The sequence below is a fragment of the Tenrec ecaudatus genome, chromosome 3 (assembly GCF_050624435.1).
Source record: "Tenrec ecaudatus isolate mTenEca1 chromosome 3, mTenEca1.hap1, whole genome shotgun sequence".
Classification (NCBI taxonomy): Eukaryota; Metazoa; Chordata; class Mammalia; order Afrosoricida; family Tenrecidae; genus Tenrec; species Tenrec ecaudatus.
This window is the reverse complement of record NC_134532.1, coordinates 70,957,300-71,101,478: the sequence shown is the minus strand read 5'-3', so window position 1 is coordinate 71,101,478 and position 144,179 is coordinate 70,957,300. Positions and strand designations below refer to the sequence as shown.

Here is a 144,179-nt window from a genome sequence, read left to right as displayed (position 1 = left end):
GGACCCTGGGGGACCCTTGGAAGCTGGTAAATCCCGAATCTGCGGCTCACATGGCAGACTGTGGACTTCTCCAAGGTCACTCCCAAGGTCCAGAGGTCAAGCAGTAAGATAAGATGAGTGTAGCATTGAGAGAGCTTTATCAGAAAACCCATTTCTATATGGGAATAAGGCCATACCTCCAAAGAATCCCCCCTCTCAACTGATTAGCTCGTTATATTGACCAAATCATGGGAGATCACTTAATCCAGAACCTATTAACCAGAGAATCATACTCCGGCCAAGATGACATGTAACATTGACCATCACATATTATCATCACCAGTTGACACACTCAAGAATGTGTGCACTCACATGAGCATGTGTGTACACACACAACATGGAGGCAGATGAGTTTATGAGTAGCTTGTTCAAGTTCACTCACACGGTAAACCACACACTGGGATCTGAACTCAGGCATCCAGACTCAGGTGCACATAATGTATCACTACTAGTCATCTTATTACAATCAAGAATGATGGAACCTTCCAAACTACCTCACTGAAACTAGGTCTGCACTAACTGAAGGATAATGTGCTGAACAAGAAATGTGATCATTCTGTTATATTTTTGAGTATAGATTGTTTGAGGGACCTCAAAGGATCAGACTTGGGAATGTAGCTGAAGTGAGAGAGAAACAGAGTATAGCTCGGGGTGAGACCAAACTCTGTAGTACTGACAGCTGTTAAAGTTGTCTGGCTGGAGATGACGGGTGGTTGGCTCCACAATACATTTGGTTTTCATTCACTCTAGGTGTTCAAGCAAAGGGAAGAAAACCACTTAGTGGAAATGTTTATAAAAGGGATTCGAACATGAAGTGTGGAATAGGAGTCGGCATCTGACAATGTTCAGAAGTCCAAACTCACTGCCCTCCAGTAGATGCGGATACATAGTGACCTCATAGGACAGGGTAGAACTGTTGGGGTGGGCTTGGAGACTAGTGCTTTCAGGAGTAGAAAGCTTTATATTTTCCCCATGGACCACAGGGGGTTTTAAACTGCTGACCTTGTGGTTAGTAGTCCAACTTGTAACCACTGTGCCACCAGAGCCTCGGCAAAGTCAAGGGCAGAGAAAGACCCTCCGTGGGATAGGTTGGCACAGTTACTTCAACAATAGGCTCAAATGTGGCCATTTTAAGTGTACCATAGGACCTGACAGCATTTTGCTTTTGTTTTAAATCATTTTATTGAGGGCTCCTCCAGCTCTTATCACAATCAATACATACATCCTTTGTGTCAAACACATTTTTACATTTGCTGCCATCATCATTTTCAAAACATTTTCTATTCGAGTCCTTGGTATCGGCTCCTTATGTTTTTCCTTGATCATTTACAAATTACTATTTTTTCATGTTTTACACTGACCGACATCTCACTATACCCACTTTTCTGTTCTCTACCCCCCTGGGTGGGACTTCTATGTATATCATTGTGATCTGTTCCCCCTCTCTCATCCCACCTTCCCCTTTCCCTCCTTGTATCCCTAATCTCATTATTGGTTCTGAGGGGTTTATCTGTCCTGGATTCCCTGTGTTTCCAGCCCTTACCTGTACCTGTGTACATGCACTGGTCTAGCAGGTTTTGTAAGGTGGAATTGGGGTCATGATAGTTGGTGGGAGGGGAGGAAAATTACAGAACTCAAGGAAAGTTGTGTCTCTCATCAGTGCTATACTGCACCTTGACTGCTCTTGTCTTCCTTGTGACCCTTCTGTAAGGGGATGTCCAATTGTCTCCAGATGGGCTTTGGGTCTCCACTCCACATTCCCCCTCATTTACATTAATATAATTTTTTTTGTTCTGGGTCTTTGAAGCCTGATACCTGATCCCATTGACACCTCATGATCACACAGGCTGGTGTGCTTCTTCCATGTGGACTTTGTTGTTTCTCAGCTAGACGGCCACTTGTTTATTTTCAAGGCTTTAAAACCCCTGATGCTATAGCTTTTGATAGCCAGGCACCATCAGCTTCCTTCACATTTGCTTAGAGAAGACCATAGGGCTGGCCTCACCAAGAGACACGACGCCCCTCACTGACCCATAGCACTTTGAGGGACAACATTGGAGGCACAGTGCGGACATTGTGCCAGATCTGACCCCACCACACGAGCAAAATCATAAGGCGTGCAACAGAGCAGCAAGGGGAGCAAAGCAATGAAGTTCCCAGAGAAGTTTCTGGGGCCAGGGTGTGGCACCCCATTAGACTGGACTGGAAAACCTCTTAAATGTCAACAAACAGACCTGGAACTATTTGTAGTCTATTTTTGTCATTGGGTCTTGCTGTTGTTTTGTTGTTTGTTTTGTGCTTATTACTGTCTCTGCATGTCTACCCAGATAAGATAGGTGAGATAAACAATCTGGAGGAGAAAACAAAGCGACCAGCAGATCCAGGGGGGAGGTAGGGTGTGGAAAGGAAGTGGGTGTTAACTAACCCAAGGACAAGGGAACAAGTGGTCTAAAATTAACAGCAAGGAGGGTGTAGGATGCCTGGTAGGGCTTGATCAAAGGCAATGTGACCATAAGGAGTTACTGAAACCCGAATGAAGGCTGAACATGATAGTGGGACACAAGGAAAGTAAAAGGAAATAGAGGAATGAGCTAGGAGGCAAAGGACATTTATAGAAGTCTAAATACAGGCATGCACATATGTAAATATATTTATATGTAACGGTAGGAAAAATATATGTGTATGTATATATTTATATGTTAAGTATCAAGGTAGCAGACTGATATCGGGCCTCTACTCAAGTACTCCCTCAACGCAAGAACACTTTTTTCTAATAACCTGACATTCGTATAGCTCAGCCTGACACGATCGCTAACGACAAAGTGGGCACATAAGCAATGTGGCAAAGACAGCTGATGGTGCCAGTGCTGTGTTCTGTTGTAAGTAGGGTCGCTTTGAGTCTGAGCTGATTTGCTGACCCCTGAGACGCCTGTATGCATGTACACACAGACACACACAAAATCTTCATCTTTTTTGTCTACCACAGTATCTATACTTCACACTTGAATAGCGCCTAATGAACTCCAAAGTAGTAACAACAGTGTAGCGTTGGAAGGTGTGTTTATTCTCTACTTTTCCTTATCACAAACTTAGTGGTTTAAAACAACACTAACTCATCATCATAGTTTCTCAAGTCAGAAAAAAAATTTTTTTAAATATAAAGCATACCATACTTATGAAAATACCTCACAGCCATGGGGCTCAGAGGGCAGGAAAAAAAGTAGGCCACATGCGTCATTTGTATTAAAATATGAAATTATAAATAATATCCCAGAAAAGAGGAAGGATATCATTTTCAAAGGCTCTGTGTTTAAAATCCACCATTTTAGAGGTAAACGTCATTTGCTTATTTGGAAAAGCCTAGCATCAGAAGTCAAAAACTCTGTCTACTCTGTGTCCCTGAAATGTGCTGTGTGATCATTTTACAGATTATTAAATTCCTTATAATGCAGGTCCAAATCAAGCAACATAAAAACGGGGCCAGAAGATAACATGGGCGTCGTTTGATTTCTTGCGGTCTTAGGTAGGCTGTTAAAAAACTTATTGCTACGGTTAGAAATCTAGAGACACTATTTGCATAGTAGATCACTATACTGCCACTTCAAACTATGGATCTCAGTATCTTGGATTTTTTTTTTTTGAGAGGGGGGATGGCTTGCGATGGCTAGTATGCATTAGGTCTGAAAAGATGTTTCCAGACAAAATGCAGCTGCCCTTAACGTATGGAAAGCCAGCGCGTATTTGTGGTGGGCATTTGTTGTTTCTGTCTCCTCGGCGTGTCTCCCCTTAAACACAGCTCCAGCTTGTCGTGTTTGTGTCCCACAAGAATCCCCATGACAGCATGTCCAAAGATCAATAGGAGCTAACAAATCTTTTCAATTCTCAGGTTGCTCATCTAAAACTGTCCTTGACAGAGTTCTGCATTCCATGGAAAAGGTTTATTTATAGCAGGAGAGCATTTTACCAGCACAGAGAGACGCAGAGGCAGGCAGAGAGAGAAATAAAAAGCTTCTGGCATGCTAAGTATTCCGTTCTAGCCCTTCGACCACTGGTTCCTACAGGCGACATCAGCATCGTTCTCAAAGCATATCTTTCTTAGATACAGAAACAAGTCACTTCTTAAACTTGGATTAATTCGTTTCTATAGCGTGCACACACGGATTTCGAATCACAGAATCTGGTATAAGGAAGAACTTGATTTAAAAAAGAAACTTCCTATCCTTCATAGGTAGAAATGTGGATGCTCTTTTAAGATTACAACAAGTGGGTGGGAGTGGGGGGAAAAAAAAGAGGACCTGATGCAGAGAGCTTAAGTGGAGAGCAAATGCTTTGAGAGTGATTAGGGAAAGGAATGTATGGATGTGCTTTATACAATTGATGTATGTATATGTATGGATTGTGATAAGAGTTGTATGAGCCCCTAATAAAATGTAAAAAAAAAAAAAAAGAAAGAAAATGATTAGGGCAAGGAATGTACAGATGTGCTTTATACGACTGATGTATGTATATGTATGGATTGTGATAAGAGTTGTATGAGCCCCTAATAAAATGTTTTTTAAAAAGATTACAACGAGTGGTAAGAATTGCTGGAGTCCCCAATAAAATGATTTACAAAAAAATATTACAATGAGTAAACGTATCTGTGAGGATTCTTAAATGAAGTCAGGCTTGTGTTGTTTTGGTCAGTGTTTTCATGCAACATCAGCCTCAAGAAATGTGAGGAGACCTAGCACTTACGCTACTGGTAGCAGCAGCCCTGAATCGGCTGTGAGCCACAAGGTCAGCAGTTGGAAACCGCTAGTTCCTCCGGCAGCTTTCTCGGGAGAGTGGGTGGGAGAGGAAGGGAGGAAGCTTTCTCAGAAGAGTTCCAGGAAACCTGCAGGGGCAGTTCTGACCTTTCCTCGAGGGTCGCCGAGTCGCCATGATAGCAGTGAATGAGTGCAGGCCTACAAGTCATCCTGCCACAGCTTCATCGATGGTGGCGGAGGACAGGCGACTTCCAGTTCAGAGACTAAGGACAGGTTTGTTACTCGCACCAATTGCAGAAGTTGAACCATCAGCACTTGTTCTGGTCTCTGGAATCCCCATTCCCACAGAGCAAAGTGACATCTGCAATACAGCTGGCTGCATTTGTTCCGGGAGAGAAATCCCAAGATTAAAGAACTCAAATCTTTTATAATGGGAAGTAAGCCTGTCTGACCTTGGCCCTAGCAGGAGATATGATCTGCGTCTTACTAGAGAGTAAAGAAATCTGTCCTTTATTCCAGGGGGACCCTGTTTCCCAAGGCTGTTCATTATACAAGTATCTTTGACGGGACAGTCGAAAATAAAGGCAATCCATTGTGCAATGGTGTGTAATTTGGCAGCTAAGCCATCTAATGACGTCCCTGCCAAGCCATTGAGGATCATGGCCCAACCAAGTGGGCACGGGACCTTAACCATCACAACCAACATTACTTTCGCCATGCCCCTGAGCACTTGTTATGTGCACCATTAATGCATATGCATAAAATAGTAGCATGACAGATTTTTTGTTTGTTTGTTTACCACTGTTATAAATGCGACTTGTCGGATAACAAGATAATTGAGGAATATGCATATGTATCAACTAGGGAACCAATCTCATCGGTGTAAATAAGGTCACAAAAAGATCTGGTAATTGATGATGCCAGGGCACCATGTGCATACATCCCAAGATGTTACTGTAAATCCCAGTCAACCTGTAGTCGTCGAAACTGTGAAAGGCAATATTTCTACAGTTGGAGCAGGGGGGTGAGTGGAGATGGGAGAGAGGACCAGCATGGCTCGGTGTCACATCCCTCCCCCTTCAATCCCATCCTCTCTCTGTTAACATCACTGCGTTATTAGGAAAAAAAACTTGGACAAACTAAACAGAAAAGCCTAGCTGCCAGAAGCCAGCCTTCTCCATTTCGTTCAACATATAATCAAAAAGCCTTACAATGGCCTTCACGGAGCTACATGATCTGCTCCCACCTGTCCCCCACCTCTCTGACCTCATTCCAGCACAGCCCAGGGCATTTTAGCATTTCCTTGAACGCACAAGACACATTCTTGGCTTATCGCCTGGGCACTGTTTTCACTTACACATGGATGGAATCCAGTTCCCCCAGATACCTTCATAGGAAACCTCTTAATTCTTTAAATCTTGACACAAATGTTACCTTCTCATTGAAGCCTACTCCGACGACCCTATTTAAAATTTTCTAATCACATGCTCCTTTGGGCAGCAGTGATTCACTGGGTTTGGAATTCTAGCCTTCTACAGGGGAAATGCAGGTTCAATTCCTGGCCTGTGCTCTTCAAACCCTGTCAGTGGAGCCTTACGTGTTGCGATGACATTGACCAGGTTTCAGGCAGAACCTGTAGGCTAAGACTGACCAGGGAGCATGGCCTTGCAATCAGCTTCCAAACGTCAGCCTTACAAGCCCTAAAGATCCCAATGGTTTGACCCACAGCTGACCGTGGGGACGGCACAAAACCAGGCAGCCTTTCGTCCCATGTGCATGAGGTCCCCGTGAGTCAGGGGCCCATTGAAAGGCATCTTCACCCTCATCAGACATACTCTTGTTCCTTTGTCTCTGGCTTGGTTTTTCTTCCTTTTCTACAGCACCTCTCACCTTCCAATAAGACATGATGTTGCTCTTAACACGCATGCAGTCAGTTACACCTCACAGCTACCTGTACCACAGAACACCACAGCACCCGGCCTGTGCCAGCCTCACAATCGTTAGGTTTGAGCCGAGTGCTGCAGCCACTGTGTCCGTCCATCTTGTGGAGGGTCTTTGTCTTTTCTTGCTGTCCTCCCACAAGAGGATCATTTAGGTAATTCTGTCTATTGCTTGCTTTTTGGTCTCCCTCCGCTAAAATGCAAGCTGCATAAAAAGACCAGGACCCGTTGTTGTTGCTGTTGTTCATTGATGTATCCTAAATAGCTGGACTATGTTTATTACACGTTAGTTACTCAAATTAACTGAATGAACGAATGCAGGGGTATGCAATTTTTTGTGACCTCACAAGGGTCAATGTTTCTAGGTAAAAAAATGGGGATAATAATTGTATAAATTCAATGGATTGTTTTACGAATTAAATGGGATAGCGTGTTTAAGGTTCTTAGCATACTGCCTGGCACAGAATAAGAATTCATTTCTAGCAATTATCATTAAAATTGTAAACAAACGAGTCACAGTGTAGAAGGGTTGTCAAACTCCAACCAGGACAGAACATCCCTAGCTCTCTCTCCCAAGTTGTGGCTGATTGTTTCGAGCCTTAGAATCCAAGAACAGGTTTCCCTAAATGATGGCCATGCTACAACTCACACAGACCACACATGGAATGGTCCGACTTGCCACCAGCACAGAATTGTATCATCTGCCATTTTTGAAGATCTCACCTTTTTTTTTTTTTTTACATTTCCAGATCCTCTCAAATAAAAACCCTGAAATTAAACCACCCTAACACCAATCTCTCAATCCTGTTACTTGCATTTATCTTCCTGTTCCCAATCCCCCCAAAACGTGACCCTTTACGACTTTCCATTCTTCAATTCATGGAAAGACAAACTTCGAATGTAGGCCGACAGAGAACTTTTCCCCAAGCTCTTCTGGGGGAAAGCATTGAGATTTTTAACTCATTTATGCTCCACGATTCCCTTGGCTGGAGTTTATTAAAGATAACAGAAAATTCTAGGGTAGCAACAGTCCACTTCAGCCCCCGGGGATAGTTAATGAACTTCTAATGAGCTCCCAAAACTTTAATTGTGCACAAAATACTCAGTGTTTGAAAACAGCCATGCTTGAAAACAGCCATGGAAGCAAGAAATGCAGCCCCCGAAAGCATCCTGTGCACCGACTATGTGAGCAGTCAGAAATGAATGCAGGCTACAGGACCAGCAGAAAACTGTAAGGAGGCATCAGGCATCATTTCGGTCTGCAGATATAGCTGCAGGGGCTTTGAATGCTTCCCATTTTTCTCAGTCAAGAAACTTAACTTAAAGTAGATTAATCTAAGAGAGAGAAATTTTATTGAAAAGAAACAGACCTATTCTCTGGAGCCAAAGTGTAGTGGGGCCTCTTAGGGGCTAAACCCAGGAAAGGGAAAGCTTTCAGAATTCCAGAAAGTGTTTTGTGTTTTCTCAGACCCTAAACCCCTTTCTTTTGGGCACCCCTTGTTTCTCTCTCGAGGCCTACTTGCTTTCCCTGCACTTCAGGGTCCCTTTGGTCACAGGTCCTCACTTCCCTGCACTAAAGAGACTGACACGGCTATCTCTGAATTCAAATGTCCAGCTCCTGTAAGGAAGAATTGAATTGGTTCACCTAGGTTTAGATCTACTCCTCTTCTGCGCCCGGCTGTGTCCTGCCAGTCACCCTGGCCCAATTAGACAGTGCTGACTCAGAGTGGAGGTACGTGTTTATAGGCATGTGGGACAGTGAGTTTGAGAGACTGGAATTACCCGTGAGCTACACATTACTCCAAAGCTTTCTACTACCTCTCTCTCACCCCAAATCTACAGTTCTGTGGCTTTGAACCATTCTCCCATGAGCTTTCATCCCCAATGCCCTCATCAGGGGATGCACGGTGACATTTTTAAAGCTCTTCAGTATGATTCCCACACACTTCTAACTGCTTTGCTATCATCTACTCATATCACAAGGAGCCTTGGTGGCAGCGTGGGTTATGAGGTGGACTGGAGTTTAGAACCACCAGCCACCCTTTATAAGAGGAGAAAGCTACATAGTCCTAGAAAGCCCAGAGGGGATCTACTCTGTCCTATAGGGTCACTGAGTCAGAAACAACTCAATGACCGTGAATTTTGTTTCTTATTATGTTGCTGCTGTTACGTACCTTCCAGTTAGACCTTGACGCATGGAGACCTCATGCACGATCAAAGAAAGCACTGCCTGATCTTGAGCCATTCCCATAGCTGGGCACAAACTGAGTGGTTGTGATCACAGGGCTTTTGTTGGCTCCCATTCAGAAGCAGATCACCAGGGAATCCTTCCTAAGCTGGTCTGGAAGCTCCACTGAAACTTGGTTAGCACCACGGCAGCATGGGAATCTTCAGCGATATACAGGGGGGACGATAAATCAAGCGCATGACTGGGGTACAGAAAGCAGGCCTCCCGCATCATGCCAACCCACACCCACCGCCATCAAGTGGCTTCCAAATCATGTCGACCCCAAATAGTGTTTCGGGGACTAGGAATCCTTCTAAGAAGAGAAAGCCTCATTTCCTTCCTTCAGAGCAGCTGGGAGGCTCCAGTGCCGCCCTTGAGGTAAGCATCAGCTCTTACCTGACACAGGGCTCCCGGGACTCCTGCTGCAGGGCAGGGTACAATTCTAACACACGTGCACACCACCATTACTTTTCAAAAGCAGCGAAGCCAAGCATCAGTCATTGGCGTTGAGCAGGCAAAATGCAAAGGAGCGCCAACAAAATTAAAGAAGCTATTAAATAAGACGGCTGCCCTAGAATATCACTTGGGATTGCAAAATTGAACGTTCTCTTTGCATAATAAAGTATCCTTTGGACACTAAAATTATTACAAGCTAGACTTGGGAGCGCACACCAGTATGAGTTTTCTTTCCAGGTTTAAAATGATAGATGAGTTTTGGTCCATTTAATAAAGAAATGACAATGATACATCTTTTGAATGAGCTAAGTGTAAATTAACCAGAAATATCCATGCTTGGCAGTGATTTTGTTAAAGAAGTCATTTCGTTTCGTCAGTGCGGTGCTAATTTAAACAACATGACCTACCCCGCACGTGGCATTCTTGCACGACTAGCAGATTCTTAGCGAATGGCGTAACTTCCCAAAGATATTCCAGAAGACACACACAGAATAGTGACGGTATCATAAGGGGACCCACGGCCTTCACTCACCAGGATCGTACTGACACCCTTACCCCTTCATTCAGAAAGCAGTTACTAAGAAAAAGAATGGCGAGGCAGAAGTAGGGATTGGAATAGAGAGGGAAGAACGGAGCGTCTATGCTCCCTCCTTGGAAGCCTCACTTCCCCTTCATCGTTGCAGTTGACGTCTTCACTTACTAAAGGACCTTTCCCTAGTGTTTGCTTGGGTAGGACGCATTCTCATCTTTTCCTTTGAGTCATGCGGAGCCACTAACAGGGACGATGACAATGCAGAATTGAGCCATCCAGTGAAGACAGGGAGAACGCTGCTGCGGCTGATTATCATTCCTCTGGAAGCCAGGGCCCAGTTAAAATAGCTGTGGTTATAAATTATAAGTGCAGGTCCTTTCCTGAACAGCAGTCACAAAGTTAAACAGAAAATTAACTACAAAAAATATGTTAAATTACGTACCAAGTGTTTATAACAAACTTATGTAGGAAGGGAGAGGTTATAAAAAATTATAAAATATCTTCCTATCTTTGAGGAGTTGGTCCACACACACGCACCCCCCCCCCAAAAAAAAGACAACCCATACACATAAAAATTTTAAGTAACAAAAACATGGTAACATTTGCCAACAGGTACCAAAAATGATGACCAAACCCACGGCCATTAAGCCTATTTCAACTCAAAGTGATGAAGCCTTAAAGGATCACTGCTGTCAGGGGATGCCGAGTCGGGTCGGACTCAAAGCAAGGCTGTGCACAACAGAATGAAAGTCAGCCCGGTCCTGTGCCATCCTCGCAATTGTTCTTAGGTTTGAGTCCACCGATGCAGCCACTGTGTCAATCCATCTTGTCAAAGGTCTTTCTTATTGCTGCCTGCGACTTGATCAAGCACCATGTCCTTCTGCAGGCCCTGGTCTCTCCAGATGACATGTCCAACGTCCGTGAGATGAAGTCTCAGCATCCTTGTCTCCAAGGGCCATTCTGGCTGTACTTCTTCCAAGAAACATTTGTTTGTCCATTGGCAAGTCCATGGTAAGTGGTCCTATCGAGGGTTTTGAAGACTGTAGATTTATCGGAAAGCTGAAAGCCTCATCTGCACCCTTAAAGGTCTTTCATCAATGAGTAGTTTAAAAAAGGATTCCATTGAAGGAATAAATGATATTTAAAATGTGTACCATCCACCAATGCATACAGATGGTTCCACCAGCATAGTCTCGCTGAATTGATGCCCTTGGATTATGGTGCCGGCACAGACCACCAAAAGTACCATGGACGGTAAGGAGGACCAATAAGTCAGTGTTGGGAGTACAGCCAAAATGTTCCTTAGCAGGAAGGATGGCAAAACTTGGTCTCCCATACTTTGGACATGCGCTCTCAGGAGAAACCAGGAGTCACAGTCACAGTCACAGTCACAGTCACAGTCACAGGAGTCACAGTCAGTAAAGTAGAAGGGGTTTGTAAAAGAGAACATCTTTCCGTGAGAAAGCCTGGCACCATGGCTGCAACAATGGGCTCAAACCTAACAATTTGGGAGGATGTTCCCAGACTATGCCACGCTTCCCTCTGGAGTACATAGGGCCCCTGTGCGTTGGAACCAATGGGACGGCACCTAACCACACAGTCCTGTGTCATCCTCACAATGAAGCTGTAAAAGTGATGTTGCCTCTAGCTTGCATGTGGGCCCAAAGGTTCAAGCAAGTTCAAATGCGACTTTCCCCCATGGTTATGTTATTGTGCTGGGTTTTGATGTAGCTGCTGTGATCTCCCTTGATTGGTGTCGATTTTACCAGAGACAAGCCACTGAAGAAGAGGCAAGTCCTCAGAGAAGAGCCAAGAACTCTGGCTTTCGGCAGGTCAGAGATGGAAATGGTATTCCTCTGGGATTCAGTCCTAACTGTCAAGAAGGGTGGAGAGTTCCCAATAATGGGTGTGGAACAAACAAACTGCAAGTGGGAGACCAGGAACTTGGATGGGACAAAGTCAAGCAGCTTTTAAAGGTCACATGGTGGTTATGCACGGGGCTCCTACCCACAGGGTTACCAGTTCGAAACTATCAGTTGCTCTGCAGGAAGCAGACGAGGCTTTCTACTCCCCTAAAGAGTAACAGTCTTGGAAACCCTCAGGGGGAGTTCCACTCCGTCCCTTAGGGCCACGACTAGTGGGAATCGACTTAATGTAAGTAAGTTAGGCTTTAGGGCCTTCTCAATTCATGTTACTCCTCCACTTCTCACGCCCCCCTACTCTTCTTGTATTCCTACCCCGACCCTAAACTCAGAGGTCGCATCTAAACACCCTTTCCGAGTAGAATTTCACAGAACAAAAAGGAATCTATGTCTTTATCGGGGCCTCTGAAGTAAGTGTGGTGGAGAAGATGATGGCCATGCTTTAAGCAACTGAGTCTTAACTAGGTCTACGTAACTATTATTCTCCACTTGAGATTCTCTATGCATCACTGTGGAATCGTTTCCATTAGTTGTGGAAAATATAAGTAGTGTTTCTATTAAGGAAAGACAGTAGTTTCAAGATTGTCAAACAGGCTAGCGAGTATCAAAGTCGGAGTCACAAGTGTTGGTCCTGCTGAATGCAGAAGAAAGATGCGCTTCTGCAAATGTTACAGAAACAAAGACATTAGACAGTCAGTTTGAAACCAATAACTAATACATAGTTCTGGAATACAAAAAACATCACTGCATGTTAATAGAAATATTTGACGTTGACTCTACCTGAAATAAACATGTAGAACACGGAATAATATACCAGACATTTGATATCCACAACTGATCTACAAGTAGCTCAGCTTTTCTTTGATAGAAAATGATGGCTTAGAAAATTAAGCCATCGACCAAAAACAAACAAAAAAACAAACAAGGAAGAAAAAGAACTGCTTGTAAGGGAGCAGCAGCAGATACAATTATAAGATGCCTTTGTCCTATAGCACATAAATTAGTTCTGCAGGAAATTCTGAGGAAGAGATTTTAAAAATACTGTGAGCAAAAGAAACATCAGCAGAGTGGCTTCATTGCCAAGATTGTTTTCTGTTTTCCAAAGAAGCCCCAAAGCTTTTGTCTTCATAGATACTGGATTGCCTGTTTAAAAAGCTGATTTTGCCACTTCACAGTTAAATATACCTACTGTTTCAACAATGTTAGGTACCAATTTTAAATTTTTCAAAGCAATACATACATGTATATACATATATACATGCATGTATATGTATATGTATGTATTGCTGTATTTCTGAGACAACAAACAAGCGAGTGTCTACACACACACACATGCCAAAATGTTACCAGTAGTTAATCTCAGGGTGGGGTATTATGTACAAAAGTCAAATCTCCCTTTTTTGAGACCCAACTAAAAACCAGTTCAGTTCATTTATGTTCACTCCCAACTACACATGCAGTACTTCATCTTCCACTAACCACCCCGACCTAACTCAGACATCACAAAGTAACACCCACAGTTCTCCAAACCAACAAATCTCCCTAAAACCTCATCCACGCAGCAAGGTCCTCACAAATGACCCTCACTCTGACATGCTGGCTACAAATTTAGGAGTTCCCTTTGTCCCTCAAGACATCAACTGTAAGCTCAGGGTGCCCAAACTCCTCTCACTTCTGACCTGCTGGCTCCCACTAGTCCCTCGGGCTCAATAACTCAGGCAAATCACTCAGAGAACCCGGGGAAATGCTATACTTACATTACAGATGTGTTACAAAGAATACAAACCAGGACCAGCATAAAGAAGACATACATGCGGAAGGACCTTGGTGGGTCAATATGAAGTTTCTGTGGCCCCAAAGGATCATGTCACCTCCCCAGAATAGATGCCATCCAGCAACCAGGAGAATAACAAAGACTTGGTATCCAGAGCTTTTATTTGTGATCCTGATGTGCAGTTCAATCTCCAGCTGCTTAGAATGAAAGTTGGAATCAAGAGGTTGCTCTCAGGATGTTGGTATCACACCGTGTGGTGGATCTTTCTGGACCAGTGAGCCCAACATTATAAACCCTGAAGTGTGGTCTGGAGTCAGCATCAAAGATACTCCAATTACTGAGCTAAGTCCAAGGTTCAAGAAGTTGTCTCCAAGAACCAAAGACAAACCACATTGCAGGGGTACAGTTAAATTCTTGACCCAATGGGTGGGATCATTGCCATTTTTGTATCCTTTGTGATTTTCTTTATATTCCCCATTTTCTTCACTGAGAATGTTTCCTTTACAATCAGAAAAAAAAAACAAACAAAAAGAATTTGCAAACTCAGCTTTTCACATTGTGCTCCAAGGGTGGTAAGTGGCGCAGTCATTCTTTCTGAGAAAAACCAAAGTTCCCTGTCAAAAGGGGAAGATAACAGCTTATGTAAGAATCAGGTAGGGGGAGGGGGAAAAAAAGGAAAATGAGATGTTTCCAGGAACCCAAGTGGAAGGTGAATTTTGAGAATGACGAGGGCAACGAATGTATAAGGGTGCTTTACTCAATTGATGTATGTATGGATTGTGGTAAGAGCTGTATGAGCCCCAATAAAATGATTTATTAAATTAAAAAAAAAAGAATCATATAACCTGACCCGGTTGGCACCCTATTGGACGAATTTTCTGTGAGTGACTTTTAAGATCCAAAATGTTCATTCAGCACATTTCCATTTTCTCTGCTCTGGGTGGCACATTAATTTCCTCTCATTGACTTCCAAGGAGCTCTGTGCATGAACAAGCCATCCAGGGAAGGGAACTGAGACCTGGCCCAGCAGGCATTCTGCATCGCCTTTCATGATTCTCTTCATTGTTTGCATAGCATGGAATTCTTTTTGGCCAGGAAAGCACTTGTTTATTAGGTTTTCCTGAAAATGCCTGTGGATTTAAATTAAGGAGGACGCCGTTTAGAGCAAGGGCATGGAGGAGGTTTTCATGACACAAAGCCTTTGAGAAAACAGTCAGGAGGTTTGACGCATCACATTTGTTTCTCTCGCTCGCAGTCATGTTGCATATCCCACTTGAGACATGGGCAGGTCTCACTCCCCCTCCCCCTCCCCCCAAGCTTCTTTGTAAACGGGTACCCATTAAAAAAGGATTCTACGTGTGTGCAACGTAATGAAAAGCAACTTCTGAAATGGCCCTTGAGACGTTCCTCTTTATTCCTTTTGGCCTCGGCTCTGCTGCTTTAAGAGACAACGGAAAACCTGATTTTAACTATCCTATATTGATGGCTGAATATTAAACGTTCGATTCTAATGTGTTTTTGTAATCCCCCCGCCCTAACTTCACAAGCCATTGAACCTCAGCTCCAGGCAACTCGGAGTCCCGATGACCCCAATGACCCCGGTGTGTGTCAGAATAGAACTGTGCTCCACGAGGTTTTCAATGGGGGGGGGTTTTCAGACCTCCAGGCCTTTATTCTGAAGCACTTATGGGTGCATTCTAACCTCAAACCTTAGAGTTAGCAGCCAAGTGTGTTTAATTAGCTCCCTAACGAACTTTAGGAAGGGATTGGTGGGCACTATTTCTCTGAATAGAGGATTCCATATTTTGCAGGATGACACTACACTGACTACAAATGAAAATCAGGTTATGCCAGTGCACATCAAGGGTCAGCGGGCTGTGGGAGACTCCCAGGATCCGCAGGCAATATGGCACGCCTTTGGTTTAAGTCCAAAGAACTGGAGGTCAATGAGCCAGATGCAGAATCCAGACTCAGCAGAAAGCAAAGCAAGCTCTTCCACGTTAGCATCTTATATTGGTAGCAGGCCACACTCCCAAAGAAATTTCCCTTCAATTGATTGCATTAGGGCTGTGACCTGAGTAAGGATGTTGTGACCCTCTATAATCTTCTTACAACAGATTAGCTGCTCATAGCAGATCCCATTATGGGAGTGATTACATTATGTTAGGTCGCATTACTAGGTCTTAATTGCCAAACCTCTGGGAATCCTGATCCAGGCATGTTGACTCAAAACCTTAACTATCAAAAAAAAAGAGGAAGGACTACATTAAAGAAAGAGCGCTCACGTCTATCTGAGTGTTGTGCGGTGGTTTAGTAAGTTGAGGACAGACACATACTATTTGGATATACTAACTTACATGAGAGGTCGCTGGTGAAACTAGCACGAACAGTTACAGGGGAATTGAGGATGGATGCTAGAATGCCATGGGTTGAGAAGCCAGTGGAATGTATGGCAATGACAGGGTAAACAATTCCTCTAAGAAATCAAGCTGTGAGAGGAAAGAGAAGAATGTACCTCTCACACAGGGACACACGAGGGTCATGGAATGGCTTACATATCAACATACTGGAAAGCTGATGAGAAGGGTCTAGGAAACATGAAGAGAATGGGTGTTTATGTTGACAAGATATGAGAACCAGGTAGAAGAACAGTGTTTTCGATAGAAAGACACTTTGGTGGCTAGGATCGACGAAGATGCAGGGAGATTTGGGAGCCAAAAGATCTGAGAGGTTCTACTGTCGTGTGTGTGTGTGTGTGTGTGTGTGTGTGTGTGTAGAAGAGAAGGCAAGTTAATTGTGGGACTAAAAGGGGTAGGAAATAGGGGGGTTGGAAATTGGAAAAGAGGAAAGAAAGTAAGTCTGGAGTTGTTACGGAAAGTGGGAGGGCAAACTGAGTATGAAGAGAGTCTTAGTAAGGTTGCTGGGCACTGTTGAGAACCAGGTTAGTTTGTGAGCATGAAGTTACAGAGGTGGGAGACATCTGAGTGCCCACGGAGCGGCGCATCATTGGGTTTCTCTACAGTTGGGGGTGAATACAGCCAAAAGGTCAAGGGCCAAAGAAGTCAGGATATTAGGAAGGTAGTGAGTAAAATATGGGAGTAAGGAATGCAAGCACAGCTTGATGGTGAGAGACACAAGATAAGAAAACACTGAAGACACAGGAGTAGCACCGCAGGGAGAGCGATGAATGGTCTGGAGAGCAGAACGCAGCATGATCAGGCAGGGCTAAAATCGTTCAGCTGAAGGGGAAGCAGTAGCAGCCTCACCCCCTTAGTAGTATACAGGTAGTACTTGGGACTCTCTCTCCACCCAGTTAAATACATCTCTCTTGTTCTATGTACGTGATTCTGTTACATAAGATAGTAATCATCTGCCTGCCCAGGAGTCTCCCGCCCTCTTCCCTTCCTGGCTTTGATGAAGCCAGCTGCCACTTTGTGAACACGAGTCTGTGTAGGCGGCCATGTGACAAGCAACGAGGGCTGGCCTCTGACCAGTAATTGACAAGAAAATGGGGCCCTCCGTCCTGCAAGGTCGTAAACACTCCCAACAGCCACCTGGGCTAGAAAACAGATCCTGCCCCAGTCAAGCCTCTGGTTGCCGCCTTCAGAGACCTGACGCAGAAGCCCCAGTTCAGCCGAGCCTGGGTTGCTGATTCACAGAAACCGTGAGGTCCTCGATGTGTGTTACTTTGAGCTGCTGTGTTTGTGATTATCTTGTTACAAAGCATCTGTAACTAGAGCAGAGAATGTAGTCAGAGAGAGGAAGGGCAGGCTTCAGGTGATGGTGTGGAGGAAGGAGCCGGTGGAAATAACACCTCACAGGGCCAGATTCTTTTGTGTGTTCCACAACGAACAAAGGGTCATACAGGCAACGAACTTCAGACTGCAAACACACATGACAAAAAGAGGTATGAGAATGATTAGCAGTGCACATACAGAGACATGTGGTCTCAGGCTGATAATTAGAAGATGACCAAATTCTAGGGCATCTGGGTTTAGGATAAAATAATACTCACAGCCTTGCTTTTTTGGAAGCACCCCGGTGGACCGATGGAGCAGTCTGGACCAGACTGTGTTTAGGCCACAGCTGTGTGGATTTCTAGCTATGTGTCCATCGGACATTGTCTTCACATTACTGTTATTTACTTATATGTAAAGTAGATATGTATTTCATTGTACGGTTCTATAGTAATAAAATGAGATCACAGATACAAAACACATATTGCTGCATCTGACATAAAATAAGGAGTCAACTGTAGCTCTTCGGACCACTACTTCACGTGAGAAATTTATGCTTCACAAAAATAGCCCATCAAATGGGTTCAATGACTTATGGGAAATGACCTATTAACAGTCAAAGAGCAGGAAACACGAAGGAAGTGGGAGACAAGATAGTACATTGAAGGGATTGCAATGGATGAGCGGTACGGATTGTTGGATGCACAGCCAATGAGCTGCTCTATAAACCTTCACCAAACTCACAAGAAAAGGTTTTGAAAGGTTAAAAAAAATGAAGGTCAAAGAGCAAAAGCTCTTGGAAGAATCTGTATCTCAAAACAAAACAAAAAAAGTCATCCATCTAAGTAGCACAGCACAAAATGACTTAAGAAATTTACTACGTCCCAGCAGGGTTGAAGAAACAGAAAACTCCCAATTTAAAGGAAATCAGATAAGATTAAATGGTAAGCTAAATGAATGAAACACTAAATTTTAGATGTATGATCTCATTTCCCCCTAGGATAAGCTAAATCAGTATCCATACCTCACAAGAACTACACTTTTTTTAAATTTTTCTTTTTTTAAAAAAAATCATTTTATTGGGGGCTCGGACAATGTTTATTGCAATCCATACATACACCAATTGTGTCAAGCACATTTGTACATTTATTGCCCGGACTACACATTTTTTAAAAGGCTTTTTTTCTTAACATTTAGTGTTAGCTTTTCTGATGGCTTCCTATCCAAAGTATCATCACACTTTTTTTTGTTTTGTTTTCAGGAAGAAAATATAGCTATCCATCCATGGGTGATTAATAATCATTTTAAGATTTTTAAAGGACTAAAGAGAACACATATGCAGATTATGATAGAAATTTTTCTCAGAGAAAAATAAATTCCAGCTCAGTATGGTGTGGATGCATATTCACAATAATAAAACTCACAATACATGTTCCCCGTTTATAAAAAAACAAAACAGTTTAAAGAATATAGAACATTTGATATCTTATTTATTTTGCTTATACCTATCTAAAAATATTGAAAGAATAATTTGATGTTTGAGGAGATGTTTTTCAGAAGTCGATTTTAAAATTAGATAGCCTTTACTTATTTAAAAAACAAACTCATTGCCATATAGTTGAATTCATAGAAGAGAGTGGAACTGCCTCTCTGGATTTCCACGACTAACACACAAGAGTAGAAAGCCTCGTTTTTCCCATGACTGGTGCTTTAGAATTCCTGATCCGGAGGTTAACAGCCCAGCATGCAACCCACATGCCACTTTATTTTAAAATGCATGTAAAAATACATCTCAAATATCTAAAAACTACCCAATTATACATAACCATTAATAAATGCGAATATTCATAGTACTTTATGCCATTGGGCAAGGTATAGACATTTTTGCCACAAAAAAAAAGAAAGAACTGAAGAATTTCTCTGCAAGCGAACAATGCATTCAGCAAACAAAAGGAATGTATGCAATTGATGAATTTCAGAATAAGCCAGCATTGATGTCTTCGAAACGCACGACTCAAAAAGCTTCATCACACTCCATCAAACCAGATTTGTAACTGGTTTGCCTTTGTGTAATAATGTATTTGGTTAACTATTTTCAGTTGCTAAACTTTTGCTTTAGTCCATTAGAATACTCACAAATGCATCTGTCCCCTTCCAGATCAAATAAACAGACCACAGACACCGAACGAACGCACTGCTGCTGATTCGGTTCTGATTCATGGCAACCCTGTGCACTGCAGAGCAGAACCATTCCTCTGGGTTTTGACTATAAGCTTCACGCAGAAGCAGACTGCCAGGCCTTTCTTCCAGGGCACAGTGCCAGGGCAGGGCGGTTCAGACCCCTCAGCCTGTGGGGAGTAGCTGAGGGACGCCATGTGCCTCACCCAGGAACCTGAATGTACTTTCAGGAGTGTTACAAATGTACGCGGTACCGTACACCGTTAGGATTTTTGTAACATAGCTGCTCTCCAGGACAATCACTTATGAAACAAAAGTTGAACGCTGGAAATGTTTAAATGTCATATGTTTAGGTTTCCTATAACTAGATTCAGATTTATACTATCTTTCGTATTTCTGATGAAATGTTTTGGCCAGGTTGTCAGGGTGCCAAACTTATCCACAGTGTAGTATCTTTGAGGATTAGTGCTGTATCTTGATTTAGGCAGCCTGTTTAAAGTCTGAGTATTTTTACATTACTCTTGAATTAAAAACATCTCAAAATAGAGCACGTACTCATTCAATCATTAGAAAGCATTCATTTGCATATTTTGTCCTGGTGGTTTAGTTGCCAAACATTTGGCTGCATGATAAATTGACACTCATTGAGGATTTGTTTCAATTAAACGTTCTTACAGGGTGGTCTTGATATGAGTCAAAGCCAAACAATTAATGCTTAGTTTCCAAAACACCTAATACACACAAAAGTAATTAATTCTATAGCTGTGTGGGCTTTCGATGCTGTGAATTTATAATGTCTTCCATATTTTATTAATTGTCTACATATTTCAAGTATTATCTTTTCCCACATCGTGTACGAAGGATTGAAATTTAAATGAGTTGATTAAATTGATGTAATCACTAATTACTGAATCATCTTAGTTGTGATCATTCTGTTTATGAGGTAATTTAATGATCTAGACAGTTTTCCATTATTTCATAATTAAGTACCATTCTGCACACCCTCTGGTCCTATTAGCTCAGCCATCCAAGTCCACTGAAGGAAAATGCAAATCATGCCCCTGCAGCTAATTCAAGCATTACAGGAAATTTGCATCGGCTAAAGAAAAACTCCACAGTATACCATAAAAATAACATCTTAAGTCACTATCAAAGTAAGTTTGAACTGATGAGATATAACTCCAAGGGACATGTAAGAAGTATCCACATGAGTTGGTCTCCATGAGAAGAAGTCTATGTAAATAAAAATATTACTTTTAAGTCTAGGACTTTTATTGCTGGCACCTAGGGATGCTCATCCCAATTCAGTGCCCCTCAAAGACCCGGACTAGAGAGAGCAAGTCCAAAGTCCTGGAGACTCAGAGATGTATATAAGATACAGGGCTCGTGGCCCCCAAAAGAGCACAGCCCCTGCAACTGTGTAGACACCGTGAATCAGGCTCACCAGAGATTTCATCACACTTAAAAGCATGGCTAAGGACCAATTGGAGCATTTAGTAAAAGCCAATATCTATGCAAGGAAATTACATAGATAACTTTTGCAAAAGGGTGCTGCTGCTGCTGCTGCTGCTGGGAATTTTAAATACGCCACTGCAATTGTGATCAATTGAACGAAATAAGCTCACCGCACCTATTTCTCATTGTCAACATGATTAGGCTCCAAAGACCAAGTTGTTGCATGAAAATTTGTGTTATTTGGAAATGGAGGATGACGACATCAGATTTTGAAAACCTGGAAACTGATTAAATCATCACCTGACAGCCAATCCCCTGCAAATCGCAGCCCAGACAGGTGGACATGTCATCTGAACTATGGCAGTCGGTGCTACTGTCACCTTGTACCTCATCTTCGTTACTGTTATTAATGTGCAAAATCATCAACCAGTTGATTTTTTAATTTTACTATTATTGCAAATGCAAAAAAAACTGAATCGGGAGGCAGTCGATAAGTAAGAGAACTTAAAACTGACCATCGACCATTTGATACAGACTCAACATCAACCTACAGTGAGAGAAGTAGGTGTAACTATAACATGTGAGGGTGTAAAGACTTATTTGTGGCTAGCTGCTTGTTGTTCAGCCAGCACCCAGATGCGAGGGGCCCTATGCACACAACAAGGTCAGATAGCTGATAACTAGTCTTGCCTGCCTCCTAGTCTATCTCAGTCTGGAAGCACAGACAACACCTGATTAGCATCATAGCAACATGCAGGCCTCCAATGACAGGGGAGTGGTGGCCGTGTACTGGCTCAGAATGGAACCTGGGTCACAAAAACAGAAGGTCAGAATTCTACCCCAGGACCATTGCTGCCCTCAGTACAAAGAATAAGGGACGTTCAGTATGTAGCCTTTTAGAAATTGCTCTGAGGATGAATTAGCTCTATAATTAAATAACTATGAGGACTTGTCAATAAATATAAGGAGGTCAATTATGAACTTGTAGTTTTATGAACTAAACCCTAATTGTTTGGACTTAAGGATGAGGTCATGGCACAGTCCTAACAAAGAACACTGTCACGGGAAGAAAGCTTGAAAAGCTGACACAACTTAAGGGAACAAGCAGACAATAGTTTGTAAAAAAGTAGAGTCCGTATAGTTTCCATTTAAATTTTGTTTTCTTCTGAAATCTCCTTCTTCTTCGCCTATGTACCCTCTCTGGCTCTCTTGCTCTAGCGTCAGTATTTGGGGGCCTGGCTTTAAAGAAGCCACATCGCCATCGTCAGTGTGGTAGAAGGCCTTACACGTTGCTATGGTTCTTTAAAGCCAAGACACTGTTGTCTCTGTATTTCTGCCCTCAAGGCATCATCGACCTTTATCCCTAACCATAAACACTAAATCAATTTTGGGGGAACATTTGTGCCTCAAGAATAAAAGTCCTGGTGGCACAGTGATTACATAACTACCAAGGTCAGCAGTTCGAAACCATCAGCCACTCCATTGGAGAAAGATGAGGCTTTCTACTCCAGTAAGGAGCTAAAGTCTCAGAAACCCACAGGGGCAGTTCTGTACTGGTCTACAGGGTCACCAGTACTCAGAATGGACTCAATGGCAGTCAGTTTGGGTTTTGGTACCTCAATAAGCTGTCTGTTATAGACAACTTCAAGCATTTATACATGTGAAGCAGATAGCACAATGAACTTCCATGTAGCTATCATCAGCCTTAAACAATTGTCAATTCGTGGAAATTTTATGTCCTCTGATACTTTCCCTTCCTTCTGTTACTATTTTTGAAGCAGAGCCCAGATTTTATCTCACTTATAAACATTTCTGCATACATGTCACTCTAAAACAAAAATTCCCCTGTTGAAATATAACATTACCATTATCACACCTCAATATCTTCAGCTATCCAGTCGCTTCAAGAGTTTTAAACAGGGAAATTACAAGATCTGATTTATATGTTTAATGGCTTGATTGAGGAATAATTTATATGAATAACATAAAATCACTCATTATGAGTGCAAAGTTCAATTATTTTGGGGAAATTTTTACACTAGTGCAAACATCACTAAAATCTCACTTTAAAATATTTCTATCACACTAAAATGTCGCCTTCTGCCTATTCAGTCAAACTTTGCTCTTAACCCTGGACCTAGACAACCCTTAAACTGCTTTTTCTATCAAATGACGACTGTCTTGCGTATAAACAGAATCATATACCATGTGTTCTTTCTGACTCCGTATCACAATGCATTCGACGTTCACTGATATGGAAGCATATGTAACAGCATGTCAACAACTATTTCTACAAAATCACAGCAACCTTTATTAAACAAAAAAAATCAAAATGAAGCTGTCAAGAGTTGGGTTCTGTGTCAACTTGGCTGAGCCAGAATTCTCAGGGGTTTGACAATTGTGATCTAACGTACTGTAATCAACTCCATGATGGGATCTGCTGTGAGTAGCCAAGCAATTATTAAGATTAGAGTTGAATGCCAGCCCTTTACTCAGATCAAAGCCCAGATACAAATGAGAGGAGAGTTCCTTGGGGCAGTGGTCTGTGTAAAGCTTGCTTGCTGGCTACCTGGTCTGGATCTGCATCTTGTTTGTTGACCTCTAGTTCTCTGGACCTGAGTCAACAGCTTCCACATTGTCTGCCAATCCCAGGAGTCATCAGCAGCCTGCCATCTGACCTGTCAACCATGGGTTCATTGACCTCTTCAGTCACAAGTCTGACCTGCTGACCTTGGATACATCTGCCTCTTCAGCCAGTGCTCTTGTTCCTGCTGATTCTGCATTCACAAGCCCTGGAAGACGGGAGTCAGGAGAAGCCTCCAACTTAACATCTAAACCACAGACTTGGAAGAGAACCGCAGTTACCCATTTGCACAACTCTGTGAACGATTTCCTTTATATAAATTTCTTTCTACCTACCTATCTATCGATCTATTTATCTAACGCACTGATTTTGCTCCTCTAGAGAAACCAGCCTTACACAGAAGCTGCTGTTTCTCAACATACCCTCCATCTGTTGCTGTTCGTTGCTGTTAAATCGAGCCAGACTCATCCTAACCCTGTGTACAATAGAACAAAACACAGTCTGATCCTGGGCCATCCTCACAATTGTTCTTATGTTTGAGTCTATTGTGGCAGCCACTGTGTCCATCCATCTCATTGAGGCCCTTCCCCTTTTTTGATGCCCCTTGACTTTCCCAAGCATGCTGAAGTAAGTATTTACAGCCATGTAACCCTGTTCTCTATCGTTATGTGCTCTCTAACTCATGCCATACCAAAACGGTATTCCTTTTAAGTGTTCTTAGAATTTGGGAAACAAAAACAAGTCTGAAGGGGAAAGATCAAGGTTGTGGGGTGGGTGGATAGGACAAGATTTTCTAATAAAATTATAAGATAGGTCTTGCTATCCTCAAAAAAATAAGCAGGCATGCTGCTGTGGTTTAAAAAAAATCAAAATTCATTGGTGCAATTTTCCTAGTCCCTTGGTTACCAAGGCAGTTTTAAATGTTCTTAAAATCTCTTCCTCATAAGTCTCCATGATCATCCTGTGCTTTTCAAGATTACTCCTTTAGAATGAAAAAGACGAAAAAAAGGCACCCTGGCCTGCTCTGCTAGACCCTCTCTGCTGACTAGAACTGGCCCAGAAGATCCCCATGGGGTCCACTATGTAGACTGGACCTTCTACTGAAGGAACCCTAAGAACCTCAAACTCGCTGTCATTGAGTAGATTCCAACTCATCACTGCCCTAGAGGGTATAGAGCAGCCTCTGAGGATGTTCGAGACGTTACACATCTCTACAGGAGCAGACAGCCCCATCTTTCTCCTCCGCGATGGCTGTGGAGTCAAACTGCTGGTCCTGAGGTTCCCAGCTCAATGTGTAGCACTTTACCACCAGGGTTCCCGCACACCCCCATGCAAGATCCTCCTCCTCGCCACCATGAAAAGATGAATAAGTAACGTAAGGAAAACAACAGGCCTGCCAAGAGAGAGTCTGATCATTTAGTAGTACGTGAAGTGTGTGTGCATGCACGTGTGTGTGTGTCATAGTCCCTAGGCACGTTGAAAGAATAAAATCACGCAGCAGCAGAAAATCTATTATGCAACATAATGGGAGAGAAAGGCTTACAATTTTCTCAAGAGTGATAGATAATTTTTTGGTAAGATTTGACACTAATTTATTGTAACACATAAAACATTCACAAACCAGGAATAGAAAGATACTTTTTTACTCTGGCAGGAATTATCTATCAAAAATCTGCAGGATATAAAGTAATTAATAATGAAACTTTAGAAGAAAAGCTTAACTATTTGAATAAAAATAATTACAGGAAATATATGCCCAGCAAATTAGCTTTAAAAAGATATTGGAGAGGGTTTGTGGGTACAGAAGGAATCGTATTTACATTTCAAAAAACGATCACTTTGGGAAAAATAAAAAACCCCAAAGTTAAAAGGGTATCAGTTCATATGTTGGAAGACTTCATACATTAAAGATGTTACCATTCTTCATATTCATCTGTACATTTAAGCACGTCTCCAAACAAAATCTCAACAAAGCTTGCCAAAACCTTGACCAGCTGGTATAAATATTTAAAGATAAAAGTAAAGTGTTAAGAACAGCTAAGAGATATTTGAAAAACAAGAAAGTGGAAGACTTGGCTGCCAGGTTCCAAAGCTATAAAAATAGCTTTAAATAAATATAGTAATTAAAAGAATGTAGTAATGGCTCAAGAAATAGTATTTGATAAAATAGAATTGACAGTATTTAAAGAATCTCACATATACAGAAAATTAACTCAGGATAGACATAGTCCTATAGGTTGATAATAAAAGCATAAATTGTTTATCAAACAATCCAGTAAGAATTAAGTAATCAAAAACTGCAATCTGTTTCACAAATCCAGTCCCAATCAAAATTCTAGTAGATAATTTAATAATAGAAATGTATAGCTGTGTCCAGATCAAAGATGGAAATCCAAAGGATCTAAAAGCCAGAAACAATCTTGAAAAGAAAAACAAACTTGCAGGAGTAACACTACCTGCTTTCAACCCCTAATCATAGTAGCAACAATAATACAGTATTAGACTGATAGCTCTGAGGCTGTCTATTCCCATGGAGAGCTACAGCCTCAGAAACCCCCATGGGAAGTTCCACCCAGTCAGTCCTGCAGAGCTGCTCTGTGTCAGGAAGGACTGGATGCCAGTGAGGGAGGGAGGGAGGGAGAGAGAAATCCAGAACCAAACAGAACAGCATCTTTAAAGCGATGAGAAAAAAGGAGTCGTCCTAGAAGAAAACAGAGTCAAATAGTCACAGCGGCAAATAAAAGCATTTCTTAGTTATAAATAAAAACTAAGAGAGCACCTAGCACATGATCACAAACGGATTTCTTTCACGAAGGGGAAAAAATACTACAAAAAAAGATCTGAGACACAAAGGTGACTGGAGAAAAATGGCAAACACATGAGCAAATTTTAAAACATGTCTACAGGCTGAAAACATCTCTAATGTGATAAAGTATGAACATTTTAAATCAAGATCACAGTTAAATACTGAATGAAGGATAGCTCAAAATGGAGAGATTATTAAGCCGAGAAAGGTGTGCATCGTCTTTTCACCATATTGATTCCATCGGTGTGCTGAGCATTAAATAAACCGAGAAGCTGGACTCAAAGAAACTGGATTACGCGGAACAACGCAGCATCAAGATTGGAGCGAGGCGCATCGACAACCTTTAACATGCGGATAAAGCACCTTGCTTGCTGAAAGCGCAGAGGCCTTGGGGGCTGCAACACTTACCGAGGACCATCAGAGACTAAGAGCAAAGCCTGCAGTGAGGGTTACATCGCAACGTGAAACAAAAGTCTTCACAATTGGGCCAAGAAGCAATGCCTTGGTAAATAGAGAAAACATTGAAATTGTCACTCATTTCACTGAGCCGCATGTGGCCCATAGCCGAACCTAATAATGATTTAAACAAGCCAGGTGTACTTATTTCACAAAAACATGCAAGTTGACAATCTAGGCTTGCAAGAGCAATGTCACAGAGTCATCAGTGAGCCAGATCCCTTCTCCCGTTCTGCTCTGCCATCACGGGACCGCAAACTCCACCCACGATTCCCTGTGATTGCTAGCTGGAGTGCTGCCAGCATCACCTTTGCATTCTAGGATCCAAAGGAAGGAAGGGACCTTCTGGGAGTCTCATATTCTGTTGCTCACATCTTATTGCTTAAAATGCATCCTAAGTGTCAGGTAGGTTGCAATATGAAAGTATTATTCTTGACAGGCATGGATGGGCCCAGTAAGAACTAGGAGTTTTGCTATTAGTGAATCGTGTAAATAATAATATCATTGGAGAAGAAGAAAAGTGGTATTAACATTTTTAAATGAACAGATGTTATGTACCCATGACAGAGATAACTCATGATATCTGGGGAGTACCTAAGAGAAGAATTTAAAACGATTTGGGAAGACTCACCAGAAAAGATGAGGCCTGCTTTGAGCCCTGAAAGATGAGTTATAAGTTGGCTAAGTAGAGAAAAGGGTCAGGAATTCCACACAGATGGAGCAGGCTGTGTAAAGGGCCAAAGACATATAAATAAATGGTACCTTTGGGGATTAGAATGAGTTTGGTATGGTTATAATACAGCGTGACATGAGGCACTGGAAAAGGGAGTCTGAAGGCAGGGTAGTTAAAGTGCTAGGCTGCTAACCAAAAATGTCAGTGGCTTGAACCCACTAGCCACTTTGCAGGGCCTAGTCTTGTGGCTATCTGCTTCCATGAGGTTTGTCACAATGCAGCATGCTTACTGTGGAATTTGGATTTTGTTTCGATTCCCTACAAATCCAGTGCAGAATTTTATGCAGAGGAATCCAATGAAATTATTTATATACAAAAATCAACTCAGTGCTTCTGGGGATAATGCAGGGGACCTTGGGAGGGATGGGAGTAGTGGTGCAGGGGAAGACATTACATACATGACGATCTTAGCAAGTTGTGGTATAAAGCTGTTGAGACACGTTAGGCCCAGAACACTGGGCTCACCCAGACCTTCACGTAGACCGAGAGGCAGTCATGGGCATCCAGTTTGCATCCTTTCACCATCTTTAGTCTGTCTGCTGAGCAAATCAACTAAGAAGCTGGACTATATGAAGAACACAGCATCAGGACCAGAGGAAGACTCACTAACAACCTGTAAAATGCACCTGCCTGCTGAAAGCAAGGAGGACTGGAAGCACTTACTGAGGAAGAGCAGAGACCTCAGCCTTCAGTAGGTATCACAACTCACCATGAAGAAAACAAGCCATCACACCGAGCCAATAAAGCACGCCTCGGTAAATGGAGAGAACTCTGAACTTGTGAAGGCTATCATTTTACTCGGATGTCAATCAACGCCCATGAAAGCAGCAGTCAGGGAAGGAATTGATGGACAAATCTGCTACAAAACATCCTCTACAGGATTCAGTAGCAGAGATGTCACTTTGGAGGCCCAGGTGCATCTGTCTAATCCATGGTACTTGCAATCAAGTCACATGTGTATGACAGCTAGACAGTGGAATCGGGGAAGACTGAAGAAGAATTGATGCATCTGCACCATGGTGTTGGAGAAGAATATTAAAAGCTCCCCAGGAACTGCCAGAAGAGCAAACAAATCTGTCTTGAAGAAGTGCAGCCAGAATGCTCCTCAGAAGCGAGGATGGAAAGACTTCATATCAGTTACTTTGAACACGTAATTCGGAAAGACCAGTCTCTGAGAAGAGCAGCACGCCTGGGAAAGCAGAAGGACACTGAAGAAGAAGAAGAAGAAGACTTCTTTAGGTAACAATGGACACCATCCAGTGCTGGACTTGGCAGTATTTCCTTCTGTGGTCCATAGAATTGCTGTGAGTTGGAATCAGCTCACAGGCACCAAATAATGCTAACTCAACAATAAGTAATAGATTTAAGCAATGATCATTAAGGGCTGTTAAATGATTATAGGTTAGATGATTTTTTTAAGAAGGGTTATAATAATTTTTAAAAGGATGGATTTGTCCAATAATAAATGATGCCACTGAACAATCTTATTACAAAACAAAAGCCACCATCTATTACATACCTCCTGACATAATGAAGTAGCAACTAAACTGCAAACGCTATCAAGTATGCTGGTCAGGATCCTGATCAACCCTCTAGAGCTAAATAGGAATTTACAGAAAATACATAACTGGAAGGACATGTTTAAAAGAACTACAGCAACACACTCATAACATTTTGGAATGTAAGGAACTGCAAGCAAAGGACCCAGTTTCATCAAAAATAAGTGGAAAAGAAAAACAGATAAACAAGACTCAATAAGACATAACAAAATTCAATATATGAATCTTGCTCAGTCCTATATTTGAACAAACCAACACTCAAAAGAAAGTATCATGTAGCAGTCAAGCAAATGTAAACACTGGATAGATGATTATATTAAGGAATTATTAACATAAGGGGGATGAAGAGGTTGTGCCCATGTTTCAAAAAATCTTTCAATTAAAAATGCATGCTAAAGTTTTTACAGATGAAGTGGTATGTCTAGAACTTATATAAATACATGTAAATACATAATATACATGTAAATACATAATATACATGTATACATATACATTATATAAATACATGTAAATACATAAATACATGTATATGCATATATGTATATATATGCATATATATGTAATCTAGTGAAGGGGAAAACACAAGTTGAGTCAAATCCTGGTCAACACTGAAGCCAAGTGAAAGGTCCATTTTATTATGATTGAAATCTTTCAATTAAAAGAAATTAATGATAGAGAATTAAGTAAAACAATAGCTAAAAGGATGGAGAGACATGTTTGAGTGTAAGCTATACACGGGAAACGTTACAGACAAAGGTTGTTCTGTAATACAGTGGTTAAACATTTGGCTGTGAACTAAGGGCTTGGCAGTTCAAGTCCATAAGCTTCTTCCAAGGAGAAACATGTGGCAATTTGCTTCTGTACTGCAGTTGGTTCTACCCTGTCCAATAGGGCTACTCTAAGTGGTAATCAATGGGGTTTTCAGGTTTATTATAGACAAGATGAGACAGCCAATTCTATCCGAGAAGAGAGAGACAATGACCCTAATACCTGCTTGGTGATCAGAGGTATAGAGATGCTGTTTATCAAGAAAGTTAGGTACAAGTAGAAGAACGGGTTTGAGCGTGAACATGACAAGTTTGGTTCATGACTGAGTTTGAAATGCCAGCTAGAGAGCCAGGTGAAAATGGCTGGGAGGCACGCTTCAAAGAGAAAAGATTCAAGGCGAGAACCCTGAAGAAAGGACGCCTATAATGGGATTCAGAGAGGAAGTGGTAAAGGAGGAGGCATCACAGCCAGATAAACAGGATGGAAAGCTACTTGAGATGGATTGGTGTTGCTGGAATAAGGGGAAGGCAATTTTAGGGAAAGCGCCTGGTCAATAGCGTGAATTAGAGAATTAATTGTAAATTTTGAAGAAAAAAAAGAGGCTTGTTTTGGTAATTAACTGATGTGAGTTCCGGGGTACAAACTGTGCACGTGAAGTTAACCCCTCATCCCAGTGACCCCACTGAAGTGAAAATAAACGACTTTGCAGTGCAAGGACATCATCACGCTTGGCGAATTCACGGGTCAGTGAAAACAGGAGGAAGATACGCCACAGAAACAGTGACCTGCAACAATGAAAAGAACAAGAGGGAGTGTGTCAATAGATGCAATCCTTCACCACGTTCTAAAAGATAGAAAGTGAATGGAGCTCGGGGAAGCAGGCGGGAAAAGACACAGTTGAGAAGAAATATGGAGAGGTTGCAGCTAAGAAATAAGCCAATCTGTCTTTCAGAACTCAGGATTACAGGCTCAAGGATGCAGGTGTGGTGCCCACCAGAGTATGACATAGGGCTGAAAACAGGAGCATTTATTGAAAGCATGCTCCTGATTCTCCACCACTGCATTCAGAACTCACAGCAGCCAGGTGTTACCCTCTAGGCAAAGGGGGAAAAGGTTTAGTTTGGGGATTCTAAATAAATTTGACACATGGTCTAGGATAAACAAGTTACTGTTGATGTTGGAACACCTGGATGAAAACATTCTGAGAGTCATGGTTTGTCGAGGTAATGGAAGAAGACGTGAGCTATGGAAAAGGAAAATGGTGAACAGGTCTGAGACGACATACAAGATGAGGAAGTAGAGCTCAGCACACTATGCACAATCACAGGCAGAAAGGCACAAAGAAGAAAATAAATGACTGCCTTTTCTTTGTGAGGCTGTAAATTATACGTAGAGGCCTACAGAGGCAGAAAGACAGGAACACGGGAAGACAGTAACAAATGGAAAGGGTCATGGGGAGGAGATGAGCCAGTCAGGATGCAGTGTGGCAACAATGAAACACACAACTTTCCTCTCATCCTTTAATGCTTCCTCTCCCCCACTATCATGATCCTAATTCTATCTTACAAATCCAACTAGACCAGAGGATGTACACTGGTACAGATAGGAACTGGAAACACAGGGAATCCAGGACAGATGAACCCCTCAGGACCAGTGCTGAGAGTGGCAATGCCAGGAGAGTGGAGGGAAAGTGGGGTAGAAAGGGAAAACCGATCATAAGGATCTACATATAAGCCCCTCCCTTGAGGATGGAACAACAGAAAAGTGGGTGAAGGGAGACATCAAACAGTTTAAGACATGACAAAATACTAATAATTTATAAATTATCAAGGGTTCATGAGGTAGGGTGGGGGAGGGAGGGGAAAATGAGGAGCTTATACCAAGGGCTCAAGTAGAAAGAAAATGTTTTGAGAATGATGATGGCAACAAATGTACAAATGTGCTTGACACAATGGATGGATGGATGGATGGATTGTTAAGAGTTGTACGAGCCCCCAATAAAATGATTTTTTTTAAAGAAAGAAATCACCTTAGTGACTGAATCTGTTATGTTCTATGTGTACTAAAGACACTAAATTGGTTATGAAAATCTTCCATATACACAATGATAATATATCTGATGCTGGCCAAGACAGGGTGACAGACACAAGATTTACCATCCCATATGAAAAAACTGAAAAACAGGACAAAGTTATCAGGCATTTGCACATTGAATCAGAGGGCACTGAACCCTGAAACATCAGATGAAGTCTCACCATCCGTGCTTCTAAGGCGCATTTTGGTTGTGTTTCACACTTTGAAGTTTAAAATGAGCCTGACCCAAGCCATGATATTTTCAGTCACTTCATATGCATATGAAAATCGGACCCTGAATAAGGAAGGCTGAAGAAAGATTGGTCTATTTGAATGATGGTGCCGGAAAAGAATACTAAATATACCATGTACTGCCTGACTGCAGAGTAGAATGCGTCCAAGGTCCAATGGTCAGGTGACAGGTCTCTGGTGACTCCCTACCAGCAAGCACTATGGCCAACCATTGGCTCAGGGCCAAAGCACTAGAGGTCTATAAGTGAGATGTAAGATCTGGAGTCAGTAACAAGCAAAGCACATTTTTCAGTGTCCTTCTATTGGAAGGAGTCCGCACTTCCAAGGAAACAAACTTTTAATTGTGTCAGGGCTGTGAACTAAATAAGAGTGTTGTATTCACTCCACTCTAATCTTATCCCATTATGAAGGCTTACAACTGATTGGCTTTGATTACACTGTGTTAGGTCAGGTCATGAGGGATTACTCAGCGCTAACTGCCAAACCACCGAGAATCTTGGCTCAGCCAAGTTGACACAAAACCTTAACTATCACACTGTCCAAAAAAATAATAGCAATGCATGCCGAAATTCATAACATATGTGAAACACATGGACAGAATCTGGAAGGGGGGATGAAAATATGCTTATCCTATACAAAAAGTGTATGACGTTAACTTAAGATAGTATACTGAACACCCTAAAGTAGCCACTAAAAATACATTATAGCTAATAAGTCAATAACATGTAAAAGGAAATTGGGAAAATAGTAGAATAACTTAAAAGAATGAAAATAAGATGGCAAGTAATATTAGCAAGTTGATAGATTTAAACGCAACTATAATAATCGAGAAGTGTATTGGGCTGTGGTCTGCAGTTTGAAACCACCAACTGCTCTGTGGGAGACAGACAGGGGTTTCTACTCCCATAAACAGTTACAGCCTTAGAAACTCACAGGAGCAGTTGTACCCTATCCTATAGGGCCACTGTGAGTCAGCACAGACTCAATGGCAGTGAGCTCCAGAATAATCATATATATATAATAATAATATAAAGGACCTAACACCTACTTAAGAATCAGAAGCTGTCATATTGACTTAAAAAGAAAAACCCAACTATATAGAGCCTAAGAAACACTAACTGATTAAAAGATCTATCGGGCTAACAATATCAATTATTAATAACAAAGGCCATATTCATATATGTTAATAAGTGACAAAGGAGATATTGGAGCAAAACGTATACAAGTATATAATCTTTGAGGGGTGACATTTCATGATGGCAATTGGTCAATTCTTCAGGCAGGCATGATCGTCCTACATGCTTACACATCCATTGACAAGAGCTTTGAAGCACAGAAGCAAAAAACTGGTACAAATGCAAAAAGCAATAGATAGACCTCTATTTGAAAGTCGCCATCAGTATGAATTAAACAACTGACACAAGTGGATAAATAATGAAACAAAAGGCTTGAACAATACTAGCTACTTCACTGACCTAATTGACATCTATTAAAATCTATGGAACTGCCCACCCAGCACAGCAGCAGTGGAATGCTGGCTCTTCCCAAGGGTAATCTTGGTCCTTACCAAGCCCTTTCATCCACTAAAGTCAGGGTCAGTAAGAACTGCCCACACTTCCACTGACACGTTTACAAATTGCACTTAGAAACTGAAAGGCATGCTTAGGAACGAATCCTGTCAGTAACCTAGGGCCTGAGGATAACCATTATTCTGGCCTCTAATAGAACAGTTAGTTATGTCTGGGTTTCTGTTCTTTTAAACGATATTTTAATATATAAAACTTGATCTTTAACTCTTTTATTTACCACTATGGTTGTGACATCCCTCCATGTTGTAGCACCATCTTACATGATTCATTCTCGTTACTATACACGGCATACTACTGTGTGAATAGTCAATGATTGACTCGTCCAGTCTACTTATCCAAATGATGGGAACATTTGGGTAGTTTCCAATTTTGCACTACTAAAATAGGACTGCTCTTCTTCTCTTGGATGTTTGTATCTAGGAGTGGAACTGCTATGTCCCAGCGACCCAATGCACAACAGTGAAATACTGCTGCTCGGTGCTGTGCCATCCTCACGGTTGTTCTTACGTTTGAGCTCATCAATGGGGTCACTCCACCACGTCGCTCCACCACGTCAAAGGTCGTCCTCTTTTCCTCTGCCCTGCTACGTATCAAGCATAATGCCCTTCTTCTCCAAGGACTAGTCTCTCCTGACAACATGTCCAAACTAGGTAAGCCTTAGTAAATACTAAGAAACTGCTTTCCAAATTGGCTATACCAAGTTTTCTTTCACCAGCAGTACAGAATTCAGGGGCTTCACAACCTTCCCCACGGTTACTGTGTTGCCTGTTGTCTGTAAGCAATTCCACTGGGTGTCCACTGACAATATATTATGGTTTTAATTTATGTATTACAGTCAATTATACTACAAATATAATTTGCTTATCAAATAGATGTACCGCAGCTACTCTTTCTCTTCTGTGGTTTAAGCTTTTCATTTTTTAGTAAGTTGGGTCTTTTGATGAGGAGACCTGGTGACGTAATGGCTACATAGTGGGTTGCCATCTTTAAGGTCGGCAGTTCAAAACCACCAGCTGCTCTGGGGGAGAAAGCCAGGGCTTTCTGCTCCTATAAACAGTCAGAGCCCTGAAAGCTCACAGGGGCAGTTCTGCCCAGTCCTATTGTGTCAGTACGAGTCAGCATCAACTTGATGGCAGTGAGATTGGCCTTTTGGAGTTTTCAAAAAAATATTTTCACTTTTTAATCATTTATTCTCTTTGGCTACTGCTATTTCTATCCCATTTTTTAATTATTTGCTACTGCAAGGTCATAAAGATACTTTTTTCTCTAGAAATTTAATTGTTTAGTCTTTTCTAACTATATCGCAATCCAAAGATGGCTGTTTTGGGTATATGGTGTGATTCAACACTTAATTCAAAACATTAAGAAAAAAAAACATTAAGATATGTTCTGTCACCTGTGGGGAAATTCAATATATCGAATTCAATTGCCACAATATAGCTCCCCTACTGTACTACACAATCGCTCTGGATCCAAAAGCACATGGGTTTCTATGGGTGGAGTTTCTGGACCTCTATTTTAATCCATCGCTCAGTTTCTCAAGTCCAGAACCAGACACTCTCCTTTCCGTTCAGTGCCAAACTGGAGATTCTATTTACTGAAAGGAAGAGAAAAGGATATACTTCTTAAAGGCACAAAAAAGAAATACAATGATCATTTCTGGCTGACGGTATGAGTGAATTCCTAGAAAACTGAAAAGAACTTACAAACCACTGGAAGTAACACATGTATTCAGTCTAGTTTTGAAACCTAAGGTAAATAGAAGAAAACACAATTGTACTTCTGAATGTGAGAAAGAAACGTAAATGGAAAAAATAATTGTTTAAAGCCGACAAAGCCATTTTCAAGTGGTCACCCAGTCAATTCTGAGTCACGGTGACTCCAGTAGGACTGCAGGGTTTTCAGGAGAAAGAGACACTGTATTCAGAGATTAGAAGACTTCATCTTACAGAAATTTCAGTTCTCTCCAAATAGACTCAGTGTAATCTCTATAAAACTGCCAGCAGTTTTCACACACACACTGACAAGTTGTTTCCAAAATCTATATGTCAATTTGTTTTGTAAAGTTTTAAGCTACAGAATTTAATTTTTTTTCAGATTTGTTATTATTGTTAAGAGTACCAAAGGGAGACGTCGGACAGGACAAGATATGACAAAATAATAATTTATAAATTATCAAGGGCTCATGAGTAAGGGGGATCGGGGGAGGGAGGGGAAAAAAAGAGGACCTGATGCAAAGGGCTTAAGTGGAGAGCAAATGCTTTGAAAATGATGAGGGCAAAGAATGTACAGATGTGCTTTACACAAGCGATATATGTATGGATTGTGATAAGAGTTGTATGAGTCCCTAATAACATGTTTTCTTTAAAAAAAAAGTACCAAACAAGCTCCAAACTAATGACTCTATGGGTAACAGGAGGAAATGCTTCCCAGTCGAGTGCCAACTTTAAATCTGTATGTCTGATACCATACTATCAGTCAACCATTGCAGCCATTCTATCCATCAACCAGTGCAGCTGAGATGTTCTCTTGTGTTTTTTTCATTGGGTTTTCTTTTTTTTCGGTTTTAGCTTTGTTATTTCTAATTTTATTTATTTTAAAAATCATTTTATTGGGGGCTCTTACCACAATCCATCCATCCATCCATCTATCGTGTCAAGCACATCTGTCGCCCTCATCATTCTCAAAACATTTTCTTTCTACTTGAGCCCTTGGTATCAGCTCATTTTTCCCCTCCCTCCCAGCACCCCCTCCCTCATGAACCCTTGATAATTTATAAATTATTATTATTTTGTCATGTCTCTTTTATGCTGACCCTGGGGAGTTAAGCATTGGGCTGCTAATGGCAAGGTCAGTGATTCCAGTCCACCTGGCAGTTCACTGGGAAAAGATGAAGGAGGCAGCTCCCACAGAGATTTACAGTCTCAAGAAAGCCAAAGGTTGGACTCTGTCCAACAGGGTCACTGTAAGTTAAGGCCAACTCAATGGCAGTGGGCTTGGAAATGGTTCTGGACACTTTACCAAGCATGATGTCCTTCTCCAGGACTGGTCCCTCCTAATACGTCCAAAATAAGTGAGATGACATCTCAGCATTCTCAATTCTGATGAACATTCTAGCTGTACTTCAGAAGAGATTTGCTGATTTCCCTGGCAGGCTAAGATAGATTTAACATGTAGGCCTGCACAGTATCTAACCTGTAGCTGCATGGAGCCGATGGCAGTAGTTTATTTTCTTCTTTGTGCCTTCCTGCCCTTGATTTCTAGTTGTGTGTATAGCTCTACTTCCTCATCTTATAGCTAGGCTCTTAGTCCTGACTCAGAGCAACCCTTTAGGACAGGGTTGAACTGCCTCTGTGAGTTTCTGAGACTGTAACTCTTTCTAGGAGTAGAAAGCTCCGTCTCTCTCCGGCAGAGTTGGCTGGTGACTTCAAACTTGTGACCAAATTAACATCCTAATACTATCATTTTAATTATCCCCTTAGAGATGGATGACAACATGTATCCTCGACTTTATATAGTCTAATACAAGTTAGTTTTTGCCACTTCCCTGACACAACTAAATCCTTGTATATCAACACCACTTAAAATTCACCACCTCATTCCTGCCCTTCGTCCTATCTCAGTAATTTTCTCTACATATACTTCAAACTTTATTAGACATAATATTCTTCCATTCAGTCTGCATACGTTCCTTTTTTACTTATACATGGTAAGTCAAAAGGTACTGCTATAAAATTATAGAACCCTTTGTAAGCAAACAATTCAAAGGTGGCCCTATTGTGTCCCAACATAACCTCCATGAAGGTCTATACATTTCAAAGGGCAGGGTTTCCATATCCCGAACCCCTCCCTGAAGAAATCTGCATTCTTGGAATTGTGCCAGGTCAAAATGGCAGTTTGGGCATTTGGAAAGACTTACATCATGTCCCTTTTAAATGTCCTTTGAGTTAGGGAACAAAAAGCAATCTGAAGGGCCAGGATCAGGGCTACAAAGTACATGGGGTAAAATTTCCCAGCAAAATTCTCCTAGGACAGCCCTTACTCAGGGAATGGGTAGGTGCACGGTCAGGATGAAAAATTCCTCCAGCAACTTCCATCATCTTTTTCTCACCAATGCATTTTCCAGTTTTCTTAAAACTTACTCTTCATAAGCCTCCATGATAATCTTGTGTCTTTTGAGAAAATCTATCAAGATTACTACTTTGGAATTCCAACAGACCCCACCAACTTTTTTTGAAGGGGGGGGGTTGTAAATGCTCCAAAAATTTTTTAATCATTTCATTGGGGCTCATACAACTCTTATCACAATCCATACATACATCAATTGTATAAAGCACACGTGTGCATTAGACCCCACAACCTTTTGAACTGACCTCCCTTCCTTGAATTTAACAAGCCCAGAAATCCTCTTGGAAGCTTTGTTTTGATTGGACTTTTTTTTTTTTAAGGTACCACAATGAGGTAGAGAGAATTAGTATGCAGTCAACCACTGATTGTAGAGACGCGTTGAAACAGAGCCAATCAATAGATAGCATGCCCTTCCTGAAAGAATCCATCGAAGCTGGGTATCTGTTTTGGTACTGGTCTGCTGACAAGAAAGGAAAAAGAAAACATGAACGGTCCACTTTCTCACATGCCAACGTCCGAGTTACGAAGATAAAGGACAATAAAACAGGGTACATCAATCCTAGTTACGTGAAGAGTCACGACGGAAGGTTATTCAAACTAGAATAATTCCTAGGAGCGTTATGCCAGAACTTAGAGAGATGAAATTCATGGAGGAAGGTACATCTCAAAAGTAAGCAAAGAACCACATTGCCTGTAAAAGGAAATGACCAATATATGAATATAACATCATCAATTACCATGAGTCTATAAGCTACAATCCATGGATTTGGCTTTTGGCATATTCATTCCTAATTTATCTATTTTACTCTATGCTTCCCTTTAAAATATACTGTGTTCCAAATGCAAATGCCTCTAAGCTTTAAATGGTAAGGTCCAGTCACTCCAGAAATGTGTTTCAACTCAGCCTCAGTTCTCAACTAACACTTTATTCATCCGAAGACTTTTTCCAGGTGCTTAATCTGAAATATCGGTCTGCCTTGTTATTCTTTGTTCTGGTTTTTCTTCCATGGCCCTTACCATAATTTACAACCATAAATTTATTCGTGACTATTATTTGTCTTTTCTCACTAGATTACTAACTATCTGGAGACAGGGTGTTTGTATTATTTTTTTCCAACACTGTACATGGATTTCTGAGTCTAGTACCTGACATTTAATACGGATTTGCTGAAATGAAATAGCACATAATTCAGGGAAGTCTAGGAATCAACATGAAACTAATTCCAAATAGACTTTTAATTTCAAATAGAACATTTATGTGGTTCTAACTTCTGAGACATGGAAATGTGTATCTAGCCATGAATTTCATGTACATACATTGGAATATTTTGATCTTGACTTCTGAAATGAATTTCAATTGGGGTCAAATATTACACTTTTCCCTGTAAACCTAACTTTTCCCGAAGATCTTTAAATTCCTCTAGGTAAGAAGCCTGGTCCTGCAGAGTGGGGTGCCCAAAGCCTACAAATGGGACTTGGAACAAAGTAGACGACACCACGTCCTCGGGAGAAATTTTGGTGGTGTAGTGGTTAAGCGCTGGGTGGCACACTCAGCCATCTAAAACCAGAAGTTGCTTCTCTGGAAAAATATTAGGCTTATCGACTCCCAAAAGATTTAAAGTTTCGGAAACGTACAGGGGCAGTTCTACTCTGTCCTGCAGAGTCAGCATTGACTTAATAGCAGTGACTATGTCCTCTATGAACACAGCCATCCACCAACTCCCATTGCTCAGTGAACGGAGCCTGAGCAGCGTCATGGCTCCCACGAGCCACCTCAGTCAAGTGTGTGGGTACATAAGACAAGGCCTATCTGCCAGCAACAGTCCTGGAGAGAGTTACTTAGGGGTGGTGTGGGCTGGAGATGGTACACTGGTTACCCTTGTGGAACGCCATTCTTTGCTCAAAAGGACCCAATTACTTTGTCTGGATGAGTTTAATGGGCTATGGCTTCCTTCGCTCACGTCTGGTGGTTTAGCTGAAGACGACCTCCCAGATGTAAGAAGGCCCTTTTTTTATATTCAGGTAAACAAGTGGTTACACAGTCCCTACTGGAGCTTCTAAGGGAGCTCTCACGGTTTAATCCCAGGAAATAACCCATTTGGTAAAGTCTTCATTCCTAAGAATTCACGCTGTTAATCTGGATGTATATGAGGTAATCAATTTTCAAACCAACAGCGCACAGGCCTAACACAATTTAATGACTACTTGGGAATCATGTCAGTGACTTTAAACATGGTCTTAACTCTTTCGTAAGTGACTCCACTTGTTGAATGTCATGACTTCCAGCAGATGAGATCAAGTCTGAAGCCCAAGTAGCAAAATTAACAGTACCCACCATTTCTCCTTTCAGAAATCTTGTAGAACTCTATCTTGAAACTTCGGGTGGTAGGCTGAAATAGTTGTACACCTTTTTCTTTAATCCCAATTGATTTAATTTATCTTTAAGTACTATGAGTCTTAAAGTACAAAACTCCTGTTCCAACACCATTAACAGGAGCTCACCATTTACGAGTGAAGGCCCAAACCACCGAAAGGTAATTAAGGGGATTTTTATTTTGGAAAAAGAATATAAAGCTTGCAGTTGGGAATAAAGGAGCTTGTGCACATGATTAACTAGAGTGTGACCCATCTCCAGATCTATTAGTGAGTTTAAAGTCATCAAATCCTGGCAGTTCTTTGATTAAGTTTATATCGAAATACCTCAAAGGAAACCGTCCCGGAAAAACCGCCAGTGGGATCTAAAACAGCATTTGCGATCACGTGTGTATAGACGTCATGTGTACATAGGAGCCCGTGGGAAAAATGCTGAGTGTGTCGTCATCAGGACCCTGGTGGCCAGTTCAGGAGTCGGCCCCCCTAGCCTTACGGATTCTATTGCTATTGTAATCTGTTGTATCTATTGAGAAAAGCCTACCTCTGCTAGTTCATCAGGGCATCGGAAGGGGAAAGGACGAATCCAAAACCACAAATCAGCAATCAAAAATTTAAAAAAACAACCCAAAACCCGAGAACAGTGGACATCAAGTTGATTTGGAAGCCTAACAAAAATCTTTGCATACCGAAAATCTTTACTCAAACATATAGCCCCATCTGTCGCCACTAGGCGGCTGGTGGGCTTGGAAGGCGGACCTAGCGGTTACCAGTCCAATGTTCCAATTCTTATCCAACAGCGCCACCGCGGCTCCTGGCCAAAGGACCGCTCGAACCACCTGAACAGGCCACTCACCTCCGCCATTACAAATTTTCTCTTAAGCTTGGAGAAATCTACGTCCCAGAGTGAAGCAGATCCAAATATGGCGAATATCCTTCCATCATCGAAATTAGACGACTCCCTAGTTCCTTGAATCTACCTGGAGAGCTGTTCCATTGTTCAACATTTAGGCGCGCGCACATGTGCGCGCAGACTCATGGCGCGCCCAACTGGGACGCGGGTCTTTAGGCCAACTTGCAGGGATCGCAAAAACGTTGAACCACCATCCATGAAAACGTACCGATCTCTTTAGAAACACTGCCTTTACTTGTCTAGTTTGGGGGCGAGTTACTTTATTTATGTACACGGAAACGTGTACGCCACTCCGCTCCCGAACGGACGCAACCCGCCATGTATTCTTTCTCCAGAACCAACAGCGCGGATTTTAACGCCTCTGGAAACCTCGCCCAAGGCTTTTCTTTTGCTTCGCCACATTCAAAATGAACGATTCCATAAATGTATTCTTCTGTCCACCAACCAGCGGCCAGAGGAAGCCGTGGTCTGCGGTTGGCGCCAGCGGGCACCGGCTCACTTCTGGACACGCGTGTCTTCGGAAGGAGGGACCCTCGGAGCACATAGACTCGGGCGCCATCGCTCGGTTCCACTAGGCCGTGGCCCACGCCGGGGCTGGAGGGCCGTGCGAGGTCTTCGTGGAAGACGGGTACTTCTTGGAACCGTCTTCAAAGCATTTCCATGGAGAGATCCCGGAGCATCTGGGCTCTCCCACCGCCTCCAAGGCAGACCCTGGTGAAGAAGATCTTCTCAAACCCAGGCTTCTTTGTAAAGACCTAGTGAGGAACCAAAGAAGTCCAAGCAGGCAACGCGACAGAAAGGGACCCCAAACTCCCTTGGCCAAATTCCTAAATCCTCTCCAGTGGCCACATCCAGGTTCTCTAGAGAGGGGGCTTCCCTTCTCGCCCCTCGTGGTCCACTCTTCTCTTCGGATCCACTTTCTCTTGGAGCCAGCTTGGCCACCTTTCAGCTGCTGGCAGGGAGCAGGGGCTGCGGGCAGAAGGAGGGAGCCGGCCGGCGCACGCCCCCACCCGGGCGCTCTGGAGAGGTGGGCGCATTCCGCACGCTCTATAGGCAGGCGCCTCCGGTGGCCGCCCTGGGGCCCGCCCCCTCCGCCTCCCGCCACCCCGCCCCTCCCTCCTTCCCTCCCTCCCTCCGGCCTCCCGGAGGCCGCAGGGGGGGAGGGGAGGGGGCGCGCTCGCGCCAGCCCCGCCCCTTCCCTCCCCCCGCCCTCCGGGGGGGGGCGGGGGCGGGGGCGCGAGGAGCAGCTGTGACGTCAAGGGGCGCGCGGTGGCAGCACCTCCCCGCGCGCTAGTTAAAAAGAAGAAGAAAAGAGGGAGCGAAACATGAGAGGCCGTGCGCGGAGCTGCAGTCGCCGGCAGAGGAGACCTCAGCATCAGCTAGAGCCCAGCGCTGCCCCTGCCCCCGCCTGCCCCGCCGCAGCCGCCGCTGCGCCGGGTCCCGCTACTGTCTCCCCCAAACAACTCCCGTTACACGGACAAGTGACCTTCTGCGGACTTCTTCCCCTCTCCTCCCTCTTCTCTTCCAACTCCTTTCCCTTCTCTCATTCCGCAGCCGACAGCCCCTGACCCCACTGACACTTGGCACTCTCTCAGACGGTGCCATCTGCACAACTTTCCCTGGCTCTTCGGGCGCCCTTAGGCATTGGACCCATCGCTGGGGGGCAAAGTTGCATCTCTCCAGATAGTTTCTCCCCGGCCGCCTCCCTCTGCCTTCCAAGTGCCCCCGCTGCCCCGCAGCCTGCTCCCGGAGCTGCGCCCTAGTGCCCGTGCTGGGCAGTGGCCTTACACCCCCTCCTCTTCCTCCTCCTCCTCCTCCTCCTCCATCTCCTCGTGCGCCCGCTACTCGGGGCAAACGATGCTGAAGATGCTGTCCTTCAAGCTGCTGCTGCTGCTGACCCTGGCGCTGAGCTGTTTGGAAGGAGATGCTAAGTTTGGGGAAAGAAGCGAAGGGAGCGGAGCGAGACGGAGAAGGTGCCTGAACGGGAACCCCCCGAAGCGCCTGAAAAGGAGGGACCGGCGGATGATGCCCCAACTGGATCTGCTGCATGGGGAGGAGATGCTGTGTGGCGGCTTCTATCCCCGGCTGTCCTGCTGCTTGCGGAGTGACAGCCAGGGACTGGGGCACATGGATCACAAGGTAAGCTCCCGCCGGCCTCCCGGGTGCCTGTGAGCCAGATGGAGGCTCCCGGGACTCCGAGAGCAAGGTTGGGAGTTATAAAAAGGGGCAAACTTTCTCGGGGCGCGGGGGTTACGCGGGAGGGGGGCTATTTCTGGTAACTGTTGTACACGCTCCTGCGATTCCTGTGTGTGTTCCTGGGGGGGGGGGGGGTTGCATAGATAACTCCCCTGCCCCCCGAAATCTGTGGTCTCGGGATGCGGTGCAAACCGCCCATCTCAGAAAAGACTCGCTTCTTGTGGTACCCGCGTCCCGGGGCGGTGGAAATGTTTTAAAAGAATTGCCATTAACAAGAGAGTTTTGGATCGAATCCGGCATTGGCTGCGGCGAAACTGTAAATTAAGGCGGCTGTGGTTTCCGGTTTGTTTTTCTAGGGTAAAAAGGTTTGTGCCGTTTTCTCCACGTGTTCGGTTAGGGAGAGGATTGAATAGTAAAGATGTTGAAGCCCAGCTGGTTTACGATCCCTGGACCCATCAGCAGGGTTTTTCTAGTGCTACCACCGTTAAACCGGCGACAAGGACCTCATGATTGTCCTGTTAAAGAACCAGAAAAACTGGCGGAAAAAATTGCTGGGGGTTATTGATCACATAAAACGGAGACGATTCTCCGTCGTTTTGTAAGATTATAAAGTTGGGCTCCCGATCGGGCTGCGTCGTCCAGGAGGCTGGTTTCGGAAATATTGACACTTTGATTTCTCGTGTGCCGGTAGGTTTACAACAAATACGAGAAAAGTGTTGTCGGAGTAGAAAGGCGGGCTTTAATTTTGAGTGTGCAACATCTTTCTTGCCAGGGGATGCAGTTATGCGTACTATCTACTGTACTCCAAGAAAAGAATGCGGGACCACGTCATTAACAATCACTGCACGTGAAATCAACAATCAGGTGTCCTGGCCCCCCTTCCTTTCCCCATTTTAGGTTTAATTAAGAATTCCTCTGTTACAACGCCACAGTTGTCAAGGGCTGGGAGACTCTTGGAAAACTTGTGCTTCAGCCATGCTGGCCCAGGCATTAAAAAAAAAAAAATACCCAGGCTGAATCTAATTTTTATGCTCAGTTCACGGTAGATTTCACTCTATTCTCATGTAAACAGCTCCTACGAATCAACATATGCGTCTGGGTGGTATCTCTCACTTTGTTTTGTCACAAAAAGCCATATTGCATCATTTAATTTGCTCAAGTCATGCAAATAGGAAAAAATCAATAGGACAAAAAGGGGTCGACTATCCTCCTCCCCACTAAACTGCTGCCCACACACAGAGTCCTGTTGCTTATGGCAAAAGAATAACAACAACACCATTGTGTTTGTTAGTTGGTTCACTAATGGGTGAAACTAGAGAACATCGTTCTCTTTCAGTCCACAGCTCGGTCCAAATGTTCATGCCTTTTGAGGGAGCATTTGTCCAACTCGCTCTATTCCCAGATGAGTGAGAACTGTCTTGCTGCAGGTTTTCAACCCCAGCTCTCTTTATTCTTACCATATGCAGCAGTCGTTTGAGATTCAGGGAACAGATATTCCAGCATTTCATTCAAAACAATGTCATTAAGCTCCTGTGTTGTAATTGAATTAAGTGACAAAATAGCTACATTCACATGATCTGAAGGGGTTTTACCAGGATCCCAGAAAAACCAGGAAATTCAGAGAAAGGTTTAGAAATAGTTCGCCTCTGTGTGGTAGGCACTATTAGTGAACCAGGATCTGGAGACCCTGAAAGACAGGACTCTTCCAGGAACATGAGCTATAAAAAACGTGGTTCTTTAACTAGATTTACAGGGGAGCTGGGAGGATGCTACTCAAAGGGTTAGAACATATTTATAAATATATATATAATTTTTTTAAAGAAATCATTCTTGAGGAAGCAATCTGCTACATTAGCTATCCACATTCCTTTCCACTGTGCATGAGTTCAGTCTCCAACAAACTCCTGCTCATTTGGAAAATGTGCCCAGATTAAAATCGGTACATTTGATTTTACTGGTTCCATTACAAATGGTTTATAAACCAACAATATTCTAATTGTTCAAAACCCAGATTTGGTATGATTCCGCCTGTGCATTCTTGACCCGTGTTAATTCTCAGGTTTTAATAGCTTTTAAAGCAGGTTATTTAATAAGAAACCCTAGAATTTCTTCTCCCATCCCCTCACCCCCACCTCAAGCCTTCCTGGCTTATAATGCGTGCTAAGGTGTTATTTCATAATGTGTTTAGGGAAGATGCGGGCTATTTCAAAAGGCCCATTTTTGTTTATGGAAAAAAAATGTTTTTTCCCCAGAAAGAATTCTGCAGCTTTTCAAGAAACTACAGTAGGAGTTTTTTCCTAAGGAAAGAAACCTCATCGTCAAAACCACAGATAGTAGCAAACTAGGTCGGAGTACAGCTAAGCACTTAAACCCAGTTTCTAGATGAACACATTTTCTTTAATGAGCTAGCATGAAGTTCAGTTCTGTAGTCAGAGTAATACATCGCTCATATTTTAGGTTTTATATATTTTAATAATTTCATGTCCTGGGGTGACAAGTAATGCCCTGAAAAGTAAGTACTGCCAAAAATTGGGAAAAGTATGCTGTTTTAGCAATGTTTTTTGCAGCTCCTATTTATAACATCTTGAAAGGTTCTTCTTCCCATTAGCCAAATTGAATCTGCAACCAACTGAAATAACCCCCATTTCTAAAATTTAACTTGTAGCCACGGAGCCGAGCTCGCCCTACCTTGGGTGGTTTCACAGCCAAAGCTGTCCAGGAATGGGTGAAAAGTAACTGTTTTCAAGTGTGTCTGTCCTTTTACAATCATTTGTTTGCACTGGCTCTTTCAGGGACAAAGGCTATTGTTGAACACATCCAACTAAACAAATAACTCATCCTGGGGTCCTTTAACAGCTGCCTTAGTACAATGATCTATTTACATATTAGCCTAAAATTGAAACTGAACTCTTTAATGACATAATCCAGCCCTATAGTCCTGAGGCGCCTGTGTTCTCTCCAACAGCTGAGCAACCTTGCAGGCATATGATTTTTAGAAATATCTTTTTGTATATTAAGTGATCTGACAGAGACATTTTAATATACTGTCATGTATTTCCATCTCCTGTTCACTCATTGAATTCAATTCGGGTGCCATTTTGCCCCTCTTTGTTTAGTTGATAAATAAAGAAGAATACAGAAGGTCTCTGTCACCATTTTCCCATTTGTTGATCAGCTATCATCATAGGCCACGCTTTACCGTGTCTTCCAGTATTTATCTTACCTTTCTTTGATAGCTTTTATTTTCATGTGGCTCAAGATTAAAGGATCACCTTCCAGATGTTATAAATTAGTCAGCGACAGCCACAATCATTACTGGGTATGCTGTGATAATGTTTAGAAGTTTTACATGATTCCCAAAGTACATTTAGCTTAAACCACTATAATTTGATGGGTTTGTGTATGGCTTTTAAAAATTGAAACAGGAAATTAGCTGAAATTTCTTTTTTAAGATTGATGGCATTGTAAGACATAGAGTTAAGAACCATATAGACAGACACACACACGCACACACAGGCGAAGAAGGAGGAGAAAATTACCCAGCACGTCCATACTCATCCGTCTAGAACGGTGTAGCAGCTTTGGCAGAGCCAGTTTAATTGACTTCAGTAAAGACTATTGGCTCATTGAAACCAAAGCCAGAATGATGGCTCTATCTTTCTTCAAATAGGTATTTACAATGCAGACCTCACACAGAGCAAAATGTTACCATCCTGCTGGGCCTGAACAGCGTGCATCTTTAAAAAGAATAATATTATACTTGATTTCAGATAATTTATTGATTCCTGTTCCTGAAGCTTTTGATGAGATTTTGTGGCCAGGACACATTCCCAAAATGGTCAAAGGGAGAAACATTCTTTAGGCAAGCAAAGTCAAAGGCTTCCTGGAGAGCAGCTGGAAAGGTGTATGGGGATCCTTTGGTTTTAGCTCGAAAATAATAGGAGTCCGCATATTCCCCATGAAAGCAAAGGTAATTACATTCCAGTTTTCCAGCCAGCAAGAGGGGTGGCTTCAGCATCCTGCAGTTAGTCTGTTCTCAGAGGACTCCGAGATGATAAACAAACAGAACAAAGTTGAACACTATTAGTCTTGAAAAGCTCTGGGGAGGATTGCCAGAATATGGACAATAAAAGACATTTAAAATGCTCTTGGAATGCAAATTCTCAGTGCCTAGGAGATATGTTTCCTTTTAGAAAACTTCAACCTTTTACACCATTGTCATTTAAATAAACTGATAAAAATCACAATGCCAGTATCTTTGGGATTGAGAACTTCTGAAAATTACCAAGTAGCAGGAACACATCCTATATCTTTCAAACTAGAGTAATCTGTACTGGTATTTTAAATAGTTGTAGTATTTATATTCAATGGCTCGATATTTAAGTTGCTTTTTTTTCTCTTTCCGATCCAAGTTTTGTGATCATGTAGCTCACCCTTTTCCTAAAAATATAATTTATTTAAATTTAATTAAATTTCCACTTCTGAATAAAATATTTGCTTTAAAATGTGATCTAGAATTCAAAATGGTTAACTTCAGTTCATAGATCTAAAGTAATAATTATAGCTAAATAGAGTTGTATGAATTGGGAAAAATAAAAAATTCTGTCTTTGCTATGAAAAATCAATACGTTTATGTGAGAAACATGTTGATAACTTATTAAAGTCTTTACATTTTTTAAAAAGCTCCTGAAGTAAAAATTTTAAAGTTAGGACTAAATACCAAAACTGATTTTATGTAGAATCTACTAGCCTCAATGAATCAACAGCTCCCAAATTGGTCTTAATGAAATAAAAGGTATAACATTGTAAAACTAATGATAAAAGTATGGCTTGTTTCATTAAAATTCACTAAATACCACACAAGAGCACTTTCATTAAACTAGTGTTTATTCATGCATGTAACATACCTGAGGAGCTGGTTAGAAAGTTTTTCCTGGCTAAGGTATAATGAATAATAAAAATTGGTCTTAACCCTGTTTGATTCAGCTTTGGATATTATTTTTATAAACATGAAAGGCAGATATTTCCTTACTTTAGAAAGCTTTCCCTGTGCATACTATAGATTGAATTGAAATAAAAAGAAAAATGCATTTTAATTACATCTTCAAGAATACTGTATTAGGAATCTCAAGGGGGGTGGGGGTGGGGAGGGTTGATTTTTACCTAAGCTTTGCCTTCAAGAAAATTCCTGCCTTACATGCTATTTGATAAAAGGATTTGCACTTTTGAAATTAAGTATCAGTCACTATACACTTCAAGGCTGTTAAGTGATAAAGGGTTAAAGAGTTTCAGTGTGATTGGCTTTTCCATTTTTTTTCTCCCACCAGAGAGATAGCTAAAAGGAACTTTAATTTTCAGGGGCCAAAGGAAGCTTTATATATCATTACCCTTTGATAGTGCACCTCAGCGCATGAAACTAACTGTATGTGCTTATGAAGACACAATTCTGTATTGTGATATAGCTGCTTTTTCCAGTTGACTGTATTTCTGACTTGCTTTCTTACTAAAGAACTAAAGATAGCTATACAACTTTTTTTAAGCCTATTTCTGATATATGACTTTCAGATATTCTCTGTTACCAACAACACCGAATGTGGGAAGTTACTGGAAGAAATCAAGTGTGCTCACTGCTCTCCACATTCTCAGAGCCTCTTCCACGCATCTGAGAGAGAAGTCTTGGAAAGAGACCTCGTGCTGCCCCTGCTTTGCAAGGACTATTGCAAAGAATTGTTTTACACTTGCCGCAGTCACATCCCAGGTAATAGATAAAGAAAGATCTGTATAAATTAAAGAGATGACTGCAGAATCTCTTTGGAAGACAGCACTGTGTTTAATTACGTGTTGATCAGAATGTAACATGTACCTCAGCTCTTAAAAGAATGCCTTTTTTACCTCATGCTGACATCTACCAGATGCTTCACCTGCTAGTGGTGGCTGGAAAGGAATATTGCATTTTCATTCTACAAATCGTTTATGGATCTTGTTGGAATTCATATTTCCTTTTGTTGTGTTGTTAAATTGATGGCATAGTTGGTAATCTTTACACACGATGGCTTTTCACTACAGATCTTCCTGTTGCAAGCTTCTTTACCCAACAGTATCGATATCAAGATAACTTCTTCTATGAAAGTTGACACCGTAATCGGGGATTATCCATAGACTTCTATAGTAGTTCCTTAAATAAAATATGAGGAATCCAAATTGGTGACATATCTTATAAAGCACTTCCATGTATAATGGTTTATTTGCTACTCAAAAAAAAAAACAAAACAAAAAAGGTAGGAAAAATGGAGCCAAGTCCATTTAACAGATGAGAAAAATCCGAGGCTGAAGAGTAGTGAAATATTTTAACCTGAGTTATATCAGGAGATGATGCTAAAATAGAAGTAGATGCTTCTAGGCTTCGCGTGTAACTAACATACCTAGTCACAATCATACATTGGACCTTAATAAACAGATAACTGTGTGTAGGCACGGATTGATTTTTTTAAGTTTGAAAATGTTTTGTAGTTGTTTTCATTGAAAGAAGCAACGTAGAAGAATGTAATGAGACGGATTCCGTTTAGTTAGGCGAAGTCGCGCACACACACTAATCTGAAGTTAGCAGTTATAAACCTAAATGGCATGTAGGAAAAGACCAGCTTCAACAACGGTAGGATACACTTAAGAGAATTTTGTATTCTGCTATGTACATTTCACTTTTTTTCTCTCAACAAGAAACATAGACTTTCCATTTTTAGAGCAATCTCTTAATATCCTAAGAAAACATTGTGACTGGGGCTCCTCTCCTCCCTGGTGGTGCAGCATGTATCTAAACCCATTCCATGTGAAAATATTATCATTGCCTTTATAAACTCAAACCCTGTTTCTAAGGCTTTTCTTAAACCAGCTGTTTCTTCCCCTTTATCATGTTCCTCAAAGCAAAGTAGAATAGGTCACGGTTGCCTAGAGGGCCCTGGAGGGGTGATAACAGATTAGATACCATCAAGGTTTGCTGCAAACTTCTTCCTGACAGAAGTGGAGAGTGTTATCAGCACTTGGTATTTTCCTTTACGTTTATCTATTTTAGATCAATACAACTGTGCTGGCTTTGGGGTGGGGGGCAGTTGTGGGGCCCTTTTAGTTTCCAAACCAAAATAAAACAATAGTGCCTGAGAGAGAGCTCAGCAAACAGCTCGGGAGGCAAGACTGTAAGCAACTCAACCTCATGTCCCCTCCTCCCCCCTCCCTGGCTCCCCGAGATCAACATATGTGGTGACGAATGATAAATTTATTTTTCTACAAAGTTTGTATATGTGTAAAACTGCTGAAGTGCATCAAGATGTCAAGTGCTTTGGGTGGCCACCCAGGCTGCCTTGAAAGATAACCAGATGAAAGCTCCACTCTAGTGGTGGATGGAACAGCGAGGGAGCTTTCCTGAGAAGGACCACTGGCTTTAGCCACAAGTCGGGGGTCTTCCTTTTATCCATCAGATGCTAATAATCACTCAGAAGACTTGTCCCCAAAGCACACTGGAACAACACATTCTGCTATTACTGAGGTTAACCCACTGGTTAGCCCGAGAGATCGTTGGCACATAGGTGACCATTTCCCAAAGTATGTCGAGTAATGTAATCTTCCACTCAGCCTCTGTCCCAACACAGAAGGATATTTAGATTCTAGCCCACACACTTTTTAGGAGATACTGCCAAATGAAATTGATAACATGTCTATCACTGTAAGTCTTTTTAATGGTCATCTTTGTCTCCGAAGTTCTAAATTGTGCAAAACAGCTACTTTTGCTTTTTAAAAAAAAATCAAGAACTAGTCAACGTTTTTTTACTACCTTCATTAATACTGTCTTTTCTTTCTGTGAGTCAAAAACTTAAACGGGAAGATAATCTAAGGGATACCTTTTGCTAAGAGAAAGCAAAATGTTGGCAAGAGTTGGAAGAGAGAAAAGAATCATAGTAATATAATTTTCCTCACAGTTTTCAATTCATGGATAAATGAGTATGTTGAAGATCTGTCCCTTTGCTTTGCCTGCACATAGCTGCAGAACACTCACATACCAGAAAGCGATCTACTTTCTGAAAATTTTAACTTTACAAATAACCATGCCTCAAATAAGAAAAAAACTAAATAGCTATATAGTGAGGGTAGACTACAAATTCATTAAGTCTGAATATTCTCTAGTTGTGAACTTAATTGGTGAATTCTGAACACTTATAAAAATGGCCAAAATCACATTAAAACCATTGAGCCAAGCCGATAGCGCGGGATTTCTTTCTGCTCGCATTGTGATGCACAGGGTAGTCTCTTATTCTATCAGTGATGGAAATACCACAACTCGGGTGTACAGAGGATGTCTGTTGATCTTGCTTCTTCTTTTGTAACTACTATCGTAATTTTATCAAAACAGGGTTAGGCTGTTATCACCTCAGCCGTAGATGATTTTACTGCGAAGTATCTGCACACAGTTAGTTCAGTTGGCTTCATCATGTTGCTCATGGGTCTCATCAAGGGTTTGGTCCTACTGAGTTTCTTTATTCCAGTCACTCCTAAACCAGTCACATATTCTGCATGTGTGTGATCAGTCCTAAGGCGAGCGGACCAAAAGGAAGAATGGACACATAAAAACCCAGTAACTCCACTAGAAAGTTCTGACGACAAACCACACTGACACTGGATCAGAAAGACCCTCTGCTCCCTCCATTGTTTGTTCTGAGCAGCTTGTATAATAAGGAAAAAGGGACTCTCCTTTAGATTACATGCGGAGACAAATGTTGAGGCCCAGAGCAGACCAACCGGGAGCACTTACTTTACAAGTTGGTGGTTTACAGAGTGCTTTGTGATGTCGAGGCTCTGGGTCTAAGGGAATGAATAGTTACTGGTCAGAGGTGTTTGATAAATGATTAGAAGTCCCTTGGTGGTACAATCAGCTAAATGCTGCTAAGTGGAAGGTTGCAGGTTTGAGTCCACTCAGGTGCCTCAGGAGGAAAACTTGCTCCTCATTCAGAAAATTCAGCCACAAAATTCCAATGGAGCCCCATTATCATCTGACATGTCCAAGGTCACCATGAGTTAGGATGAACTCCACAGCTGGTATGTGAGCGCGCGCGCACACGCGCGTTTTCTGTATGTGCATGTTTAAGCTCAAGGGTACCATTTAGTAGATTACATCTATCCTAGCAAAAAGAAGTTATTCAGTGCCCTGAAACCAGACCCTTGTTGCATTGCAAGGAAGCTAGTTACTAAAAAAAAATTACCTACTTTCTCATCTTTCATTGCAAAATCTTGTAAGGTAAGTTTTGATACAGGCATTAGGTTTCAAATATTATGCTTTAAAGAAAAATACTCACTTGTATGTAAAATTCTCCTGAGCTGGCGCCCTCTGTGTCACATTTAAATTATTCAACTTCTCTAGGTTCTGTAAGAAGCCAAAAATATGGCAGATCAACCTCATCTGGCATTGAGTAGATGCAGACTCAGAATGACCCAGTAGGAGAAGAACTGCTCCTTTGGGTTCCTGAAACTAACTCTTTATAGGAGCAGAGAGCCTCCTCTTTCTTCTGAGGAGTTACTGGTGGTTTTGCACCACTGATCTTGAGTTTAATAGCTCAATGCATAGCCCACTACACCAAGACTCCTTCGATTTTCTGTAAGAAGCTAGGAGAAATTCATCGTTAAAATTCTGCAGTTTTATTTGCTCAGAGAGCATAGTATCTCTGGAACCACAAAGTTTATGAATATGCACACATTAATCTTCAGATGTTCCGCTTGAGAATCATTCCTCACTTCCTCATGCTTGTCCCCAGCTAGTGCTTCCTTGTAAAATGGAACCAGCCACCAGCATTGTTCATTAATTTCCAGTTAATATGGTTTTGTTTTCAGACTGTAGTGCTGCAATACAAGATTTTTTAAAAAAAACAAACTCAATTTCTCTTGAATTATATTTTGAAATATTTCTATGATCCTGCGGGCAAACATCACATTAAAATGAAATTTTATATCAATTTTATCTGGCCTTGAAAACCCATACACAGTGGCAAATAGGTTATTTTCCTGCATGATATTTGCATGGAGATCTTGCTGTTTGATTGCAAATACTTAAATAATGACATATGTGTGGGGGGGATTTGTGTGTCTTTACCTCCCACTCCCCCCCAAAAAAAAAACCAAAAATATTTAATGTTTGTTAGAAGTGGTTGCCAACTAACTCAAAGGACAGCTGTTCGAATTCACCCCTGTTCACTGAGAGAAAGGTGTGATTGTTTCCATAAAGATTTGTAGCTTGGAAACCCCATCATCAGGGCAGTTCTATCCTGCCTACAGGGTCTCTGAGATCAAAATCAACTGAATTTCAGAGGACTTGGTTTTTGATATGGGGGCCTTTGGGAAGTAGATTGTGAAGCCATTTAGGATATATAAATCTAGTGGATAGATAGATAGATAGATAGATAGATAGATAGATAGATAGATAGATAGATAGATGATATAGATATATGTCCCATGACCGTCTGGTCATTTTTATCCACAGGGTCTCTACAAGGCAGGGTAGATTATCATCTGTGGTTTCCAAAGCTGTAAGTATGAGAGCAGGGGTCTCATCTTTATCCTGAGCAGCAACTGGTGGGTTTGAACTAGCAAGTTTGTGATTAGCACTCCAAAGCTGCCTACCCCAGTACACCATCAGGATTATGTGTGTGTGTGTGTGTGTGTGTGTGTGTGTGTGTGTGTGTGTGTGTGTAAAACTCCAGGCCAATATTATACATGTACAGATCAAAAGAAGATCTAGCCTCAAGCTACAAAAAGTTGGATTTAACAGCTCGGTTTTTCCTTTTACCACTAAGAGACATACTAACTCTATTGGGCAGTTTCATGTATGTAGTTATGAAAGAAGAGAGGAGAAAGAGTCTGTGGCAAACAGTGACTTGCTATAGATGAGTAAATGCTTTGGCCTTCATTCCTCTCTCCAATTTCTCACCCCTAGACAAAGCACCCTCCTGCCAGCTGCCTTGCCCCTCCCATGGAGCCCTGCCCAAATGCTATGCCTCTTTTCCATCTCTCCACCTAGCCCCCCATTTACAGGGAGTGTGTGTGTGTGTGTGTAATCTTCGATCATTTAAGACTCTTAGATCCTAAGCTTTGTCTGAGGGAGCTCAGGTCAAACTTATTGACCTTATGGTCATTGATAAGTCTTGTTTATCCCACATTCTTGTTCTTACAAATTTTTACTAAATCTGGATCTATTTTATGACATATACTTCAAATCTATTAACAAGTGGTTTTTCTCCCAAAAGTAATAGGGAATACAGTAACTTGTTAGATTAAAAAAAACAACTTTGAATGTAATTAAGATTTGAGACCAGAAGCAGGACTTTTGGACAGGCATCGAAGACTTACTCTAGAAGCATTCTTTGTAAGAGCAGAAATCATCAAAATCTATGTGAATCTTTTGGCTAAGCTCTCCATCCCCAAAAAACTAATACTTCATGAACTCAAATGACAAAGTAACTCAAATCTGCATTTTTGTCCGAGAAAATCCTTTTTGGTATTCAAAGATAGTTACTTTTGTTTGATAAAAGGTCATCTTCTCAGAAGGGGATAAGAAGGTTTCAAACTCATCAAGTCTTTTGTGTTTGTGCTTTGAGTCTTTTTTTTATTGACGCATTGGTGTTTTTCTTTTGCTAAGTTGATGCTATGTCAGCTTTTCTTAAAAAATTGTGTTTGACCATGAAAAGTCAACAAACGTCCAGGTGTTCTCAAGTGTTTCCGACAGTAACAAGTATCTTTGAACTCTATATTCCATTGCTTCACCATTCATCCCTACAGTATGTTAGATACAAGAGACCAAAACTTCAGCACAGCATCAGACTCCTTATTGGCCAGTGTCTTGATTCTCCCTTCCTCGGTATTTCAAATCTCAAGGAAGGACAGTCATGGTGAGCTGCTTGACAGGAATGAAGGGTTTTGTTTGTTTTTTAAGAAATACAATCTTTGCATATGCAAAATTCTCATAATCTGTGATTACCATCAATTCAGCGCTGAAGTCACTAATGGTATTTAGTAGGTTTACTAATCAATCAATCATATGTGAGTGGGAGTATAAAACAATGTTACAAAATGACCCAAGTTGCCATCGGATGGCCTATCTCAGTTCTCATGTTCTTCCTCCTCAAACTATTGAGTTTGGGTTTTGCCTTTTGGGATTTTTTTTTTTTTAGCAATATGAAGAAAAGTGCTAACTAGTAATCAGATAAGCTCACAGATACAACTTAAGGCAAGTAGAGGAAGCCTAAGAATAGAGGCAGTTCAGTAATACGATTGGTGCTGTTTTGTGTTCATGTATATTTTTTCCTATGAACCTTTAAATTAAAAAGTATCCAGGGGGAAGTGCAGAGTGGAGACCCAAGGCCCAAGTGTCGGCCAATGGAGATCCCCTCATAGAGGGGCTTAGGAAAGGAGATGGGTTAATTAGGGTGTGAGGTAGTATCGATGAAGAACACAGCTTTCCCCCAGATCCTGGATGCTTCCTCCCCCCAACTACCATGATCCGAATTCTACCTTGCAGGGCTGGATAGGACAGAGGCTGTGCACTGGTACATATGAGGGTTGGAGATACAGGGAATCCAGGGTGGATGATACCTCCAGGACCAAGGGCGTGAGGGGCGATGCTGGGAGAGTGGAGGGTGAGTGGGTTGGAAAGGGGGAACTGATTACAAGGAGCCACATGTGACCTCTTCCCTGGGAGAGGGACAGCAGAGAAGGGGGGAAGGGAGACCCCGAATAGGGCAAGATATGACAAAATAACGAGGTATAAATTACCAAGGGCATATGAGGGAGGGGGGAAAAGGGAGGGAGGGGGGGGAAAAAAAGAGGACCTGATGCAAGGGGCTTAAGTGAAGAGCAAATGCCTTGAGAATGATTGGGACAGGGAATGTATGGGTGTGCTTTATACAATTGATGTATGTATATGTATGGATTGTGGTAAGAGTTGTTGGAGTCCCTAATAAAATGTAAATGAAGAAAAAAAAAAAAGTATCCATCATAGTATTGCCACATTCACTATAACTCTTCTTTTAAAGGTAAAATGGAAATTCCAAACCAAAATCCAAACAATTTTTCTCTTCTTTTTCAATTTAGTCTCTGTTTGTTCTTAAACTATCTATATGGTCTTTAAAAATCTCTTTTCTCCTCTTGGGTGTTGAAAAAGCTTTGGATCTTAATAGAAATGACAGTTGCATTATAAATGGAATTAATGCTACTGAAATAAATTATTTAAAAGGCAAATTACATGTTATGTACAGTGTACTGTGATAATTTAAAAAATTCTCTTTTCTCATCTATTTCTCAAACCAAATGGTTGCAGTATTTTTTATGTTTTTTGTTTTTTTACATTTTTTAAAGGTCTCCTTCAAACTACTGCTGATGAATTTTGCTATTACTATGCAAGAAAAGATGGTGGGTTGTGCTTTCCAGATTTTCCAAGAAAACAAGTCAGAGGACCAGCAACTAATTACTTGGACCAGATGGAAGATTATGACAAAGTGGAAGAGATCAGCAGGTTCATAAAGATAAATGCACTTTAATCTTTAAAAATAAAACAGCTTGCAAATCTTGTGGTTTTGACAGTGAATCAACTGTCTGCACTTTCACTCAGTAGCTAAATCTTCCAGATGCTCCCCGAACCCCTTTCTTTATTTGATAGTTGACTTCTCTAAAATCTTGTTAGCTTAAATGTTTTTAGTGTTTTTTTTTATATTTACACTACTAATCATATATTATGAGCTTGGCTTCTCTATGATTCATATGAATTTTATGGGTATAGTTTTAAACTTGAATTTTATAGTTGGTATTAGCTGGCTGTACTGAGGAAATATGCCGAACAATTACTATTAGTCAACCAGATTTTATAAATAGATCTGAGAACTTTCTCTCTGAGAGCCTTTCTGCAAGGTTTAATTATCTTGAGTATAGCTAATTATAATTATAGCCACTGAAAGATGAGCTAACATGCTTATGAAATTTTAAAGTACATACATGTTTCCATTCTCTTATGTTTTGTGATAGAAGGCTGTTTTGTTTTTCCATTTAAAAGACTCAGAATGTGACCTTGGGGTTAGCAGCATGGCATATTTCCGAAACCTGTAGATTCCTATAGGAAATGTATTTGGAAAAGGATGCAAAATGCATCCCTTCCTACTGTCCTCTTGAAACAAAGCTCACTGGTGTTCTTCTATTTGTTTAGGAAGCACAAACACAACTGCTTCTGCCTTCAGGAGGTTGTGAATGGCCTGCGGCAGCCAATCGGTGCCGTGCACAGTGGGGATGGCTCTCACCGACTCTTCATTCTGGAAAAAGAAGGCTACGTGAAGATACTGACCCCTGAAGGAGAGATTGTCAAGGAGCCCTATCTGAACATTCACAAACTTGTTCAAAGTGGAATAAAGGTTAGCTTTTTAAGTTTTTCCTATCTTTGCTCAGGCTATGTTAGCTTTATTTCAGTGTTATCTTTTTCTTCTAAGGCATTTCTTTGTAATACGAGAAAGAATATTTAAGGAGACAATAAGGAAACCCCCCCCACCCCCACAAAAAAAGGGACATAATTATAGCTACTGAGTCGGGCAATGACATTAATTTCTCTGCCATTGGTGACTACTGAGCAGAACAATCAAATTGATATTTTGACCTGATTTCCAGATGTAAGTGACATTGACAGAAATGTGGCTCTACAAAGTATTGCTTTAAAGTCTTCTTGAGCAGACATAATACTAAGGATGATGTATCAGCATTGGCTAACTGAAAAATGTGTCCTTTAGCTATTTTGGCAAATGCAAATCATCCTTTTACCGCATCTGTTATTTTAGTCTGTGTCATAAATATATATATATATATATATATATATATATATATATATATATATATATATATATATATATACTTGTATTGTGCCTTCCTTGTACAACGAGTTAACAGGTAAGTCAAATCTTTTTATCTATAATTAGCTATCCTGTACATTATATCAGGGCCCATGGTGGCACCATGGGTTGAGCAGTCGGCTGCTAACTGAAAGGTTGGCAGTTCAAACTCTCCAGCCACTCTGGGGGAGAAAATAGAGGCAGGCTATCTGCTTCCATAAAGCTTTACAACCTTTGAAACTCCATGGAGCAGTTTTATTCTGTTCTAAGTCAGAATCAACTCAAAATAGTATCGCTATCGAATATATTGGCACATTGATTGCCTTTATTCTCAACTTGAGGTTTTATGGTAAATAATGTCATAAGTATGGAATGCAAATTATTGTCAAGTTTGTTTTATAAGACAAGCAACATGATACAACACCAGTACCAAGCTCCCAAGCACATTGTGACATTCTAAATTTTGAAGATGCATTCAACAGTCCTTGACCATTTTAGACTGAAACAAAGTAGTGGTTTGATTTGAGTAGAATCGGTTGTTCTTTCAGTTCTTAGCTGGAAAATGAATCCAAGGAGGTTGTATCCTCTTTGTATAGAAAGTTTCCTGACTGGCACAGTTTCCTTTCACCACTGACCGAGAAGATTTGCAGTGTGAACCCCCTCAAGATACAGAGGAAGAAAGGCCTGGTTATCTGTTTCCTAAATATGACAATCAAGAAAACCCCAGTTAGCAGTTCTGCTCCTTAACCCATGGGCTGCCATGAGTCATAGTGGACTCAATGGAAACATGTTTTATTTCATCTTGAAATGAACTTTTCTATGCTCGGTTGAATCCTCTTTGGAGGAAAGGGCACCTAAACACAATGAAACAAGTCAGAACTAAATAGATACAGCTAGTATCTGCTAGGTAAAAACAATGTGCACTTGAAATACAGGTAAGGCCATACTATGGGCCCTGGAGATGGTTCACACTCAGCTACTAATTGAAAGGTTGGTGATTCAGTTCCACCTAATGGTATTAGGGAAGAAAGACTTGGAGATCTGCTTACATAAGATCGTAGCCACGGAAAGCCCTACAGAGTACTGACACACATCTCTGCCATGAGTCAGAAGTCAACTTGATGGCTACAGGAAAGGCAAAGAGACTGTCCTTCTGTTGGAATCAATTATCCTCATGCCCATGTTTATAAGCAAAATTTTAAGGGCAAGAACTTTGGCGTGAAGGTACCTATCTCTTGGGAAAATCTGCTTAATTCAGTGGTTCTAACTTTCTAATAGGATATTTTTCTTACTGCAAAAGTAGAATGTGTTCTCATTAAAAAATAAATAAAAGTTTGAGGAAACTATTGAGATAATGACAATCCCTAATCCCAATAATCCTACCAATTAAAGAAACGACTAACATTGTTGTATATTATCTTCTCATTTATGTATAAAATTAAACTTTCCATACGACAAGGGAAATACAGCTCAATATTAAGAATACATGTCTAGACATGCAGAAGAGAAGAGGATGGTTTCTTTTCACTTTTTTCTAAGGAAACAAAATGCAAATCAAGTCATATAAGCTTCTTTATAGTCTCATCTTTTTCACTTGACAGTGTCCCATATTTTCCCATTTTGGAAACTTCTTCAAAAGTGTGGTTTTCTTCTCATTGAGATATTTCTTATTTTGCGACACTTATAATGATCCTAGTAAATACCATTGTAAATAATGCTATTTACCATTCTTGTTTAGCTTCATTATGACGAATGGAAGGATACGGACCACTATATTGGCAGTTTGTCTTTAGAAATATAGGGATCTATTTTCAGATATTTGAGAAAATAATAGTTTTTGAATATTAGCTGCATAAAAATGTATAAAAAGAGTTGTATGATAAAAATGTCAAAGTAAGAAATAGGATCAGCATAGAATACTTGAAAATATTTCTGTGAGAAATGTCCCAAAGTCATGGTCTTCTGGTTTCAGTTCAACTTTTCAAAGAATGATTTGCCTTTTAATCTAGGGTCAGTTAAGGATCCCTCTCTTTCAGCTTATACCTGTTTGCTGGGCCAGGAAACAGCAGGGTATCTTTTCGGACTGGGGACATCTCAGCATGTAGTGAAACTCTACACATGAGCCTAGAACACTGCTGAGGTTGTCAGAGTTTACTCTGCAGAATCCCCTGTAGACTTCCTTTCCCAAAAGAGTTACACTTCGATACGTTTTATAAACTGGACTCCCTTGTAAGATTGATATTTTAAATCAAGAATTTGGGGGCCTTAAAATAAAGTCTCACTATTCATATTTTGCAGTGCAATAGATTGAAATCCCTTACTGTTTGGCACTCATGATTCCAATAGGCTAGAAACCTATCACGTGGATATTTGAGTGTGTCTAGCAGGTAAGGTGGGAGAGAGACGTGGCTTTCTACTCCTATATAGAAACCCACAGGAGCAGTTCTACTCATCACAGAATGAATAAAAGCCTGGCCCAACCTTCATATTTGCAAATGAGCCAAGCTACCATAGAGATCAACTCCCCTACCCCCATGACATTAATTAATGACATAGATGGATATATTTAAGCAGCCTGGGTGGGACTGCTTAGATAACCCACTGCATGGGAGAAAAATGAGGCTGTCTGCTCCCATAAAGATTTAGTCTTAGAAACCCTATAGAAGGTAGCTATGAGTCAGAATTGACTGAAAGGCAATTTGCTTTTTGTTGTTATGAATATAGTAAAGTTCTAGTTAAAGACTCAGCTACCAGTCAAAAGATTGGCAGTTCGAACCCCCTGAAGGGCACTTCGTAAGAAAGGCCTATTGAACTGCAGTTCTCTGCACACCTGGGGTCGTCAGGAGTCAGAATCTCACTGCCCTTGAGACTGGGTTTGCTTTTAGCTTCAGCTTTTAGAAACCCCTGCAATCAGGCATGTTACGTCCCGTCAGGTTTAACATACACTGAGTAGATACTGAACTATTGAACTGCTCCACCGAGTCGGGATCTACTCAGAGTACGTGGGACAGGCTAGAGCTGCCCTTTGGAGTTTCTGAGACCATAACCCTTTGCAGAAGTAGAAAAGGTGATCTTCCTGCCTGGGAGCACCTGGTGGTTTGAAAAGGCTGGTCTTATGAATTAGCAACGTAATGCATAACCAACACCAGAAGGAAACTTTAGTCTTTACAGTGTGTCTATGTGACTGTGTATCTTTTGTTGTTGTTGTTTTGTTTAATCCCCAACAGGGAAATTGTAAACATTGTATTCTCTATATCCAGGTAAAAACACTTCTTGGCCATACTGGTTGAGTTTGTTTAAACTGAGCTTGATTCTGAATCAGAACTTTTGTGAAGCATTACCAAAAAAATCAAACAAAAGCAAAATAAACCTGTTAGCACAGCATTGATTTGACTCATGGTGGCGTGCTGTGTTACATAGTAGAACTACACTGTATTTTTCTCAGTTTTCATTTTCAGAGAAGCCTATCACCAGAGCCTCCTTCTACAGTGCTACTGGGTGGCTTTAGACTATCCCCTTTTGATTGGGCATCTCAATGAAACCACTTGTATCCCCAGGAACCTCGGCAAATGTTGGAACTAATCCTTGGAAAGGTAGACAAGTAGTCAGGAATGGGGCCACAGCATAACCAAGTGGGAGCATTCACGGTTCCTGAGTGCAAATTAAGTTAGAATCTAAGCGGTTAGGATCGATATACATAGTCTTTTAAGTTGTCTATATTCAGCCCATTTGAGATAAATTAAATGAGACTGATTGAGCCCTCCTGGCATGGTGGTTTGAGTACTCAGCTGATAACCTAAGTCAGCAGTTGGAACCCATGAGCCACCGTGGGGAGAAGTTGAGGCTGTCAGTCTTGGAAACCTTGTGGTGCCATTATGACGTCACTGTGAGTCTAAGCCAATGTGATGGCAAGGACTTTGGTTTGGGGTTTGGATCCAAACTGAGCCAAATGCTGGGTCCATTACTAATTGAAGGAGACCCATGTTCCATCACCATTCTACTCCAACAAGTCTGTTTATTGAAGTATTTGGATTCAGGGGAAGACTCAATGGAAAGCTTCGAAAAGAGTTACTTTAACACCTCAACCATCAATTCTAATTAGGCAATTGCTCGACCCATCAAATTGAAACTTTCATGGTTCATTTTTGACACTGGCCTAACTAATGCTCAGCCAGTTGGCAAAAATCATCCGTGCCTCTCAAATGCAGAGTTTACTGTTTTATCGGTAAAGGACCATGAATAAAAACGCGGACACCAGGAGGCCGTCTGGTGGCATTGCACCAAACCTGCCCATCTTGCCCAAATCAGAAAGTTCGCCTGAGCTTTGTGTGTGTGCACAAGTTGGGCGGCGCTCGCACCTATCACCTGCAGGGTGGGCTGGACAAGGGGAAACAAGCAAGCCCTGCTCTGTGCCGCTCCATCCCCACCTGCAACCCGAAGACAGAGAGGCTGCGTCCAGGGGACGAAGCTGTCATTAGGGCAGGTGTAGCTGGACTCCTGTCCTTCCTCCATCTGCTGGAATCTCATTTCAAAAGATACGTTTTGAAGCCATCCTTTCACCGGGGGACGAGAGGACAGGAGGCTGAAAGCTGCTGATTGTCCAGGTGACTGAGCCCATTGAGGTGGGGCCCCTGAGAGACACTGGCCTGGGCACCCGGGAGTGACAGGAGCGTGTGGAAGAAGCTGCAGGGAGCATGGGGCAAGCCCGGCAGGGCAGCCTCTGATTCCACGTGTGTGTAAATCCCACGTGTAATTGTGAGCATCGGAGGCTCGGTGAAACCTAAGCGTGCATTGACTCTCGGGGACTGGCATTCAGTTTTTCTGAAGCTTGTCAGAGAACCGAATCTGTCACAGGTTGCTGCCTTGAACTTACAGCCTTCGGGCAGCCTACAAGACACCCGTGTGCTTCGGCTCAGTGAAATGAGTCAGAGTGGGGAAGACGGAGACGCAATGCCCTTTTCAACCGTTGTATTGGATCGTAACAGTAGAAAGGCATGGTAGGGCCACTGTCGAATGCCGCGTTCAGCTGTGCACTAGGTTGAAAGAAAGCAGACTATAGTCATTGAATTTGCACACTTGAAACAAACGTTCAATGGACACGCGCCACATTAGAGATTTAACCACAATCATTTTAAAATATGGAAAGGAATCACCATTCTGAGCATTTTTATACAAACAGCATTTTAAAATGCTGTGGCTTGTCACATTTTACTACGTCACACGTCATGTTGTTAGACCCCACCTAAAAGTAGTAAAAACAAACACGTCTATTATAACATACGCCGAACGTTCATTGTGAAAAGTCTTTTCAGATATGAAAACTTTTAAGGGTCTCTTTCTTTCATTGCTGATAACTCTGACTCCCAACTACCACATTGAGATATAACTAAATTGTAGATCTGCAAGTCAAATTGGTGACTGCAGCTATTTTTTTTAATAGCAAGGAAGCAGTGGCCATATTTGATTGACTTCTGCTAGCACATTTCATCCAGATGCCCTTGAACGCTGTGAGAAACTCTGTGCTTTATTTTTAGATAATTTAATCTCATTTCAAATCTACGATGAAGATTCAGCCAAAGAGATGGTTTTTTATAAAGCAAATCATCCCTTTGATGTATGATATAATCACAGTACAACTTTCTAATCGAATGAGTTGGTTTCCATTGTCACTGTCCTGTTGTGTTGGCAAAACCTTTTAGTAATAAAATGTAACTGGCTATACACGTAGGCACAAGGGAAGCTTCACAAAATTCATGAGGAATGGAATGAAAAAATAATGGGATTTCCCCACAAACGTTTTGAAGGCACTGGTGTCTGTGATATATGCCAGGCTAAGTCAGTTTAATGTGGGTTTGCGCTCATCCTGCATCAAGTTCTTTACTGCCACAGAAGCTGAAGTCGGGTACCCAGCATTTCTCAGTGGAGTAGAAAAAGTCAACCTTCTACATTTTAGAGGCCTGAAATCGCACTTGATGACAAGGGAGGTTTTAGATTAATGTCTTTATCTTTACCCAGGACTTCAAGGGCCGAGGGGTGGAGCGTGACAATCCCTAGGTGGGAACTAGGAAATTTAGGAAAGATATGCAACTTTCAAAGTGCTCTCTCTAAATGTGGCACCCACCATCTCCTACGGACGCTGCTTGGGCTAGAAAGGAAGAAAGAGAAGCTACACTGGCCATGTCTCTTGTCATTGGTTTTCAGTGATGGTTAAAGAAAATGTCAGACATCACAAAATTATCGGGATACAAGTTCTAAAAGCAATTCCTTTTTGGCGATACTAGCTTTTCTTTCCCAAGGCCACCAAAACCCAGACTCACCACTACCCTGCCGATGCCGACTTGCCTATAGGAGAGAGTGAACTGTCCCTGTGAGGGTCTGAGCTTACAATCCTTTACAATAGCAGGAAGCCTCCTCTTTCTCTGCTCCCGAGACCACGCTCCTCAGTAAAACCCTGTTGACAGGGGTAGACTAGTCTCCTTGCTTATTAATCATAATCACCCTAGTGACACCATCAGTAGTGTTGGACTGTTGATGGGAAAGTCATCCGTTCAAATCCACCAGCAACACAGTGCTGCGTTCTGAATGTGGAGAGGCCGCAAAGTGCTTCCCACACTTATGAAGACCAAACACTACAGAATGTATTATATAACTCAATGTAAAGAAAGCCCGAAGCATCAGAAATGGACCAATGCACAGCATCAGAATAAATGGGAAAAAGATGGAACCTGTCAACGATGTCATTTCACTGGGATCCATAATCTCCACTGAAGGATGCAGCCATCAAGAAATTAAACAGAACACATTGGTCAAATGTATTGCGAGAGATGTTCTTAAAGCCTGAAATAGTGTAGATGTCACCCTGGGGACTAAGATGCCCCTGAACCAAGCCATGGTGTTTTTAATCACCTCGTATGCGTGAGTGGCCAAGCACTGAGGAAGACCATCAAAGAACGGATGCCTTTGAATTAGTGTTGGCAAAGAATCTTTGCTGTACCACAAACTACCAGAAGACCAGATAATCAGCTGGAGAAGAAGGACAGCTAAAATCGTCCTTAGAAACAAGGACGGGGAGACTTTATCTCGTGTACTTTGGCACGTTGTCAGGAAAGACCAGTCCCTGGTAAAGGCTGTCCCACTTTGTAAAAGTAGAGGGTGTCAGGGCAAAAGCAGGAGATCTTCAATGAGTTGGATTGACCCAGTGGGTCAAACATAATAACAAATGCAAGGCTAATATGAGGCTAGCGGGATTCTACTGGACATTGGGCCTTTAAGACTCAGGACAGGTTCAGTCGCCCCTAACAACAACAACATTGTTGTCCTGCCTTTGATCAGCAGCACAGTGTAGAAGGAAAGACAGAGGAGCTTGTTCAGTAAACTGAGATTTAAGATTTAGGTCTAGCTGACAACATAGTGAGGCTAAGGGCCTGGGATCTAGATTAGGGTTGGCAAATCTCAGTTCTAGGGTCTGCACCCACAACCTGTTACCAGTGTTTGGCCACTAAGCGAGTCTTTTAAGCTCCCTAGGCTTAGTTTCTCCAACTGTAAAACAGAAATAATAAAAGGCCATATCCACCAATTCTCAGGCACGATCCCACATCAATGTGAAGCACTGCCAATGTAGGCTGTTATCATCACTGAGCATACTAATGTGCAAAGCAAGGCCAGGAAAAGAAAACAGGCTGGTCCCTCAGCTGGTTCACCAGCTGTGGTGGCCACTGTGGACCGTAAACTAAAAACCCTCACTGTCATAAAATTGATTCTGACTCATGGTGACCCTAAGGGACAGAGTAGAACTGCCCCTGTGGGTTTCCGAGATCAAAGCTCTTTATGGGAGTAGAAAACTTTATCTTTCTCCTGTGGAGTAGCCTTGTCGTTAGCAGCCCATGCCTAACCCATTATGGCACCAGGACTCCATATGCTGTCACTCACTCACTCACTGTCACTGAGTCAATTCTGACCCTTATCAGCCATATGAAAAGCACTGTTCACAGTACCCCTTAGTATTTCAAGTGGACCTAAAGGTTAATATATGATTTCTATGGCTGTCTCATGAAAATAGCTATATTAATGTATATTTGGAAGGTATATTTAACTCTAAAAGGTAAACCTAGAATATGGTTTTATTTAAATGTATTCCAAGATCAAACATCAACTTAATTTTTATAATATCATTTAGCATTATGCATTTATCGTTGCCTTATTATGCAAAAGTCTGTCTTATTATGCAAAAACTCCCTGTTCTGGGGTCCCTCAGAGCACATACCTGATGAAGATCAAGCACAAAACAGCTGACCTGTAAGTACTTCTTCAGCCATCTTGTACCAGAATTCTCTTGCTTTCATAATATTTTTCAACCTGGATATTATAGCAATATAGGTCTTTTGCGTGTTTATTTTGGAGCATAGTTTATGTTAATCTGCCATAGGTTTAATAAATTGTCGGATTTGAAAGGAAATACAGTGGGACTGAAAGCTATGAAGGCACATGGTATTTGCCCACTAGCAAGTATTGCTTAAGTGGGGTAGAGGGGCGGCGCTGATTAGGTAAATCTGCTGTAAAATTAACATGTAATGTCACGGTCATGTTACAGATCTATGGATTTAAAGCATATCACAAAAATGTACCCTGAAGTCAGAGAAGACAGAATTCGCTAAAGGAAGGGAGGTTTTTAAGTTAAACTACAGCAGTTGTTAGTAAACATATATGTGAAATGTGTTAGAGCTCAGGTCCTGAAAATAAGTAAAACCCCTTGGCTTCACAGTCCAGGCTACAATAACCTAGCAACATATCACCAGAGCTCAATATTTCACAGGACGTTTCCTCGATCTGTAAGTACGGTGGCTCTTTGATGAATGTGTATCTTTGTACAACCAACTGTGGGAGTATATTTATGTAGCATGTTGCTTTTAGCAGACTTCTTGCATTTTTACATTGTTGGATTGTCCTTAGTGGTAGTCATCCTCAAATGACATTTAGTCAAGTTGTTTAAAAATCTATCATTATGTTGAACTAACATAATATTGAAGTTTGGGGTTGTTAAACTCCAGGTCAGAGGTTCAAACCCATCTGCTGCTCCACAAGAGAATGCCGAGACTGTCTGTTCCCACAAAGCAGGACAGTCCATAAATCCATGTACACCCAGCCAAACCCATTGCCATTGAGTTGATTCCAACCAATGGCCCTATATAGGGTTCCCAAGGATATAAATCTTTTTGAAAGATTTCTCCCTTGTGGCAGTTAGTGGGCTTGAACCACTGACTTTGCAGTTAGTAACCCAATATTTATGGCACAGTGCCACCAGGGCTTCTTAAGCCTATAAATAGTGTTGCTATAACTTGGAATCAACTCAATGGCAGTGGGTTTGGTTTTTTTGTGTTTGTTTTTCTGGGGGGTTGGGGGTGGTGGTCAATATATCAAAAGGGAAATTGGTGGTTCAGTCGTAGAATCCTCCCCTTCCCTTTAAGAGACCTGGGTTCAATTCCCCAACAGTACACCTCTTGTCCATACGCCACGCGTATTTCAGTGGGTGGTTACAAGTCACTATGGCACAGAGCACATTTCATTGGAGAGTCCAGATTAAGACACATTAGGCAGAAAGGCCTGGCGCTCTGCTGTGCAAAGCTCTTTTGATCACACTCACTGAATTCACAACCCTTCATGAGGATGGCACGGCACTGGGCGATTTGCACCAGGTCACACTGTGTGTCAGGAGCTGCCTGGCTGCTGGCTGGCAGCTCCCAGTGACAGCATCATAGTATCCAAGTGGCCAGAAATGTGGAAGTATTTAAAATGGTTTTACACGCTGGAGCTTTGGCTAGAAATGGCAGTCATTTGGGGATTTTTCAGTTAATATATGCTTTGGGGGCACGGGAGGGTGGCAGGGGGAGTTGGGGGGTGGAGAAGCTTTTCATCAAGAGCATTCTATATTAAAATGAGTAAAACTTGAAAGCTATTTTCTACATATTCTCTCCTGGCATGGCTTTGGAATACCAGGTGGTCATGGATGTCACATGGCTCAGAAATTATAATGAAAAGGGAGGTGAATTGTGAACTCTATTTGTAGTGAATTTTCATTTTCCTCTACCTGGGTGCCCCAGATGTAATTTAATTTTAAGTTCTCCCATTCACTCCTTTTTAAATGGTGTGAAATAGGTCAGGTTCACACTTTAGTTCATGGAAAACCCATAAGGAAAAACTCTTTTAAGATAAAGTACCATCTATACAGCTGGATGTACAAAGGCCCCCAGACAGAAAGAGCGCACGGATGAGTTTGATCTATGCTGATGACATTGTTGCTTGTTGAAACTGCTTATTGTAATTGTGGGATGGAACCCAATAACCTGAGCCTAATCGCAAAAGAAGACACTGTGAAAAAAACCAAACCTACTGTTTTATCCACAGCAACAAAATTCTTGAGGAAAAAAAAATCGTATAAACATATCCTAACTTTCTCTTTCGGGATAGTAAAATTCTTTTCTTTAAAGTTCTATTAAGCTGTTTCTCCATCAGCCTCTCATCCTAAAGCACCTTTGATCCCAAAGGATCTCAAATTTAAATAAAACTACATCTGTCCTCAGGCTATTTCTAGATAGAGACAGACACATCTGTTAGAAGAACCCTTAGCTGACAGTGGAAAACTATTCAGAAGAATTCATTATTTTTTTTAAAAAGACTGTACACAGAACGAATGGTAGCTGCCTAAGCTTTGAAAAATCAGGGAAATGCGCCTTGTAGAAGGATAAAAAGTTAGGCGAATTTAATTCCCATTAAACTCTTTGCCTTGCGCATCCAAGGGTAGGAGATGAGTCTCTAACAGTGAAACTACCTTTGTGGTGGAGAACACACCTGTTCAGGAAAAGTGAACCAAAGCTTGAACGGACTTCCCTCCACTCGCAGGTCACCAAACATCTGTCATACATGTTCAATGACGGTCCTAGACTGGGTTCAAGCCTGTGACCTGGAGCTGGAAAAGCCACGGAGCTCATTTTCTTTCTCAACCTTGGTGTCTCCCCGGGCCACCATTAGAGCTTCTGTTTAAACCTCCAGGGATTCGGAAGATCAGACTGTCCCCAGGGCATGAATAAGGCATTTATACCTGTGGTTTCTCTGCCTTTGTGACTTGCTATTTCCACTAAAATTGATTTATGTAGAGTTGGTATAAGTAAAAGGGTTATCTAAAGGTAATATCTCCTCGTCGAAGATTTCCGAAAAAGATTTTGACATTTATTCATAGTCAAGACATACAAAAAAATTTGAACAAAAGCATGGACCACTGGATATGACCAGGTCAGCACCTTCCTTTGCAAATAACTGTTAGAGGGACCAAAACCCCAAACCAAGCCCACTGCCAGTGGGCCAGTTCTGACCCATAGCAGCACTATTTAGCATTTCCAAGACTGTAGCTCTTTCCGAGAGCAGACAGCCTCAGGCTTTCTCCCAGCAGCAGCTGTTCGGTTTGAGCCATTGATTGTGTGGTTAACAACCCAACACCCAACCCACTGGGAGACCAGAGCGCCTTACGGGTACTGCTCAAACTCTAAACCAAACTCGATCATGCCTCAGAGCCACCCTATAGGACAGGGTAGAAGTGCCCCGTGGGTTTGAGACTGTAACTCTTTACGAGAGCAGAAAGCCTTGTCTTTCTCAGTCCGTGATTTCAAACTCCTGACCTTGATGGTACAGCTAGTACTTAAGAACTTTGCTACCATGTAGTAATACTGTAGGAGTAGAGATACTACAACACTCCATAAAGCTGCATTTGACAGCATCACCTGTCAGCACCTTTAATCCCATTGTGCGAACGATATGCTACTGTAATCGCTCACCTCTGTTGCGGGGGGAATAGTGGGGGGGGGAGTGTGGGAGGGGGGTGGTGTCAGAGCAAATCCCTGCTCTGGTGATGGCCCTCATCCCTTGTCTGTACAAAGGCATCGATATTCCCACAAAGTGATGGGATGACTTTGAGTTTTCAGCCTTCTATCTTTGAAGTCAGAGGAATGAATGAAATAAGCCCCTGCATCCTTTCTAGCTTTAAAGAGCTCCTTAAGAGAAAGTAGTTCAAGTGCCCAGCTGCTCCCAAGGAATACCTGCCAGACCCTTGCCGGACTAATTGCTTTTCTTCTGCAGTCTTATAGAAACCCAGGCCACTCAGCGTCCCCAGTGCAGGGCTCACTGTGGGACCTAGCACACCAGCAAAGAGGTGAATTCATCATTCTGTGTATCCATTGGTGAGCCAGTTGAAACGTTGAAAAGCTGCATGCTCCAGCTTCCAGTTAGTGGCGAGATGATATCCTGAGTGTATGGGGATAAGCGATCAGTTACTTTTCAGAGGTTGAGTTTGAAGTTGTCCATCAAGTTGAAGTGGACAGTGGTTGGTGTCATAGGGGAGAAGAGCAGTCTGGAGCCCGGTCAAGGGAGAGGAACAGAAGATGATCAAATCGAGCTGAGTGGCTGTGTACTGGTGGGATGAGCATCCTGCATCAGATAATAGAGTCTTAGGGTCTTACACTAAGGGCTTCGTCTTAAAACGTAGTTGCCATTGAGCTGATTCCAACTGATGGCAAGCCTGTTTGTACAGAGTGGAACTGTGCTGCTTGGCCCTCTTAATAGCACTGATTATTCAGAAATGCACCGCTAGCCTCTCTTCTGAAGAGCCTGTGGGTGGAATCATCCCTCCAGCCATTTAGTTAACAAACAAGTTGGCACCCACCGCTCAGGGACCACTTTCTGTTTGTTTTTTACTCTGCATGAAGTGGGAATTAGAGGGTTTTGTAGAGAAGAGTGACATGATATGACTTTATACTTTTTATTGTATTTATTGTGTTTTAGATATAAGTTTACACAGCACAGCAAATTAGCTTAGGATTTGCTGAAAGGGGACCGCAAAGAGGAACTTTGGTGCCCACTTCCAAGGGTATTTAGGATGATTTCCTCTAAGCACTATCGATCTTGTAGGTCCAGACTTTAGGAATTTGAATTTTGCTCCACTTTTTCCCCTCACATTCTACGCAGGACTTTCTATCCAGGTCCGAATGGTTAGTAGTGATAGCCAAGCACCATGCCATTCCTCTGGTCTCAGGTTAGAAGAGTCTGTGGCCCATGCGGGCTGTTGGGCCTGGTAGACTAGCTGACCTAACCTTCTCCAATAGCGTCAATAGCAACTGTTTGGTGAGTAGACTTCCCGAGACAATGTGGAAGCGGGTATGCATGATAGAACCCTGAAGCCATCCTCCAGCTCTGCTAATGCTTATGACCAAGGACCACTTAGGCAACTCCTTGGAGCCTCAATTCTTTCACCATTAGTTACCTTCTTCTCTGTTCCCGCCAGCCATCAGTGGGTCAATACTTGGGGATGCATTTAAAAATCCCCCCTATTAAGTGTGGTTTTTATACGTGGTGTTTCGTAACTAACACCTTCTTTCTCATCACTTTATAGCACAAACTTTTGAAGTTCAGTACATTAGCAGTTTAATGGATTCTGTTGAATGATTGTAAATTACAGGAAAGCATCAATTGTGGTAGTATGAATAAGAGGGCTCACTTGATGCCAGTTGTAAATGGTAATTTATGAAAATGATAACCAGAATTAAAGACTATTTGAAAGGTATATAAGTTTGTGTGTGTGTGTGTGTGTGTGTGTGTGGAGACAGAGAGAAGATTTGGTGTCTATATAAAAGAATGGGATGTGTGTATGTATAGTTTTTTTCTATATTTTCATACATTCCTCTTTGGGAACAATACATTCAAAGGGGGAAGAGGGGCATGACTTTTTAAGATAATTATCCTTATATTTTAGACATAAGAACTCAAACTCCAGGAATTCTGAAACTAGAGAGAATTAAAATGATGATGGTATAAAATATATAGACTTCTAATAAAGAACATATGCAAATATATTTCTTTAATTTCTCTTGATTTATATTTCAGACCCTAGCCTATGCAGTTCCTAACTGTATCAATTATAAAATGATAACGTTGCTCATAAAATACCCCAAACATAGAATATTCTTAGCTGCCCTCAGTTGTGTTCTTTTCACTCTTGACCACTGAACCAATGATTCCATTTAGAAAATCAGGTATCACCTGAGCCGGCCCAAGAGCGGTCTCCCTTTTTACCTGCATCTGAATGCACCCAGGTGAATCTGGCTGTGGATAGAAGCAACTGGATGCGAAAGAATAAAAAGGGATGGAGGGTAATGCTTCATTGTTTCACTTGGTCTTGTAAGGGTTTCAGTGCTCGGCGTTTCCTCGAGAGAAATCCCATGGTGCCAATTAACCTAACTTATTCCAAAACAATTCTCTGTGCGGAAAGAATAATTTTCATTGTGGGTGTTCCTTGAAATTGTATGCCTCATCCCCTGTTATTACTGAGCTGTGTGCTGTGCAATTGGAGGTACCAGTTTTGCTTCCATGCATTGCAGAGATTAGAGCTGTATCCCACACACAGTGTCAGAGACTCTGTTTTAATTTTGTCCAATGCACACATAGTTTCACTTTTAGCAATTTTTAAATGTGAAAGAAAGCCATCTCTACCAAACATGAAAGCCAAGTCTTTCATGCCAGAATTATCAAAGAGGTGGAGATTTATTTTAATCAGGAAATCACTTTTTTTGGCCAAAAAATTTTTTTAAATCAACTTTCTGGTTTAAATGGCTTCTTGATTTTTCCCTCAAATAATATGAATCCTTTTTTTCCTTCGATGTGAGAGAGAGGGGGACAAAAGGGGGGGAGGCTAGACATGATTAAAAAGAATATAACTGGTAAATGAATTCTCCTTTTTGTTAGGCTATGTCGTCTACTTGGATTTCTGGAGTATTTTTTTAAGACCTAATAAATCAATTAACCAATATTCCTCCTAAGATTTAATTTGGTGAATAAAGTCCGTGCTTTTCATCAGGGCACACATCTTTTTAAAGCCTGAAACCACCACACACAAAGAATTTAATTCTGACAGACATTTGTTCTCAGCATAAATAGTTTAGGGCCAATCGTTGTCCCCACTTAATCATGCTTCTTAAAAGTGAATTCCAGAAGACTTGAGGCCCCAAGTGACCCCTGGTAAGGTGAGTTGTCAGTAAATTACTTTTATGATGTGCCCCTAGGGAACGAGGTCTGCTAGAAACTTGGTAGGGAGGGTGGGGGGAGGCCCTCTTGCCCATTGGGGGATGACCTTTAACTTTATCTAACCTTTGCATTTCTAATTCTAAATTTCTGGGAGGCATTTGGTCACATTGTTGGTGCTCACATTGAAAGAAAGAACCCTCCCGGGTCCCAGAGACAGCGCTCAGCCACACGTTTGCTTTTTAAGATCCAGAAGGAGCAGGCCCAGTACGTTTTCTATTTCTACAATTTAACTTTCAATACCAAATACTTCATGGGTTGAAGTATAAAGGGGTTCAAAAGTGGCTTCATTATTAAATTCTGACTTCCTTGGGTGACATTTGAAAAGCGCTGTAGAAAATGCAATCCCAATAATTTTGCTAGTTCAAATGCACTGTGGCACTTGGAAACTTAGAAGTGTCATTGGAGATCAAGGAAAAGAGAGCAACAGAATACACCCCCATGAGAAAATATTAAGTTGATGGGGAAAAAAAAAAAACAAAGCCCTGTCAATTTTGTCACCTTGTCTTCACCCTGAGAAATCATCTCTGGTGCTTCTTGGGGGCCATACCAGACCCTGCGATGATAAACAGAATTTCAGTTTCTACTTTAAATGAACAAATAGGGCCATACTTGGCTATCTGAGGTGGAAAACGGTGAGAAACAATATTTTTTACAAGATATACAAATACAAATCTATCGCTAATTTCCCTTCAATGCTCCTATGTTAAACAGACTCTCATCTGGGTGTAACTTAGGAACACCCAGATGTTTATGTTTTAGCACAAGAGTCTAATTTTCTTCTTTTCCCGTTCGTTTTGTGTGACAATGAATGGACAGCATTTTCATGTTTGTCCCAGGGAAGAAGTTTAGTGTTATTGTTTAGTGTTGTTGTCTAAAAGTATAATACATGCTAAAATATATATACGTATGTGTGTGTAATTATATACCACTATGTTGGCTGTATTAAATATTACTGATGATAAATTTGGGAGGGGGAACATTGCACACCTCATTTACAATCAGCCAGTGTTTAGTTGTACGAATGCATACACTCAATGTAGTCTACTTCCATAATCTCTTTGATTTATAGTTCATACTGTCGCCTAAGCAAAACTGAGCAGCTTAAGTTATGCATTTACAAAGACACCCCTTTGAGAAGATCAACCATAAGCAGTCATAGAAGCAATTAGTGTAACTTCAGTGATTCCCACCCCCACCCAAGTGGAGAAGGAAAGAGATCCGCAAATTATTTTCTGTAAACTAAAGGTTCTGGCTCTAGTGTGGGTAAACAAGTTGTAAGTTTTAAATAAAACTTAAATGCCACCCAGGAGAGGAACCCAATAGTAAAAGGGCTGTCAACAGGCAGAGGAGAGAAAAACCCTTTAAAATGACAAGGAAAATACAGATTCATGAAACTAACATTGGGAATATACTGGCCTGTGCGCCTTCAAAATGAAGCACATCATGTCCTTTCCCCTCACCTTTCATCCGCCCCCCTCCCCTTTGTTTATCTTGGGAGCTGAGCTGCATCAACACAGTAAAGGACTTGCAGACTTGGTGGCCCCCCTACCCCCTACAAGGTTTTATGCAAGGGAGGGGCAACAGAACCTCAGTATTTGAAGCAAATTCCAGAAACTCTTTAAATAGCATAAAATAGCTAGACACTAAGTACTTCTTCAGTGGCTTCTGTATTTTGATCCTGCCCAAAGCCTTGGTTTGTCAGCACCTGTGCAGGCTTCAGCTTCGATGTGGCCGGATGCCATTTTGGTTTGGATTTGTCAAAAAAAGCCATCATCCCAATATCTTGAGCATTTAACAGTTTACAGCATTATGTCCTAGTACCCGTTCTCCACAGAGCTCCTCCCTCCTCAATCAGCATTAAACAGGGAGCAGCCGCCAGTCACCCATGCACTCAATCCTTTAGAAACCTTTATAAAAAATAAAGTGCCACAGGTACTGAATCAGGGCCGGGGTTCAACCCCAACTCAGGACCTAGAGCCTCAAAGGCAGGTCACAGGAAATAGTAGGTAAGGAAATGATGACGTCTAATAGGGGGGTTCCTGGCAAAATGGGAAGTTATTGCTTCTCGGCATAGCACACAGCTAGCTCTACACACGTCTGAAAGCAGAGTTTCCACCTCTCTAACCTGCGGTGAACAATTCTGTGCTCTGACTCACCACCTTCAAAGGACCGTCCTGCAGGGTCTCCAACCATTTCCTTTTTCAGTGTTCTTTGAGTTGGGGGGAATAAAAAGAAATCTTTAATCTTAAAGATTAAAGGCTGTGGGGTAGATGAGGTCAAGTTCGCCAGTGAAACTCTTGGGCAACCTTTGTGACCTTCAAAGAATAAGCAGGTGTGTTGTCACGTTGGGGGGAGGTGGGGGAAGGGGGGCACACAGGGCAATTTCTCAGCACAACTTTCCTAACTTCATCACTGCAGATTCCAATTTTTTTTTAAACCCCTTTCTAGCATACCCCATGATCACCCTGTGTCCTATCAGAACTGTCTCCACAGCCTTCAGAGGTGACCTTTCTGCCTTAAAGTTAACTGGTCCAGCAGATCTGCCCGGAAGTTCCAGTTCTGATAGGACCTTTTTCTTAGAAGGCCCCCTCAGGAGCCTGAGAAAGTCTGCAGCCATGCACTGTGCACAGAGACATATTTAAACACGTTTGTTTTGAGTAGACCAGTGCACGCATGATCTGAGCCCATGTAGCGATGCTGTTGGGCTTAGCCTTACACTGCTGAAGAGATGGTGGCTTTGAAGACCTTTCGGGAGCACAGCTCCATCCTGACATAGATACGGTTACCATTCGTCAAAATCAACCAGACAGCGACTGGCTTATTTATTGAGGGAAAGGACAGAGAAGCAGAGAATGAGCGATGACTTGTTCCACCCTGTGACCCACGTGCAAGCAAAGTCCAGGAGACCCCAAAGGACAGAAGAGAGTGGTGCCTCAGGTAGGAAATGGGTCCTCAAGGCTCTGGGCTAGAAAAGGAGAAAGTGCCTGCCTTTTAGGCAGAGGAAATAAGGCTAAGGAATTGCTACCAGGCAAGAGATGTTAAGTTGAAGCCAAAGAGGTTACTTATATGATCATCCACCCTCAGCTAGGGAGCCTTCCGTTCTGCATACTGTAGACACTGCCAATGCTGTGCTTACTTTCTGCGCACGCAGTTGGCCCTGTTCTGAGAGATATGGGAATCTCTCGTTGTCTGGAGGGTAAGGAAGTTTAAGGACTGATCCGGTAGTGATTTAATTGGACAAGGATTGCAAGGGGGGGGGGGGAGGACAGATCCCAAGCCAGGCATTTCCCCTGTGACACAGATTGTAAAGTTTGCACCTGCTGAGTTTCGCAAATCCAATGAAACGAGACTCCATCCCCAGGAGGTTTATGGCTGATCAAAGTTTCAGAACTGATGCCCGTCTTGGGCCCTATCTTCATCCTTGAGCCATCTCCGGGTCCCAGAACATGTGTTATCATAAATGACCAGGTCTGGGTCATGTTCCTTCCCTTATCTGGAGCCAAACGTGGGGATGAGGGGGTAGGCCAAAGTGGCGCTGGGTTGTGGCCAGCATAGAGGAGGGATTGAATCCTGGGCAGCCTCAACAGAAGAGCTTCACTTCTCATTGGAAAGTGAGATCCCTCTGAATCAACTCCCAGACTCTTCCTATTTCATCCTATCTTCCTTTTACCTTATGCTTCTTGTGGTTGAACTTCACTCTCGACCTTCCAGGGTTGTCAATCAACCCGGCTAGCTTTGTCTTGCTGTAAATACCATATATACTCGTGCATCAGCCGAGTTTTCCAGCACATTCTTAATGCCCTTTTTGTGGTAAAGTTAGGTGCCTCGTCTGATATTCGGGTCGGCTTATACGCGAGTATATACAGTCCCTAATTCCTGGGGGTGTTTTATTTGATATTTTTTAGTTTTATAATACTTTATTTACATAGTTTTTGTGTTTCAACTTTTTATGTAGAATTGGACAAAGGTTTACAGAGCTGATCATCAGATTTCCATTTCCATTCAACAATTCAGACACGTGTTGTGTCATCCCCTTCCTTTCTCCATCCCTATTTCTTGTTTCCATTCCTCCTTCTTTCCCGACCTTTCTGAGCTTTGGGCTGGAGTGAAGAAGCAGTGTGCATGGTTGCTGTGTTTATTAATGGTTAACGTAATACTAGTTTCTTGCTTGAGCCTACTTTCTTGATGTTAGGAAGCATTGCTGAGTTACTATAAGCAATGGGGTCAGACAGATCGACTTAATAATGTAAGTTGCAGAAAATGGCCCATCTCCAGAAAAGGGTGGAGGAAATGCATTTCAATAAACTATGGTTTTCTGCTTAATTTGAAAGGTCTTTATAAAAATTTCTCTTTCAATTCTAACCATTAATTGTATTTATGACACTGTAGGGCTTACATAAAAGCATGCCAGAATAACAAAATATGCAGAAAATACCTCTAAAACAGTTCAATAGGAAATATGAAACATTGAAAAATGAGGTTTTGTTTTTATAACATATCATTTTAGAATATTGTGTACCCATGGCTCTAAAGTACACATTTTCTTTTCAGTGATGTTTGAGCTCTATTATGTGCAATTTAATTAACTTTGGTAACTAAGTGTGACGTGATTCAATTTGTTTTTAATCATAATAGTGTGATTAATGTGCTGTGGATAACTTAAAGAGCAACCCTGTCATTTTTCTATTCTTTGAAATGTGCAAGAAATTTCTGAATATTCTCATGAGTCTGCTAGTACTTTGCTTTTGCCTTTGTGAGATATTTAACATCCATATTAAAAATCTGTTCTGTATTCACTTACATGAGGACAAGAGAAAGTTTAAAAAGCACCAAAATGGCTCTACACAGAATATGTGCTTTTATTTCTAGCTGGGAAATCTTTCAAAGTAGTCACTTATTTTCTCATTGTGGGCCTTTGTCACATTTAAATATTTTTTGCAAATTAGTCTATGTGACGACGAACTACATACGGTCAATGAGCTGCAGCAGTGAGCGCAAGCATGGCAATGGAGAGGACGGCACGGGACAGGGCAGCGTGGTCAGTGCTATGGTACACCGGGCGTTATGAGTCAGAAGCAACCCGAGGGCACACCTGGCCACTCATGAAAATGACAGCAACCTGAACACACCATCCTCTACAAGGAGGAAGATGTGGCAATGTGCTTGCATAAAAATGACAGCCTTCAAAGCCCCATGGGGCAGGTCTCAGGGGATTCACCCATCAAGCCGGTGTTTGTTGGGCTTTCCTTGAGCCAGTGGAACCAGGAAGAATCCAGAAAGTCTATCTTTCCATGTTGATGGTTTAACTGTTAATGTTCAGCTAGAGACTTACAATATGAAAGAGAAAAAGTATATGGTGGGTTTTAGGGTTTACATTTATGTATTCCGAAGTTCATTTCTAAGCAGGTCCACGTGTCTCTCCACTTACTACTTGTTCAATCGTATGGTAGGGCTCTTTCGCTGCTCCTACCCTTGACCTACACAGACCGCAGTGTCTAAAAACCCCACGTATCCATAGCAGGTATCGATAGCATACCACGAAAAGAAGGAAGTCATACCGAGCTCCATTTACTCCCGAAATATAGTGTTCGTGTCCTCATTGGAAGTACATCGTTTGCCATTCCTCACCGCCCTTATAAGAAACCATTGGAGAATAATTAAGTTTCGGAGTTCCGGGTTTTGCGGTATGTTGCAATCAGTTTCAAGTGAGTCCTGCCCGAACTCATGGTAACCCAGTGACTGTCGCCACTTTTCAGAAGCAGATCACTCACTGACGCTCACCGATTGTGCCACCATCGCACCTCTGAGTGGACATGTCCCCACAGCTGCTGGAACGCATCGGCATGTCCAAACTGAGTCGGATAAAGTTAGACTTTGACTTGCCTCATGTCAGGTCTACCATTTTGTACTTTGTTGGTTAAAAGCCTGCACTGAATTAATTTTAAACCTTTTATTCCTCTTGTATTTCCCATTGTAGGCCAGCGTGTAGGTGCGTTCTAGCCCAGCGTAGTGTTGTGGCCTCTTATTTGCCTCACTGTCAGATTGCAACACCGGCTTTTCGAGGCAGAGCTTGGAAAGCAAGATTAAGCCAAAAATGACTTCTCAGCTTCAAAGCAGATGGCTGTCACAAAACACTGGGCTGCAGTCAGACAGTCATAAAACTTTGGGAAGTGCCAGGGACCTTAGGGATTTTTTAACCCAGCTCGTTGGTTCTGCAGTGGGAGAAACTAAAGCTGAGGGGCAAAATAACATTTTTGAGGTTGGTCACTGATGTTGAATTGTATATGTGGAATTCATCTTCCTTACTGAACAAGCTTGATGTTTCGCTGCCGTGTCCAGAAGGCTCATGTTTCTCAGTGGCAGTGAGTAGCCAATTTTAAGTGTAGGATACAGAGGGCAGTCTAGAAGCTGAGTTACTAGGAAGTGGAAAATGGCAGGGGGCTGAGGGAAACAGATTTGGAAGCAGAAAAACGTTTCCTGCCATAGCATACTCGAAGGCTAGACAAACTCAACTAATGGACTCGTGTCAGGATGACTACTTTAGTCCTGGTGGCTTAGGTGCTCTTTGCCAAAGACACTTTATGTGTTTTGTGCTGGTGGTCTCTCCGTGAGATTACTTTGTGTGCGCTCTGTCGCCCTGGGCTAGATTTCTTTCTTTCAAAGCACCCTCCCTCTTCACAGTATCCAATGAAAAACGAATTGGACAGACTTCTTAATGCTATTTTAATTAAATAAAATTTCTTATAGAACAACTTTGGAAGGAGGACACACAACAGCAGCATTAGCGTTGATAATTAGAATTGTTTCCCAGAAAATCCAACCTCTGCGTGTAAAAACATGAGAGATGAGATCATTTTAAAAAAGAAAAATCATGACGATTATATTTGCAAAGGTAAGGATCAGCGAAACCGATTGGTTTTAGAGATCAAATTCTTCTCAGCCTGATACTGGTAAGATAGAAATGTCCCCCTAAACGCACTCACTTGTGCCCTTATCAGCCAGGTTAGTTTGTCGCCATTAGGTGCCATTGAGTTGATTTTGATTTTTAGCGATATCATGCAACAGAGCGGACTGTCCCAACAGAGTTTCTTGGCTGTAATCTTTTTAGAAGCACATCAGCAGACCCTTCTCCCACCACGTGGTTGGGTGTATTCAAACTACCAACCTCTCTTTAGAGAGAATAAGTTTCAGACCCTTCTCAAATGTAAATTTTATGGAGAAAAAGCTTGAGAACCTTTGGGTTCAGAGAGGAGGAAATATGATAGGGCAGCATAAAGCTTGTAGAAATAGTTCACTCTTTTTCAATTCCATTTTTTTTTCATGAACTTCTTGAAGGCCCCTCGTAAATACTTTCAAACAGAGAGACAGAGAGACAAAACCTGTAAATTTGGGAGCACTGAAAACATAGCTCTGGTTTTATATTTTGAGCCACATTAAAGTTGTAACTTTTAAAATTAAGCTTCAAGATCCAGTCCTAGAGTTTTATGTTCTTGCTCAAAAATGTTAAAACCATATTTAGTTAGACTATTCATGTACAATGTATTTGGTCTCATTTTCTTTTTAAAAGAAAGAACTTTGGGTCAGATTGAATAGAGAAAAACTATCTTCTCAGCCTGCACTGAGGATAAAAGACCAGAGTTAAGCTATTTATTCTAGCCTTTATTTTTATAGAAAAATAAGTGTGATATATTTATGAGTGTCCGAATATAAAAGTTAAGCCACAGTTTAAAATATTGTGGTTAGTTACATAATTTTCCTTTTGTTTTAGTAATGTTAAGGAATTAATAAAAGATCATTGTGGTTACAGTGATTGGTTCTTGGAAACTAAATTTAAGATTATAGTTAAATAATTAAATTTCTAGCATGTCATGAATTATACCAACTGCTTCTCTATAGTGAATTCTTTATAGCTTTGGGGCTTGGGGAAAGCGTTCTGAAGACATAATTTGTGGTAAGGATTGAGACTACCAATACAGCTGCTGTTGAGTCGATTCTGACTCATGACAACCCAATGTGTCAGTGGAGAACCAGGTTCCATCGGATTTTCAGGGAGTGCTTAGAAGTGAATTGCTGGGCCTTCTGAGGCTCTTTTAGGTGGCCTTGAACCTCCAGTCTTTGGTTAAGGGCAGAACACAGGGACTAAGGCCTTAGGTGAAGGGTCAGCAGAATAATAGTCTGAGCAAATGCAGCATCGTGCCCATTTTTGTAAATAAAGTTTTATCAGCAAACAACCACACCATTCAGTTCTGCACAGTTATGGCTGCTTTCGTGTTGTACCAGCAGAGCTGTGTAGTTGACACTAAGATTGTATACCATACAAAGCCTTAAAAATTTACTGTCTCGCCATGAAGAAAAGGTATGCTGTGCTCAGATGTAGAGGACCGATTATTTTCAGCATATTCCTCTTTAAAAAGTCATTTACGTATTTGAAGACACTAGAATACCACTTGTTTAAGGATCTGTTGACAAAATCAGAACTGTCCTAACAAAGTTGGGGTGTTTCTTTATTTTTATTTTTTTAGGGTGTTTCTTTAAATGCACATTTTCGTCCTGTCTGAAAGAATCTTCCTGGTTTTTATCGCTTGCTTTCTTTCCCTCACGGTGTCTAATTATTTTTGATAGCAGTACACAGAAGTGTTCCCGTGAGTTCTACCTATTGAACTATCGAAATGAATGTGGAATGGACTTTTTGATGGCATTCTGTAAGTTTCAAGTCCAAATGACTTGTGTAGAATTAGCCCCATCATGAGTGGTAGGCCTAGGGATTGCATACAGATCTCAATTCTAAAACCCGTTATCTGGGCTTCTTGGCTATACCGCCATTAACAGTGCGATACGGTTGTAACTCCTCTGTACAAAACAGCTGAAGACATTTCGTTCAAGGGATGCATGCAGCACTACCCTCATTGTTCAGAGCTGATCTCTCCCTGTGGCCTCTAAGTTCCTCAAGGACAGGGATCGATCAGCTGTTCCATTCCTGCAGGCCAGCTGTGGCGCCTTTTAGATAGACTGAGCTGAAATTTTATCGAAAAGTGCACATTTAGTATTTTCCTCAACTACTCCAGTTCAGTATTTGAAGAAGAATTATACCATCACATCAGGTAGTGGTTATGCCGGGCCATCAGCTGCTCTGCAGGAGAAAGACAAGGCTTTCTACTCCCCCGAAGAGTTACAGTCTCAGAAACCCGCATGGGGCAGTGCCACTCTGCCCTATGGGGTCGCTATGAGTCATAATCTACTCAATGGCTCTGAGGTTTTGTACCGTATCTGTAGAAAGTCCCAGGGTGCCCTGGTGGGATAGTGGGTTACAGGTTGTCTTGCTAACCACAAGGTCAGCAGTTCAAACTCTCCCTCCAGCCACTATAAGGGATAAAAATGAAGCTCTCTGCTCCCACAAAGGTGTATTGTCCTAGAAACCCTAGGGAACTGTTCTACTCTTTCCTACAGTGTTGCCATCAGTTGAGTTGACTCGATGGCAGTAGATTATAGAAAGTCCCTGCTTGGTACAAGAGTTTAAAAGCTGGACTACTTGCCAAAAGGTTGGCAGTGTGAACACAGGTCAGAGGTCCCTCGGCAGAAAGTGCTGGTGATCTGCTTCTACGAAGTCACAGCTTTGAACACTCTGGAACAGTTCTAATCTACACACCCAGAGTGACGTTGAGTCAGATTTGACGCAATGGCAGGTAACAGTACCTTATCTGGTGTGATATAACCCTGGGTCATAAAATAAAAATGAAAATGACCTTGATGACAGCAACCACATGACCAAGATCAAACATCTTCTAAACATTGGAGGTACGTCAAGTAAATTGAACGCAGACCCTTGTGCCTGATACAAACCACACCGCACTAGCCTGTCTACAAAAGAAAGCACCTTCCTTTTTTCTTTCACTTTACTCTTCAACTTTCTGTCATTCAGCACAGCAAGTGGTTGTCACTTGTGTCAATAAAAGAAGAAGAAAATCTGGAGGGTACAAGAAGGGGGCTGGCTGGGGGTGGTACGAGGATTGGGAAGCAAGACCCTGCACAAACCATCTTGTCTCGTTTTCTTTCCTTTTTCCTCATTGCTTTAAGTGGGGAGGGGGGGCGCTGGGGGGGAAGCGTAAGTGAATAGGCATTGATCTTGCAAAGAGCTTTACTTATCCAGTGAGACTTGAGCGCATTTTAAATTATACAGTTCACTATATTAAGCCAAGACTTTCCAGTCCACCAGTAAAGTTCCAGTAAAGTTCTATTTGACCTTTGTATAAAAGACCACCTTCTGTAGGTGACTTATTTTTGCTGCCCTCTTGGGTGGTCCAGGGAGGCAGATTTCCCTGTTGAACAACATACAACCTTCTTTTTTGCCAGCTGAACATTACACTGGGCTGTGGTTTGGAGGAACAGTTTCTCAATACTATAAACAACTGCTTTCTTGGAACAGCTGACTGCTGAAGCATAAAGAGAGGTTACTCTTGGTTTAGCCTTGAGTAGCATATGAATTGGTTAAGGAAGTACGTGTGGCGGACCCACCAAATTACAGTGGCCATAATATAATTAAGTTCAGTATCCTCCCTGGGGGATCTCAGAAGTATTATTATGACACCAAACTTAAAGAAGCAGAATTTTTTAAGAGCCAGGAAATTAGTGAGAAGCAGTCTTTGGGGAAATGTTACAAAGTTAAAAGAAAAAGCAGTAAGGGAAAAAAAGCATGCAAGTTGTTTAAAGAAAGAAGCCGCTTAAGACACAATGTTTTATCTGTGATCTGGAGTGTATTAAATCAGTGCTTCTCAGAAGAGCAGAGTGCCTTACAATAAAAAGCGGGATTAGAATTAAGAGGGAAAATAGGGCGGGGGAGTGGGTTGAAAATGTGTTTATATATATTTATATATAGAAAACAAAATGAGAGTTGTTCATAAAAGGAATGATTGGGAAGACATCTGCACTTATACAAATTAAATTATACTTTAAAATAATTTGACAATTTAGACTATTAAAAAGTGATTAAATGGGTAAGTAACTCAGTGGAAAAACAGGTTGGGGGTGGGTGAGTACAAAAGAATGAAAACGTGAAGTCACTTGCTGGCTGCATGTAAAGCCGGCACATTCGGGGCAGAGCTGCTCAATGGTCTTAAGGGAAAAAAGCTCTGAGACTACAATCATGAAAGCGTACGCGTAGAAAAGGAAGTTGTTTCGCCAGTTTTCCCCAAATCTTAACCACTCCAAGCATCCGTCCTTATCTCTTGTACTCCATAACAAATTTGTTTAGCTAAATAGTCAAGCCTTTGGGGCAAAGGTGAGTTGGTCGATGGCGATACAGAGTTCATTCACAATGGGGAACTGTCATCCCACTGAGTGAGTATGTTCAGCATAAATGCTGCTGTTAGTTGCCATCTCGTGGCCACCCCATGTGTGCAGAGCACAACAGCTCCATGGGGTTGTCAGGGTGTGAACCTTCCCGGGCACCTGTGAACTGGTTCAAACAGCCAGTGATCAAGCACTTAACCATTTGTGCCAGCATGGGATTCCTGCTTAAATGTTAACATTCTCTCCCCTCCCCTCCCTTCTCCCCTCCTTTCCCCCTCCCCCTCTCCCTTTCTCTCTCTCTCTCTCTCTCCTCTCTCTCACACACACAACATCCCATTTAAAGGTTAAAGATAATAGATTACAAATTTGTAATTATTGGAGCCCTGGTGATGCTATTGGGTAAGCCAGCATTGGGTTGCCAACCTCAACGTCAATGGTTCAAACCCATCAGGTGCTCCAAGGGAGCAAAATGAGGCTATCTGCCCCTGTAAAGGTGTACAGCCTCAGAAATCCTATATATTATTCTGAGTTAATTCCAATGCAGTGCAATCATAGCTTGGGATCTTGCTTAACTGCCAAGGCATTTTTTGAAATAACTCTAATGCTATCCTACAAATATCCTCATGTGTCCAATCCAGGAAAATTATGCTGCAATAAATAAGGTTTCATATACCGTATATATTCATGTATAAGCCGAGTTTTGTAGCACATTTTTAATGCTTTTGTGGTAAAATTAGGTGCCTCGTCTGATATTCGGGTCAGCTTATACTCAAGTATCTATGGTACATGGAGTGCTTTGGGAGCAGGATGGTCCTTTTAAAGTGGTGTTTGTCAAAGAACACAGAATTCTTCACCGCAGGTTAGAGAGGTGGAAACTCTGCTTTCAGACGGGTGTAGCGCTAGCTGTAGGCTGTGTCGAGAAACAGTAACTTCACATTTTGCCAGGAACCCCCCTATTAGACTCTATGATCCCACAGATGATGCTGGTTAAAGAACTCAAGGAGCTGAATCTAGTACCTGGTAAAATCTCTTAAGCAGCCACACCGCTAAGTACCTTGGTTGAGAGCCTACATCAATGCATTCACCGCAAGCTGCCTGGTAGTAGGAAGCTTCATGCTGGACTCAAGGAGGGGAGTCCAGCTTCCTTCAAGAACTAGGAACCAATAACAGTTACTAGCTATGTTCATGGGACAGGAAAGAGGAAAGAGGAGACCAGAACCTTTCGGTTGAGTGATTGTACATGGAGTTGCCTCCGGTTCAGCTAGTGCCAAAGCCGGAATCAATGTGATAGGAGTGAGTTTGTGGGGTTTTCATTCTTCATTCAATTAATTACATCACTTCCCAACCAAAGACCCACAGCGTCACTTGGTCAAATGTGCGCTTGATAATCTTTTGATACTAAAAATAAAATAAAATTAGCTAACCAAGCCCTCTCAGCAGATCAAAACTGAATTTTATATCACAGACTCTTTCAGCACATCGATTTTAAGTTGCTAGCTGAGGGCATCCCCCTTTCCTTTTCTTTTTTTTAAATCTCTTTTTTAATCTCCCTTTCTGAGATGCTGCTAGTCTCTAGAGGACATAGGTATTTTTTAATCCTTAGGATATTCCTGTAAGCTGGACATAATTATACTCATTTTTGAGATGAGCAAATTAATGCTCAGAATAGTTACCTGGCATGGTACACATCTAATTGTTAGCAGGACCAGAATTCAAATGTCTACAGGGCCGCAGGCATCATGGAACATCCATCTAATAACCATCCAAAATCCAACTACTGGGAAGGAATGAAGGAATTTTGCTCCATACTCAACACTACCTTCCAACTCTGCTGTCCCCTGTAATCACTAGATGATAAATAGCCCAGAGGTAGGCTGAGAGCACGTTCCTGCGCCTGTCAACTCTGTTCCCAAACATGGGCAACCTTGAAACAGCTCATTGATGAAATGGAAAGATGCTACACTTTATTTGTCCTGGAGGAGCTAGATAGAGTGTAGGAAGAGTCAGGGGTCCTAGTGTGGCTTCACAGAAGAGCTCCAGTTCTGTTGACAAAGCATCCTTCTGTAGACTTAATTGTAGGTTTTCTTAATTAGGCCCCAGAAAACCCGTAGAAAACCAAATGCATAATTCTAGCAAGTCTTGGGGGAAAGGCCCAGCTTGGATGAGTGGGAAACTTAAGTGTGTGTGTGTGTGTGTGTGTGTGTGTGTGTGTGTGTGTGTTGGGGGTGGCAAATAGTCTGAACAATAGAATTCGTTGGGAAAGGATTATGCTTTCTAAGGTATTTTAAGAAAACAAAGGCTCTTTTGTTCCTTTCTTGCACCTATTTTATACTCTGTAAGACACGTGCCATTGACACGTAGTCATTGTCTAAGAAACTATGCAAGCGGGTAGACATTAATTAGCTCTGCCAGATGAAGTAATTCCAAATTGGGACAAATGAGGAACGACCTAAGAAGGAATATGTAGGAATAGGAGGTGGAGAGTTCATCCTCATGCTCCTGAAACTTGTCAGTTCTCCTGGGCTTGTCTCTTCTGAGCAAGTTGCAATTACTCATCCATCAGTTGCTCTCTCTGATTCTAACTCAGGGTGGCCTCGTGGGCTTCAAAGTAGACCTCTCTTCTAATGTGGATCAAACTGTCAACCTTTAGTTTGTAACCAAGGGCTTGGCTGTTGGCCCCACCCAAGTTAGAGCTAGAGTAAGGTTAGAGACTTTTCATAATTTTAAGATCGTATCACTGACTAAATCTATACCTATAAATGTTATTGGAGTTCGGGTATCTTCAACAAAATTGTAGTCCGTGCCATACTGTTATTGGAACAAAGGATTCGTGCCATACCAAGGCATGTATCATTCAGGAGCTTGTTTTAGATACGGAAATAATTTCAAAGACACATGACTATGTGCTCAGGAGTTTGGGTTACAAAAGTTTGAACTGTGTTCCATTAATTGCTAGATTAGGTGCTATGATTGTCCCAGTCTGTGGTGTCTCAGTTATACCTGCACACATCAGATTTGCATAGATAGCTTAACTTAAAAGAACTTTTATTAATGTATCTTATTTCACCAAGAGGTGTTCTTTATAGCAAACAGGAAACCTCACTAAATGTAACTCAAAGGTTGAGTAATGGAAAGACACATAGATGATGTCGCACATTATAAATATTTTTTGTACTTGCTAGTTTGTTTCTAAGGAAATTAGGGGAATGACATCATAATGATGACTGACTTTTATTAGTGTTTTTGCTCTGAAGTCCTAGACAAGTAGTTAAGAAGAAAAACAAATTGTCTAGTGTTATCCCTTAATACTACCTAATGTTTTCTGTTGACTTGAATCCTGGGCAGTGATTCCAGGACTACTATACTAGTATTCGGGGTTTTTTTTCACACATTAATCATGAAAATGAACTTGGTAGTAGAACAGAAATTTACTTAAAGCTTCTAAGAGTTATTACCTTTTATTTTTTGCTTGAGCTACTGCTAAGATCAGTCTAGCTATCAAGAAATGATTTTTTTTAAAAAGAAATTATTTTAGACCAACACTTCCTATAGATTTGTTGCTGTGAAAGTTTTTTTTCTTTAAATAAATGTTTATGGTATCATGTTAACAATATATTTCTTTGTTCTATTAATACCAAGTAGCAGACATTAACATTCTATTTTTACCGAAGCTTTACTGAAGTTCTTATAAATTGTTTTAAGGATTGATTTGCTAAGATTCTGTTTCAAAAGTAGAGTGCTGTATAAAGACAGGCGTAGCTCACCACCGTAGCCGTCGCTCACATAATCTTTCATGCGGGCACTCCACAAACACGTGCAGGAGAGCTTCAAAACGTTCCTGGAAAACTATTTCTTCGAATGCCATTCTGCCAGGAACTTCTTGGAGCCCCATCATAACTGAGTGCCCAGGTGGAGTCATTGTGCATTGGGCTGCTAGCCACAAGGTCAGTGTGTTGAAACTACCAGCCACTCTGTGGGAGAAAGACGAGGCTTTCTACTGCTGTCAAGAGTTACAGTCTCAGAAACCCCCAAGGGCACTTCTACCCTGTCCTCTAGACTCGTGATGAGTTCAGAAGTGACTCAATGGCAGTGGGTTTGGGTGTCTTTTTTAAATTAGGTGTCAGATTCCGAGGTGGCATAAAGAGTTTGCACTTGACTCCGATCCACTGGTGCCACAGAAGATAAGACTGCAGCTGAGAAAACTTCTGGAACATTTATGATCTATAACACAGAGGGTCTCCATGAATTAGACCCAGTACAAAGGGAATGAAGTATTAGTTGTCCAATGCTGGGCTAAGTGCTGGAAGATAGTCGGGAGGAGGGCGTGGAAAGGGCTTGATACCTGTTCAAGATTCCCTCTGTAGGCAGTGGGGAGATTGGCAGGCACAATAACTGACATACACTGATTAGATAGTGATGTGGTGTCCTAGGAATATGCTTAGAAAGTGTTAGGGAAAAGGGAGAGGAATTCCAAACTGGATCCAGGGAAGACTTTGTGGAAGGGATGACACTACAGCAGTCTTAAAAAAAAAAAGTAATACATTTTTCTGGAGAAACTGGATGGAAAGGGTCTTACACACAACAGGAATAATTAAATGCAAAACCATTAAAGCCCATGGCCCCTCAACATTGACCATAGTGAGACTGACGAGAATGTGAGATAAAGCGATAGGAGTTAGGGTAGGAAGAAGAGCTGAGGAGCAAGCATCTTGTGAAGAGGGATGTGTTTCCCACTAGAATTGGTGGGCTTGCCTTGCAGATGAAGTGAAGCAAAAAGTTTTCTTCTTGTGACTGTTTTAAAGAAGCAAGAAGCAGAGTAAACGGATTTGGGATTTTTTGACAATTCTGTGTGAAGGATGGACTAGCGGGGGTAAAGGTGTTCTTGTCTTCAGGCATAGCCAGTAGAAACAAAACACTTCATTGCCAAAGAAGAAAAAGCTAAGTGACTTTTCTACTCCCTATTGGATTTGAAATAGGTAATAATTAGATCACAGGAATCTTACACTTATCTGTGTTTTTAAGTGTCTCCACAGTAACAAATGCCAAGTTCAGTCTAGCGTTAGTAAGAGCAATTCTGTCTCATGTCATCTTCCTACTTCTAAACTGGTCTGAGGTGAGGTGCTATACGCCCAGTACACCCCCTACTGCCATCGAGTCCAGGGAACGTCTAGCAAGCCTGTACATGTTCCCTCCACGGCAAGCCTCTGTGGCAACTATCAGTCCCATCCTTCCCCCGAGAAGCAACCGGGAGGTTTGAACCAGCACCTTGTCGTTAGCAGCCTCACCCACAGTGCCACTGGGGCTTCTTTACAGAAAACAGTACTTGATTATATATTTGGCAACTATGTGCGTATGTATGATAGTCCACTGTTTATCATATCAATGAAAAGATGGTCAACTTTTCAATAGCAAAAGGTAACTCTCATCAGAAAGGATTTCTAGATGCACAAATAAATTTTAGCATCATCATAGTTTTACATTTTGGTTATAAATTTAAAAAAAATACAAGCATACTTCCATGGAAGAGACTTCAACTATAGGACATGGTAGAATTGCCCCTTTTGAATTTGAGAGTATAAACCTTTAAAGAAGCAAAGAGCCTCATCGTTCTCCTGAGGAGCAGCTGTTGGGTTCAAAAGTCTGAGCTTTCAGCTGGTAGCCCAAACACTTCTTCAATGATGTAAGAAAATTTTGAAATTATTTTTTACTAATTTCAATGGGTAACTTCAAATCTCCTCATTTGTAAGCACGTTTTACCAGTGTTCCGGACTTGTATGTAGAGCATAAATGCATTTTATATAAAAGTACTCAAGAAGCAGCAGAGCCGTTAAATTCATCTTGCCGATATTAAGGTCGCATTAAGCTGATGAATTTCTGCTTCTGGATCTTTTTCGGCTATTTGCTCATTTTGAACGCAATAGCGGAAGCCCACAGTACAGAGTAACAAAGGCAAACTCTCACTGATCATCAACACTGCGTCAGGCCCCGTTCTTGCAACAGACAATTTTATATCTATCTCCCAACAAACCTACAGGATAGGAGATGCCTCTGTTTTTCTGGCGCCTCTCTGAGGCACAGAGAGGTTAAGTGACTTGTCTGAAATCAAACAGCTCGTAAGTGGAGGAGCCAGGTTTCAAACTCAGAGATAAAACCCTGGAGCTTACACACTGTGCTATGACTGAGTAGGAATTCAATGCACGCTGAGACCGAAGCCAACAGGCTTTCCATCCTGGTCCCTTCATGCTTCAATAAAGTTCTGAAACTTGGAAGCAAGATGCGATGCAGTGAGCAAACGTTCCTGACGTTGAGGTGTGCAGTAGAGAAGGCGCTGGCAGTGGGGAGAGCGGAACTTTATAAGCACTTTATTTGCCCTATGATTGAGAACCAGGCGCTTCTTCACGCAGTCAGTTTGTGCATTAGAATGAGAAGCATTCATTTGCAAACAGTTTTTGTCCAAATTGCTACATGCGGTGAATTATAAGCACATACGGGGATTCTGGTCTTTTCACCCTTTGGTCCCTCCCTCGGTTAACTAAGAATGCAAGTGCGTGTCTTTTGAACATCAGGAGCTCACCCTAATTCTGCCCGTGAGTCCTAGATTGCATTGTCCCAAGATATTTAAAGCTTCCATTACATTGAGAATTGGAGGCAACTGAGCCTCTTTTCCTTGGAAAACTGACCTATTGGTGAAACGCCCATGGAAAGGGTGAGTAATGGGACACGGGTTCCCTTAAAATGAATCCTGTGTGCTTAAAGGTCTTGTGTGTGCCCCACAATTTCTTTTAACTTTAACAAATCCAGTCCCTATAGCCTTTCTTCATAAAGACTATTTCTATTTTTAAATGCTTTTTTCGGTTATGTGAACCTCATGTTTTCAGATACCCGCACTTAATTCAGTAGAATAGCATCATACTTCTCCTGATTATAGAAATATTAAAATGAAAAAATGTATAGATCTGTTATATAAATGAATACTAAAGATGCTTCTATTCATGAAATAGATTAAGATGTTTTTTAATTAAGCATTAGTACAATATGTAAAAATATCTTTAAAATGACTTCATTCTGGATAGGTGAGGCATAGGAAGTTTTTTTGTTTTTAGGGGGTGGGAGGGGTTAGGAGAATGTTTATCCAGAACAGTATATTCTCATTCAACAATTCATACACAAATTGTCTGTGCCATTTGGTTTCAATCCCTGTCCGGTGCCAGCACTCACAATTTCTACTCTGCTTGCTCTGTTTCTATCCGTCCTTAGGGTCCCTGGCCGTCCTTGCTGTTTGGTGATTGCTGATTGACCATTTGGTCTCAAATAGTTGATTATTTAAAGGAGCACATTTTGCAATGGGTGTTATTATTTTATGGACCAATCTGCTATCTGGCTAAAAGGTGACCTCTGAGAATGGCTTCAGTTCCAGTTTAAAAAGTTATCTTGGAGCAATGGTCCTGGATCCTTCTAGTTTCTTATGAATCTAGGGTGTCTGTTTTCTTCTTGGGAATTTGAGTTTTGTTCTACAGGCTTCATCTACTCTAATGGGGAACCTTCTATTGTGTCCCTGAGAACAACTGGTAGAGCAGGGCTCCAGCTAGTCCTAGTTCCAGGCTCAAAGAGGTTGTGGTCCATGTGGCCCATTATTCTGGTAATTTCTTCCTTGAGCCTTTGTTTTCCTTTACTCTCCTTTGCACTAGATGGGAAGAAACCAATCGTATTTTACTGTAGATGGAAGCACACAAGCTTTAAGATCCCAGATGCTACTTAGCAAGCAAGGCTGTGGAACCTTATATTGATGTACTAAGTTATGCCAGTTGATCAGGTTAGCCATGAGACTGTGGTCCTTAGTCTTGAAATCAATGAATAAATCCCACAGGGTACTTGAATATGCCCAAGAAGGGTCCCTAGCTATATCCCATATGTGTTTTATTATATACATGAATATATCACACAAAGGGGAACCCAAAAAAATCCGGAATGGTGCTGGCTGGAGCGGAGCTTTTGTAGTAACACAGTTTTCTGGCTAGGTGAGCATCCAGCCACTTGCTCTGAGTTAGTATAGTGCGCCCAGTGGTGTCACCTGGTCACAGTGAATTTTTTTTTTTTTTTGTAAAAGCAGTTTCACTCAACCCTTGTTTTTTTGTAATGGCTGATTTAAGAAAACAGCCGGCACCTGTGAAATCTTGTTTTTTTCCTGCTGGGGAAAAAATGTGAACCGTTGTGATGTTGAGCACAGCTGATAAGGACAGCACGATGGGAAAAACTCAATTGCATGAGTGGTGTGTCTTCTCATCTCAAAAAAAGGTGAACTAGTGATTGATGACAAACCTCGTGCTGGACGTTTGTCAATGTCCAGAGTGGATGAAAATGTCGACTCATTTTGGAGTTCATTCCACCAGGTCAGACTTTTAATCAAGCTTTCTATTTCGAGTTTCTGAAAAGATAGTGTAACCGTGTATGACAGAAAGGCCCGATTTGTGGCAGTCAGGGGACTAGTTTTGTCAGCACGACAATGCACCTGCTCACACAGCCATCTCAGGGTGCCAGTTTTGGGTAAAAACAGCATGCTGCTCTTGCCCCACACACCTAACTCACCTGACCTTGCTGCATGCAGCTTCATTTTGATTCTACAAATGAAGAGGGACATGAAGGGACAGTGATTTGACTAAGTAGAAGAAGTAATGGAGAAAAAAACCCAGGGAGGTGCTGTCAGCCATCCAAACAGATGAATTTGAAAAATGTTTCTAAGAATGGAATCACAGATTTGACCAATATATTAAGTGTAATGGAGAGTATTCTGAAGGTGATAAGATTGTTTCATAAAAATTCTAAATACATGGCTTTGAAAAAAGATTCCAGGTTTTTTGGGTACCCCCCTCATCTATGCAGTACATATAAATAAACATGCAGGATTTTTTTTACAATTTACATATATATATATATATATGTATATATATATATATGCCATGCATTTCCCTGTGCCTTCCCACACTCATTTAGCATATCTGTCTACCTATGTAACGACTGAGCTTACATTTTGCTTGTTGTTAATGCAAGATTATATATGTGATAGTATTTACCAGAGCTGCCCTTTATTCGTGTTACCTTTTAATGTCTCCACATACCTTAGCCCGTTGTTCTTACTTCCCTTATATTTCCATTCCCAACACTAGAATTAACTTGGTGTCTCCTATTTAGTCAGTGATTCTCTCTGCTTCCCATTCTCATCTGTGACCAAACTTCATCATATTCTGTGGAACACTGGGAAAATAAGGCTGTTTCAAATGGCCTCAGTATGTGAACAGTGGGTGTTGATGAGGGAATTCTTTTGTTTGCATCTTCAGTTGGGAATATTTGTTGAGACAGTGTAACATTACTTGCCCTCCAACCACAGCCCATCCACCTCTGCTATGCTGTACATTTAAACAGGTGAACTCAATCCTTGACACACCCTTTTCTCATCCCAAAATAGGGCTGTTAACAAGATAGGGTCACCTCTGCAGTTGTTAGAAAAATTAAACAAGATAATTGCTGCAAAAATAATTAGCACAGTATGGACACATAGTAGAGGCTCAAACATTGTAGTTTTTTATAACCAGGCACTACTCGGAAAGAGAGCCAACGTAAGACACAAGAAATACAGAGATGAGCCCCTTTCTTCAAGAAGCTTACAATCTACTGGAGAATCGTTCCAGTTTCTAACTTAGAAACCTGGAATTTAGGTTTTGCTAACAATGTAGCTGCCCAATATTTAGTATCATATACAATACACACCAGAAATTTGTACGGTTTTAAAACTTAGGCTTCAAAGGTTTAGTAACAAAGTGAAATTATAAAGTTCTTTTAATTGCCATTTTAAAATTTCTTATAGTGTAGCAGTGTAACGCCTGAAGAAATAGGGTGGGAATGAAAACTACTTTATCACCTACTTCCATCTACAAGCTCCTTGAGAGCAGGTACTGGTTCTCTTTGTCCACTGCCTAGCACCTTGGCTCACTCACCTCCCTACCTTTGAGTCAATTTTGACTCCATAGTGACTCTAGGACGGAGTGGAACTGCCCCTGCGGGTTTCCTAGATGGTAACCCTTCGTGAGGTTAGAAAGCCTAACCTTTCTCCCACAAAGAAGCTGTTGGTTTCAAAATTGCTGATCTTGTGGTTAGCAACCCAGTGGATAACCACAACACCACCAGGGCTCCTGGCACATTGGCTGGCACACAGGAAATTAAAAACCAAACCTATTTCCTTGGAGTCGTTTCCAATTCGTTGTGTGTTCCACAGTAGGTACGAGATGCTGAAGAACACACTTACTGAATGAGTGTTAATACATTTTTCCTAAGACAGAATAACATCTTGAGTCCTATGTTCGTTGTGTTTCATTGTTTTCTCAATGCCACAAAGCCGTTGATGGAGTACAGCACGTGAGAGCAGCTACTTGCCAAAGGCACACAACGACTAGGCACCATTGGCACTTAGAGCTCCTTGCTGTGCAGTCTTGTTTCCTTAAGGACACAAGTTGGCATTTCCAGACAGAGATGAAGGCAAATCTAAATTTAAAGACATAAATAAATACCCAGAAATCAGGAAAAAAACAAACCAAACCATGAGAAACAACCTTTAGCTGCATTGAACATCTGAAAGGAATGTTTTATTTAAAATAACCTCACCGTGAAAGGCCAGGCCCCACAATTTCTCTTAAAAAGAAAAACAAAAATATTACCGGCTACAAATATTTTATGTTTTCCTCTTTTCCTAAAAGGATACTTATTTTTTAAAGCTGCAGATCCTTAAGCTCTGGGTTAGAAGTTTGATTCATTTACCGGGAAGAATTTAGGTTCAGAACTCTAAGACAAAGCTCGCTCTCAGCCAGATCTGATCGGATACCTTCACAAACATCATCAATAAGGATCCTTAGTTTGGGAGCTTTATCACTTTGCTTGTGGACCTGTGAAATCATTCCTAGCAGCTAAATAGATGACAATTAGACCAGGCAAAAGCCGTTAACTACTTATTAAAAATGCCTGAGAAGGGTTTCAGGGAATGTTCTAGAACAGGGGACTCAACTTAAGGTCTTAACGTGTGTAGGAACAGTCCTTTCAGATCACTCAGCTACCCCTTTGTGAGCAGTCCATTTGTACTTAGTGTGTCCAGAAGCTGATGTACCACTGGGACGGCTGCGTAAAGGGGAGGCCCCGGGAGGGAGACCCCTCTCTAGAGGAGTGGGTGGGGCTTAGGTTAACGAAGTTAAAAAAAATCATCCAAAAAAACCCCAACAGTCAACAAAACAAAGGAACCCCTATTGTGTTGCTATTTGGCTTCTAGTTTGGTTGTAGCAGGGCTTCACATTTCAAGAAGAAAAAAACACACCATCAGATAGATGGTCAGTATTAACAACGAAGTGCAAATAGATTGAAAATCTTTGCACAGGTCCCAAATTTTGACCTTGGTATGGGTGGCTATGTTGGATGTTTAGACAGTCTTCAAAACTATCACTCAGAAGTCAGTGTCTATTTAAAATGGATTGTTAGCCCCAGGAATATTCCATTTGATAATCCATTACATTTTTCCCCTCCCTTTTATGCTACTGTGGCTTAGCTAATCACTCCCTGCTGCTCATTCTCCCCAGGTGTTCACTAGAAATTGAGTAATTTTGCGTTTCTGGAAGACGGGTATGAGTTTAAGTCCATATATTCTAATAAAGCCAGGTATGATGAGGGGAAATAATGAAGAAGAAGGGGGAAGTCTGAGCATCATTCATTCAGGGCTTGCTTGATTCTTTCTGCTGAGTCTCTGACTAGTAACCAGTTGATTCCAACTCACGGTGGCTGTCAGTAGCACTATGCTCCATAGGGTTTCAATGGCTGGTTTTTCAGAAGTAGAGCTCTAGACTTTTAAGATATCTCTGGATGGCTTTTACCTACTGACCTTTTGTTCAGAAGCTGAGTGTGTTACCATGTGTACCAAAGAGAGCCTGTGCTGAGTTTCTAAAGCCAAGCTAATTGGATATTGGAATTGGGGCTCAGGTAACAGGGTGAGGCTGTGAAAACGGACAGTCAGAAATCACAAACATACAGGGAGGTGCAACAGAACAGCAAGGGAATGGAACAGTGAGGTCCCCAGGGAATCCTGAAGGTGAACTTTGGGGCCAGGATGTGGTACCCCAACAGACTGGACTGGAAAACGCTCCTAAAAGCCAACAAACATTGAACTAACTACAAGCTTTTCTTTCTTGTTGTGCTTTTGTTGTTGTTTGTCATTGGATTGTTGTTATTTTGTTGTATATTGCTGCTTGGTTTTGCTCGGTCTTGTTTGTTTTTTTTTAATTGATAAATCATTTTATTGGGGCTCATACAACTCTTATCACAATCCATACATACATCAATTGAGCAAAGCACCCTTATACATTCGTTGCCCTCTTCATTCTCAAAATTCGCCTTTCACTTGGGTTCCTGGAATCAGCTCATTTTCCTTTTTCCCCTTCCCCGTCCCTCCCCACTCCTCCCTTCCCCCTGCTCCCTTGATAGTTTATAAATAACTATTTTATCTTATCTTACACTATCTGGCATCTCCCCTTACCCACCTTCCCATTGCCCATCTCCCAGAGAGAAGGTTACACATAGATCTCCAAGATCGGTTCTCCCTTTCTACACCCCCTTCCCTCCCGGTCGCCATTCCCACCGCTGGTGTTGAGGGGTTCGTCCGTCCTAGATTCCCTGGCTCGGTCTTGTTTTTGTGCATGTTATTATCTCCGCAGGTCTGTCTAAATAAGATAGGCTAGATGAACAATCTGGGGGAGAAAACAATGGGACCGACAGTTTGCGGGGACATGGGAGAGGGAGAGGGAGAGGTGGGGGGACAGGTAGTGGTGTTAACAAACCCAGGGACAAGGGAACAACAAGTGATCCAAATCGGTGGTGAGGAGGGTGTAGAAGGCCTGGTAGTGCGTGATCAAGGGTAATGTAACCCAAATGAAGACTGAGCATGATAGTGGGACAAGAGGAAAAAGTCAAAGGAAAAAGAGGAAAGAGCTAGGAGGCAAAGGGCATTTATAAAGGTCTAAATAAAGGAATGTACATATACAAATATATTTAAATATGAGGATGGGGGAAATAGATCTATATGCATATATTTATAGGTTTAGTATTAAGGTAGCAGAAGGACATTGGGCCTCCACTCAAGTACTCCCTCAATGCAAGAATACTTCTATTACATTGGCATTCTATGATGCTCACATTCCCAACACAACCGCTGAAGACCAAGCGGGTGAATAAGCAAATGTGGTGAAGAAAGTTGGTAGTGCCCGTCTGTCAAAAGATAGCATCTGAGATCTTAAAGGTTTGAGGTTAACAAGCGGCCATCTAGCTCAGAAGCAACAAAGCCCACATGGAAGAAGCACACCAGCCTGTGTGATTACAAGGTGCCAAAGGGATCAGTTATCAGGCATCAAAGAACAAAAAATCATATCATTGTGTGCTCACCTCCATGATACAATTGCTGAAGACAAATACGTGCATAAGAAAATGTGGTGAAGAAAGCTGATGGTGCCCAGCTATCAAAAGATATAGCGTTTGGGGTCTTAAAAGCTTGAAGGTAAACAAGTGGCCATCTAGCTCAGAAGCAACAAAGCCCACATAGAAGAAGCATACCAGTCTGTGAAGGGATGTTGAAGGGATGAGGTATCAGGCATTATCAGAACAAAAAATCTCACCATAGTGAATGAGGGAGGGAGTGTGGAGTGGAGACCCAAAGCCCATTTGTAGATCACTGGACAGTCTCTTACCGAAGGGTCTCAGGGAGGAGATGAGCCAGTCAGGGTGCGATGTAGCAACAATGAAACATACAACTTTCCTCTAGTTCCTAAATGCTACCTCCTCCCCCACTGTCATGATCCCAATTCTACCTTACGAATCTGGCTAGACCAGAGGATGTACACTGGTACAAATAGGAACTTGAAATGCAGGGAATCCAGGTTGGATGATCCTTTCAGGACCAGTGGTGTGACTGGCAATACTGGGAGGGTAGTAGAGAAAGGATGGGTTAGAAAGGGGGAACCGATTACAAGCATCTGCATGTGACCTCCTCCCTGGGGGACAGACAACAGAAAAGGGGGTGAAGGGAGATGTCGGACAAGGCAAGATATGACAAAATAAAAATTTATAAATTATCAAGGGTTCATGACGGAGGGGTGAGCAGGAAGGGAGGGTAAAATGAGGAGCTGATGCCAGGGGCTCAAGTAGAAAGCAAATGTTTTGAGAATGATGAGAGCAAGGAATGTACAAATGTGCTTTACACGATTGATGTATGTATGGATTGTGATAAGAGTTGTACGACCCCCTAATAAAATGATTAACAAATAAATAAAACAAAAATAAAATGATCTTAAAAAAACAAAAGATCCCACCCTAGGCCACTTCTTAAAATTCGTCAAGAAAGTTTAAATGCACAGTGGCCTCTCCACAATCCAAACTTAAGTTACACATTCCAGCGTCCAACAACTCCTGAGAAAGCCAACGGCTGTTTAGTCATGATGTAAGAAGAAAAAACAGCAAGCCCATATTAAAATCATCATCACAACCATCTCCCAAAAACCAGAGGCTCGTTCATAAAGCATAGTCTTCCATCAGATTTTATTTTTCCCATTAAAATCAAAGTTGAGCATATTGTTGAAGAGGTTGATGGTTTCCACCTTTGGCAGATGGCTGGGCGTTTCTGGGATCTTTGCATGTCCTTTGTTATGGACACAATCCTTAAAGTGGGAATGTTTCCACTTTCAGGGGTGTGTATCAGCATAGCTTTCTCTACTCAGGAAATGAATCAGGTGGGGGTTTATTGAAAGTGAATTCTGAGGCCTCAAACTTTTCAATACCCAAATCCACAGGAAGGCTATGTAGAACACCTACTCCAGATCGGAGTCCCGCAGTGCATGCTGCTCTGCTCTGGACAGCAGCTTTCGAGCCCTGGCAAGCGAGAGCACCAAGACGATGCAGTAGTTACGGTGCATCTAACCCTCCTCCTCTACCACGGCACAAGGCCGAACTTCTCGTGGCACGGCCTTTTGCTGAAGGGGGTAGGGTGATGTTTACTGAAACAACCTTGATAAGGTTTAACCACCGTTGCCATGTTCACCTTCTCTGTCCTACTCCCCACCTTGGTAGAGCTCTCATCAGACTATCCCAAAGAGAGTTCACCGGCTTCCTAGGCTCGGAAACGTTCCGTCTCCACCGCTGCAGATCATGTCAGAGACTCTGAGTTCACTGTAGAAATGCCCCGGCTACATGTGGGAGACAACAAAATGCTCAGGCCATATTGAATTTCCTGACGCTGCAAGCAGAAAATAAAGATAAAATGCCTTTCTATTTAAGCACATGATGATGTTTTAATTGTTACAGCATTTGGCATGCCCAATGTATACAGTCCTTGACATTTATATACCAACAAAGAAGATTGTTTGGGATTTTTCCTTTATTTCCCAGTGTCCCCTTTCCTCCCTAGCATTTTCTCCCAGGTTTTCAACTCCGTTCTACTTCTCCATCCCTGTAAGAAAAACCCCAGTGTAGGGGCGGGATAGATGTTTAAAAAGAAGGTGGGGGGGGGGCTTATTTCTGTCTGTTTCAATCGGCCAAGGCTGCTTATTGCCTGGCTATGATGGACGGACCACCATCGTTGTGACAACTGATGGGGATGCCTCAGGGTCAAACAAAGGTTTACATATTACACAAGCAATTTAACTGTTTTCTAAACGTATTGCCAAGACAGTGGGAGTTGGCAGACCACACTGTGTTTTAGGTTTGGGATACTTGGATTAGAAGCGACTGCTGATTATGAACCTTTTTATTTGTCTTCGATGAACTACAAGCAATCCTAGGAGCCCAGGAAAGAATGCTCCACAGCACTTAAACTTGTCTCCGAAGCCTCCCCAGACTACCCACACAAATCACTTGACAAAAGTGGAGTAGGAGTCTTGGGCAGAGAGAACCACGCAAGACAATTGGCTTGTTCTAACCGTTAAAGAGTTCCACAAAGTGAAATGTTTTATAATCCTTTTTTGTACACGGAAGAAAGAAAACAGTTTGGGCAAAGATTATCCAGAAGAAAGAAAGCGACTCTTTCGAGGTTCCAGTTGAAACACAATAAGGAACATAATTAACTTCACAATTCTTTGTGTTTTTCATTTGACTGCAGGGAGGAGATGAAAGAGGATTGCTAAGCCTTGCATTCCATCCCAATTACAAGAAAAATGGAAAGCTGTATGTGTCTTATACCACCAACCAAGAACGCTGGGCTATCGGACCGCATGACCACATTCTCAGGGTTGTGGAGTACACGGTATCCAGGTATCACACACTTCATTTGCCTACCCTTATCTTCTCATCTCGTCATTTTTTTAGAGAGGTTAGACATAACTGGCAGAAGTCAACTAGACTCTCTGCTTTGTGTACAGCCCCACATGTGTCTTAAGGGAAAATAGAGGGAAATGATGGTGCTTTGGCACTTTTCTCAAATAAACTTCAACTTCTGTGCTATTTCCAAAAGAGGGCAAACAGTCTACAGTGGAGCCCGAGCTCGATGGGACTTGTTTTCCGAGTCTCGCAAGTTTTCCACCACTGAAACGGTAGAGCCCTGCCACGTTCCTACCCCTCATTTGAATGGCAAATGCTTATGTTCTCCTGCGGACAGCTTTCCTCCTAACCCGGGTTCTGGCTTTCATGGGGGGTTGACTGTAGGTATTTTCAGTCATCTGTAGCAGCCTCTCTTCATTTTGTTCCATTTCGCTCTCTGTGTCAGATGTTGGCTCGAATGCCCGGTCCTCTCTCGTGGGCTCACTCAGCATGTTTAGCAATCATGGTGTTGGTCCTTGTCCCCGTGTAGGAAGAACCCACATCAGGTGGATTTGAGAACAGCCCGGGTGTTTCTAGAAGTCGCAGAGCTTCACCGAAAGCATCTGGGGGGACAGCTGCTGTTTGGCCCCGATGGCTTCTTGTACATCATTCTTGGAGACGGGATGATCACGTTAGATGATATGGAAGAAATGGACGGCTTAAGGTAAAAGACAGCAACAAGCACAGCCTCCTCTTCAGCTTCCCATGTTGGAAGTGGCAGGAAAGAGGGTCTGAGCCAGCACGTTAGAAACTGCCTTTGAAGCTTATTGCCTTAGATACTTTGTTTTCACTGAGAAATTGCAGATGCTTCAGGAAAATAGAAATGTATGGCTGTAAAGTACGCATTTTAAATGTGTGTGCTCTAACTTTAGAACATGAACATAAAATGGCCTGATTGTTTTAAAGTCTTCGCTCAGGGACATTGTACGTGAGCCACTGTCCACTTGCGCTGGCCGTGGGGCCCCTCCACTGGCACCCGACGCTGACAAGCAGCACTTCAGGATTCTGTGCAGCAGCAGCTGCGGTCTGACGGCCACTTGTATTCGTGCTGCCTGACCCGCTCACTGAAATGAGCATCTCTAGCCAAGCTGCTTGGGGTTGCAAAATGCATGAGTTGCCACACAAAAAAGTAAAGAGGAAGGGACAGAAGGCAGTACATCTTTAATGCGCCATGGGTAGCCACAAAAGGCTGTGTCTTGGTGCTGTCGCATGTCTACAACCCCTGGCCCTCGTTTTGATTCCCACCAGGTAGAGTTGGCTCTCCAGTTAGGGTGTGATTCTTTTACCGCAGAACAACCTTGCCCGATTTCATGTAGGTTCAATACGGAACAGAATAAAAAGCACTTATGCCATCCCCCCATTTCTCAGCGACTTCACAGGTTCGGTGCTGCGGCTAGATGTGGACACGGACATGTGTCATGTGCCTTATTCCATCCCAAGGAGCAACCCGCACTTCAACAGCACCAACCAGCCCCCCGAGGTGTTTGCCCATGGGCTCCACGATCCAGGCAGGTGAGCAGCATGGCGGTCAGAACGGGACTCAGGCAGCGGGAAAGGAGGGTTGCCGCTGGATCGTCAAGCAGGCAAAAGGGGGCTCCCAGGTCGGGTAGCACTTCTGCAGTCACACCCGGTTACTCTCCAAGTGAGTACTTGGCAGCCTTTCATTAACATGTGGACCAGATGAAGAAGGCAAATGGTACCCCAAAAGGGACAGATTCATGGAGGAAAAAAATTCTCCTTAACATTGTTTTGAGAGATTTTTAGACCATGGCGGGTGGGGGTGTGGGGTGGTAGTCAGTGGTGGAATTTTCACCTTGCATGTAGGAAACCTACATTTTCTCTCTGATGCATGCACCGCATGCTCAGCTACCATTCATCTGTCCACGGAGGCTGCTCTCTGCCGCCGTGATGCGAAGCTTGCAAATTAAGATGGACCGAGGTTAAAAAGCAAAGGCGCTCTAGTTACACACTGGTTACACACTGGGCTGCTAACCACAAGGTCTGAAGTCCAAAACCACCCACCACAGTGAACGAAGAAGATGGTGCTTTCTCCCCTCGGGAAGAGTTACCGTCTTAGGAAACCAGAGGGGCAGTTCCACCCCTTCCTAGAGGTTTGCTCTGAGTGGCATCAACTCTGAGGGCCGTGAGTTTGAGTTTTTTGAATTTGAAAAAGGCCGAGTGATCTGCTTTCAAAAGGTCATCCGGGGAAATTTCTACGGGTCCCAACTGCCCTGGGGATGACAGAGTTTGTGCATGGTCGCCAGGAGTGGTTAGCAGCATTATCAGAGGTACCCGGTTTGTTAGCTCAGAGTAGCCCTTCAAGCTAGGTCAGTGAGATAATAGACCTCTTGGTTTGTCTCCTGAAATCCCTCTCGATCTTAAATTTCCTCGTATTTCCTTATGTTTTATATGAATATATATTTTAATATTTTGTAACTACCTTGCAGGGGTGTGATCATGATGAAATAAAAATATGTCACTAAAGTAGAAAATCTGCTGCCTGACACCTGGCAGGTGTGAAGTCAGTTCCATGTCTCATCATCGTAGCTCCGTGATGGTGCGGTATCAATGTGCCAGAAGGAGTGGGGCTAAATGTTAATCTTTTTCTTGGGAAAAAAAAAATTATAAGCACTAGAAGAATGTACACTGACTGTTTGGCTATGCTGTAATTAACCACAAAGAAAGGTAAACTAAGAAGTGTGTGGAGTGAACAGTATTTGGTACCTTTGCAAAATATCGTGAGGCCTAATAACAGAAATTCCATGATGAATACTTCATCCTGTCCGTGGCCTACTATTCATTCTAAGGAGCATCTGGCCACATTCATTCATTTACTCGCTAAGTTATTATTGCTGTTTAATGTTTATTGAGTGTTCACTATGTGTAAGGTGAGTATTTCTCCAACTTTTTATTTTCATAATCCCTCATGCCCTTCATCTCCCCTCCATCAAAGTCCAAGTCTACAGTTCATTTCCTCTTTGGCATCTCCACGATCTTAAAATCTGGGCGACGGGGAATGCTTAAGGTGAGTGCAGGATGTGGAGGAAACGGTCACATTCCATTCATATGGCTCCGAGCTCACAGATACCACCACAAAGCAGCACTTTGAAGTCAAGCAGCCGGAGTCACCACAAACCCACTGGGGCTTTCAAGAAAGCTCCCTGGGTGTCTAGAACCTTCCATCCAAACACACAGAGTTCAGTGAGCCCTTTGCAGACCGTATGTGTGGCAGGATGCCTCTGTCATGAAGTCTTACTTCCTGTGATTGCTCAGGGCTGTGGGCAGGGTTGGGGGGGAGCATGGTTATTACTCCACCTCCCACCAAGAATATTTTCAGTAGAGGGAGAGTTAATAAAGCAGAAAGGGAACTGAAACAATGATTGGCTGCAAGTAGGGCTAACTTTAATTAAGCACCTTGATGCTGAGACTCGCACACAGTATCTCATTTAGGGTCTGCAGCTGTACTGACTGAAGTAACTGGTATTAGGTGCCTCTTATGCATATGAAACTGAAGGTTAAAAAAGGTCACGTAGTTCTCAGTGGACCCCACTCAGTGGGTGTTGAATACAAGCTAGAGCTCATGGCCTTTCTAGTCTAGATAAGCGATGTGTCCTTACAGGAAAAAGGTCAACCCTCCTTTAGTCATAGAAGGTTAATTCAAAAGATAAGTTCTTACCCTCTCTTGGAGTTCGTTCCACCTTAAGGCACAGCATGTCTCTGCCAGGGTCCCTGCCAGGCATTGTATTCTGTGAATAATTGAATTAGAGAAAACAATAAAGTCCCTGTTGTCATTGAACAAGGAACTCAGCTTCCAGTTAGGTCAGGCTTATAGTTCCCCAACCCAAGTGGGATCCTTTGGAGCCAAGAGTTTTTGCTTGATTGGGATAAGAGGCCCAGGAACTATTTTCCCTTAAAATACATATTTATAACCCTGGTGGTTAAATTTTGTTTGCTTGTAAATAATTTATTTCGTTGGCCTAAAATAGTGATCCTCAATGAGGTGATTTTGGTCCCATGGGACCCTATGGCAGTGTCTGGAGACATCTTTGGTGGTGGCATTTAGGGACGGTTATTATCTATTGGCATCCTCTGGAAACCCAGGATGCTTTTGAACATCTTGAAATGTGCAAGAGCACGCCCCCAGGCCAAGGAATTACTCAGTTCAAGGTGTCCTGGGTCAGCACTCAGCTGCTGGCTGCCGGCCAAAATGTCGGGCCTGAAACCCACCGTCAGCCCTCGTGAGAAAACGGTGGCAGTTGACAGGCTCAGAAACCCTCTGGGCCTGTTCTACTCTTGTATTAGTCACTGTGAGTCTGAGTCGACTCCTCGGTGAGCGTGGTGATTTGGCTGCCGTGGCACCACAATTCCTGTCGGCACAGTGGTTAAGTACTTACCTGCCAACCATAAGGCTGGTGGTTTGACACCCACAAGCCATTCAATAAGACCTGACAATTGGCTCCTGTAAAGATGACAGCCATGAAACCCCAGTGCGGCACTTCCACTCTGTCACAGGGGGGCCCTGTTAACCAGATCTGACGTGACCCCAAAAGTGTCAATAATATCAAGACACCAAAAAGTAAAGGCAAGCCAATTGTCCACATTTGTATAAACTTCAAACATTGTCACTTTCAACCTTATTCTTCCCCTAATTCAAACACCCCCATACTTAGTTTCCCAACTGCTGAGCCCCTAATAGAGACTCTAGAACAGGAATCCAGTGCTGAATGTCAGAATCAGTGTCTTCTGTTAAAGAGAGATTTGGGGCCTCAGATTTACTAGTGGTCCACATGAATTCAAAATGAACCTACCAAAACCTCAGTGGTGGCAACCACCAGATTTTATGCTCTGAATGAAATGCATGCTTTCTTTTCAAGTATAGTAATTCTGTGTACGAAACTCAAGACATGTATTCAAAAACTAATTATATTGTGTACTGCAGATGTGAGTTGGTGATAACACTGATTCCTATCCAAAATACTTTACCAATGAATATTCCTTAAGGACATGCTTGCAAATGTTGTAAGTCAGCGTGCACATTCATGGTGAAGGAAGATACCAAGAGAAATTAAGAAATCGTCTCCAGAGATCATCGCATTTCAGCAAAGTAAACACATCAGATGTTTCTTTCAGTGCTTTCTAGAGAATCCAAACTGAATAGTTCTTAAGATCGTCGCCAACCCACAAAGGATTTCTGTTCAAGATTCTCCGGGCTGAGCTTGGAAAATACCCTGGTAGGAACCGTGTTGTTTAAAACAGACAGACAAATGGAGACCTCCCTCTCTTTTGTTATGCAGATGTGCTGTGGATCGTCATCCCACAGATATAAACATCAACTTAACAATACTTTGTTCGGACTCCAATGGGAAAAACAGATCCTCAGCCAGAATCCTACAGATCGTAAAGGGGAAAGATTATGGTAAGTAGAGCGTAGTCTGATGATTTTGCTTTATTTTGAGTTGTGTTTTATATAACTATGCTAATTGACGAGGAAAAGTTTTGGGCAAAAGGAACTTTTGGGGCAGCATAGAACACTGATATAACAATGAGCAGGAAGTACATTGATCACTTTTCAAAGGTCCAATTACCCTAGAGTTTCCATCTGGTCTATTCACTGTCTTATGAATGGAACCCACACTCATCATTAATTAGTTTGTCATACTGTGGTGAACGTGTGTAGCTGTAATGCTGAAAGCTATGTAACCAGTCATCCTTCAAATACTAGAAGGATCGCCCAAGGAGAAAAGGTTTCAGTAGCGCTTCAGAGTAAGAACAGATGAGAAAGAAAACCCTATGACTAGTAGTAGAGCATTGTCTAAAATATTTTCAGGAGACGAGCCTCTCAGGTTAGAAAACACTCAAAATATGACTAGGGAGGAGCTGCCTACTCAAAATAGAGTTGACCTTAAAAAACTAGATGGAGCAAAGCTCTTGAGTCCTTCCTTTGCTATGGAGGCATGGCGCAAAATGAGAAGAGACAACAGCAAACATAGTGTTGACCATTTTAAATCAGTCATTGTTTGCTGTGCCTGGATGACAACGTCAAGAGGAATGGTATCATATTCAACATCAAAAGAACATTTCAAGATCGATCTTAAAGTGCAATGCTGTATGTGATAGAAAGATATCTATGCATATTCAAATTTGCTTACCAACCACTAATGAGAAAAGCCAATGATGAGGAAATTGAAGAATCTACAACTCTTCAATCTGGAATCTCTCAAATGTTCCATTGAAATGCCTTGATAGTTATTGGTAACTGGAATGAGAAAGTTGGAAACTCAAAGCAAGAATTAATAGTTGGGAAGTATGGACTTGGTGACAGAAATGAAGCTGGAGGTCACATAACTGAATTTTGTAAGATGTATAATTTCTTCATCGCAAATACCTGTTTCAGAAACATACAGTCAACTGTACACATGAAGTTCACCAGCTAGAATACACAAAAATAAAATTACACTATTGGTTAAGCATTGGACCTCTAACTGCAAGGTTGGCGGTTTAAACCGGCCAACAGCCCCAGTGGAGAGACATGAGGTGATCTGCTCCTGTACAGACTTACAGCCACGGAAACCCTGTAGTGGACTCAATGGCCATCGTGTTTTACTTGGATGGAAAGAGGGAAGCAATGGAATAATTAAGGGCCACTTGAGTAGCCATTGAACGTGGTCCAGAAAGTGCAGAAGTACAAAGCTGAAAATGAGAAGCAGCAAGATAAGGTGTCCTCTAAGAATTCACTTGAGTCTTTATAAATTTAACATGAAAGCAACAGTTGTGAAGGAAAAACTTCAAGGCAAGATCAACGGTGAAGACAAACAGAAGATTCTTGACAAATATAATGAAATTATCAACGGGCTTGGTAAGAATCAGACAGCAGAGAAAGAGGAATTTGAACCTTAGCAGAGAGAGCTAGAGAACGTGTGTGGCCCCATCATTACTTTGGCTGTTCCAGAGTGCTGGCGACAGATGTGGAGGTAAGTCACGGGGACTTCCCTGGTGGTGGAGCGCCTCCATCTGGTAGTGCCTCTGCTGGACCCACCATTGTAGAAGTTGAATTAGTCAATATGCGAGAACAGAAATTTAGCATTGTTGCACATTAAAAATATGAATGACCCAAATTTACAACACATTGATGAGCAGTTTTAAGAGATAAGCTGCTACATTAAATTTCTGGGCATACTCAATACTTGAATATGGAATATGTACATTTGGGGGAAATGTCGACATTGTACGTAATAAGCACTGTATTGCACGTGGGAAGTGTAACGTTTTAAAATAAAGCTCTGTATTTAAAATTGAAAGAAAAAACCATGAATGAGAGAAGACCACATGAGTTGTGGGATGATTTCATCAAGACCATTGCAAAGGCCATGGCAAGAAGAAGAGCAAAGTGCATGACAGAAAATCATCTGAAACTTACTCTTGAAGCAACTAAAGTAGCTGAAGCAACCAGAAGCAATGATGAAATAAAAGAGCTGAACAGAACATTTCAAAGGTCAGCTCCAGACAACAAAGTAAGGAATTGTAATGAACTGTGAAAAGACCGAGAGTTCGAAAACCAAAGGGAAGAACTCGCTCAGCATATTCAGTTGAAAGAACTGAAGAAAACGCTCCAGTCCCAAGTTCACTGTATTGAAGCATTTTAGGAACAAAATACTGAATGATGCCAGAAGCATCAAAGGGATAGGGAAGGAATATGCAGCGTCATTGTACCAAAGAGAATGAATCAGCATTTAACCATTTTACGAGGTGGCATGTGATAAAGAACCAATGTTTCTCCGAAGAAGTCAAAGCTATACTGATACCATTAGTGAAAACCAAGGTTTCGGCAATCCATGGATTATTCATTGAAATATTTCAATAAGCTGATGAAACACTGGAAGTGCTCATTTTATCTCTGGCCAGCTGACTAGGGGAGCTCTTTGGAGTTGTCATTCCAAAGAAAGAAGACCCAACAGAATGCTGAGATCACAGAGCCATCTCATGAATAACACATGCAAGTGAAAGGTTGCTAAAGATAATTCCGAAGTGTTTGCAACAGCACAGCACCAGGGAGCTGCCCAACTCAAGCTGGAGCACACCGTACATAGTATTGCAAAGAGCGGAAATTCAAGCGCACTTAGTGTGGTCGTGTGGAACCTGTACATAGACCAAGGGACAAGTCCTCGAATAGAGTCTGTCTGAAAATGAGAAAAATCTGTGTATCAGAGTTCATCCTTGCACCATACTTTACACTGAGTAAATAATCCAAGAAGTAACATTATATGAATAAAAATACAGCATTAGGCTTGGAAGAAAGTTTATTAACAACCGGCAACAGACAAATAACTCAACCTTGCTTACTGAAAGCAAAGACAAAAACTTGAAGCCCTTACTGATGATCAAAAACTATAGACCATAAATACTTGAGTATAAGCCGTAGGTACTTGAGTATAAGCTGACCCGAATATCGGCCGACGCACCTAACTTTACCCCAAAAACGACATTAAAAATTAGCTGAAAAAACTTGGGTTATAGTTGAGTACATACGGTATAGCTTTTAAAATTAACAAATCATTTAATTGGGGGCTCTTACAGCTCTTATAACAATCCATACATCAATTGTATCAAACATTTGTACGTATGTTGCCATCATCATTTTCAAAACACTTTGTTTCTGCTTGAGCCCTTGATATCAGCTTCTCATTTTTCCCTCCCTCCCACCCTATGTACCTCTGATAAATTATTATTATTTTTATATCTTATACTGTCTGCTGTCTCCCTTTGTCCACATTTCTGTTTTTTGTCCCCCTGGGGTGGAGGTGGGTGTTATATGTAGATCATTGTAGTTGGTTCCCTGTCCCAGCCCTTTCAATATTGTTTACAACTCAGTAAAGCAAACAAAAACATTTGCCAGTGGACCAACAGAAAAAAAAACACGTGATAAATGGAGAAAAGTTCGAAATTTGAAGCAATTTTATTTTATGTGGCTCCACAATCAACACTTATGGAAGAAACAGCAGTCAAGAATCAGATGATGTATTGAGTGGGCCAGTGTGCTGCTGTCACTTTGAAGACTGAGGTGCCCTTGACCAAACAAGGCACGGAATTTTCAATGGCCTTATGAATACACTGTGAAAGCTGTACAATGATTAAGAAAGACAGAAGAAGAATTGGTACATTTGAATTACATTGTGGCTCAGAATGAATAAATCTATCTTGGAAAGAAGTACAGCCAGGTTGCACCTTGGAAGGAAGATTGGGGAGACTGTATCTCTCATACTTTGAAAGTGTTAGCCGGAGAAGCCCGTCCCTAGAAAAGGACAGCATGCCTGCCAAGGTAAAGGTCAGCAAAAAAGATGCTCAGTGAGATGGACCGCCACAGTGGCTAAAACAATGGATTCAGCATAACAATTGTGAGAATGCGTATGGGACTGCTATGAGTTGGAGCCAATTGAATAGCACCCACCATCAGCAATTCAAGAGGAGCCATGATGCCAGGGTTTTTAAGTTCCTGACCTAAGATTCATGAGATGTGCCGGTCTTATTTCCATCAACACATAGCGCCTTACAAACCCCACTGAACAATTCTCCTCTTTCTATAAAGACACTTTGAATCAGAATCAGCTGACTGATAGTAGCAGGTTTGACTTTGGTTTAGTTTTGTGTTTGGATTAAATAAGGAGCTGAAATGCATTGCCATTTGCTAGCTCTGAACTTACATGTGTAACAAACAGGTCCGTGGTGCTTCTTACATGCCAGGCCCTATAGTGAGAACTTTGTAAACTGTACTCAATTCAAGTGTCCCTACCCTGTGTGATAGGAATATTTACTAGCCACGTTGTACAGATGAAGAAACTTGAGGCTTAGAAAAATTAAGCACCAGACAAAACAAACATCAGGGTCAGATTCGAACCCGAGCAGTCTAGCCCGAAAGTCTGTACCCAGAAGCATTCGATTATGTTGCCTCTGAGGATCCTGGTCATTTAAAACTTCTCTTATGTTTAAAATTTTTAATCCCTTATTCATCATAATCATGTGAGAAGAGGAACTTAAAATGACCCATCTACCTAAAATACTATTGATAGTGCCTTATTTGGTATTAAATATACAAGAAGCGATTTTCAGATTAATTTACAACTGGTTTTAGGTCTTTTCCATTGCAATGAGTGTGCATATATTCACATATATGATGACATGCATGGAATGATTGAGATACATGACTGTACACATGTAGTTCCAAGGGGATCATTGAAGTACTTTATTAAGCATGTGTTTTTCACAGAACAAAACTATTAAAATATTTTAAATGCTGGTCCTTTACTAAGAAACTATTTATAAATTTGTGATTAATTGATCTTAAAGATATTTTGTGTACTATGTTTTATTTTCATTAAATTATGAACTTTTAAACCATTTATATTGAGAACTCTATCATGGTTTATTAAATATATCTATAGGAATTTCTATTTTAAAAATTCAAAATTTCAAAAAAATCTGTATGTGTTTAAAGCAGTGTTTCTCAGCATTCTTAATGCAGCTAATATAGTTCCTCATGTTGTGGTGACCTCCAACCATAAAATTATTTTTGTTGCTACTTCATAACTGCAATTTTGTCACTGTTATGAATTTTAATGCAAATATCTGATATGCAGGATGTATTTTCATTGTTACAAATTGAACATGATTAAAGCATAGTGATTAATTACAAAACAATATGTAATTCTATATTGCGAAATATTTATTTCTGATTACAGATAAATTAAATTTTGTCTTGAAGCATGGTGTAGCATGGGTAACAGTCTTCACACCTGGTACTCATATGTGGGCGTGTCTGCATGTGGGCGGACCCGCCTGGAGACCGTGGATAGAGGAGCGGTGTCTCCGTTCCTAAGAACATGGGAAATATGTGTTTTCTGATGGTCTTAGGTGACCCCTGTGAAAGGGTTGTTCAACCCCAAAGGGGTCACGAACCACAGGTTGAGAACCACTGGTTTAAAGTATTTTTGTTTAAAAACAAATACCTATAGTCTCCAGAATATCAATGCTCTATTTTAGTTTCATTGAAAACTTGGAAATGTCTCGGCAGCAACATAACAGCAAACCTTTTCAGAGCAGTCTCATTACATTACGCCAGTGTTTCCCAAACTGCTCCCAGGGGGGTGTGGGAAGGATCCAGGAGGGCTGCAGAAGCAGATACCTACACTTTATCCTGGATTATGGGCTATCGTACAAAAGCCATTGCTTGCCACAGGAGTACTGGATCATTTTCTTTTTCTGAAAAGGGAGTGATAGACCAAATAACTTTGGGAACCTGTGCGTGAAGTTGTGCCTGAAGGAACTTTCCTTCTACTGCTACTTAAGCAAAGTGAGAGATTATTTTCGCTGGGATTCTGTAGCAGCAGTCTGCCTCCTGCAATGGAATGCAATGCAGACTCAAAATATATAAGTAATAATTGGCGCTAGTTGGTCTGCCCTTTTATGTAAATGCATGGCATTTGATATAATACTGCATTTGTTCCTTTTAGAAACTGAGCCATCCCTCTTAGAATTCAAGCCATTCAGTAACGGTCCTCTGGTTGGTGGATTTGTTTACCGAGGTTGCCAGTCTGAGAGACTGTATGGAAGCTACGTGTTTGGAGACCGTAATGGGTATGTTTCCTGATGTCACAGCATGATGGACCAAATCACATTTCTATTGATTCATTGCCAAGATGCCATAAAATATTCAATGATTGTCTCCCATTGGGAGTCGGATCTGGGGCATGGATAAATAATACTCTTCATTTTTTTGTCGGCTCTCTATGGTATTTTAAATGAAAAATTACCAAAGAGACTCTTTACCAAAGGCTTCAAGATGTAAATGAAAACACGCTTAAGGACTGAAAGGTCTTCCAAGGAGTGTTTCCTGTAACATTCAGGTTGCTCCCTTCATTGTTAAATACAGAGGGAAAGGAGCACATAGAAAGACACTGCTTTACGAAAGTTGAATAATTATTTTAAAACTTCATCTTAGAAGGCATAGACATTTGTATTTTTGCCAAATGGCCAGGATTTGGAGCAACCAAACTGAGTGTGTTCCAAGAGAAAGGAGTGTGACAGCGTTTCAATGTTAGCCTCTTTGCTAGAGGTCCCATTGGAAAATCTGTGTTAAGGCCCACACGAGCATCTTGTTTCCCAACATGCTGGCATTCAGGCATACCACACAGCTGGTGTTCTTGGTTGGTAACAAGAACAGAAAGAGTGTCCTGACCCACTGCCTGCTCTTTCCCCATCCCACTCTCTGATTAATAGCACAGGTGGGCATCTAGTCCTAGAGGGGAAGAATCATTCCCTGGATGAAGGGGAGGGCTTTTCTCATACTACCCCCACACTCCACATCCAACCAAAGTATTATCTTTTAAGTACTTTTTCTCCATCTGGAAATTCACACACTTTACAAACTATTTTATTTCCCCCCCTAGAAATGAGATCTGTAACACAACGGTGATTAAACATGAATTTTATTTTAAAGGCTTTTCTTGTTTTTTTTTAAGCAAACACATGGTCTCATTGTAGGTTCATGGTATGCTTTTATTGTAGGAACTTCTTAACTCTCCAGCAGAGTCCAGTGACCAAGCAATGGCAACAGAAACCACTCTGCCTTGGCAACAGTGGGTCCTGCAGAGGCTACCTGTCGGGTCACATCTTGGGATTTGGAGAGGATGAATTAGGTATTGTACAAGCTAGACCTGTTCCTCTTTTGTTGGCTGTCTGGTTATCCAACATTGTGCATTTATGACAATGTTGGAAAACTTCTCGGGTGGAGTCACCAATGATCTAAACTTCCATGGGACACCCCAAATGATATCTTTATCAAAGGTCCTGAGGTGACTAAGGGGCCCACACAAGGTATGGTAGCCACCGTTACAGGACATCTTCACCCTTTTGTCCATGGCGTCTCGGCCCAGCCACAGTGAGCACAGGGCAACCGTGGGATCACTTGAAGTTGTGGGTGGGTAGGGTCCGATTGGGAGATGATCTGAAACTTCTGGGGAGGTCAGTGCAGAGAAGTGGAGAAGGGGACAGAGGGAAGGGAACTGCACGGAACAAAAGGCCAGGGTGGGTAGAGGATGAATGGGGTCCCTTCTCTGGGCAGGTAGTAGGAGGCAGCAGATAGAATAGAAGCAGGGTCCCTGCTCAGGCAATCCTTGATCACCACCTCCTCCAATTCCAGAGAGCGGGGGGGATTGTGGTAAATAACAGGGTCCCCCAGCACCATGCCCCTCTGGAGACATGCACCTCTTGAAACAAAAGTAGCGTCTGTTTGTTTGAATTTTGCTATTTTTAACTATGTTAGGGCCAACTTTTAAAATTAGGGCAGATTTATTGTGAGGATTCAATGATATAAACGATGTAAGATACTTATCAAAATAAATACTAGGTCTTTAGCTTGCATGTCTTTCTCTTTAACTTCACTTTTTTCTGTTTTCTCTGGTTTTGCTTTTTGTTTTTTAATGAAAACCCCCTAACATCTCCTGGTTAGTGGTAGAAAAGGAAGGTGTACGTAATATCTAGTCATAGAGCAGAACAGAGAAATGTAGGCTAAACTACTATTTTATCAGTGAGGAGTCTTAAAGTACAGAAGTAATCATAAATGAAGCTTCTAATTCGTATTCATGTGACTAGGCCTATCCACTGAAGTATATGGGAGCCAGGATAAGAAATGAGTAGTTTTTCTCCGGACAGGGCACCCTACCTCTTGCTCAGTAGTCATCCCGACCGCCTAGCCCAGCACTAAGCATTTAGAATTGAGATTGACTTTCTCTTTTCTCTGCAATATTAATTTCAATATTATTCATTAGGAAAAAAAATACAGATGAAAAAGGAGTATCCCATTCTTGTGGGCCATAAGTTATCAACGACCGGTTTTCAAAAAATTAATGGTAACTATTCAATTATGGACAGAAGTCGGTCATTTAAAAGAGCCAATTCATCAGCATTCCTATTGTAATTTATTTGTATGCAGGAGTGCTCCTGGTGATAGGGACATAACAGTAGATACAGAAACAAATCTGAAATTCCCACCTGGACTTTCTATTTGAATGGAAGAAAACAAGAAAAATAACCCCGTTTTTAAAGTATGTATGTAATGTGGTGCTTTGAAGAAAAACGGAGGAGAAGCGTGGGATAGAGCTTGCTGGCGTTTGGAGAGCAGCGCGATTTAAATGGCGCAGTCAGGGAGAGTGACATTTGAAAACAGAAAGAAGGAAAGAGTGACTCTAGAGCATCAGTCCCTGGGACAGAGCCTGCGACACAAGCCTGCCTCGTGTGTTCAAAGCATCCAGGCCTGTGAGATTTGAGAAGAGTAAACAGGGAGAGAAGGTACTATAAGCGAGGTCCCCGCTCGCAGGTCAAGGTAGAGGCCATTGTCAAGATGTACTTTCGCTTTGGAAGAAAGGAAGCGTGATTTGACTTACGTTCTTCCTCTTAGAGAATCACACTTTGTTGGCTTTAAAGAGCATTTTCTCACAGTTCGGAAAACTAACAGTCCAAATGAAAGTGCCCTCTTTTTTTTTTGGTCTCCTTCAGGCTTTACACAGCTCCTGTGCTTAGAATTGCAGTTGCTCCATCATCTCATGGCTTGCCCCCACCCCTCCCCCCGTATGCCCCCTCCCCCCCAGGTCTTTCTGCCTTTTACTTTCTTTCCTGTGTTTACAAGAAGACACCACTCAGGAGCGATTAGGTTTTGAACCTTCTAGCATGACCTCATTAACATTACAAAATAAAGCCTGTTCTTCCGCCCTCCCTCCCCTCCCCCAATAGAGTCACTGCCACGGGCTTAGGAGACTTCAACATGCGTTTTGGGGGAGTCATTTTATATATACTAAGCAATAGGAAATAAGGCCTTGTGATGCTCGAGTTAACACAGTGCTCTCTTCCACAGGTGAAGTTTACATTTTATCAAGTAGTAAAAGTATGACCCAAACCCACAATGGAAAACTCTACAAGATTGTAGATCCTAAAAGGTGAGATTTACTTATTTCCCTCTAAGTCACGTAATTCGTCAAGGTTATTTTAGTGTATTTGAATTATTGGCAGAAGAACTGCAATTTTCAATGAACAACAAAAAAGAACACTTCCGTCCTTTCTATTGGCTCAGTGCTGTCTTGAGAGGCTCTTCAAATCCAGTCCAGTCCACAGGGGCTGGTCTCGGTCATGTTGACCTTCACTATAAAAGCCTGATTGTGACCACACGTTCCTGTTGCTCTTGTGATCGGAGGGCAGCACTGTATTTGTGGAGTCAGTGTTCAAAGCCATGGAAAGACCCTGGTGTAAATCAGAGGAGCTCAGGCTCTGTCAGAAGCAGTAAACCAACCAGTTACCATCGAATTCCTTCCAACTCTCAGTAATCCCACTGTTGCCAAAGTAAAACTCTGCTCCATAAGCTTTTCAATGGGTGGCTTGGGGAAAAATAGATTGTAAGACCTGTCTTCCAAGGTGCCTCTGTGTGGACTTGAACCAACAAGCTTTCAGTTAACAGCTGACCATGTAAACTAACCATCACCCAGGAACCCCATTCGAAGCAATAGTTTGAGAAAACGAGACTGTCTTGCATCTACTTAGCCTGAGTTTTGTTAGACAATCAAGATGAGTTATTTCGGCTTCGTTTCAAAGCTATCTGAAAGCAAGCTCAGCCCTCATAGAGACTGCTGTGACCCAACGAATGCAATCTGAAGCAGCACGTTTTTTTGTATGCCTCAGTAAAAGGAGGCTTTGGATGTTTCAATCCTTTCAAGAATATACTTATCCCACCCCTGCTGTTTCCCACCCACCCACTACAACTTGAACACGCACACAACTTTCAAATCAGCTGGAATCAGTGTTGTTCATGTCAGGGATAAAATCAGCTCAGCTCGGACACTGCTAAAATTATGTACCGCCAAGTAGACTTCAATAATAAGTTTAAGAAAACTGTAGGCCAACCTAAGTGTCCTCTTGGATGAGACTCTTTGCATCCCAAAGAGCCACCCACCAGGCAACAGAGTTCAAGCTCCCTAGTCCCTTGGTGAACTCATTTGCAAATGTAAATTCCTGAAATTCAGGCCTCCTTAAATGGGTACATTCTAATAGTCTGAAAAGGTTAATAAAGGCATGGATTGAATTCCATCTTGAACACCGTATTTCTGAATAGGCCACTGACCAACAAAACATCACAAAATGTCTTCACACTAGACTTTTCTAGTTAAGAACTTGGAGCGTGCTTAGTAGGACAGGTTTCAATGGTCTGGTTTCTTGTGCCTTTTCCCACACCATGAAATAGTATCTTTCCTGAGGGGGGGAATGAATCCGCTTTGGCTATTGCAGGACAAAAAGGAGGAATGATCAGTTCTGAGTGGACACTGCTGTGTCACACACTCTTCTCTTTGGAATCGTACACCCTTTTTTCACGAGGGAGACGCACATTTGTACACTGTAGGAGAACTATCCCCCCACCTACTTGGGTGTGGAACAAGGCCATTGATAAATCAGACACTTAGGTGACTGTTGGAGTGGGCACTACTGAAAGCTAAAATCAAGCTAATATTAACTCATAAAAGAGCATTCTAATCATAAGTAACGAGGTCCAAGGATTTTACTCAAAGAGTGGAACTGGTTCCACACTACCCGCTGTCATCTGTTGTGTTTGGCAACCTTATGGTGTCGGTTTGCGAGCTTCCTGGAGTTTCCTTAAGTCTCTCTCTTCCTCTCAACAATCCTTCGCCCTGCTTTAGTCTGTTGGTGGGTGAACTCAGGTGACTTTTATCCCTTCAACCCATTATTAGCATCTAATTACCAGCATTGCAGTTAGGGACCTTGGCTTTGTGAATTTGGGGCCTCCTCTAGAAGGGTGGTCTCAGAATGACATACATACCTGAGAGGCCGCCTTCTCATTATTGTGGGGAGTCATGCCCGTGGGGCCAGGGTTCAAATCTGTGTTTGTTTTGGGGAGGGCGGGGGAGTAACTGTTCCACAGGCACTGTCCTTGCACATGGACACGGGGATCAATTTTAAAATTAAACTGACGATAAGAAAACGAAAGCTTTCATAAACATTTGTTGGGAGCCTCATGCTGTTTCATTTTGAATGCCAACATTTATTATTATAGCATTTCTCATTAGATGAGTTCAAGCACTATGTAAACCGACAAGTTACCATGTGAATAGGATTATTTTGGAAACATTAATTACTAGTGTAGTACTATTCAGGAGGTCTGCCTGGGAGAAAAACTGTCTTTCTAAACTACTTGAGAGAGAATTTGAGGAAAAAGCCTCATCAAATAAGTTTTTTTTTAAGCCCAATACATAGACATTTCTTATTATATCTAGAATCTAACTCATATTAAAGCCTCAGTTTCAAATTATATTTTTATAGAGTCCACAGACTTGTTAGAGAAATGTTTTCAGAATGACTGTCAAAGATCAACTGATTTGTGGCCCTGGAACAAGAAGAATTATAAAATTTTATATTCTATAGTATTTGATGAATCCTTACAAAGTGCTACCAAATTCTAGATCGTTTTGTTCCTCCAGTAATCCTTTACAAAAACTTGAAAATATATGATCTATATTTTTCTTTCTGCTTTCACACACACACACACACACACACACACACAATGATGTAGAAGTTTAGAAAAGTATACACAGACACCTAGCTCATTCTGACAAAAGCAACCGAGGTCCCAGTATAACCACCTCAGTCTGTTAGGATAATTTGGGCAAACATTTTAAGAAGTTATTTTCATATCAGTTTTTGCAGGCCACCTTCTCAGAAATAAAATAACAAAATAACCTGTTATAAAAATCAAATGCCACTATAATGAAGGAGACAATTAGACAATTTTTAAAATTCAAAATATAGCCAGGTATCTATAGGGCTTCACTAGAATTCAGGAATGAAGGAGGGAAAAAATAATAGATCCTTAGGAAAGCAGAAAAGACATGACATTTGGCTCTGGGTTAGGGCATTAAACACACTTCTGGAATATTTCCAGGGATAGGCAGCTGCATCTCATGGCCGAGTGGATGACAAGCATGTCCAACATGCAGGTGTCTTGGCCAGCTCTTGGTAGAAACCAATTGGTGTCGAGTTGATTCTGACTTATGGTGACCCCATGTGTGTTGGAATAGAAGCTTGTTCCATAGAGGTTTCAATGGCTATTTTTTGGAAAGATATTGTGAGTTCTTTCTTCCAACACCCCTCTCAATGTACTTGAACCTCCCACTTTTGGGTTGGCAGCAAAAGTGTTAATCATTTGCACCCATCTAGGACTCCTCAGCCACACACAAGGAACCAAAAAGCTAAGCGTTCTGGGGAATTCCTTCAGCCATAAGTTCCAGAAAACATATTTAGATACCTTGGCGCAAAAGCTAGACAGTATTAATTTCACAAAAGAATGCTATCGAAGATGAAAGCTTGACATGAGTCTATCCTAGCGGTATAGGGAGTTGGGTTAGTCTCAGTCTTCCTTACTGGATGTCTGTGGCAAAACCATTGCATCTTGCTGCTTTATCCTTGACCCATCCATAACGTAGGAATAATTATTTCTACAGAGGACTATAAAGATAAATTAGTACATATCCTCCCCTGCCCCCATGTTAGACAGGGTCCTCTAGAGAAACAAAACCAGGACACTTATGATTTTAGATGATAGAGATACAGCATGAAAGAATATAACAGCTAATTAGTCTACACAGCAGTACAGAGGGCTCAGTTCAACTCACAGGGCTACTGGCTCCAAGGACAAGGAAGCAAAGAGCTGAGTCTTCCTTTGAGTAATGAAGGCAGTCTGGCCACAAGCAGCAAGCAGCAGGGCAGGTCACCCAAAAGTCAGCAGCGCAGGAGCTTAGCAAAGCAGGCCCAGATAGGATATCAAACTCAAGCCATGCAAGACAACAATACGAGCCTCAAGCTCAAACGATGTATACACCAGCAGCGTGGTGAAGCAGGTCTAGAAGGAACCTCAAGCTCTAGCAACATGATCCATGTGTTGGGTGTCCCACAAGTAGTGCAGTTCACAAGTTGAGGCAGAGAACTAGATAAAGCAGCTACGCACCGGTGAGATCACCAGAGAGCGAGAGAGGGGTGGGACTTACCTAGCCATTTATCTCTTTGCCCTCCAATCAAACTGTGACCTTATTAATCCCACATGTTCCTTTTGGCCAGGTTAGCACAATCAACCTACCTATCTCTCACACGCACACACAGAAAGAAAGGAAGCATCCAACTCAGTGGCCCTGTTGGACAGAGTGGAACCACTCCATAGGATTCCCAAAACTATACATCTTTATAGGAGCAGGCTGCCTACATAGCAGTTTATGGTTTGACTCACCAGTTTCCATCAGCAGTCAATGTAGTGCTTAATACAATGGGCCACCAACCAAAAACCCACTGCCATCAAGTTCTTTCTGACTCATAGCAACCCTGAATAGGCTTTTTGAGGCTGTAAATCTTTGAAGAAGCAAATAACTGCTCCACAGGAATAAGACGAGGTTTTCTACTCCTGTAAAGCGACAGTTCCGGAAACGGAAAGGAACGGTTTGCCCTGCCCTCTAGGGTCGCTCTGAGTCAGAATGGATGCCTTGGCATGAGTTTGGTTTAACTATTTTCTCCCAAAGAATCACAGCTGGATTTGAACCGCCAACCTGGCAGTCAGCAACCTAAAGATCACTCAACATTGCCACCCAGGCTCCTTAAATTAATTCATAACATACATTTAAAGACTATATTTGAAACATTACATTGTTTAGTATTAGTGTTCACTGCATACATTTAAGAATTATTTTCAGATGATTTCTCAACTTTTATGATTCTCTTAGTACTAAAATTAGGATAAAGGTTTTCATGAAGTTGTGCAGAGCCAATAATACTTAGTTTTAAGTGTCTGTGTCATTCCTCAAATGCTTGCTCTTTATTTAATTTTTTTCAGAAGTAAACAAATGCTCCCAAAGGGTGGAAATTGAATTCTGACAGAATGATGTAACCTCCCAAGTTTTATTTTTATAGAACACAAATGTTTTCACACTATTGACAAAGTTTCGATTTTTGTTTCAGATGACCTTAAACCAAATGACCTTCCCTTCCCCTCATCCCCCCCCCAACCTTTCTTTCAAGGGTTGCCAGGGTTATTTCTCCAGGAATGTGTAAAGCAAAATTCATCTTAATTACGATATGCCCACTCTTTGTTTCCTCAACATATTGCTTATCTATTACCCAACCAAATCACACAGCCCCATTCCCTTAAGAGATCTATAAATGAACTCAGCAAACACTAGGCTGAGGAATTTTATTTTACAAAACTGCTGTAACGTTGTATTCCTAAGCTCCTCTGTGACCAGTATCAAACACTGCCCTTCATGCCTCCTGCCGCCCCCACCCCTCAACCCATGAACCCACTGTCTGTCATGTGTTTATTTACCTCTTCCTAGCTTCATTCTACCCCTCATTCGACTGCATGCTAAAGAGTGCCACCCGCCCACCCACCCACCCCCTCCTTTTTTTTTTTTTTTTAAGAAAATCACTTCGTAAGGAGAAATCTGTTCTGTTTATCCTTTGCACATGTCTCTGGGAGCTAGCAGGCAGCTCTGCCATCCAAAGAAAGTCCTACATAATCGAGCAGCTTTAGCCCAATAAGCCAGCCTAGTCCCAATTCATCAAAGTTTTATGCAAGTGGCCCCCCTCAGTTGATAAATTCCCACAGTGCCTGTTGACCCAGCTGCCAAGGCCTCCTGCAGCAGGTGGTGTTTTCCTGGCCACCCTGATAGTAATGCAAACTGTTTAGCAGCTCCCTTGACCTCTCCGCTATTAACAGGGATACAGGCTCCACCAGGGACTAGTTTTCAAACATGACAGCATTTCTGAACACTAGAGGTCATGAACAAGTATATGCCCTATAAAAATTCATTCCGCTTGGTGGATTTTTAAGTCTACAAGGCAAAGAAGAATTTTGCACAGTTTTGCTCTTATTATGCTGCATATCCAGTAACCCAAAGTGGATAGACACTTATCTGATACCTTGTGTGTGTGTTCTCCCTATATTGTACTTAATATACTATAAATAGCTTTTTAAGTAACAGATCCTTTTTAAGCTGCTTTGTAGCAATCTAGTATTTTTTAAAAGATTGGAATGAGAGCAAAGTCAGAGTTGCCAATGAATGGATGGGCATGCATACATAATGTATGGTAATAGCCTGGGTATAACTGGGATTTTTATTCATAAGTTAGAAAGATTAGCATTTGTTTAGCTATGTATATGCACACTTAAAACAGACTCAAGGAATCCAGGGGGTGTGCCATGGGACTATCAACCATATGAAAATTACTGAAAACATATAGAAATATGTACAAAAAATTACTCTGTGCGACCATGTTATTTTTAAATGTATACTGCATATACTCGTGTATAAACCGAGTGTTTCAGCACATTTTTAATGCAGTTTTGTGTAAACTTAGATGCTGCACTGATATTCGAATCGGCTTATACTCCAGTTTATACAGAATATATCAACGTTTTGATTGTATGCCCCATTTCCTGGAGATGTAACATATGACCATAGCAGTGGATGCAATGTTCTGCTTTATATTAAAGTGCCTCTTAAACTATCCATTTTGAATGTTAGCATATCAGACCTTACAGTACTTATACAAATTACTATGAAAAGTTAATTGTTTGCAAATTAAAATGGCATTCACTCAAAAGGGTACAAAGCAGAAAAACACAAAAGCACTTAAAAGCCTGGTTTGTTTTATATCGTGTATTTTTCTTTCTGAGATAGTGATGAAAATCTGATGCTGTTAGACAATACCTGCGATAAAGACAGGCTTATACTTGCCTTAGCTATGTTTAAAGGGTCACACACACTGTGAAAAGATATTTTCTGAAAGAAAGTGTGGTTCATAAAATCAAAAACAGTGCTCTGGCACCCGAGTCATTTGTTTACTCATTTATTTTACTCGAGTGAAATATGTGCTTCATTAATGGCCTATTATTGCTAACATTGTCAAGTAAATCAAAGAATGCACTGTCAAGATTTAAGAAACTGTCACCATAATGCTCTTCTAAGATCATTTAAACTGTTACTTTTGTGTCCTTTTGAAGAACAAAAATGCGTATCAAACTCTTACTTCCCATTTTAAAATATTAAGTGATACATATTTCTAGGCCCATTTGATATAAAACTGTAACATTAGTAGATCCACAGCTTTCTAAGTGGGGAAAATGAATTATTTAGGGATTAAATTTTAGAAGATTTCTAGCAAAAAAATACCCTAAACTTATAAGTGTTTTGAATTATATTATAATCAAAGTGTTGTTTATTTATTCTATCCTGTTAACATTAGTTATCACAATTCTGAATAAATTTCATCTTAAAAGCAGACAAATTCACGGGTTAGGGGGGAAACTCATTGGTTAAACTAAGTCACCCAAGTATAAAAATATATACCTATGAGTATTTTCCCCATTATAACCATATTTAATGTCAAGTTTAACATTTCTTTTTTCATTGTGATGTTTACATTGAGTTGAAATTTTGATTTTGAACATAAAATTCTGAACAGAGTATATATTCCCCTTTATGTTAAGTAGAAATAGCATTAACTTCTTAATTTTTTTAGAAATTATTCCACTTAACTGTTTTACCATATCAGAAATAATACAAAATTACAGATAGGTTCAGTCTACAAGGATTTTTGTATGTCTTCTGTGTTGAAGATACTGTGTCATATGTTCTGCGGGGGGATTATGAGTGAGAAATTTGTTTCACCATATAAGCAGCTTATTTTTAATTTGGGAGATTGTATAAACTTTTGAAAAATTAAATAATATCTGATATACACAAAACTTGGGGTCAAATATTTCAAAACATTATATATTATAAAGTGCCAAATTAATAATCTAGAGGTTATGAGTATTCAGATGAGCAAAATTCACCACAATTTTGGCTTGCCTAATTCTGCCTGTTCTACCACAACACAAATTTCTTTAACACCAATCAGTCCATGTCTCCATAGCATGGAGGTTAGGTTGTTTTTCTTAAGCAAGTGTAGCCAGAATAGTGAATAGAGAATAACAAGACAACGACGAGGCTCTCAGATCAACTGTTGCACAGGCTGACAGGGCCTTCTGAGCTTGGTTTTTTAAGATTCACCATGGGTATCCATGTTGTGTTTTTCTTCCCTAAGACACACCACTCCAGTGTCCATGACTTTTCAGTTTGCACTTCCTCCTGAGTTCAGAGCTCAGCTTCCACCTGCATTTTATTTTGGGTCATTCTTCCCTTCCATGTGGGAGTCCACAGTGAGATTCTCAGCTAGTTCTCCTCCAACACAGCCATCACTCATGTCATTGGTGCCCTTCCTGTTGCCAAGATGCTGAACAAGGTTCAGCAGAGCTTTCAGGCTCAGACAGACTAGAAAGAAAGGTCTCATGCGGTATCTCCATAAATCAGACATCAAACAGCCTGTGGGTCACCAGGGTATCAAACAAGACAGTGCCTGTTACAAGAGGTGGCCCTGAGTCTGAGATTGCCTCCACAACAGCAAACAGCAGTGCCCCTGGCAGTTTCCAGCTACACAAAGCTACCTTCTGGGGTGTCAAAATTTCCTCCCAAGATGCTACATTCTCTTGGTGTTTGTGCTTCAATTACAAAGTACCTGGGGGGTCTTCTCCAACCCTATTTTCCCCCATAAACTCTCTTTTAGTATGTGGATTTTGTGCTATGCAAGTATTTTTCCTGAAATATGTCTATTGAATTAAATTGGAAATGGCTGGTTTTCTGTATTCACCATTGACCAGCAAACAGTGGAGGCAGGGAAGTAGAGCTCAACTCTGTCTTCTTATTCGGAATAGATAAAGCATTTACCTTCGTTATTCATTTCTCCTAGAGTTTCCTTTAAGAGAACACATACTCTCCATTTCCTGATTGTCCCACAGAAGTCAATATACTAGGCTGATAAAGTTGAATGAAGAGATCCACACACCCTTTCAGGTGTAGAGGGGGGTGGGTGTGTGGGCGTGGGTGTGTTTTGAAAGAGGGGTGTTCGGATAGTGAGATTGATAGACCTGAAGTATGGTTCCATTGCTACTTTTTTCTTCTAGAATATAAGGAATATTTGAGTAGAGAGAACACTGGTTTAGGAAAGAGTCCCAAGACCATCTAACTAACTGTAAAAAGACAGTTAATTCCTGATCATTTTACTTTGCAACTAATACCAATCCTATCCCATGTTGATAATGTTGAACTTGAAAATTATTGATGCGTTTTTCCTTTGTATGAAATGAAATATTTTTAGCAAGTCTTATGACATGACTTATGACTCTTTTAAAACATGAGGCAAAATAACGTGGGTATTTGTGGAATTTCTGATTATCACATTAGCCCTGCCTCCTTTGAGTTTAGTGCTAACTCAATCCCAAACTTCCTAAAATTTAAAACCAACTGTTTCTTAGCGAGATTATGCGTATGTGTGAGGGGTAAAAGTTTAAAAAGGAGAAGCCTTCATAAGCAAAGGCAGAGAAGACAGGCTCCTTTTCTAAGCAGGCATCAGAACAGAAAAACTCAGTGCTTCAAGTTGATGGCCAGAAATAAAGCGTTGGATTTACCCCATTCAAAATTTGGACTTTAGAAATATTTTGTTGTTTGTTAGCAACCTTGGCAGTAGTCCTTGACTCATGGACAGCCCTGTGTACAAGAAAAGGAAATGCTGTTCAATCCTGCCCATCACAATGGTCGATTGAGGATCAGACCATTGTGATCAAAGTGGTTACATTGACTATTTGGAAAGGGTAGTGCCAGGCCATTCTTCCTACTCTGTCTCAGTCTTAAAGTGCAGCTGACACCTGTTTAGTATCACAGCAACATGCAAACCTCCAGCACCAGATGGACAGTGGTTTTGCTTAGGTATATTGAGTGGGAATCAAACCCTGGTGTCCAACATGGAAGGCAGGATTTCTACCACCGAATCATCACTGCTAATGTTGTTTTGTGGAGTAGATTGCAATTTACAGTGATCTATAGAACAAGAGTAGACGTCCTGGTGATCTAGCAATTACACATTGGGCTGCTAACTACAAGGTCAGCAGTAGGAAACCACCAACCATTCCTTGGGAAGAAGATTGGCTTTCTACTCCCCCCAAAATTACTGTCTCAGAAACCCACAGTTGCAGGCAGTTTTACTTTGTGCTGTAAGTCAGAATCAACTCGATGGTAGTGAGTTTGGTTTGATTTTTTTTTAATAGAACAGTCTTGTAGAGTTTTCTAGACTTTTTCAGACCACCAGTTTCATTCTCCCACAGAATGACGGGCAGGTTCGAAAGGGCACTGCTCTTCATGGAGTGCAATAGAAATATTTAACATGAGACATACTGTACCAAGGTCAGACATGCGTGAATTTAAGTTTTCCCTCCCTTTACTCCAATATCAGGATTACTTGAATTATATAAAAAGATATTTGGAAGCCTATCTATGATTTAATATAAAATACATTTCTTAAAGGCAAAATGAAAGCAGGGATTCTTAAAAGATTAAATTTCTTAGGATGTTTCAAAAGAGGACTTGAAGCCTCCTGTTGGGAATTTCTAATGACGTCTCTACTGCAATGAAGTCCCAATGGGGTCCATACTGCACGGTCACACGGGATAGATCTGCTCTCCTACCTGGACTAGAACTGTATTGTGGCAGTGTAAGATTCCTCCCAACCAGTTTGTGCTCAACTACTAACCTACAGATCGGCAGTTCAAATCCACCTGAGCAGTACCACAAAGGCCTGGCAATCTGCTCCCAGAAAAAAGACAATCAGGAAAGCCCTATGGAGCAGTTCTCCTCAGTCATGCCTGGGGTCCCCAGGAGGCAGAACCCAATGAACTGCAACAGGTTTGGCTATGTGTCATCCTAAAGCACGCTATAAACCCATCCTAATCCACAACTCTTCTCTTCCCGAGTCAACTGAGCAGAAACAAGTTCTCATGGCCAGGAGGAGGCAGAGACCCTCCAAAGTAAATGCATGACACTCAGGGTGTTACTGACCTTGGATGGAGGTCCACATTGGAGTTTTAAGAAATTGCACAATGCTGCTCATCCCTACACATAGAGTTATGTTGATGGGACATAGAAAAATCTCTCCCGCCTTGAGAACTTTTCCCCTTATACTTTTTTCCTTAGGTAAAAGTGCCAGCTAACTCGATATCTACCAACCTGCCACTAGATAAGACATGTCGCCCACTTCCCCTTTCAGCCCCTTCGTGGCACTTGCTTCTTCATCATTCATTTTAAAGCTAAGTCAGACACACCTGCTCACTTCCTATCTTGGGATCTGAAGTTTCACTTTTACCACAAAAGTGAAAGAATCTATTATATGACTCTGCTATGACCAACATAACATCTGGCTGGCAGTAACACACTCCAAAGTGAAAGGAGTGCATCTGTGATGGCTAAGGGTGTGTCAATTTAGCGAAGCCATGATTCTCAGTGGGTTGGCCGTTCTACAATGGTACAAGTTGGTAGTTATATAACCACGCCGTTTGGCAGTTAAGGGAAACGATACAGCCATCCTTCCTTTTGTACTCGGAAGTAATCTGCTGTGGTCATCTTCCTTTTTTTGCATAATGCTGATTTTTTCCCATAATGGCTTGGTCTTTGGAACCTGACCGTGTCAAGTGTGAGGAAGAGGTGTAATGAGTCATTCTCCATTGTCGCTGAGTTAGAAAAGTCATTACGTGCCGCATTATGTGGTGGTGAGCCTCCCTGGACTTTTCAGAGTTCGTAGCAATGTCCACCTGGGAGCTCCTGAACAGACGGATTAATGGTCACTTTCATTGCTGCTGCTGTTGTAGTGTGTTGCCTAGTCACTGTCCACTCTTAGCTATTGGGATTGACAGTAGAATTGATCCACACGATTGTCTACGTTGTAATGGAAACAGATCACCATTTCTTAGTATGGTTTCCACTTAGTATTGTGGAGCACATTCAGACCGCCCACCTATTGGTTTGTGGCAAATGCTTAACTGCTGAGCCACCACAGCTTCAACATTGCTACTGGCTCGGAAGTGGCCGGAACTTAGAACGGTGCTGTTTCAACGTGAATGTGGACTCCAATTTCCTGGAAAAAACTCCAAGTTCAGAATCTGAGTCCGTAGAACTGGTCTTGAGCCCGAGGTTCTTCAAGCTCGCAGGTTTAAGGTGTCCCAAATTACCTGGTTTTCTTAACTCCTGAGACTGAAAAGAAGCAAGACAGCAACTAGTTTTGCAAAGGTTTGTTTCAAAGGAAAGCTTTTCCATGTGTCCCAGTGCGAGTATGGGTAAAGGAGTGAGGCAGATCTTAGATCCTCTTCCTCCCACAAGCAGAACGAGAGACTATGGAATTACTACAGCTTCTAAAACCGCCAACCCAGAGAATTTGTGAGTATTATTCCCAAACTGTTTCTCTTGTTTTCCAATAGTAAGAATTTAAAATCTAGACCCTCCAGCAACATTTTCAGAAAGTACCCCAGTTGAAGCCCATTAACTTGTTTGCCGTTGAATCGGTTCCAACGCATGGCACCCCGTGAGTGACACAGGGGAGCAGCGCACCATCAGTTTCCTGGGCTCTCTCTCTGGACCCAGACTGCCAGGCATTTCTTCCACAGTGCTGCTGGTTGGATTAGAACCACTAGCCTTGTGTGGTTAGTAGTCAAATGAGAACCATTCACATCGCTCAGGGATCTTCCCTGTGAAACAAACACATGGAAGAGATCAAATAGACCGATTTGTGCAACTCCCTCCAGAGGGCAGGGCTGGCTTGGATGGTATGCTTTTTCCCCTCCTCTTCTATGCAGCTGTAGAGAGGCCTTTTCCTTTATTGATTTCTTCATATTTTAAATTGTTTCATAAATTAGAGTCATCCATATCCCCATCACCCAGAGACATCCACTTTGGGCCTTAGCTGTTCATAAAGAGTCATCACATATGATGTTTATTATAAACGACTTCTGCTTCCCAATGTCTTTCCTTTATTTCAAGAAAACATGCAAACCAAAATATCACTACCCAGAGCCAGCCCAAGTACATTTCTAAGGAAACATCTTAAATTTCTGAAAACGAGGTTTTTTCGTGAAAAAATTGGGGGGGGGAGACAATATTTCTGCCACGAACCTCTTAGTGTCATTATTATTTGTCATGTGGGAAAGGGTGAGGAAATGTGTCCTTATGATGTAAATTAAGGTTGAGGACAATGGAGCTAGCTGTCAACAAATGAGTAGGAGAGAGTCCCTGCTACGGGACTCAACACTGTCTTGAGAGGTACATCTGATTTCATACATGAAGGGTGAGTCCAAAAGCACCAGAATAATTGAAGAAAAAGAAAAATAAGCCAATTTAAGAAGCCCTGGTGGTACTCTCTGATAAGCATGGGGCTACTAACCACAAAGTCAGGCGTTCAAAACTGCCAACCACTCCATGGAAGAAAGATGGTGATGAAGCTCTCTGAGCCATAAAGAGTTACAGGTTCAGAAACCCAATACAGTTCCACTGTGAGTCAGAACCAACTGGATCACAATGAGTTGTTAGGCCAGGCATTAAAACACAGGCATGTAATCCAGAATTTAGACCTATATAGGTATACCTATTTAGCTAGACACTAAATGGTCAACTCAAGATAGCAATAATTAATTAATTAAGGTAACAGCTATTTGTTTCATTCTCTTTCTCCTCATTCAGCTACAAACTACCACCCCCATTTTGGGGGCTGGTATTTCTGTTGGTTTTTGTTTTGTTTTTTTTCAGCAAAAGTATAAAACTACACTAGAATAAAGAATGAAAAGAGGGACATGATTGTGATCGCCAAAAATCTTTGTCAGAATTTGCCGAAAATCCATGACTGGAAAAAAAAAAACCTTTGATATGTCACCTTAATTCCTATCTGAAGAGGAAAACAAGAATTTCTATGCCCTGCTGAGCTTGACTTCTTACGGATTTGTTTACTTCCCAGAATTGAGCCCTACCTTAGAAAACGTTTGTAAGACTGGAGTTAGTTGAGGCAATAGCGGGAAAACACAGTAGTGCTTTGGGGATAGCCCTATAAAAATGTAGCAGCTACATTTGTTAATACGGTGAAATTTTACACAGCAAATTAGGTTTCCAGTTAACTGTTTTCATGCAAATTGTTCACCGGCATTAGTTATATTCTTCACAATGTGTCTACGGTCTCTTTAATTATATTCTGGTTGTTCTGTTTCCAGTACTCTAGTTTCCCTGCCCCATCTTCTCATCTTTGCATTAGAATAATTACTGACCTTTTAAAGACTCTTGAGTTCCATTCTATGTAGGAGTGATAGTAGGACACCATCGTTCCTTCTACCAGTACCCACAAAGCAATGCCCCGACCTTTGGCCTCAAACTGGCAACATTTTCTGGTTGTTGTAGTTTAACCGGATTTACCTTCATCCTTGCACTACATGATATCTTCTATTAGGCTTAGACCAGTGGTCTCAACCTCCTAATGCTGCGACCCTTTAATGCAATATATTTTGACACACTCCTTTCTTTTCTTAAATAAATCAGAAAGAGGGTACATATATCAGTCATAAGCAGAAATAAGGTGAAGCTAGTCATTAAAATCTTATTATTTCCAGTCACTGGTAAAGTTAGCGTAATACCTTACTGAAGACCCCCGGCTTTCCATCTGATCATTTCTGACACCGGCCACCCCAGTGTCAGAGGAGAACTATGTTCTACAGGAATGGCTGACCTAAGGGGACTTAGATTGATAGGCTTTTCTTCCCATGGGTGGACTCAAACCTCCAACATTTTGTTGAGCAGAAGAATGCACTGACTCTTTGCCACACCCAGTGATTCTATTTCCTGATTGACCTGTAGCCAGTGATCAGGGACTGGGATGCAGAAGAACTTCCTGTTACTGAAAACTACTTTTTAAGCCATTAAAACCACCATGATTGTCTCACAAACAAGACTTTGTTGGGAAAGAAGTCAAGCAGACTGGGGCATTCAATCCTAACAAGGCACGAGGAATGCCCTTGCTCTCCCTGGCATCGCTAATAAACATTTCCCGGCCTTTATACCATCCTACCTGTACTTCTATAAAGACCACTCTCTTGGGGGACACAAGGCAAATTTTACTTTCATTGCTTTCTGAATGAAAAAATGCTCAGTCCCTTGAGAATGCCTTGAGGCTCTTTGCCATATATTGACCATGTCTACATGCTAATAAAAGGTTGGACCGTTTTAAGGAGTTTTCTGAATCGTGATACTTGCAAAACACAGTACCTTCAACGTACAGTGGGACAATGATTGAAGGAGGAGCCGGAGAATGGCAGAATGCTTGGGAGTCACTGCAGAAACAGCCCGAGGCCAGGCCCCAAATTCCCATCACTGTTCATGTGTCACAGGGACAGAAGCAGCTCTAAAAAAAATTGGCCTCTACAGGGCTCATTTTCTCTGCTTATCTCAGAAACGGATAATAATTTACCTCTTGGGGTGGTTTTGACCTATAATTATCACCTTCTGTGCTATGGTATTTAAGGAGGACTGCTTGGGCCATCCTGAGGGTGCTGAAAACATCTCGTTTACATTCCTTAAATGAAAAGGAGCCTTCTCACCACATGGGACTCAGTCACTGATGGGAAAGTGCCCCTGAACATTTTTCCCCTAAAGAGTAGATAATGAGCGTGCCTGCTGATTCCAGCAGAACCCCCCCTGGAATGTTAGCATCTTCCTTCAAAAGAACAGTAAGAACTTAAAAATCATGTGTGGAACTAGCTTGGTTTCCTCTATAACTGTTAGCACTGTAGAGCCACCTTTTCTTAATGTGCATTGCAAATGAGATGTTTCTATTTGGCCCTATTCTTTTTCCTCATAGCAGAAACTAAAACTCTGTGGTGGTGCTGTGGGTTAGGTATTGAGCTGCAAGGTCAGCAGTTCAAACCCACCAGCCTCTCCACAGGAGAGAGCTGGGCTGTGTGTGCCCATAAACATTTACAGTCTCAGAAACCCTTATGGGTTAGAATCAACTTGATAGCAGTGGGTTTTGAGGGGGTTTTGTTTTAATATCTTCCATATGTATGGATCTTTGTTTGCATGAAAAATGTAAACGTTGAACCAACAATACGCACAAGCATATATATCATAACCTTCAAAAAACCTGAAAAATGTGAAATTGAAATAAAACTGTGTCCCCAAGCTTTTTAGGGTACACGTGTTCATTTTGATAAGTACTTTCAGCCCTGTAATATTGCGTATATCTAAACAAGCGAAACCCTTGTCAGGTGCTATTCCTAATAATTTTTGTAGCTGTGGAAGAAGTGTTTTCATACATTTATCCGCAGACATTTTTTTTTAATGGCAATTGCTGGCGATTCTTAGCAAATGTAACATGTGATGTAATTAGACATGTCTCCATTCCCGGTAAGCATTTCTTAGACTGTTTTCGACTATTCCTTTTCATTCAAGACTGCTTCATTTGTTTCCTTGCGGGCGTGCATTTTCTGTAGTGATTGTCAGGGGTCCATCCAACACGTGACGACCCCCCACCCGCGTGCTCGGCAGGGTTTTCACGGCTGTGACCTTAAGGAGGCCAAGTGCAAGTCTCACTCCCCACATTGCCTCTGGGGTGGCTCCCAACCAGTAGTGGTGTGCTTAACCGTGCGCGCTTCGCAGGGACGCCTTTTCCTTTCTCCGAAAGCTGTCCGCCTTCCTGCGTGGTTTGTCTTTGGAGAAAGCAGGAGACGTGACTTTGTAATGTAGAGCAACAAGCCGGCAAACGCGATTGCTGTCCGATGCTGATTTTCCACCGTTGCCTTTCCATGCAGACCTTGGATGCCTGAGGACTGCAGAGCCCCGGTTCACCCAGCGCAGGCACTGACGGCTGAGTGCCCCCGGCTCTGTCGGAACGGCTACTGCACCCCCACGGGCAAGTGTTGCTGCAGCCCAGGCTGGGAGGGCGACTTCTGCAGAATCGGTTAGTGTTTCTGGCGTCACCTGGAAGGCCTAGGGATGGGCCAGCCCTATGCACCCACGAACTCAGCACCAGTTACTGCTTCTAGAATTATCCGGCATTCAGTAGTTCTTGGCCATTTACATTCGTATGAGGGAGTGCTCGGTCGGGTTCTGACTCGGCAGATGTCACCGTGCCTGTTCATTCAATGTAAGTTGTTCGTTGATGTAAGCTAATAAGAGGCATGATCGATCTTTAAACGAGTGCGCAGCATGACCAGAGCGGCTCACCAGTGCTCTCGGACCTGGGCTCGGCGACTCCGCACCAGCCTGCGGACTCCGTGCTGGCGCAGGCCCGCTCCAAGTGCCCACGTTTCCCAGACACCCCGTAAATGCCATCCCTAGCTTTACTGCTGGCTGCCACAGCACACTAAACACAGGGCGTTTGCAGTGGGTGTTATTAAAATTAAATGGGAAAACGCAACTATTGAGAGGCCTATAATAAGATTTTTTAATTCTTTTTGCCACTCCCTGGAGAACCATCAACGAGGTGTACAGCTGCTCAGAGAGCCACGGAGATTTAGTCGTGGGTCTGATAGCCTTAGACTTGCCAGTTCCTCAATTTACATGCAGTCATGTTTACGTTCCACTTGGTATGAAGTAAGAAAAGTTAGCTGCATACCTAGAGTTTAAGATACTCATGTTAACACTATATTTCAACAACCATCATCTTTGCATGTCACTGCTGTTCAAATATTAAAGTACCTCTTGTAAAAAAAGTCCTAAATTATACGTAATATTTTCAATTGTATTCTCAAATGTACTGGGGTCCAGGAGCATAGCCAGAAATAATCTGCTTTATTTCTTATCTAGCCAAGAAATGGCCACAATTTAAAGACTCACATATGTATGCATTTTTAAGATGAGTCTGCTTCATCAATAACAACGTTGCATGATTGATTAATGTTATGTTTACATATCTAGGAAATAGCTATAATTAAACTCAAAATAAAGTGATTAATTTTTTAAAAACAAATGCTTAAGTTATATTGACATTGTCATTTATTGCGGTGTTATTTGTCTCTCTTTAAACTGCCCCAAAAATTGAGAATCAAATACATTGTTCAAATGTAGTATTTTGGGTTCCTGGTAGCGTATCTTCCCCCTTCTTTTTTCTTCCCTCAAGCTGTCTTCAAAGTCTGCCAATATCTACCCTTTCTGCTGCTTTTCTCTGAGGCCCACTTAGTTAGATCCCTCACTTTGCATCTTGCCTAACTCCTAAGTCACCCAAGTCACCAGTCAAGTATTTACCGAGTTCTTTTTGGGCCAGAAATTGTATTTGAAGCAAAGGGTGAGCAAGTTCTTTTCCAAGTAGATCTGAGTTACCATCTAGCTTTATTTCAGTATTTTAAACCTGCTGCTAATCAAATGTAAAGTTCGACTCTCAGACAAAATCAGAACCCTTTTTAAAAAGGACTCTAGTAATGAGGCTTTTAATTAAGCAAGCACTTCATGCATACTGCCATCTGGTGCCCTCATCTCACGTAACTTTAAAGGAGAAACGAGTGTCTTTGCGTCTTATTCGGTCTTTCCCACGTACTCAGCCACAGACCCTCGGCATCTCCATTGAGTGCATCTGGAAAGGTAAAAGTGACCCTGCCCCTTGGAAGTATGAGGAAATGTATTTAGGAAAATCATCTACAGCAGCTGTGATGCTCAGATCTATCCTGTCGGCAAAACACAATTTACATGCTCAATGCTATCCTTTCCGTCTTATTTTAAGCAGTAAATCTGTATATTTCCTTTCATAGCCTAGCTAGTGCTGGTGTAATGCAGATACCTCAAGAATAAAACTCCTAGTTCTGGAGGCTGAAAGCCCAAATCAAGGTCACCTGCACCGAGAGTCCTTCCTTGTTGGGAGCCAGGGAGACATTCTTTGGTTCCTGACTCTCCTCACATGTCAGCTGTCTCCTTTACGGTGCTCTCTGTGTCTAGTCTGCTCTTTTCATGACTCAAAAGTGAGTCGCTTCAGGACACACGTTACACTAGTATGACTCTATTAAGAAGGAAAACCACAGTCCCAAAGAGGATGACTCCCCAAGGTGCAGGGATTAGGATTCCAACACCTATGGTGGGCAGGAGGGGGTACACAATTAAATCTGTATATCAGAGCTGGAAAAATCCTTTTATGAAGCGAGTCATCTGTGCTAAGTAGTCCAGGCAAGGATGGCTCAGAATATTCTTTGTTGGAAAATTGCACTGACCACAGAATGGGCTCCCAAGTGTTAATCAGAGTGAAACCTATAGCTGTAGGTCCGGGAAGCCCAGAGAAGGAGGAATCTAAGAACTCCATACGGCTGCTCGTCTAAGGGGTAGATTCTAACCCAATCCTAAAACTCACCATTCTGTTAAAATCGACCATTGCATTCTGTTGGGCTGGTTATGCCCAAGACCCTGGGTCTCCAGAATCTCAGAGGATGACGGCAGGTATGACACATGCCCCAAGTGCCATTTGAAGGGTACACCCCTGAGTACCTTCTAGTGACCATCACAGCTTCCAAAGAACTCTGATGGCCTAGTGGATTATGCATTGGTCTCCTAGCCCCAAGGTCAGCAGTTCAAATCCACTAGCCACCCCACTGGCGGAAGAGGAGGCTTTCTACTCCTGTAGAGATTTACAGCCTCAGAAACCAACAAAGGCAGTTCTACTCTGACCAGTAGGGTCACTCCGAGAAAGGACGGGCTCAACGCCAGTGAGTTTGGCTAGAGAGTTTTGGGTTGCCGTTTCCACCAACAGCTGAGAGCCATCAGTCCACAATTTAAAACTAATTGCCATAGATTTGCCTCTGCCTCGGCCAGCTCCTCCCACGTTGAGGACCTACCCTGTGTAATGAGAACACGGAGTTGCTTGGAAAGCCCTGTTGGAAGATCCCTCTGTGGAGCAGATTTGAAAGAACGAAATCATTCTCATTACAGAAGAGAGTCCATTGTGCAAGAGCTTCAACTCGTTTCCCCTGATCTCTGCTTCTGAAAGCCTTCTCCCCTCCTTGCACGTAGCACACTTAAGGACCGCTGTCTTCCTCCCCCTTCCTCCCTCTTCTGTAGGCCCCGCACTGTTGGGCTCCGACTAAAGGCTGTTTCCGACCCACAGAATGAAAGTGTAATTGTATTACTCTTTTTCTCTCCCAGCAAAATGTGAGCCCGCCTGTCGCCACGGAGGTGTCTGTCTTAGGCCGAACAAGTGCCTCTGTAAAAAAGGATATCTTGGTCCTCAGTGTGAACAAGTGGACAGAAACATCCGCAGAGTGACCAGGGCAGGTATTCTTGATCAGATCATTGACATGACATCTTATTTGCTGGATCTAACAAGTTACATTGTATAGTTTCTGGGACGGTTTGAATATCCCCTTCTAATGGGCATTTATTTTTTATCCTGTCATTAAAAAGAAAGACTGTTTATCCCTGCTACACACTCCTGTGATTTCTCTCTTTTTTTTTTTTAGTAATTTAAAGATAATTTCCAGAAATGTGCAGATCCTGTGTGTGTATGTTGGAATACTTGTTCACCTAAACACGTATACACACGCTTACAACCCCTATAGGTGTGGTTGCATAACAGATGGATTTTTAAAAAAATATATAGATTTCCTTGTGTGGCGTAATTTACACAGAAATTCCATTGTATATTGATAGCAGAGTTCTTATGTCATCAGAAGGAACTATCTGACTGCCCAGGAGTTTTCTGTCTGTAATAACTGAAGTCAACTTTATTGGAGTTTTGAAACATTACTGTGCAATCTGATGGCTCTAATAAAAGTGTCTATATTTTTATATCAAGGACTATAATAGCAGATAATGTTTCAGAGCTCCCTGATGGATTGCTAAAGGAACAGCTTGATGTAAACTTGTACTCTTCATTTTTATCAATGTATCCAATTACAAAATGTTAGGCACTTACCTTTTGCTTGGCAGAGAGATCTGGTTACGCCAGCTTAATTGCAAGATTGTTTTTGAGTGTTTTATAATTAAATCATAATGGCATACTTTAAAATCAGTTTTTCTAGAGGTCTGCATTTATTGTATGTTTTATTTAACATTAGGCACTGGGTTTGTATTACCTATTTATATTTTTTATTTTATTTTTATAATATAGACATCACCTAGATGAGACACCTTTACCCTGCCCTGTAAAACACTAAAGTTACATTTTTCACCAACTTAATTGGAAAGAAGGGGAGTGAGAAAGCAAACAGTCTTTAAGGTGCTGTGGATCTAATCTAGCCCCGTGTCCTTGTGCCAACATGTAACCATTCACGACGGATGAAAACGCAAGAAAACCACCAAACCTATAGAATGCCAGCATTAAACATTTGCAAAGCGCTTTTCACCCAATAGCAAGACTGCCAGAGTCTGTGGTTACATGGTTGCAGATTTCACACTGAATCCAACGTCACTGGAGAAGAGCGCGGTTCGCATTAGCAAATCTTGGTTATGTAAGCTATCGCTTGTACCACCTCTCTGGATTTTTGCCACATCTGACTCCTTCTGTGTATGTTCCTTCAGAACACAGTGAGAACCCTTTCTTTGGTTATTGTGTCAATAAATTTTCTGTAAATGCTCTGTTCTGATGTTTAAAGCAATGGCATGTGCTCATTAAAACGGCAAAAAGTTTGATAGGCCGGCTTTCGAGGCCAGCTCCCCAGGTTTACATTGTAACAAAATGATAAAGGTTCTTTGCATTGCTGAGAGAAAAACAGAAACACAAAAGCACACATCTTCTCATGACAGACACCCACCCACTGGAGTGGTCCTGCCAGCCACATCGTGGCCCCAGGGCCTAAAGACAGCATCACGTACATCATGCCGCCGCTTACCTTTAGGACTGTGAGCCTCCATTATGAAGCATCTTATAGCTAGTATCGCTCTGTTGCCTTCAAGTGTGATGTTTGTAATGAAAGCAGGACAAGCATTGACATAGGAGGGGGGGGGAACAAACCCACAATGTCAAAAGATTGGTTCAGTCCACTGCACTTGTCTTCCATATATGATGACTTAAAGTTCTAGTGACCTCATGCCAAATGGAAATGGGCTGACAAATCGTGGTTCAGTGCTTAGTAGACAATGGCCCGCGTGAAAAAGTGCATGCATAATGTTGCACAATTTAGATTCAATTGGCAGTCTATTCAAAGAAGTCTCGGGATTAAATGAGCATGGAGACCAAATTGTCCTCTCACCCCAGAAAGGGGGTGGTCCCTGCGAATCACACTAACCCTTCATTGGCCCAACAGTGTGACCAGTCTTGCAGTGAACCCCGCAGTCGCCTGCATCTGTAGGTTCATAGCAATCCTTGGTCCACTGCTTTCTCTTATAGCCCCCTTACTGAATTCCATCACAGAAAAGTTTCACAATTAAAAAATAAAAAGTCCTGACAACCATCTTTGTAAATGGACCTTACCGTCGAATCATCCCATATTCAGGGTGGGTGACACGAGACAAAATGTGCACTTCTTGCGAGGGAGCCAGCTGTCCTCGTCTGTCTGATAGTGCAGTTTCATCGCACACAGTCTCCAGGTCATCGCTCCACCGAAAACCATGAGCAAACTGCTATCTGCTCCGCACAATCTGAAGGAAACCAAAATCCAATGTTTTCTCTTCCATCTTTCACCTTCCCATCTACCCCCCCCCCCCCCCCCCCCCGTGAAAAGGGCTCTTCAGTACCATTCAGTTCTACTGTTGACAGATAAGCTAGGTGAGCATGCAGGGGGCCACAGTGTTTCCATATCCAGCTCTTCCCTAAGTGAAGACTTGCAAGTGACTTAGAAGAACAGGTCAGAGCGCATGTCCTATTGGGAGCTTTCAGAATAAAGCTCTAAGTTCTTCCAGAAAGAAGATAAGGGCCATGGATCTTAAACCTAAACCAAGCGAGGAAAGCCCTGGGTGTCCTCGTTTCCGTTCTTCTGAGAGCAGTAGATAGCACAGGCTAAGTAAGGTCTCCCTTAGACGGTGGTGGGGTGGGGGTGGGGGTCACTGTTCCATCACATTAAAGTCTACATCCACTCAGCACACAAAGCACACGGTCTAGACATGGAAGGGATGTGGCTGTGGGGTGAAGGCCGATGTGTGAGCAAAAGATAAAAATAAAGTCACAGTGAAACCTGCTTCTTAGCCCTTCGTTCACTCTCACAGCTTAAGCTGTGGGGATCAACCCACTTAGCATGAAGTAATGCTACGGCTGTGAAACAATGTTGAAAATGGCCTCTTACTACAGCTTCTGTCAAACTCTTGTCCTGGACGAATAGAGTGTGGTTTTCTTGCTGGTGATTTAAAAGTAATAAGGAGAAAACAGAAGTGGTGGGTTATGAAAAGAAAGGAATCTTTTAAGAAACTCAAGTGATGGCAAAAAAAAAGTGATTCCACCTATCCCTTCTCATTTGCAAATTTTGTTTCAGTGTGGTTATTGTGAAATGTATCTTCTTTCTATCACAAAGGATGCTCTAAAATGTTCTCCAATTAACGGATGATCTCATTTTGTGAAAAAAAAAACACACAAAGAAATCTACATATAGGATATAGGCACACAGCTTAGGAGAAAACTATCCTCATGTACAGATTTCAGAAGTCACTTCCCTGTATCTTTCTGTCAAAACAATTATAAAATGGAGTAGTGATTTTTAAATCCATTATTGTATACCACTTTTAATCACTGAATTTATAAGCTATCCAACACACTTCCAAATCAAAAACCCAAATCACTGCTATTGAATCAATGCCAACTCATAGCGACCCATTAGGACAGGGTAGAGCTGCCCCCGACCACTTCCAAGACTCTTTACAGGAGCAGCAAGCCTGCATCCATCTCCTGCAGAGCAGCTGGAGGTTTCAAACTGCTGACCTTGCAGTTAGCAGCCCAACAAGTAACCCACTACACCAGCAGGTGTACAGTACAAATACTAGATGCAACCTTGAGCGGCTTTCAAAGTATGTGTCAATCTAAACATTTCTCAGTATAACGTTCTGTTCAATCTCTTGGTTTTGAATGATGAAAGAGGAAAAAATTCATTATTTACAAAGAAGAATAAAATGTACTGTAGACATAGACTAGAGCTGTAGTTGGCTGATGACTAAATTAAAACTTTCTGAAAATCCCTATGGAATATTAGCTACAACGATGTCTATCTCTTCTCCTCCCCATCCCCGTATCTTCCCCCCCCCCCTTGTCACCCCTTCCTTCGCTTCCATGTCTATCAACGTTGGCTAAATAGAGAAGTCATAGGAACACCCATGACAAAGGTGCTCTAGAGTAGTAGATTGTTGTTGCTTTTGCTAACGTTTTCTTCAGTTTCCTGAAAAACAATTTGTATTGAGATCATATTTATTTGTTCAGATTCTATATCACAAAGAACAGTAGATCGACATAAATTGACCTGCCTGATTTTTTATCTCTGAGGAGCCTAAATGACTCCCAGTCCGGATGCTCCGATGCGTATCTACACCTTCTGAGAATATACGTACTAGTACACCTTATGAGACCGGAGCCAACAGGAAGGAACATCAGTAGCTTTTTTCTCCCCAAGCATAATCCATCCCTTCTTGAGTCTGTTTTGAAAAAGATAAATCCAAATGTATGAGAAAAAAATAAGTGTTTCCTCAGAGGAGACTTTAGAATGGGGCTTAAAGGTGCAGAGAACTCAGTATAGTTGCAGTTGCAAGCTGAAGAAATGAATGCCTTTCTTTATTCCTGCCAGGGAGTTTGGGGGCCTGTTACTGTGAATGTTAACAGTGCCATCAGAAAGTTCCACTTTAGACTGCGCAAAAAGAAGGTTACCGAGTTTGGTTTCCCTTTGTCTACTCATCACAAAAATAATCACACCTCTAAAAACTAACATGATGTCAAGGAAGACCAAGAAAGAAAGAAAAAAAAAAAGCCCGAAGAATAGAAACACCTGGTGCTAAAGTATTCAAACCCTGACTATGGAAACGACCCAAAGGAATCCTAACTACTTTAAAACTTCATTTTAACTAGGAGCCCTGGTGATGCAGTGCGCTCCAGTGGGCTGCTCATCCCAAGGTCAGTAGTTTGAAACTACCAGCTGGGAGAAAGAAGGGGCACTTTCTACTCCCCATGGAAAAGTCACAGTCCCCAAAGCCCAAAAGGGCACTCCTACCCTGTCCTCTATAGGTTCACTATGAGCCAGAATTGACTCAATAGCAGTGAGTTTGAGTTTTCGTGTTAAATACTTTCTCAGCCTGCATTTTGGAAATTGCCTTGCAGTAACTAGACAGGGGTGATGTGTATTCTTGGGAAGAGTGAAGGACGAGGATACACCTTTTCATCGTAGTTGTGGTGATGGTGTGTCTAACTCACGTGTTCCTAACTTTTATGGAGAAATTGGCTGTTATCAGATTAGCACATTAACGTATACCCAAGATGCACACATCATTTGCTCTGCTCCCTGTAACTATTTGCGTGTGTCCATTGACAAAAAGAAAACTGGATCCCTTGCATCAACATGAAGCCTTAGGCTTGAAATCTGTTACTGCTTTTTTAAGCCAGAAGACATGGCAATCTTTTAATGGTATCAAGTCAACATAAGTTCCCACGCTCCCACTCAGACATATAACCACATTATGCATTGTTACATACCATTTGTTTTGCCTATGTAGAGGTTGTTGTTTAGATTAAAAATGCATGTATTCTATACAGGTAAGATAGCAAATGTATCTTGAGTTATCTGCATGGACTTAATTAAATGACACAAATCACTTAAATCTTTAAAAGCAGTATCCTAATACACAGTATTGAGAGAACTGAACAGTAACTGTGTTGGGAAGTTCATAATGGCTTGAGTATGTAAATTTCACTTTCACAGTTACATTAACCAAGCCCTGCACATTTCCTTCTGCACCAACAAGATAAACAACTGGTCAGTAACTTCCAGTCACATGAAGAAAATATGGTGGCATGTCATATGGTCTTTGCCCAAAATGTATGTTGGCTATTTTTAAAATCTGAGACATGAATTTCCTAGAGTAAATTAAGATTTCTTATACAGTAGAGCCGCTTTCAAAATGATATTACCGAGAAACCAAATTGACCATCTTTGGAAATGTCAGATATTTCTCGCTTCTCAGTCTTGTCATTGGACACGATTGGAAATGCCTTTCACCAAAGCCCATGTCATAACCAGATAAATGACATGGAGGCTGCCCTGAGAAAATCTAGAAGCCTGTTTCCCCAGGACTAGCTAAGTATACCATTAAAAAGAAAAACATCAAACTGGAAAAATTATCCAAGCATTATCATTAATAAGCATAAAATAATCTGCAACGAAAATCTGCTTCTGCCAACTTTGCCTTTGATTAATATGGTCCGATTTTGAAGAATGTATGTTATTCTTTGAACACATTTGACTTTCAAAGTTGTCTTTTAGGTTGTTCACTGTTAGCAGATTGTTCATAATTTACTCACAGAAGACACAAGAGCCACACCATGCTTGAATTTCTGTTAATAAGAGGCTCAGGAACAAGAAGCAAAAGCAGATGCAAATTTGAGGCAGTAGGTTTAGTAGACTTCTTGGGGTCTCTAGAAGTGATATGGAATGACATAGCCAAAGCCATGGCTCAAAGAATCCCTCTGAATTTGAACTAATCTCACAAATTTAAGCAGATAAATATAATACACCGTTCTTGATCAAGTTCTCTTGTCCATTCATTCATTCAGCAAATACATACAGAAGTGCCTGGCATGATTATATGCTATAGAAACGCAAGGAAGTTTACCAGGTGGGTTGTACGCCCAACGAGCATAATGCACATGCTTGAGCCAAAAGACACGATCACATCCAACCAGTCCCAATTCAACTCAATACTAGAATCCAGCAATAATAGTACAGATGGCCTAAGGTAGAGCTGTGTGCACGTGCACGTGTGCACACACCCATGTATATATATTTATCAATCTGTACAAACACTACTTATGTATACACACTATCTGTGTAAAATATAATATATGTATAATGCATATAAATTCTAACCAGTGTATTTGTGTTACCTTTAAAATAGAACATTTGTATCTTGAAGTAAATGCAAAGAACTGGTCTTCAATTGTTAATCTGTGGATTTGATGATTTTTTTTTAGGTGCAAAGGATGTTTAAGTGTATAAGTTCTTAATTTAATATATTTATGTAAATGCATGCCTGAAATTTGGTTAGATTGGCTGTGTTTTGTGTCCTGTAACAGTATCAAATGCATTAAACCTTATCTTATAACCAGATGTGCATGTGCCATTTTAAGCTTCTTTATTTTAGAACTTTTTAATCAAGTTCTCCCTAAATACAAAAGTGAAAATTCTTGTATACTCAAACTGATCATATAAACACTAATTTTAAAATATTCTTTCTCTGAACTATTTCTTTGCGGTCGTCTGGCTTTTTTTATTTGATCTTTTTCAATGTCTAATTTTAAAATTTTATTCCCCCAAATATCCGCCAACGTGAAGGGCATTGTGGAGATCCATTAGGTGGTTACGAAGATATCACGTCAAGGTGAACTTCATTGCAACTGGTAAATAATTCAGGTCTGTTCCTGTCAAGTCAGTAAGGATGAATAGGTGAAGAAGGTAGAAGAGTCGTTGAGCACTGGGTGAGAGCACAAACGCCCAAGAAGGAAGAAGCAGGTAGCGAGGAAGGGCCATGTGAAATGCGGTTGCAGATACCCCAAAAGTTGGCTGAACGTGCCAATTTTGCATTCAGCTAACTTTATCAAAAGTCTTGGCATAAGAGTTGCTCTATCTCGAGCATGAACTTCAACTCGATCAATACTTACATGAGCAAGATGTTTTCATTGAATTACCCTGTGTTCCTGGATAAGTAGCATCTCTTTGAGTCATTGAAGGGAAACTGTTTTCTATTTCTCCTAGATGAATGTGCCCAGAGGTGGCTTCTCCGGTGAAAGGGAGAGAGGGCGGGCCCCTGAGCTCAGGTTGCTCCTCAGATGTTTTAGGGAAAGCGACAGCATAGGAAGTGTCCTGGAGTTATTCATCCAGTGGCCCCAGCAGCCCCACTGCTCTGACAGCTCTTTGGCTGTGCCCACCTGATTCCTGGATGCCCTCTTTGTTTCTTCTGTGTGTGGTCTCTTTCACCAGATCA

General features: G+C 41.7%; 1 protein-coding gene across 2 annotated transcripts; it reads left to right on the top strand.

Annotated features, from left to right (window-relative positions):
• Nucleotides 1-42,538: 42,538 nt before the first annotated feature.
• Nucleotides 42,539-137,649, top strand: HHIP (hedgehog interacting protein). 2 transcript variants are annotated; one of them, XM_075543744.1, is made up of 14 exons: nt 42,539-43,378; nt 49,001-49,193; nt 56,825-56,981; nt 57,666-57,867; nt 100,916-101,067; nt 101,603-101,776; nt 102,481-102,624; nt 106,407-106,528; nt 112,617-112,740; nt 113,671-113,801; nt 116,015-116,096; nt 132,908-133,056; nt 136,221-136,349; nt 137,185-137,649. In XM_075543744.1, exons 1-14 carry the CDS (start codon nt 43,097-43,099, stop codon nt 137,193-137,195), a joined length of 2,052 nt encoding a protein of 683 aa, XP_075399859.1. In that variant the 5' UTR covers nt 42,539-43,096; the 3' UTR covers nt 137,196-137,649. The 2 variants fall into 2 exon arrangements, with proteins under 2 accessions (XP_075399859.1, XP_075399858.1); XM_075543743.1 differs by lacking the exon at nt 137,185-137,649 and having other exon boundaries at nt 136,221-137,167.
• The last annotated feature ends 6,530 nt before the right edge of the window (nt 137,650-144,179 follow it).

Excerpts from the sequence above, each read along its gene's own strand:
- HHIP (XM_075543743.1), top strand. The coding sequence starts at position 43,097 with ATGCTGAAGATGCTGTCCTTCAAGCTGCTGCTGCTGCTGACCCTGGCG. Across the intron at positions 49,194-56,824 it reads TTGCCGCAGTCACATCCCAG|GTCTCCTTCAAACTACTGCT; the intron begins GTAATAGATAAA and ends CATTTTTTAAAG. Across the intron at positions 113,802-116,014 it reads ATTTGGAGAGGATGAATTAG|GTGAAGTTTACATTTTATCA; the intron begins GTATTGTACAAG and ends TCTCTTCCACAG.